The sequence below is a fragment of the Schistocerca serialis genome, chromosome 9 (genome assembly GCF_023864345.2).
Source record: "Schistocerca serialis cubense isolate TAMUIC-IGC-003099 chromosome 9, iqSchSeri2.2, whole genome shotgun sequence".
Classification (NCBI taxonomy): domain Eukaryota; kingdom Metazoa; phylum Arthropoda; class Insecta; order Orthoptera; family Acrididae; genus Schistocerca; species Schistocerca serialis.
Genome location: NC_064646.1, coordinates 381746828 through 381891006, shown reverse-complemented (window position 1 = coordinate 381891006; position 144179 = coordinate 381746828). Strand labels below are relative to the sequence as shown.

Here is a 144179-nt window from a genome sequence, read left to right as displayed (position 1 = left end):
GGGGAGGAGTGCGAACCGGGACAAGGCGCTATAGACGGTGCGGCTCTTACAAGAACATTCTGCACCATGGCCCCGTGAGTCGAGTACGCAATACGTGAGGCCCAAACAGGTAGTAGCCCACGATACCGGCCTACGTGTTTATTGTATATTTCTCTGATGCCCTCGCCTAACTCTTGTACGTGGGTTCTCATCCGCTCTTACATTCGTAAACAGAAAAGGGCCTGGTTACAATTGCTGTGAGCCCACTCAATACTCATTTCCAACGCCTAGTCGTTTAACGAAATATGTTTGGCTCCGACGTAATATCTGTTAGTTTGGGTACCGAATTTTTGAACATCCTGCAGATTGAAAGTTAAATCCATCAGATTTGCTTGCTGTAAGTGCTATCAGGAATATTTTGTTTATGCAGTATCGTAAAATTTAATAAATTTCATTAAAATCCTTCTTGGAGTACTGCCATGTCATCTGTAAATACTGTAGTACCGAACGAAATCGATGTTTCGGCCGAGTTGCAGAGGGCTTCCTCAGGGTAAAGATTAATTATGTGCGGAGTGGAGATTTCAATATACTATTTTTTTAACGGTGTCACTAGACCAACGACATCATATTTAATAGATTTTATTTGCCCTAAATTAACACTGATGTGTATTAGGAGAGAGGGATGTGATGAGTCGAGACTGTTTGTGGGTTGCATGGTGTGTTGGCAGTTGGTAGCCCGCTATGAATCAACTACAACAAAGCACAGGAGCGGCATAGTGTAATACAGAATTGTACTGTCAAAATTAAAATGAGCTTTGTATTGCATGATGCACTTTCTTGGTACCATACAACAGGTGTCTCTCCTAAGAGTCGCCAGGTGGACTTTCTCTGGTGTCTCAGCAGGTATTTGCAATTTAGTTTTTGCATTGTGCAGCTGGAGTTAGTCCAGACCATTCCTGCTCGTTATGTCTTTCACCGACAACCAGCGTCAACATAAAGCGTGGGTTTGTTTCACAGTATAAGCAAAATTACTTTTAATGCCGAATTTTACGTGCAAAATCGACAGAGCGGTCGAAGATCGGTCTAGTGCGTTATCTGTTTTACCGACGTGTATTAACAGTAAAACACGAAGAATAAACAGCAATAAAGCAACGACTTAATAGAGCTGCATGCTTGGCTGTTTTAGTCAGCGCGGGCCAGGGCGGTCCTGTCACTGCTGGAGAACTGGATATTCTTCGTGTTTTACTGTCCCTTTTAGTACATATCGATAGAACAGATATCTCACTAGACCGATCTGTGATCACTCTGTCGAATTTGCACTTTAATTTCAGCGTTAAAAATAATTTTGTTTGCAAGGGTGATTAAGCCGACGCTTTTCGTCACTGCTGGGCGTCGCTTGAAAGACTTGATGAACGCTGTTTCTCTGGGCTGAATCCGGATACACAGTGCGAAAAATAAATTCCAAAAATCTGCTGAAACAGCATAGTAACGACTAACGACTCTTACGAGAGGCGCCATGTCTAACTGCCACCTTAGATTGAAAGGTTGCGAATTTACAGGTGTAGATATTTGCAAATTTCCGCGCTGTGAATTTCAATCATGACGTAAAAGAGAAAACTGATAAGTTTAACAGGCAGGTTTACAATTTCTGAATATTTCATCTCGTTTCTTCACAGTGTGTACAGAAAACCTTCAAGCTCCATAACTTTAGATTCGCTTCAAATGATACCATGATTTTCTGTTCGTCTATCGACGTTTCCAGTCATGTTTGCCCCTGTAGTTTACAAGCAAATTAATTGGAAGCTATACGAAACAAGTAAGTAATTTCATTTCTGTCGGGCAGATCGTCTAGCACTCCACATTTTGCGGATCATGCTCACCTCCATTCACACTGCCAAATCAGGAGAGGTCGAATAAGGTAATCGTCAATTACGGCTTCACTATTCTGAACGACTGTCAAAGCTCAAGAAAATTCACTCCCTCCTGTTTCCACAATCTGACAAATTCCTGGCTGGATTTAGACTCAAAAATAGGTTACCACGGCTGTAGATGGGTTCTTTGTAAACACATGGAATTTATATTAGTTGGGATAAACGCTGTGCAAAGAACACATATAGCTAATGAACAGCATTTCATTGACAAACCGCGAAATTTCGTGTATCCCTCGTCATCGCCATCAGTCATTTGTTGTTCACTGCTGGATAAAAAACCTTGTTCAGACTTTTTCTACGTATTAAGTCTCCAGGTACGTGCATCGCTGCTACTTGCACGTTCATTCTACCTTCCATTGCGTCCTAGTTTCAGTCTTTCTTATCTCTTTATTTAATTTTCACCACACACTCCTTTACAATATAGTTGAATTGCCTTTATCTGAAACACTTTTACTTGGATCTCCGGTTCATGGCGTCCGTACAGTAGATCATACTCTGAAAGCAAAAGTGGCAACACTCTACGACGACAATCATTAAATTTAAGTTCTGCCAATCGCCAGACACCGGTTCTGTTGCGAATGTACACTGATATAAAAAAGTCGGTAGTAGAGTCAATGCGCAAAAGGTTTGATGCACTGAATAGAATGGATAAAGGAAAATTATTAAAAGACACTTCTACATAATTCGATGTTAACGGATATGCAAAGATTCCAGGATGCTGTAACGGGATATCCTCCTCTAGCATTACTTTTCCTCGACGGTATTATTTTTCGAATTTTGGAGAGGTCATTGATACCTGAAAACTTTCATATAATTTTATACACAGTATGTTATAATTCAAGCTAAAATTTATGAAAGGGAATTACTTTATAGAATATTGTAGATTCGATGTTGTAAACGATAAGAACTAGTTCTGAATGTACATTAAAAAAATTTTTTTAGAAACATTTCAAATTACGAAATATTTGCACACTTAGAACTTTGGAATATTTTTTTCCGCTGAGTGTGGGAGTCCTAAGTATGCCTCTGACGCAATCGGGCATATTTTTGTATTTTGTGCGGACAATGTAATTTCGGCTTTGTTAGTGTCAAAAATCAAAAGACTGTATGATATGCTAAAATGCGAGGAAATATATTTACGTGAAAACAAAAATTCTACAACAAGAGATTTATTTAGTTCAGTCAAACGGTGAGAACCTAAAATGTTAGAATTTCAACTTCAAGAATCAGATCCCTAGACAAGAAAACTCAACATGACAAGCTAAGTAAACTAGAAAGTTTCTTGTAGTCTTCGCTCCTCTCAAATATTCATAAAAGACTTTGGTTATTAATTATGTGGACTGGAAATTGTGTAATGTGGACAGTAGATGGAAGTCAGGAAGGAGCGGGGAGATTACAATGTTCAGACACGATGTGTCAGTGACACTGGCCGTGGTAAGATCCCCATGGTGAAATTATCGCCGTTTGTTCGTCTGCAGATAGATTAATTGACGAAATTGGCGCTCAATCCGAAGACACTGTGGCACAAACAGAGGCAACAACAGTTCTGGACAATATAATGGTTTATTTGGAACTGCTTGTGGAAACAACTGCTGCTTGTGAAACGCTTGCTTTATCGTGCTGCACGTAAACGACATAGATTGAAAAGAAACTTTGTTACATAAAGCAAACTGCTGCCCATCAGAACTGAATGCCTAGGACGCGCAGCAAATAACGAAACTTTATTTTCTGTATGTACAAGGTATAGTAGGAGTCATACACGTTTAAATGTGTTGCTGATTTCAGGGTGTGCATAGAACAAATTTCAGTACACAGAGCTGTGGTGGAAAAAGATTTTCATTGCCAGTATTTTGCCGGCGAGGGAAGGAGAGGTGCTGCAGTCAGGTTCCTGATGACCAGACGCTGTACCAAAATTTTAAGTACAAAACCTCTCCGTAGTGTCACATGAAGTGAGGGATCGTGATATTATTGATGGTGCTCTGTCTGTCGGATGGGGATGTTAAGTATGGCTCCCTTTGTGCTAATCGCGAGGAGTAGGTTATGTGCCGGCACCTGGTTTCTCTCTCCCTTCTCTCATCATCATCATCATCTTACAATACAAACATTACGCAGCAAACACACACACACACAAAATACATACAAGTATTTCAAAATGTGTAACTCAGATTGTTCTAAGTAAACAAAAATAGTTCGTTAACTGCAATGGCTGATGAGTGTGGTGCAACAGACTCTCGGCAATGAATGACCAAATGTTACCCGTGGCTGGGAGATTTAGAGATGCTGGAAAGGGCAACGGTCGAACACACTGTTTATCGAGCCTGAAGAGGACACCAAGCACTGAATGCAGTCTTGTGTTATCTTGTTGAAAGTCAAAGAGACCTCTAAATAGGGCACAGCCACTTTCATTGACAGGTTAGAAGTAGACTGGTTGCTTTCCACTTCATGAGCTATGCGGAACTGAGGTGATCATGTTGTGCACCGAATGGAACCACCTACCATGGCGCCCTAATGATGGTAACCAATGACACTGGCAAAGCTCATTGTCCTCGGAGCCACCAGGCACCAGCATACACCACGTGGTGCAGTATGCAGAACTGGGTCTCGTCTGAAAAGGCAACGCGGTTTCAGTACTGTGTCCCGTGTTGTTGAGCACACGACTCTCAGTACGCCACTCTCGGCCACCGCATCAAGAGTAGGCTCAACAGTGCTTGCCGTGCTGAAAGTGTGTGGTGCTTTTAAGTCTTCGCACTGCCCATGTGCATGCTTGCCTTATTGCAGAGCAGCCCCTTTCTGATTGCAGACCATGTGATTATACGATCCTGCACGGCCAAGCGAAAAATAAGTCTGTTGCCTCGGGTCCTTGTAGCGTACTTGGCGTTGAGTATGCCACAATTGGCTCCTTATTAGCAGAACAGTGCTGAGATCCCGTTCAAAGCGAGCAGCAAATTTTGCACAATATTAAAGTGCTCTCTCGACTGATCATCTTCTTGCCATTGTCGAATTTCAACAAGTGCTAATAAGCTGCTAAGCGTTCTCGTGTGAGGCATAGCACGATTTTTTCACAAACTGCACTCCTGGAAATGGAAAAAAGAACACATTGACACCGGTGTGTCAGACCCACCATACTTGCTCCGGACACTGCGAGAGGGCTGTACAAGCAATGATCACACGCACGGCACAGCGGACACACCAGGAACCGCGGTGTTGGCCGTCGAATGGCGCTAGCTGCGCAGCATTTGTGCACCGCCGCCGTCAGTGTCAGCCAGTTTGCCGTGGCATACGGAGCTCCATCGCAGTCTTTAACACTGGTAGCATGCCACGACAGCGTGGACGTGAACCGTATGTGCAGTTGACGAACTTTGAGCGAGGGCGTATAGTGGGCATGCGGGAGGCCGGGTGGACGTACCGCCGAATTGCTCAACACGTGGGGCGTGAGGTCTCCACAGTACATCGATGTTGTCGCCAGTGGTCGGCGGAAGGTGCACGTGCCCGTCGACCTGGGACCAGACCGCAGCGACGCACGGATGCACGCCAAGACCGTAGGATCCTACGCAGTGCCGTAGGGGACCGCACCGCCACTTCCCAGCAAATTAGGGACACTGTTGCTCCTGGGGTATCGGCGAGGACCATTCGCAACCGTCTCCATGAAGCTGGGCTACGGTCCCGCACACCGTTAGACCGTCTTCCGCTCACGCCCCAACATCGTGCAGCCCGCCTCCAGTGGTGTCGCGACAGGCGTGAATGGAGGGACGAATGGAGACGTGTCGTCTTCAGCGATGAGAGTCGCTTCTGCCTTGGTGCCAATGATGGTCGTATGCGTGTTTGGCGCCGTGCAGGTGAGCGCCACAATCAGGTCTGCATACGACCGAGGCACACAGGCCCAACACCCGGCATCATGGTGTGGGGAGCGATCTCCTACACTGGCCGTACACCACTGGTGATCGTCGAGGGGACACTGAATAGTGCACGGTACATCCAAACCGTCATCGAACCCATCGTTCTACCATTCCTAGACCGACAAGGGAACTTGCTGTTCCAACAGGACAATGCACGTCCTCATGTATCCCGTGCCACCCAACGTGCTCTAGAAGGTGTAAGTCAACTACCCTGGCCAGCAAGATCTCCGGATCTGTCCCCCACTGAGCATGTTTGGGACTGGATGAAGCGTCGTCTCACGCGGTCTGCACGTCCAGCACGAACGCTGGTCCAACTGAGGTGCCAGGTGGAAATGGCATGGCAAGCCGTTCCACAGGACTACATCCAGCATCTCTACGATAGTCTCCATGGGAGAATAGCAGCCTGCATTGCTGCGAAAGGTGGATATACACTGTACTAGTGCCGACATTGTGCATGCTCTGTTGCCTGTGTCTATGTGCCTGTGGTTCTGTCAGTGTGATCATGTGATGTATCTGACCCCAGGAATGTGTCAATAAAGTTTCCCCTTCCTGGGGCAATGAATTCACGGTGTTCTTATTTCAATTTCCAGGAGTGTATTTTAATCGAAATTTCTGAATAAAAAGTTCGTTGGCATTCGTTGCCCGCTGTTTCTTTATATTCCAGATTTAACTTAGAGGTATACTGAAGTCTGAAGAATATTCTCATGCAGATTACGTACATACTGATCAGTCAGAATATTATGACCACTGACCTAATATCGATATAAACCCGCCCAGGAGTTAGCACCGTCACCGTCCGAGAAATTATTAGTCAGACACACACGCGGTGCGTGTCAAATCAGTGAGACTGATGTCCTTGTGTGCCGGCCGAAGTGTCCGAGCGGTTCTAGGCGCTTCAGTCTGGAACCGCGCGACCACTACGGTCGCAGGTTCGAATCCTGCCTCGGGCATGGATGTGTGTGATGTCCTTAAGTTAGTTAGGATTGAGTAGTTCTCAGTTCTAGGGGACTGATGACTCAGAAGTTAAGTCCCATAGTGCTCAGTGCCATTTGAACCATTTTTTTGATGTATGAGGAAGACGCGCCATCTCTCTTAGTTTGACCGAGGGCACAGTGTGATGGCCTGAGGCTTGGCACGAGCATTTCGGAATTTCCACGACTTGTCGGATGATCGAGGAGTGCTGTGGCGAGTGTTTCCAACACGTCCAGATGTCATAGGATTGGCCGGCCACCCCCCATTACTGATGTCGGACGTATTAGTTCAAATGGCTCTGAGCACTATGGGACTTAACATCTGTGCTCATCAGTCCCCTAGACTTAGAATTACTTAAACCTAACTAACCTATCACACACATCCATGCAACATTTCCAACAATGGGTCTCTGCAGCCGATGACCCATGATATCGACAAAGACGACTTAAAGTGTACATCGGACATAACTTCTTAAAACTTCAAGTGGAAAGGGCGGGTGAGGAGGGTAAAGTATGTATCTCTTAGATACCGTAGTCGTGCACTGGTTGTATATTTTACTAGTTATACAGGTGTTAGTCTTCAGATTTCCTGTCGAGGCGTTGTCATCTTCAAAAATTGGGCTTTCTACCGGTAATCCATGTCGCACTTGTGCGACATTTCGATCACTTAATTGCAAATCAAGAACCATAGGACAGTCATTTCGAGAATGAATGCCAGTGCAAGCACCAGCGGCCAGAGGATAATCCGACAGCCGCTCCTAGCGGGCACGGAACTCGGATGGAGCACTAAACACGGCCGACTACGGTAATAGGACAGCGTAGTCCATAGAACAGCTTAAATGACGGTAATCAGAAGATTGAACGTCCGTTATAACTTAGAGGTGAAACAGAATGTCAGATGGTTCAAATGGCTCTGAGCACTATGGGACTTAACATCTGTGGTCATCAGTCCCCTAGAACTTAGAACTACTTAAACCTAACTAACCTAAGGACATTACACACATCTATGCCCGAGGCAGGATTCGAAACTGCGACCGTAGCGGTCACGCGGTTCCAGACTGAAGCGCCTAGAACCGCACGGCCACACCGGCCAGAATGTCAGACGGCAAAATTATTAACTGACAACACGAGAAAAGATATCTGAAGATGCGGAAATCGGCAGTTGACTCTAAATAACGAAAAGTGTAAGGTCATCCGCATGAGCGCTAAAAGGAATTCGTTAAACTTCGGTTACATGATAAATCAATCAAATCTAAAGGCCTTAAATTCAACTAAATACCTGGGAATTGCAATTACGAACAACTTAAACTGGAAGGAACACATAGAAAATGTTGTGCAGAAGGCTAACCAAAGACTGCGTTTTTTTGGCAGAACACTTACAAAATGTAACAGATCTACTAAGGAGACTGCCTGCACTACACTTGTCCGGCCTCTTCTAGAATACTGTTGCGCGGTGTGGGGTCCTTACCAGGTAGGACAGACGGAGTGCATCGAAAAATATCAAAGAAAGGCAGCACGTTTTGTATTATCGCGAAATATTGGAGAGAGTGTCACTGAGATGATACAGGATTTGGGATGGACATCATTAAAAGAAAGGCGTTTTTCGTTGCGACAGAATCTTCTCACGAAATTCCAAACACCGACTTTCTCCTCCGAATGCGAAAATATTTTGCTGACACCGACCTACATAGGGAGAAACGATCACCATGATAAATTAAGGGAAATCAAAGCTCGTACGGAAAGATACGGGTGTTATTTCTTTCCGCGGTCTATACGAAATTGGAATAATAGAGAATTGTGAAGGTGGTTCGATGAACCCTCTGCCAGGCACTTAAATGTGATTTGCAGAATATCCATGTGCATGTACATGTAGATGAAAAGTACGCGCACAGTAGTCGGAACAGCTACGGCTAGAAAATTCAAATGGCTTTGAGCACTATGGGAATTAACATCTGAGGTCATCAGTCCCCTAGACTTAGAACTACTTAAACCTACTAACTAACCTAAGGACATCACGCACATCCGTGCCCGAGGCAAGACTCGAACCTGCGACCGTAGCAGCAGCGCGGTTCCGGACTGAGGCGCCTAGGACCGCTCGGTCATAGCGGCCGGCGGCTAGAAAATACTACGCCTGTTGTACTGACCGCAGCGTATACCGGACGGAGCATCTAGCCTCATACGCGTATGGATTCTGGGCCCGTTCTGCACTCGGTTCAGCCTTAGGGATTAATTGATAAAGACTGCGGATTACCGGAAGAAAACCCGATTTTCCAAGATATATGCGTGTTTTCGGCGCTGGAAACAGGGTAAGAGAAAAGAGGTGGGAGGAGTAAAATAATGCCCCATTGGCTTCGACGAAGAGGTTTCGCAGGAGTCTTAAAGGAGATTCTTGCGGAATGACGTCATTCAATTCACAATGAAACAGTGTTACACGATTTTGTCACATGTCAGTCAGGCACAAAAAGTAAGCAGGGAGAAGTCACAGGACAGCAACAAAAAGCTGGCTCTGGGACACAGAGCAGCCGCAGCAGCTGTGGTGACGTCAGCCAAAAGACTTGCTCACAAGAAACAGCGGCGGCGGACAAACGCAGAAACAAAAACTAGCACAGTGACGTACGGCTGCGACGCCGGGATGCCGCATTCATAGCACAGCAGTAGGCTCGGTGTCTGGGGATCGGGCAGTGACGGAGTGCAGTGCGCCATGAAGAGCTCGGGCAGGGCTTGCAGCCTTCTGGTGCTGACGATGGCCTCAGTCTCCAGCGGCCGCAACGCTGGATATTACTTCGAGGAGGCGCGATTCCAGTATTCTCCTTCCAGGCCCGAAGACGCACTCGTCCTTTTCATAGCCAGTGCGCCACCCCTCATTTGTGAGCCGGTGGACGACGAATCGGTCGGGACGCAGACCAAAGTCGCCGACTTTCGCCTCGCTCTGCCACGCGGGTACTCGCACTACACATGCTCGTTCGAGGGAAACGCAACGGCAGGCTCTAACCTCAGCCTGATACGACCCCTTCTTTCGTATTTTTACTACACCGGAACAGGTGCGGTAGGAGGGTTTAGTGAGAGTAAAATGTACTGCACTACGAATTCACAGCTACCAGACGAATACTTCCAGGTGAGAGTGCAGCGTCCTCATGAGGATCGTCCGGTGAAATGTCGTGTCCTCAACAACAGTGGAAGGCTGTACATCAGGTTTCCAGGATACCCGACTATCGTTTGCCAAATTGGCATTGAAGCGGGGCCTTATCGTTTTAACCTGCCAGGTATTGACGACCCATTCAAGTGCGCATTTCGTGTGTATTCAGAGTGGATTTTAGGGGACACGCACACCGAGGAACGCCTATACCGGTCTCTAGTTAGCGGACTCCCCACTCGCGTGGATGGCGCTCGCCCACGTGTCGTGTGTTCCCCGCATGAAACGTCCAACGGGACGGCGGACTTTCAGCTATTATTGCAGAGTGGCTCCACTTACGATTGCAGTTTCCCGTAAGCTGTTCCTCGCTATCTGGTAAGTGTGACACTTGCTGTTTTTATTTTCGCTCTCTCACAGCTCACAACTCATATCAAGCAGCAGCTTGATTCGAGTTGCATAGAGAAAGAATCCCGTCTTTCTGAAGAAACTTTTTCTAAATTTGCATTGTGCCTGTCCATGCATATAACCTGGATATTCCGATTTTCGTTCAGAGTGGTTCAAATGGCTCTGAACACTATGGGGCTTAATATCTGAGGTCATCAGTCCCCCCACGTGGCTGTTACGGTCGCAGGTTCGAATCCTGCCTCGGGCATGGATGTGTGTGATGTCATTAGGTTAGTTAGGTTTAAGTAGTTCTAAGTTCTAGGGGATTGATGACCTCAGATGTTAAGTCCCATAGTGCTTGGAGCCATCTGAACCATTTTTGGAACCATCAGTCCCCTAGAACTACTTAAACCTAACTAACCTAAGCACATCACAGACAACCATGCACGAGGCAGGAATCGAACCTGCAACTGTAGCAGCAGCGCGGTTCCGGACTGAAGCACCTAGAACCGCTCGGCCACAGCGGCCGGCCCACTTTTCGTAAGCAGGTGCCTTAACCATTACGCTCTTGACGTAAACCTCTTTGAGTCTCATAAATCCTATTGACGGTTCTAATGTTGTTTCCTAAATTTTGAATTTCTGAGGGATGAGACTCTCCCGTCAAGGGGAACAGTCCCACAGCAAGGAGCGTCAATAGTAGCGACACACATAAAAGAATCCCTTTTTTTGTATCGAGTACTTTCAACTGTTACTGACTCTTTTTTTACTCGTTAATAGTCAAGTGATACTTTCACTTGGATCAGTACTGTATAGCAGGTACAGTATAAAATGATCTTAGTAATGATTTATTGCATTTTTATCATTCACCGAGAATTTTGTCTGCATGACTGATGACAGTCCTGAAGGAGGGCAGTGGAGGCAATAAAAATGAGCTAAACAGACTAACAGAACGCGGAATTGAACAAAATTAATCTGTTCATTTAGCTGCCGTTCCGTGCCTGTTTCTTCAGCCGAGACTGAAATACACGTCGTTACGGGTGTAAGTGCTGATGTTTTTATTTGTGGGGCATTCATATGTACACTCATCAGTGTGTGGATGGTTTTCTCTTTGTGTCGAACAGTGTTCCCACAAACATCAAGATCAAATGTTTTCTACATGGCTGTACAGTGGCCGCGAAGCGGTCTACACTTGTCTGTACGGACAGACCGATTTGCGTCTACGTGTCCGCATTTCAGCACCTGATCTGCTCCCCACAGTAAAATGGGCATTACTAACCACATGTACTTGGAGGTACTAACCACCCCAAAAACGAACAACTTGTAACGACTATAATTAACTGTTAGGCTGAAAATGACATAAATACTGATGTAATGTTGCTTACTACAACGTCCTGTCACCAACCGAAATATCTGCACTTACATCCGTTACGCCCTGGATATGGATTTTCAGGACTCCAGAGCTTCTGCTAGGACAATTTCTACAACACGAATTTTATCAGCAACTATTTCTGGTCTTACCACTGGCGTCAGCCAGGGAAAATCATCTAAAACTTGCACCGCAAAAAGTGTGAAAATAGAAAATGCTATACATTTGAGTTTTTCACAGAATGGATTTGTAGTTAGGAACTCGTACTGTTAGCCAATAAACAGACTGTAATAACACTTGGGAAGTGTAATTTTTTGTACGAACATATACACCATGTGATCAAAAGTATCCGGACACATTGCTGAAAATGACTTACAATCGTGACGCCCTCAATTGGTAATGCTGGAATTCAATAAGAGGTTGGCCCACCCTTAGCCTTGATGACAGCTTCCACTCTCGCAGGCATACGTTCAGTCGGGTGCTGGAAGGTTTCTTGCGGGATAGACGCCCATTCTTCACGGAGTGCTGCACCGAGCAGAGGTATCGATGTCGGTCGGTGAGGCCTGGAACGAATTCAGCGTTCCAAAACATCCAAAAGGTGCTCTACGGGATTCAGGTCAGGACTCTGTACAGGCCAGTCCATTAAAGGGATGTTGGGATGTTATTGTCGTGTAACCAGTCCGCCACAGGCCCTTCATTATGAACAGGTGCTCGATCGTGTTGAAAGATGCAATCGCCATCCCCGAATTGCACGTCAACAGTGGGAAGCAAGAAGGTGCTTAAAAGATCAATGTAGGCCTGTGCTGTGATAGTGCCACGCAAAACAACAAGGGGTGAAAGCCCCATTCCATGAAAAACACGACCACACCATAACACCACGGCCTCCGAATTTTACTGTTTATACTACACATGCTGGCAGAAGACGTTCACCGGGCATGCCATACCCACGCCCTGCCATCGTATCGCCACATTGTGTACCGTCATTCCACACAACGTTTTTCCACTGTCCAATCGTCCAATGTTTACGCTCCTTACACCAATCGAGGCGTCGTGTGGCCTATGAGCAGCCACTCGACCGTGAAATCCAAGTTTTCTCACCTCCCACCTGTCATAGTACTTGCAGTGGATCCCAATGCAGTTTGGAATTCCTCTGTGATGGTCCGGATAGATGTCTGCTTATTACACACCAGGACCCTCTTCAAATGTCCGCGGTCTCTGTCAGTCAACAGAAGAGATCGGCCTGTACGCTTTAGTGCTGTACGTGTCCCTTCACGTTTCCACTTCCCTATCACATCGGAAACAGTGGACCTAGGGATGTTTAGGAGTGTACAGCATACAGACGTATGACAAGTGACACCCAATCACCTGACCACGTTCGAAGTCTGTGAGTTCCGCTGATCGCCCCATTCTGCCCTGTCATGATGTCTAATGACTACTGAGGTCGCTGATATGAAGTATCTGGCAGTAGGTGGCGGCACACTGCACCTAATATGAAAAACGTATGTTTTTTTGGGGTGTCCGGATACTTTTGATCACATAGTGTACTTTTAAATGGAATAGTGCCTCATGGTGTTAACAAACTAAATGTAGGGTACTCTATTGTATTGTATGATAACCGGGGCCTAGAAACGACGGAGATGCTCCGTCCCCGCCGCAGCCGCAGTGGTCCACAACCCCACGACGACTACCGTAGTCCACCCCTCCGCCGCCCCACACCGAACCACTCTTTCAGGGTTGTTGTGCGGTTCGGACCCCGGTGGACCCCCACAGGGAACGTCTCACACGAGTGTAACCCCTATGTTTGCGTGGTAGAGTAATGGTGGTGTACGCGTACGTGGAGATCTTGTTTGCGTAGTAATCGCCGACATAGTGTAGCTGAGGCGGAATTAAGGGAATCAGCCTGCATTCGCCGAGGCAGATGGAAAACCGGCTAAAAACCATCTACAGACTGGCCGGCTCACAGGACCTCGACACAAGTCCGCCGGGCGGATTCGTGCCGGGGTCCAGGCGCTCCTTCCCAACCCGGAAAGCCGTGCGTTAGACCGCACGGCTAACCGGACGGGCAAAAGGAGTGTAAATCAGAATGTCAATAGTGTTTGTTGCAGGAGTGTGGTGAGAGTCGTTTACGAGATATCGTGTTTTGAAAAGTTTCCACACCGACACTTGCTTGTGCCATTCAGCCTGCGTATTTGCCAGGTGCGGTGTTGTTATGTCTGCTTGCAGTGTGCTTATGTATTACTTTAATGCAAGGCTATTTGCTAGTCAGTTTGTGTATGATAGTCCAAACAGTAGATCGTGAATGGGCGATGGGATTTACTAATGCAGAAAAAGTCGAGGTGTCCATGTAACGTGCATGCGGCAAGATATACCACCAGACGTCAACCAACTCGGCAGTTATTTATCAACCTCGTCACGTGAACATAATAGTGGAACTCCTAGACGACGTAACAGAAACAAACAAATGAGGACAGAAGATGGGGGAAATTAATGTTCCTGCTGTTGTTGCAGTTCATCCGCACGTTAGCTGCCGTGCAATGGCGCGTAGAAGTGGCATGACATAGGCAAGTGTTCTACATATTCTCCGTCAACATAGGTTCCACCCCTTCACATCTCTCCTTCAAGAGCTGCATGGAAACCACTATAAGAATTATTTTAACTTCTGTACGTGGGCCTTAAGACTGTATACTCCAGATGTATCATGTATCTTGGTTAGTGATGTAGCCACCTTAGCTAATCATGGTCAGGTAAACCGCCAAACAATGGAATATTGTTCTGTTGACGACCTCCGTTGGCTTCGTCATGTTTACCGTCAGCATCCATGGAGCTTAAACGTATGGTGTAGGATGGTGAACCATCAGTTCATAGGTTTTTCATAGAAGGAACACTGACGTGCACAAGTATCGTAGGCTCCTAACAGATCATCCTCCACTGATGGTACAATACGTTCCTCTGTAGACTACGAGGAACCTATTGTATCAGCATGATGGCTGTCCAGCCCACAGTACACGAACAACTAGTCTTCGCGAGTTATTTCCAAATCGTTGAACTGAACTCAGAGAACCTGTACGTTGACCATTCCGCTTCCAAGATGTACCGACTGTAGACTTTTTTCTGTGGGGAAAGCTGAAAGAAGTTGTGAGCAAGGAAATACCAAGTATATCCGATTATATGCAACGACGTATTACTGCAGCCTGCTCGTTTCATAGCAGACTGGAAGCGTTTATGGCCACTGCCGGTGGTCATTTTGAACACAACCCGTCATGGTCAATTGTCTGATTATTGATCAGAATCCGTATAACTAGTGTATGCATTTGTGATATTCTTTAGTGTGTGTCATCACAGGTATTGTGTAGGTGTGGATGTGGGAACTTTTCGAAATACCGTATCTCGTAAACAGCTCGCACTAGAGTCCCGCAACAAACAGTACTGACATTCTAATTTGTCCCACTTTTAGTTTATCAATGCCAATAGGCATTGTTCCATTTAAAAGAGTGTATGTTTGAATAGAAGATACTTTCGAAGTGCGTTAACATCTGTTTATTAGCTAACAGTATGAGCCTCTGACTTACAAAGCCGCACATCAATTGAACTTTCTACTTCTGCAGTGTCTGTGGTGCAGGTTTTAAGTGATTGGCCCTGTGTAATGATTCTTCTCTTGACATAGTACATGAATTTTGGAGTCATCGCAAGACATTAGGATACAGAAAACGAAACAAAGGAAAAACGCAGTCACCAATTTCTGTGGGCTAATTCCTCACAGCATTGGGAAGACATGGAAGTTTTATTCCCCAGTTGTAAAATCTAGCGTAGGAGTAGCTGACGATAAAATTTTGAGAATAAAGGAGATTTTGGTGAAGATATAATTTATTTACTTTTGGTCGCTGTTGTTGTTGTGGTCTCCGTTCTGAAGACTGTTCATCACATTTACTTTCGACGGTAACATATTTCTACCACTCGATTCATATTCTGTGATGAATAGCGAGATCATGCGAAATGCCGCATAGACCTCTCACAGAAATGAAAAAAAAAGAAAACAAATAAACGGGTGTGAGCTGTGTTACAACGAGGGAATTCAAGAGTCAAATCTTCCAACACGGAGCGCAAGAGGCGTGACATGTGTTATCTGTGTAGGATAAATAGGAGGTACGTACATCAGGAGATCCCTTCGTTATACGACGCTGTTGCAAACTGACATTACGCCACGACACATACACAAATTTGAACACAGTGAACAGACACGTCAACATCCGGTCGAAAAGTTCGAATTTTGTGGAAAAAAAGGACGGAATAAGATTTGATCCCAGATCTACCACTTTGATGTTCAATACCGTGATCACACAACCACGAAATGACATTTATTACCGTTGATCGATATTACACGGATTAATTTTGGATCGTCCACTGATTCTGTTTTTCTCCTTTTTTCCGCAGTTCAGTACACCTTCTTCCTGTTTTCATGCTTTATCCGTGTTTAGTTTTTGACGGGCTATCCAATGGGCCAACTTACCACTAAATCAGAGGGGGTTGAAGTGGGGAGTTTACCTTGTGAGAGCTGGATAGGCAGTCCTTCTCGACTCGTGACTACTCCGGCCGTTCGCAGAGCCACCCAATATTAGCGTGCAAAACACACGCACTCTGACTGCAAAACTGCACATCAGTCTGGTGATTCGACCTGTTGTGCTGCCGTTCATGAACAGCATTCCGGGGAAGAGCAGGGGGAGGGGAGGGGGAGGGGGGCAGTGTTTTCCAACAAGATAAAGACCGCCACGTACCGCTGCTATAATCCAGAGTGTCGACGTGTTGCCTTGGCCTGCACGATCACCAAATCCGTCATTAATCGAACACATATGGGACATTATCGGACGACAAATCCAGTATCATCCCCAAATAACATTAACCATCCCTGAATTGACCGGCCAGAAGAAACAGCCATGGAACTCCATCACACAAACTGACATCCGGCACATGTACAACGTAACGCATGCAGGTTTGCATGCTTGAAACTCTGGCGGTTGCACTGGTTGTTAATGTACGAGCAGCGTTCAACATCTGCAATGCCTTAGCTCGCACTTGCATTAATCATGCAATGTTAATCATTTACTTAAGTGCCAAAATGAGATTTTCACTCCGCAGCGGAGTGTGCGCTGATATGAAACTTCCTGGCAGATTAAAACTGTGTGCCCGACCGAGACTCGAACTCGGGACCTTTGCCTTTCGCGGACTAGTGCTCTACCATCTGAGCTACCGAAGCACGACTCACGCGCGGTCCTCACAGCTTTACTTCTGCCAGTATCTCGTCTCCTACCTTCCAGACTTTACAGAAGCTCTTCTGCGAACCTTGCAGAACTAGCACTCCTGAAAGAAAGGATACTGCGGAGACATGGCTTAGCCACAGCCTGGGGGATGTTTGCAGAATGAGATTTTCACTCTGACCTATACAAAAGTATTCTCAAAATTTTATTACTCTACATTAATTATTTTTTGGAGTACCTGTTTTTTCCGTCAGTGTATTAACACAATAATATCAGATAATTCTTGTGATACTCTAAGCATTCTTTTCTAACCTAAGTGTATCGTAATCGAAACAAGTTTTCGCACCAGAGGCATTTCGTTACATTTATAACACATCATCAGTGGCGATTCACTAAACATTTTGCTTATATTACAAGTGTTTCACTTTGCGATTTTACAGAATTAAAAGCAACTTTGCTTACGATGTTTTTCTTGTACTCGTTAGGTACGGCTTTTGAGTCTCATTTTAGATGTTCTAAAGATAAATGATTGTTTGTCTCATTGCTAGTAGAACCTACAGTCAAAAAACCTTGTATGAAGTCAAATTATGCGAAGTTTTACGGAAGTTCACCGAACTGTAGGAAATCGAACAGCAGTTAAACGAAAAAAAGTCTTCAAAAATGCGATAAAAGCTAGTCCTGGGGTAAAATCTGTTTTCGCCTGCAACATAATGATAAAAACTATTGCTTCAGAAATACTGAAAAGTAGCTATAAACGCAGTAAGTAATATGTAATATGTAAAACTCAGATCAGCCGCAAGAAAAATAGTATTTGAATGTACAGGAGCCAATATATAAAAACATATAATTTTTATCGTACGTAGAAACGTTACTAATTACATTTCATGATGCTTTACAAATAAAAGTGAAAAGCTTCTGCTGAAAAAATTCTCCTCCATTACTGTGCGTTTAAGATAAAAAAGACTGCTTTGAAAACCTGCAATTTTTATACGTAACGTTGCTTGCAATATATACTGGTGCATGTTGGTCTCTGTGAGTTCGAATCTCGGCCACGTATTTGTTGTTAATGGTTTATAGACGCAAGGAATTAAAAAAAAATTGCTGTTGCCAAAGGGAGAAATACACAGAAGCGACAAAGAAACTGGTATTGACATGCGTATTCAAATACAGAGATATGTAAAGAGGCAGAATATGGCGCTGCGTTCGACAACGCCAATATAAGACAACAAGTGTCTGTCCCAGTTATTAGATCGATTACTGTTGCTACAATGACAGGTTATCAAGATTTAAGTGAGTTTCAACGTGTTGTTATAGTCGGCGTACGAGCAATGGGGGACAACATCTCCGAAGGAGCGATGAAGTGGGGATTTTCCCGTACGACCATTTCACGAGTGCACCGTGCATATCAGGAATCCGGTAAAACATCAAACGTACGACATCGCTGCGGCCAGAAAAAGATCTTGCAAGAACGTGACCAACGACGACTGAAGAGAATCATTCAACGTAACACAAGTGCAACGATTCTGCAGATTGCTCCAGATTTCAATGCTCGGCTGTCAAGTGTCAGCGTGCAAACCATTCAACGAAACATCATCGATATGGGTCTTCGGAGCCGAAGGCCCACTCGTGTACCCTTGATAACTGCACGAGACCAAGCTTTACGCCTCGTCTGGGCCCATCAACATCGGCATTGGACAATTGATGACTTGAAACATGTTGCCTGGTCGGACGATTCTCGTTTCAAATTGTATCAAACTGATGGATGTGTACAGGTATGAAGACAACCTCCTTAATCCATGGACCCTGCATGTTAGCAGCTGACTGTTTAAGCTGGTAGAGGCTTTGTTATGGTGTGGGGCGTGTGCTGTTGGAGTGATATGCCACCACGGATACTTCTCGATACGACTCTGACAAGTGACACGTACGTAAACACCCTATCTGATCACCTGCATCCTTTCATGTCCAATATGCACTCCGTCAGACTTGGCAATTGCAGCAGAACAATACGACACTCCATACGTCCAGAGCTGCTGAGTTTAAACGCTTCTGTTGGACACCAATTCCCCAGATATGAACAATATTGAACATATCTGGGATGCCTCGCAAGGTACTGTTCAGAATAGATCTCCACTCCCTCGTACTCTTACGGATTTATAGACAGCCCTGCAAGATTCGTGGTGTCAGTTCCCTCCAGCACCACTTCAGACGCCGGAGGTTCGAGTCCTCCCTTGGGCATGAATGTGTGTATGTTGTTCTTAGCGTAAGTTAGTTTAAGCAGTGTGTAAGTCTAGGGACCGATGACCTCTGTAGTTTGGTCCCTTCGGAATTGACATATATCTGAACCACTTCAGACGTTAGCCGAGTCCGTGCTACGTCGTGTTGCGGAACTTCTGCGTGCTCGCGGGAGCTCTACACGCTATTAGGCACATATGCCCGTTGCTTTGGCTCTTCAGTTTAAATAGAGTTGGAAACTGCCTCTTGTAAATTCGTGCCTATTGCATGGTATTCAAGTAAGAAACAGTGACCCTGCATATTTATATGTGATTTCAATCTGCGTGATCTGGGTTGGACCTGTAAAGCAAAATGAAATATTCTTCTGATAACAAAATTTCTGAATCTTCCAGACATCCTACGGAGGGAAGTTCCATTCACCGTAGCGGATGAGCTGTTCTACTAGCTAAATTTGAGACTCTCTCCCTCTTTGTCTTCCTCTTCGCTCTTTCAACGTCAAGACAGCGTTCAGGAGAGCTTCTTAAATAACAGTTAGCGATGGGGAGGGACGGAACAGATGCAACGTTACTAATCTTTAAGCGTTTATAATATACGTATAAAATTTTTATATTTCGCTGGCGTCATTTCTTTGAACAGAAACACAATTTTATTATGTAAAATAACAGGAAATTAAGTTCACACTGTGTAATGTTTTAGCCGCAAAGTTGCGGACATGTAAAGAAAAGCTTCCAGAAATTTCTCTACTGTAATATTAAGTAGAGAAGACTTTCTATTATTATCAGTTTTGCCAAGCGCTGAAGGAAAATTCAGTGAATGTTCTCTATTATAAGGCGATAGACATTGATATGACTTGCTAATAAATGTATTATCATTATAACGTAGGCTGTACTGCCTAATCTTTTTGCTTTTGTTATTAGCAAATGGGAATGTTGAAACAATTATATTTATTATTATTAATTGTATTATTTTAGGCAATTAATGTATTTAAATAATCTACTTGGGAATTCGATGAGTTTCGATCACCTCGAAGCATGTAGCAGGTCCTAAAAGTTTTATGTTGTCTGCTTTAAGTTTCAGCAATTTTTAATTTAGATGGTCAGACTGTGTTCCATACCTCGGATAGACTGGGCCTTAACTAAGTCCATTTGTCGTTCTCTCTGTTCCAGCCACAGCCACGCCACAGGAATGACAGGCCGGCTCCCATTCCGTGACAGAAGATTAGCTATGACGACAAAACTGGAACAGTAACGATAAAAGTCGGAGGATTATTGTATAGTAATGCAAATAAATATCAGTAAATAACCTTCAACGTTGGTGTTCTGTAATTTTATTCCACCTTTAACCGCGTCCCTTGAAATTCCTTCTGCTGAGTAAATTCCATGGTGGTACATTAACCAGATATTACTATGCAGTCCAGATGTGTGCATATGAGTATGTTATCAGTTTTAAATAAGTGTACTGCACAGTAATTGGTAAACAAAATAAGGCAAAGCTAAATATACGTACATCTCTAACGGCCAGCATCGTCTAGAGGAATGATGTTTATTACAACCATCGATTGCCTTTAGAGTTCCACTGCTAATCTAAGGAACAGGAAAGATGATTGCGGCTTAATGTCCCGCTGATGATGAGCTCGTTAGGTATATAATTACAGATATATTTGAGGTATATAATTACAGATATTGGCCATGTCCTTTTAACGAAACCATACTGGCATTTGCCTAAAGCTATTTATGGAAATCAAGGGCAACAGCAATCTAGGCTGGATTTGAATCGGCTTTCTCCTGAATGCAGATGGAGTGTGTGGCAGCCTTACCCGGTTCTTGATGACCGAAGACCTCGCCCATTGCTTCCTCTGTTCTCCGCATCGCGCTGTATACTCCTGATGAATATATCCCTGCGCTCTTTTCGGTATCTTCTTTTCCGCCTTCATCATTTCGCTTCCTGTGGTTCCTGTCATCCTATTGTCTCATGCCACTGCCATCTCTATCTTTTGGCTTGGATTTTGTGTTCTTTACTAGAGTTATGTTTCTGGTGCCTTTGTAATTCTTCCTCGACTACTCGCATCTATCAAGTTACTTTCTGATTTTGTTTCCACATCCATCGTTAACGTCCAGTACTGTGGTTCTACGCGAGAGTCAGTACGAAAACTTTTAATGAAATGGAGTGGTACTTGACAGTATTACACACTTGCGTACATTGCTGTCATCATGATAAATATCAGACAGTACTGTAGGTAAATTGTTTTAGCCATTGCAAATTGATTGCTAGTACACGGAGAGATAGGTATTTTCGTACGTCGTCGATAAATGGCGTAACAATCTTCTATTCAGTCATAAACATAAGCGTAAGGAAAGCAGGCGGATGCTTCACAGGCTATACGTAACGTCGTCTGGTATACTGCAGCATTCGTGCATATAGAGAGGGGCTAAATCATACAACAGTTCCACTGGTCTCCGTGGTCCAACGTCAACGAAACGCTGTACCAGCAATTATATAAAAGTATGAATTCACCATATACACCTCAAGTCAATCATAGTTTCAGAAATATACACTGATCAGCCAGGAAATTATGACGGCGGACCTACTATCGATACAAACCCGTCCAGGCGATAACAGCTTCATCTGGCGAGGAATGACTGCTAGTCAGATACACACACGGTGTATGTATTATCAACGCACGTGCCGTCTGTGTGTAGGAAAGAGAAGACGCAAGATCTGTCTGAATTTGTCCAGGGGCAGACTCTGACGGTCCGGAGGCTCGGCACGAGCAGTTAGGAAACAGCACGACTTGTCTGGCGTTCCAGGGGTAATGAGATGTTTTCAACACGTAGTGAAACTAAGGTGAAACCATGTCCAGACGTCGTGGGTTTGGACAGCCATCCCTCATTACGGATGTCGGACGTCGAAGGCTGGGCAGACTGGTAAAACAGGACAGGTGGCGAACTATGGCGGAGCTAATATCAGACTTTAATGCTTGACCGAATACAAGTGTGTCAGAACACACAGAGCACCGAACGCTCCTAACGATGACCCTCCGTAGCCGACGTCCCATGCATGTGCCAACATCGACGACTACGACTGAGATGAGCACGTGACCATCGGCACTGGACGTTGGCACAATGGCAGAGCATTGTATAGTCTGGTGAACCACGGTACCTTCTTCACCATGCCGATGGGAGGACGCGAATCCGTCTTCGGGGGGGACAACTCCTTGACGCCTGTACTGCAGCACGGAGACAAGATGGTAGCGGCCCCAGTACGCGCTGGGGAATATTCACGTGGGCTTCGATGGGTCCAGTGGAGATCGCCCAAGGCTACATGACGGCCAAAGAGTATCTAAACTGGTTGAGGACCACGTACGCACCATCACGACGATTTTGTTTGCCGACGACAATGGCATCATGTCACAGGGCCAGGAGTGTGATGAAGTGGTTTGAGGAACACCCCCCCCCCCCCCTTCGCGCTCAAAGTCTCCAGATCTGGGCCTGCTCGAACACATATTGGAGGTGATTGAATGTGGCGTCAAAGCTCGTCGCCACACACCCAGGAATTTACGGGAATTAAGTGATTTGTGTGTACAGATGTGGTGCCAAGTCCCTCCAGTGACTACCGAGGCCTCATTGCTCCATACCAGTACGCGTCGCTGCTATTGTACTTGCCAAAGGTGACCATAATGTTTTGGTTGATGTAGAATTCTGTTTGAAACAAAATTTTCACTGGTTAAATATGAGTTTCAGTTGGCATATTATTAAAATGTTTGTGCAGTGAGTGGAAAGTATATATGAAGAATGAATGTTGAATTAGTGACTAATTAAGACTGTCTAAGCGTGTGAAATAACATTGTGCAGTGCAGCATGGTCATGTATACCGAATGTATGGAAAATTGTGAATATTGCCTGTAACTATATATCGCAGAAGCAATATCTCTACGCCGCCAGTAACGTGAATGAAAATACAATTATCAGAAGTTGATTTGGCATTTTAGAATATACATTTTAGTAATTAAGAGGTGTGACTGGTCCGTTACAAGGATTTTTTTTAATGATACGAGAAAGGTTGCACCAGTTTCCTGCCGGCAGGGGTGGCCAAGCGGTTAAAGGCGCTACAGTCTGGAACCGCGCGACCGATACGGTCGCAGGTTCGAATCCTGCCTCGGGCATGGATGTTTGTGATGCCCTTAGGTTTAAGTAGTTCTAAGTTCTAGGGGACTGGTGACCTTAGAAGTTAAGTCCCATAGTGCTCAGAGCCATTTGAACCAGTTTACTGACCATCAGTAAATTCACCCTGTCTCACCAGCACACGATTCTGTTTTTGGAGCCACAACATGTACCGTGCGGAATACAATCGGGGAGTCGTAACTGAGTCACCAATGCGTGAGGTTGTGTGCTGTGGCTCCGATGATTATGTTGAAATTTCCCTAAAACGAATTTTGGTGAGCACCAAGGGACAGGGTACAGTACAAGTGCATTTCTTTATGATTTCCAGTTTTAATGATAATTCGGATACGTTATCTTGATGAAGTACAATTCCTCCTCATCATAACATTTTTACGTTTTTGTCTGTTGAAGCACAGTATTGGAAACCGACGTAACGTGAAAACTTGAAACAATATCCAGAGGATATAAATCATAATTCATGCAGAAAGCAGATTTGTGTATTGATTTTTGATCTGATCTGTAATCCATTAAAGACAACGCATTGTAGAGCATTCACAAGATAGGACAACCAGATTTTTTAAAATTTCCCTACGCGTCTTCTGTTTCATACTATGAAAAATTTGCAAGGGGCACTGTGGGTTTTAAAAAAGTTTCAATGTACATAATTCATGATAAATATCTACAGCCTTCACGCTCATGACTATTTCTTCGTTGACAGACGCATTCTGATTCAGAACATCGCTAACAGACAAGCGCGTGAAAACAAGCCTGCAGGCAACTAGACCCAGGCAGAGCGATGATAGTGTATCTTTAAAGGAGAAATTGTAACAGAATTACTCAATATATCTGTGTATGATGAAACAGGCGATAAATATATGAAACCCTTTAATAATTATTCAGGGAGAGCTAATGTTCCATTGGAGTCAATGGTTTATCTAATGACGAAGTGCAGATCACAGTACACTGTGGTTACTTTCGATTAAGAGGTAATTGTGTTTAACTCTCAGACTGCATGTTGGTCGTTTACTCCAACAAGAAAATTTATTTAAATAACGATAAAAACCGACTGGGAAACCATCACAGTTCCACGTGTTAATGAATATATGACTACTGAGTTAATCGAGTTTCTGCTAACTGTACGTTTATATAATAACTATGTCACGCTACTCGATAATAGGCTTTGGATTAAGAATAATTGTCTTTTGTTTTCTGTCAGGTATGTGATCACATTACACACCTTCTCCGTTTGTTCTTGCACATCCTGGACGGATTCCAATCTCAGCTTCATGTGATAATCCGATTACTTGTCACCCCATCTTTTCCACAGTCGCCTGTATCTCTCTTTCTGGTGGACTTGCATGCCAACATTTTCTTAAAGTATTTGACATAATATTCTTTCTCAGTGAGATATATCAAGATTATGTTTAATTAGATACACCTTGTTCCATATATTCATACTTAAGAGATACTCAAGGATGTAGAAAATGTCATGAAACAAGAAAACTCAATACATACTTACAGTAAGGAGAGAAACATATTTACATTCAGGATACGTGCACGTGTTATTTTTACAGATAGTAAGTAAAAATGTATTCATGGATGTTGAATATGGCATAAACATGTAAAACACATTTCCATTTGAGAGCTAATAACAAACATGTGAAAAATAACTAAATATATAGTGCACTGAGGTGCATAGGATAATTCTTAACCTGTTCTAACCGTTAATCATCAGACAGATGATCAGTTTAGAACAATTCAATGTGTTGATAACATTACTGCACTGAATATGGGCAGGAGTCACATTTTACATAACTCGTTACTTGATATTATTAATAATATCAGGGCCTGTTTTTTATTTTTTATTTTTATTTTTATTTATTTATTTATTTTTTATTTTTTTTTGAGACGACGAAATAACTCGAAAACGACGCATCGTACGAAATGCAAAGTTATATGTGACACTTAATATTAATGAAGGGACCACCTGTCTAAGCTACAAGTGGCCATCTTCTAACCACTCCTCCTGCGTGGGTAGGGTCAAATTTCAAATTTCTTTTTTCAAATGGTAAACCCTTATTTATTGCATATTCGGATTGTAAGCCAAAAGATTTCGTACTGTTTATTCAAATCATTGTTTCCATTCGTGGCAGATGACGCAGTATTCGACAAATATCACTAGTGGCTGTTTTTACAATTAAGAACTGACACGTTTAACTCCGCATTTCATGTAAATCATTGTGTTCTAACAGTTGACATTCATGTCCAGACACTATCTGAGTGTTGCAAATGTGATTGTATGGTACAAATAATATTGTTAGAGGTTGATTATTTTGGTACATAAGCTACTTGTATGGTAAAGTAGCTTTCTGTTAATTATGGGATTGATGACAGTGAGCTCGAAAACCATCGGAATGCTTGATTTCGGCGGCTGCCCCCGAATCCCGCCAGTTGGGTGACTGATTTCTTTGTGTGTTTCAGCCGCAGCTCTGGCGCTGACCACTACGCGGCTACTGGCGAAATACAAACCACAACTAATGTAATCAGATAAAATGTCCACTAAGTAACGGCGACAGATACACCAGCCATGTATACTCACAGAAATGAAGCGCCCCAATGGTGAGAGGCAATGGTGCTCACCGAACTCAAACACCCCAATAGTGAGAGGCAAGCGGACTCTCCGAAATCAAACACCCAATCGTGGGAGACAATAGGGCTCACTGAAATCAAACACCCCAATGGTGAGAGGCAAGGGGACTCACCGAAATCAAGATCCCCAATAAACGGTGGCAAGGGGACTCACAGGAATCAACCACCACACTCGTGAAAGGCAAGGGGACTCAACTCACACAGGAGGGGTGGTTAGGACGTGGCCTGTTGTACCACTGACAGATGTCCAGTTTACTAATATTAACTTTTCGCCAAGAACATTTTTCTGTACGATGAGTTTTTCTTTTTTGAGATATTTAGCTGTCTTGTTGAACACACAGAACCTGTATACATGGAAATGGTGTACTAAAATTTGTCAATAGATTAGGAGTTGTCTCAATAAATCCTTTAGGCGTCTCTTAAACTGAAATTTGTGAAAAGCTAAACTTTTTATTTCTGTAGCAAGTTACTCAAAATTTGTGATTTGTGTTTCTGAGTAATGAACAGTCCTCTAGCCCAGAGAAGATGAATTAAAATTTTTATGAAGATTGTTCTTATTTCCAAACTGATATCATGAACATAGCTGTTAGTTTGGGAAAGATGTAATTTATTTTATGATACATTTCCTTAAGGAATAAATATATCGAGAAATTTGATGTTGCCAGTTCATGCAACAGCCCTCTGAAGGACGTTCTTGAGTTCACACCCCAAATAATTCATATCATACATCTTAGGACACTCTACTGTAAGATTTCTCATTTATTGAAAATCCATGCTAAGTTCCCTACGAATGTCTATTTTACTATGTGACTCAGTCTGAAAACCACTCAATATATCTCAACACTGTCATCTCTGGTAACTAGACTGATCTTTCGACTGGAGAGACCACTTCATTAGAACTGGAACTTACACTACCTTATAAAATTTAATTCTGGTCTGTTTGTGTGTCGCATTTTTGCAGTGACGAAGGACTGTAACATATATGCACCAGATCCTATTAATTTTAACGCTCAAGACATCACATCCAAGATACTTGAGAAATGAGACATACTCAAGGATTTAGGTAACAAAAACTTTGCATCAGACTTGTTCTTTAGGTTCGGAAGCATAGATTCCTGTCTTTTCTTTCGGTAGGTTGTTTCTTCTTATGCGATTCGTCAAAAATAATGATTTAATGCCACAGTTTGTGTTCAGCGTCGTGGATGATCGTCACGACATCAGCGGAGAGCCGACAGTTAATACGGAATTTTCGGTTCGGATTAATCACTGAAGGATTAACATACGTGGCGCAGGAAAAGTTGAAAGAGAAAAGTGGTAGATAGTTGTCGGTGGGTAAATACTTATCAAGTTTAGAAACATTTATTAATAACAAATTCGATCCCATGAGCTTTGTTAAAAGCGTAACTTAATATTTCTCGCGTTTCTTGATATGTAAAATAAAAGGCCGGTGCACAAAATTTGTAGACCTGAAAATGAATGTAGCCTGCCAAGAACAGGACAGCCCGAGGTAAGTCAGCAAGACTACAATTAATTAACTGTACAGACTGGAATGGACAGTAAAGAAACAGTGATAATATATGTGCTTTCTTTTCTTTCTCCCATAAGCGATTATAATAGCAATATTTAAGCGTTGATGGTATTTCATGATACCTTCAGTGTGGATGCACCGTAGGTCCACCTCTTGCGCGAGTCATGCGAGATACTGCGAGCAAAGAGGAGAATAAATACCGGGGCGTTACGGAAGTGATGTATGACAAGTTGGTAATTTGGGTCTCATGTATTACAGGCTCGGGTAGCTAAAGCAGTTTAGGTGGCCTTCCGGCCTGGCACAAATTTTCACTTGTCGCCATTGGATTATTTGCATGCCCTCATGTGACTGACGACTGTACTTCTCTTTCATCAAATAAAGAAGTAATGTAGCTGGACGTAAGGTCAAAGTAAAAAAAAAAGAACAACCCGGAATCATTTTACTGGCACTTAGCCCAACGATTTCCACACTAAAAATGTGATACCAGAAAGAACTATGTCCTCTGACGCACAACTTACAGAAAAAATCTAACAACATATAACACGCATCCAATCGTATGGTAATGAGATTTTAGCGAAGCTTCAAACAAAAAATATTTACGAGACACTCTGGGAAAACAGCTCTTCAACTGCGATCATAACAGCTGCCATTCACGTTTGAGAGTGTGTAAATACAACTATTAGTATAGGAATGTCGAGCTCACTCGCCACGGTCTCACCAGAATGGAATACTGTTTTTCTTGCGGGTAAGGAGCCATATGTGTTGTAAATCTCTATAGCACGTAAGCGCTTGAACTAAGACTGTGATATTAAAAGTTACTTACAGTAGTGTATCAGGCAGATATTTACAAACAAATGTACTCTAAAGCCTCTTTAACCAATGTCACTAGAAAGTAATCAGTTTCGATTTTACTTTGTTGGATGGCATTATTTGCGGCTGACCTTTAGAGGTACCACAGAAATACACAGTTTAGATGGGCCGGCGGATTCACACTAGATTTTCCATACTCATCTGTGCATCGATATCTTGAAAGATTTAGGTTTCGGATTTTGTTGTTATTCAAATCACTGTTTCCGTCTTGAGGTTTCATTATCCATCTGAGTATACTAATCACTAGTTTTCCACTCATTCGTTTGATGCGCCGTGATCTGGGTCCACAACTGTGCCAGAAGTATATAAAAGACTACTACTCACACTGAGCTGTTGTCACTTACCTCGATGCACCTTCTTCCACCAGAGAACATCTACCACGCAATTAAAAGGCGTGTCATAAATGGGATCAGTGGAGGTGCTAATGTCATCAGCTCAGCTGAGAGTAAGTAGCAGCACATGTGTCCTATTTATCACTCATGGGATTCTTGTGTCTATTGTTCCTGGGCTGTGTCCATTTTCTTCTCACAGTCGCATTTGATACGACTCACTTATGTGAGCAGTAGATCTGCACGTGGTATGTGGGAAGTGTACAACGGATGAACTGATGAAACTAGACACAAATACATAATTTAACCGACCAGGTTATATGGCTCCACATACCGAGTGCTATGACGTTTGTTGGATGAGCTGGCAATGTAAGGAGAGGGTTGGCTGAGATATGATGGACCACTGGTATCACTAAAATTTAAGTACATCAAATAGTGCACAACTTAAGGGGCAATTTATTGCAATTAGTGAATTACTAGCCTTTCCCCCACGACTTTCCGTGTGTACATGTTTGATATATATATATTGAACACGTCTTCTCCTTCTCCTCCTCTCCCTCTCCACTTCTTGTTCCACCTGTCTTCCCAACTCATCCTCCCATCTCTTTCTGTCTCCTCCTCTCCACTCTCACAGTCTCTTCCTCCCTTTTTCTTTGTTCATTTCCTCCTATCCCTCTCTCTGATCATATTTCCCTTCACCCCTCATTCGATTATATACTCTTTCTCCTCTCTTTCTCCATCTCTGCCTACCCCTCTTCCTTTTCCACCTGACCACTACCTCTCTATCCTTTACACCTGCCTTATGCATTTTCCCCTCTACCCCTCTCTCTGTCCATTTCCTCCACCCCTTTGCTCTGTCTATCCACTACTCTTTCCACCTCAATTCCCCCACCCCTTCATCCATGCTGACTGGCAAATGTAGCCCCTGCAGTCTAGTTCAGTAAAGCAGGCTGATACTATTCCTACAACATAAATGTCATACAAGGCTGGCTACACATCAGGGGTTTCAAAATTACTTATTTGCCCCTGATGTACAGGCCACCATGCAAAGTGTATCGATCATTTATCTCCCCCCCTGCCACATAGACCACCATGCAAAACAGGTCAGTGAATAAAACACGCCTGACATGTAGGGTGGCCTACATTTCAGAGCCAACAAAACCATTTCTTGATCCTGACATGTAGGCTGTCCTGGAAAGCAGGTTGGATTTGCAGACCATCACTGTCATGCAGGGTAGCCTATTACCATAATCTGGAAAAAGACGTTTCTGCCCATATCTCCTCTCCTATTGGAGCTAGGAGGTTATAAACCCCACAGTGCTGATACTCATGAGGCCTTAAATTTTTGTGCCACATTTACTTGAAATCGATACAGGGAGATTCTGGATATTATATATATATATATATATATATATATATATATATATATATATATATATATATATATATATATTATATTTTGTGGTAGGTCACCATTAGAAATATTAGAAATGTTACACTGTCTGCAAGGCTATGAACATAGCTTATTGTGTTATTATCTAAAGACTTACAGCAAAAAGATGTAATTTATTTAATTGAACAATAGTTGTTTCTATCATGCACTGGAATCCCTCTTTGAATAATAACACAATAAACTATGTTCATAGCTTTGCAGACAGTGTAACGTTTCTTATTGTGACCTACCGCCATAAATATTACGGTCGCCTATTACTTCGTAACTTACAGAGGCAAATAAGGTTAGTGAAACACCTTGTGTATAAAACTTCCTGGCAGATTAAAACTGTGTGCCCGACCGAGACTCGAACTCGGGACCTTTGCCTTTCGCGGGCAAGTGCTCTACCATCTGAGCTACCGAAGCACGACTCACGCCCGGTACTCACAGCCTTACTTCTGCCAGTACCTCGTCTCCTACCTTCCAAACTTTACAGGAGAGCTTCCCGCTCATCAAAACACAAAATTCATTGTACGTGTTTGTTAGTTTCAAAAATATGGACGTCCCAAATCGGATGATTTTTTTGATACACCCTGTATTATGTATAAGAAGTGGAATAAAAAACTATTTTGATAAATCTAGGTACTTCTTTAAGGGTGATAAATAATGGAAGCAAACGAGTATGTAATTATGTAATGTTACAGTTGTAAAACTGTCTTCCAGTGCCCCAATGACATTATCCGTATGAGATGGTTTTACACTGTTGCTGAATGGACGTGTCAGAGTGTTAGACTGTATTGCAGACTCCTAGCTGAGGCAGCCCGCAGAGTGATGCAGGAACCGGCGAGCTAGTTACATGAAAGAGGGTTCAAGCATGTATGACGTGTATAAAAGTTAAAGTTTTATAACGCATCCTAGCTATCCTGGTATTTTATTCTCAGCACTAGTGCTAGTTTTCAGGGCCAGCCAGTGGCCAGCACCAAACAAATAGTTGAAAGATATCTGCTTTCCCAAGAAGAACTTCTGAGAATAATGTGAGCCCAAGATTATCGGAATGTGTCGACCAGAGCTGCGCCAAGTTAACTAGTACCACGTACAGTAGCAGAAAGAATTTGGAGCGCCTAATGCTTCCAAGAGGGGAGAGCAGAAGAGATGAGTCTAACGCAAGAAGGGTCGAAGCCGCAGCCGGTCGCTTGCTGTAACGTGCTGGAACGGCACTGTGATGTGGCACCCACCTAGGCGCGACTGCCCCCCCCCCCCCCCCAGTCCAATGAAAGCCGCTGTCGAGATAATTCGTTGGTTGGTGATAACCAGTTGCCATATTCTTCTGTTCTTGTGGCCTAAATTTCGTTATTATTCTGTTCTCTTGACAACTGCGTTACGATAAAGAGCACGCCTATGAAAAAGCGCTTAGCCACTTCAGATCAAAATCAGTAAGTTGGTACCTTTGGCGCCCAGATGCAACACCAACGTTGTGTGTTAATCATAAATAACGACGGAGATGGTACAACAATAGATTTTTGTGATTTATTTATCTCAAAAACACGTATAATTATTAAAGACCATAAAAGTTTGTACCAAATAATTAAAATAGTGCTATCTGGAGAGAGAGCAAAGTAGATCTTTACTACGGATGGATATACAAGGCGGTAAGAAACAGTCTGAAATACTCGTGAGGGAGTTGCAGGATAGGTTGTGCTGAGAAATAATTGTTAGGAAAAAAAATTACGTTGCGCCCTTTGCGAATAAATTAGCACTGAAGTCAGCCAATCAGGCCTTTGTGCGTGCTTATTCAAGCAATCCGCCATGTACAATTAGCATCAGTTCTTCTCATGGCATAAATGACAGCGCACGAGACTGGTCAGCTTGTATTTCGGGATCGATCCTTGCTGCCGTCCCATGTCCAACTTTTGCACCGCTTTCCAGTTCGGTTTTAAAAAACCAAACTACGCACGCGTTTGGCGACACCACAGCCGGCCGGAGTGGCCGAGCGGTTAAAGGCGCTACAGTCTGGAACCGCACGACCGCTACCTCGCAGGTTCGAATCCTGACTCGGGCATGGATGTGTGTGATGTCCTTAGGTTAGTTAGGTTTAAGTAGTTCTGAGTTCTAGGGGACTTATGACCACAGCAGTTGAGTCCCATAGTGCTCAGAGCCATTTGAACCATTTTGGCGACACCTTCTCTGGCGGGCCGCTTGATTTTGTGTGCGCAATGCCCTGTTTGGCTTAAGTCAATGCTAATGTACTTGGAACGGCGCAAGGTGTTGCATTTTTTTCTTAACAATTATTTCTCAGCACAACCTACCTTATAACACCCTTATAGTCTTCCCCAGACTCTTTCTTACCACCCTGCATAGGAGAGATATATCCACCTAAGCTCATCTAAGCCACGATCAGCTATGACTGGCTCACATTAATAGATTTTGAAAATATTTTTGACCAGTGGGGTAACAAATTTTAAACTACTCTCACTTTATCTGTATACGGCATCATCCATGAAGCTTTTAAACACCGCTCTCCTTGCACGTGGCATTCTAAAGCGCTGGTTAACGCTGATCCTCTCAAGATTTCAACAAGAAGGTGTGAAAGCTCTACACAAAAACAAAAGTAATAGTGACCTGGCAGTATTTCTGGTGACCATTCCCTAAAATTTATACACTTAAACAATTTAAAGTAATGATAATCATATGGCCGTTTTAAGGTCTGAGTAGCGGTGGTTCCTTGGGTGAAAGTTTCGTATTGGATCCTCCTTGCATTTTTCAATATGGTACAGACGTAAACATCAGGCTTCGCTACCGGTCAATTTCTTACTGCAGCCAGGTATTTTGCCTTCACATTCGTTGGCTTCGCTAACTAATAACCAAACTGTCACCTTCCAATCTAACCTACAACTAAAGCTGCGCTACACATCCTTCTGTCAACAGAACCAAGATTTTTTGTTGTGGAGGGGGGTGTCCAATACGTAGACTTAGCCGTTCCTTGGAAACATAGTGTGCAACTAAACGAATAAATTGCTACAATTTTGGATTAGAACTGAAATAATAATGTATTAGTGAAATGATAGCGTAGAAAATGTATTATTAACCCTCGATGTAAGCCGGCCGCGGTGGTCTAGCGGTTCTAGGCGCTCAGTCCGGAACCGCGCGACTGCTACGGTCGCAGGTTCGAATCCTGCCTCGGGCGTGGATGTGTGTGATGTCCTTAGGTTAGTTAGTTTTAAGTAGTTCTAAGTTCTATGGGACTGATGACCACAGATGTTAAGTCCCATAGTGCTCAGAGCCATTTGAACCATTTGAACCCTCGATGTAAACACTACAGAGGATAATGTTAGCAACTTTGTTACTCGCGGGAACGCAATGAAATCATTGAGTTTTTGATGTGTGGATTGAAGGTAAAGTAAACATAGAACAGAAGACACAAATTGTTTCACCTGTTAATCATGTACATTAGTATAAAGTCTATTTCCATTACAATTACAATGCACTTTCATCAAACGACATCCTATTTATCTTCATAAATCTAGGTAATCAGCCCTCAAATCTAGAGATGCAACTGTATCGAGAGTTCACTTGTATCACATCACAATGATAATATTTTATACTCGATATGTACCATTATTTTCCTAGTATCTGCCATTATACTACTCAACCTTCGCGAGAGTTGCCTAGATACATGTCCAGTGGATGCTGAGATCTCAGATGCCAGTTGCCAAGCAGTACTTAGGCAGCACCGTCGTGCACCTATAGCGAAATAATGGTCATCTCTTTCTGATGTCTTTGTGATACAGTTTCGGTCTTTACAAACTGTCGCCACAGCCGAAAAAACAACAGAACGATTCACGTTAAGCCATCGGGTCACTTGAGTTTGCGACTGTCCTGCTTCCATTATTCGTATGGCCCTTCACTGCAGAGGCTGGTAGGCGTCTTCTCTGTGCCACACTATACCCGGTGTGGCCGTGCGGTTCTAGGCGCTTCAGCGTGGAACCGCGTGACCGCTGCGGTCGCAGGTTCGAATCCTGCCTCGGGCATGGATGTGTGTGATGTCCTTAGGTGAGTTAGGTTTAAGTAGTTCTAAGTTCTAGGGGACTGATGACCACAGATGTTAAGTCCCATAGTGCTCAGAGCCATTTCAAACTCTCTGTGACTGTGTACACAGCGATTATGGATGTCGGACTACCTGACCAATACTACCTAGTTTGATGGAAACCGTGACGTGATTGCTAGCGTAGTTTTCCGTTGAGTGCCATCTTCTGTGCAGAACGCGATCCGTATGATCATATCGTGACATAGACACAGGAAGGCGAAATAGAAGTTTGTTACTAGAACTTTGGGCACCAGTGTATATGCCCAAGGTAATTTTGTTTCAGTTCGTTCTTGACCATGTTCTATAACGCAACAAGAAGTAAAAATCTATTGTATCCTCTTGGAGATGGGACATTTCAATGGTAGATTTTAAGAAGTTGTCCCAAAACAATAACATTTGCGGTACTCTTATAGAATTTATTTTCAGATTACAGTAATTCGCTGTGAGCTGTGTTAATAGCGAGCTTTTCCTTTATTTCAGATCGTGTATGGTTGTCAAACATACACATAATTCAGTCACTGACCAGATGTCGGAACACTGATAGCATTAGTTTCTGGATGATAAATGACCAGTTTTATGGATACGCGTTGCAGGTAATAGTAGATGCGGGTACATGAAATCGAAAATAATGAATGGGTCATATTTAAAAAATAAGTTTGAATGACACAATATTTTATTAAAAAAACTATAACTAATGAATACAAAAACAGGTCAATGGAAAAGTCAGAATCAGAATAACAGAAACAAAAGAGAATCTGTAAGTTACTGTTGGACCCACTCGTTTTGTCGGAGTGGTGAAGAAACATACATAACACCGTCTGGACAAAGGAGATAACAACGGTTACGTAATTGGGATTCATGTTCTGAATGAAACACTGTAACCTAGGAACATGACGCGAAGGTAATAGTTTTCTTACACAGAAATTAAATTAAAAAAGAATGCTAGAAGAAACTTCGATAGTAAGAGCCAGTTCAAAGTCTTGCCAGAGTAAAACCACGTACTGGATCAGGACATAAACTCATTGTGTTATTCCAGGTAAGCTGTCCGAGGCCTCTGATTTCCTAACCTTGTTCGAACAGGTGCCCCTTTGACTTCAATAGCTGTTAGACGTGAGTCGGTTCTTTGTGACTAAAAGTGCGATAAGTTGAACAAATCATTACGGTTCTGTCATTGCACTGTGTTGCCATAGGAACAATGTTTTCACCACTGCGAACGTAAAAATTCACAGAGTTATCTTAATAGCGACGTTCTCTGCCTTTCACGAGCAGTTCACACGGCTTTCAATTTAACGACCAGGGGTACCTCTTTTGGATATTGGGATAGAGCTGCAACCAACTGACATGAACTGCATAAGAATGAAGTAGGCTGAGTATGATTGGTGTATGGGACCTGTTAACATCCATTGTAGTGAAGAGCCGACAATGATTGCGCAACTTCGTTACCTTTGAAAAGACAACTTTAGAGACATTTTTTCCGTTTCATTACAGACAGAATGTGAGTCTGTCTCATTAAGTCTCACACCCTGCACCTGTCACTCTTTAGCGTCAACTGAAAACTCTCTGAGTTACAGTGAGCTAAAGACTGTACCCAGTGTTTCCCCATTAATGTGTAAGATTCAGCTAACAAAGACCTTTTAATTGTACTTCAATGGATTATTAGTTGCTGTCCATAAGGCTTCGTTTTTCATTAATTCAGATACCTTACTATAGAGCTATCTCTTTGAAAGAATGCGTAGGAATTGCTGTACAGTGGTAAATTATAAAGGGTGAAGCCGAACTCCATTGAAAAATTGCAGAGGTTGGTTGAGTACTTTTATGTATTGTTACCGATAGCTTGTTACAGAATAATTGCATTTCCTTCCATTTCTTACCACATTTCATCTATTTATCTGTATTCCTTTCACTCACGGTACTTGCTGTTGATAACAGTTATGACAACTTTAATCTTCGCTCTGAGACTTCGCTTCAGTACTGCTCGATTACGTCTCAGGTATGGTTTAGCGGCCTTGTTACTTGTACGCTAACAGTGATACACTGCAGGATGGCTACATTTACTGTTGAACAGTACGAGGCTCGCGTATGTGTTCACTGATGGCAACCGCATCACAGTACTTTTTCATTCTCCGACGATTGTTCACTACTCTGCGGTTTAAGTTGTACGTATTGTTGATTGTATACTAAAGGCCCATTCACTAATATAAAGGTACATTCCCAAAAACAAGGGTAGTTCGGGGTAACAAACCTAATACATCATAATTAATTAATTTATTCCTCTGTAAAGAGCCATCGCTGACCACGGGTCGCTTAAACCGAAATGTTCAGAAAGTGTCCCTGAACTAACTCCGAAATTTTTGTTGGTTAAGTTAATGTTCCTCTTACAGTAACTGGGATATGGAAGGATTGCAGAAGGTTCAGTGATAACTTGCAGCGAAGCGTTAGTCAGTAAGATGCCCTCGTATTCTCGTGGTACTTAAACGAAGGAGCACTCAGACAGTGAAGTACAGGCTCCTGCGTTTGAGTCCTGATCCGGCACAAAGCTTTAACTTTTCATAAATGATCAACTGGCAGTTTCTTGGAACTGGTAGATTTGATATGCTACAGTGTGTTCAACTTCCTTGTCAGTTAGAATGAGGAATACTACGGTCTGATACGGAAGGGTCGTGATCGTCCTTTGGCGCCTGGTGCTAACACAGTACGGAGTCCTCAGAAGCTGTCGTCCGCGCCGAAACCGAATCCCTGTCCGCCGAAGTCGAAGCCTTGGATGTCTTCGTCGTCGTAGCGCGCGCGGCCGCTGCTGGCCGTGTGGGCGGGTGCCCGCGACACCAGGCCGCGTGTGGGGGCGGCGGCGGCAACGGGGGCGTAGGCTCCAGAGAGGCGGGCCCGCGGGGGCGACGCCAGAGGCCGGTCATGCTGCACCTGGACATTACAGGAAATACCACACAATGCTTCAAATCAGATGTATTTGACCGGATAAAAATCGTGTCAATAGGGAAGAGTCATTTGTTAAGCTGTCATCGTCCGCCTAGGATCTTATTAGACGTGGTGTCCCACATGGCTCCATCTTATGACCTTTACGTATTTTTGTGTATATTGACGACCTATAATCTGCTGTATCCGGCGTCAAAAGGAGACAAAAGTGAAAGTGTTGGGGGATGGGGGGGGGGGGGGGGCTGTTAATAGCCAAATTTTCAAACGTATAGCGAATAATTTTACTCATTATGGAAATCGTTACAAGAAATGGGAAGGGGATCACGTAGTGTAATTCAGTGTGGGTGTCCTCGAGGTCTCATTAAATGTTCTGAGGTGGCTGTTCCGTCAGGCGTTGAGCGGACAGAGTGCAAATAACTGCAGAACGTGAATAAAAGGTGGCTATCGTCTGGACTCCGAGAACATACTTGGAACACTCCAGCGATTCGTTGAGAAGACCAGCCGTGTTCACGGAATTCCAGGGAACCTCACAATCTGCATCTGCCCCCAGAACTAATCGCAGCCACATGGTCGATTAGAAGGCCTGAACCAGAGCTGTTGTGGAAGTTCTGTGAAAACTAGGCTCCGACTCTCTAAACGTGCGGCAAATGGTTGAGAACCTGAGGGTCTCAGACACATATTTATTGGAGACAAGTAATGTGAAGAAAATATTTCATGCTGCTAGAGAGCTAAACGGATAACGATAGTTCTTTCTTTCATCCGTCATGTATTCAAGAGAAGCAGTCTTAGCAGTATTATAATTGTGAATCCTATTACGCTCACATCATGAGGAATGTAATGGATGTACTTAATATGGGCATGCTACGGCGTTGTCGTCACCGAAGTGAATGTGCAACTCTTTTAAATGTTTTAAACGTAGAAAATTTTGTTATTAACGTGCTTTTATGATACTTAAATCAGAGTTGGTCCCGGTATTCACATATTACACAGGGCGAAACAGAAAAACGGTAACTGTTGATACACCCAGTAAAATTACAATATTAAAAAAAAGAGTTATGGACAGCTACAGAACCACTGCAACTCGCCTATTAAGGGACAGTAATCCAAATTACGAAAGTCTTAAAATTATGTTCTCCTGTAAGTGTGCATTCTTACAATCTGCTCTTAAGTTTTCCCATTGATTTGCTGTAACATGGAAGCAGAGATACCACAGATCTCATCTTCAATTCTCTGTTTCAGTGCGTTCAGTGTTCTTGACCGAGTCGTGCACGCACGTGATTCTTAACGAAGCCCTACAAGAAAAAACCACAAACGGACAAATCTGGTGCTTCTTTAGGTGGAGGGTGTGGTATGTCGTCGAATCTCGAGATGACATGGTTACCGAACAATTCTTGCAAAGCTGTCAATCTTGCAGTGTCCGATGTTGTACCATCCTGTTCTTCATTTTCGAAAAAAGTAAGTTCCGTTAAGGGCTTGTAGACCATTTTGTCATCTTGTTAGGGTGCAAAGATCGTTCATGAATATCATTGAGGCTGCTGTCTGCGTAGTAACAGTGGTTCCGTTTATTCACGTGACCTGTGAGATGAAAATAAGCCTCATCTACCGGTTGTCCGGAAATCCATTGGCCTTCAGTTATAGCACGATCTGCAGCTTGTACGGATGACATTTTAAATCAGAGTGGAGAATTCGTTGAACAATATCAATTGCTTGCTTATAAACTGAACGCCGAGGCGTCCACGTGACTAACGCGCTTACAGCTTCGATATTCTGTGGAGTACGAGCGCATTTCGGGGGAACCCTACCATGACGCCAAAAATTGAAAATACGTCGGAACTCCCTTTGTGCGCTTTCCACTGTGTGTGTAAGTCAGTTTTACGGCAAAAGCATGCTGTTGACCGCTCTACTGATCCACAATTACTAAATGGCGATATTGATTGCAGTTCAAGATCCCCGTTCTGCAGTACTGACAACTGTTAATGGCTGCCAACACGCCTTTCGAAAATTCCGTTTTTTTTATCACCCTGCATAAAATTCCGGTTTCAGTGACTTTACCCAATTTCGTTTCATAATCTATTTTTCAGAGTCTTTCTTCATTTTGTATCTACGGCGATATCTTTTCCTGTTTCAACTTTTTCTTTAATATGGTTCAAATGGCTATGAGCACTATGGGACTTAACATCTATGGTCATCAGTCCCCTAGAACTTAGAACTACTTAAACCTAACTAACTTAAGAACAGCACACAACACCCAGTCATCCCAAGGCAGAGAAAATCCCTGACCCCGCCGGGAATCGAACCCGGGATCCCGGGCGCGGGAAGCGAGAACGCTACCGCACGACCACGAGATGCGGACTTTCTTTAATACACATGTTCGTGTTCTGAATAGCTACATACGACTTCTGATATGTGCTACTTTCGCTTTTGTTATTGTACGTGAATGCTTGCATCTTTTGGGGAATGTGCTCTTACACTTATTTGTATGAATAATGTTATTAGTGACATTTACGAATTTCTGTGTCGTACCTTGTGAAATACACCCAAGTTATAGCGTACGGTATTAGGAGTTTCAGCTCTGGATAAATAGAAGACAAGAAGTTATTCCTTATTGGGAGACGATTAAGGCAGCATGTGTAGTTTGCATGTCACAGCTTGTCAGTGAAGGAACATTGTGTTAAATATAGGAAAATTGTCCTATTACGGCTTCTTAAAGTAGTACATGAATTTACTTGTACTATGTTATTTTTGGAGTGAGTTTATGCCACAAAACTAATTATGTAATGTTCGTAATTTATAGTTATTTGGGTTTTCTTCTTAACAGTGAGCGAGACTTTCTAAAGAAAACGTGATACAGGGACAAATTTTACACCTCTCAATAGATTTAAGTTAATTTACTACCACATTCACGTGAATAATTTGACTCGATTTTGTATACGTAGTCGACATTTACTGAATTCGTTGGCGTAAGCCTCCGAGTGACTGGATTTAATAGGGAGTGTCGATCGTTACGAAAACTAGGATCTTCGTCGTTCCCTTGCCGTGATGTATATCTTTTGAATTCTCTGCATTCTTGTCAAGCTAATATCAGTTCAAGCAATCATTTTTATACAATCGATTGCAAAGGCGAAGAAGTATTTACTGTTCAGATCTTAAATATTCAGGTAGTAAAAGTTGCTTCTGAAGTACCATAGCAGACACTGTCGTCCACAACATAAAATCATTTTAGTTACTTTCATATTGTGTAATTCTAGATTCTGATTTTTGTTTCCTTTCTAAAAAATGCCTAACATTCCTACCATTTATCCAAAGTCCGATTCATCCCCTGTTGGCAGTGACGTAATAAGTTTTCTGGGGATTTGCTATCATGAATGGGTGCCATCACCTATGACAAACGTACACTTCCTTAAAATGCTTTGGGTGACAAGGTAACCTCAGTCAAAGGGCGAGGAGAAAATACCCATTTGAAAGACTAATTTTAAATTAATAACAGATTAAAACCTCACTCAAAAAGTATGGATAACTTTCCAGATGCTTTGCTTTGACACAGCCCGATTTCAGATTTCAACTCCCTGAATCCTACACAGACATTTAAAATATCCAAAACAACATTATGATCAAACATTATGTTCAACTTTTAATACGGTAATTTCGTTGCGAGTTCTGTTTTCGTAAGTTTCTAGCCGTTCAATCCCAATGTTAAGGTGGAATGCTGATACAAAAGCTCCATACTTATCATATACAATCGTTCGCTCGACGAAAGATCCGTACCCAATGAATGGAAAGTTGAACTGGTTATGCCAATATTTAAGAAAGGTAGTAGGCCTAATCCGTTATATTACAGGCCCATATCATTAACGTCAATATGTAGCAGGATTTTGGAATATCTATTGCGTTCGAACATTATGAATTACCTCTAAGAGGACGGTATATTGACACACAGTCAACACGTATTTAGAAAACATCGGTCTTGTGAAACAGAACTAGCTCTTTACACATACAGAGTACTGAGTACTATAGACAAGGGATATCAAATTTATTCCGCAGTTCTAGATTTACAAAAGGCTTTTGACACTATACCACACAAGCGACTTGTAGTGAAATTGCGTGCTTATGGAATATAGTCTCAGTTATGTGACTGGAGTCGTGATTACCTGTCAGAGAGGTCATCGAGTAAAACAGATATTATTTCTGTCGTTCCCCAAGGTAGTGTTATAGGCTCTTCGCTGTTCCTTATCTATATAAACGATTTTGGAGACAAACTGAGCAGCCGTCTTTGGTTATTCGCAAATGATGCTGTTTTTTATCGACTAGTAAAGTCAAAAAAATGGTTCAAATGGCTCTGAGCACTATGGGACTTAACTTCTGACGTCATCAGTCTCCCAGAACTTAGAACTACTTAAACCCAACTAACCTAAGGACATCACACACATCCATGCCCGAGGCAGGATTCGAACCTGCGACCGTAGCAGTCGCACGGTTCCAGACTGTAGCACCTAGAACCGCTCGGCCACTCCGGCCGGCACTAGTAAAGTCATCAGAAGTTCAAAACAAATTGCAAAGCGATTTAGAAAAGATATCTGTATGGCGCAAAAATTGGCAATTGACCCTAAAAACGAAAAGTGTGAGGTCATCCGCATGAGTGCTAAAAGGAATCCGTCAAACTTCGGTTCAACAACAGTCAAATCTAAAGGCTGTAAATTCAACTAAATACTTAGGAATTACAATTACGAATAACTTCAGTTGGAATGAACACGCAAAAATGAAGGTTAACCAAAGACTGCGTTTTATTGGCGGGACACTTAGAAAATGTAACAGATCTTCTAAGGAGACTCGTACACTACCCTTCTCCGTCCTCTTTTAAAATACCTCTCCGCCGTGTGGGATCCTTACCAGATAGGCTGGACAGAGTACATCGAGAAAGTTAAAAGAAGGGCAGCAAGTTTTATATAATCGTGAAATAGTGTAGTGAGTGTCACTGAAATGATACAGGATTTGGGGTGGACGTAATTTAAAAAAGGCATTTTTCGTTGCAGCAGAACTTGTCACGAAATTTCAATAACCAATTTTCTCCTCCGAATGCGAAAATATTTTGTTGGCTGCTACCTACATAGGAAGAAATGATTATCATAACAAAATAAGGGAAATCAGAACTTGCACAGAAAGATATAGGTGTTCGTTTTCTCTGCGTGCTCTACGAGATTGGAATAATAGAAAATTATTGTGAAGGTGGTTTGATGAAACATCTGTCAGTCACGTAAATGTGATTTGCAGAGTGTCGATGTAGATGTAGATGATTAAATCAAAATACACTCCTGGAAATGGAAAAAAGAACACATTGACACCGGTGTGTCAGACCCACCATACTTGCTCCGGACACTGCAAGAGGGCTGTACAAGCAATGATCACACGCACGGCACAGCGGACACACCAGGAACCGCGGTGTTGGCCGTCGAATGGCGCTAGCTGCGCAGCATTTGTGCACCGCCGCCGTCAGTGTCAGCCAGTTTGCCGTGGCATACGGAGCTCCATCGCAGTCTTTAACACTGGTAGCATGCCGCGACAGCGTGGACGTGAACCGTATGTGCAGTTGACGGACTTTGAGCGAGGGCGTATAGTGGGCATGCGGGAGGCCGGGTGGACGTACCGCCGAATTGATCAACACGTGGAGCGTGAGGTCTCCACAGTACATCGATGTTGTCGCCAGTGGTCGGCGGAAGGTGCACGTGCCCGTCGACCTGGGACCGGACGCAGCGACGCACGGATGCACGCCAAGACCGTAGGATCCTACGCAGTGCCGTAGGGGACCGCACCGCCACTTCCCAGCAAATTAGGGACACTGTTGCTCCTGGGGTATCGGCGAGGACCATCCGCAACCGTCTCCATGAAGCTGGGCTACGGTCCCGCACACCGTTAGGCCGTCTTCCGCTTACGCCCCAACATCGTGCAGCCCGCCTCCAGTGGTGTCGCGACAGGCGTGAATGGAGGGACGAATGGAGACGTGTCGTCTTCAGCGATGAGAGTCGCTTCTGCCTTGGTGCCAATGATGGTCGTATGCGTGTTTGGCGCCGTGCAGGTGAGCGCCACAATCAGGACTGCATACGACCGAGGCACACAGGGCCAACACCCGGCATCATGGTGTGGGGAGCGATCTCCTACACTGGCCGTACACCACTGGTGATCGTCGAGGGGACACTGAATAGTGCACGGTACATCCAAACCGTCATCGAACCCATCGTTCTACCATTCCTAGACCGGCAAGGGAACTTGCTGTTCCAACAGGACAATGCACGTCCGCATGTATCCCGTGCCACCCAACGTGCGCTAGAAGGTGTAAGTCAACTACCCTGGCCAGCAAGATCTCCGGATCTGTCCCCCATTGAGCATGTTTGGGACTGGATGAAGCGTCGTCTCACGCGGTCTGCACGTCCAGCACGAACGCTGGTCCAACTGAGGCGCCAGGTGGAAATGGCATGGCAAACCGTTCCACAGGACTACATCCAGCATCTCTACGATCGTCTCCATGGGAGAATAGCAGCCTGCATTGCTGCGAAAGGTGGATATACACTGTACTAGTGCTGACATTGTGCATGCTCTGTTGCCTGTGTCTATGTGCCTGTGGTTCTGTCAGTGTGATCATGTGATGTATCTGACCCCAGGAATGCGTCAATAAAGTTTCCCCTTCCCGGGACAATGAATTCACGGTGTTCTTATTTCAATTTCCAGGAGTGTACATTCTAAATGTTATGTGCATGCGAACAGAAAAGGCAAGCCTTTGAGCGCACCAATTTATATTTTGATTAACCGAATGTTCCACAACAGTCCCTTCAGAGTTATTTGAAACTAAACAAAATATCATTTTGAATTAAATAATTTTAATTATTACATATGGGTTGGCTGACTCCATAAGTATGACGTTACAAACCACCATAACAAGACGAGCTGTCATTGTAAAAGAGTATTGGCATTTAGCAGCAGGAGGTTAAAATACGTGGCCTGTGTCATTTTAGACAGAACTGCGTTTTGTTTAGACTAAAAGAGCGGTTGTGGCACTGATGATAGGCATATTTTATCGATTCAGATAAATGTTTTATTTGTATTGGATGTTGCTAGTAAAAAAAACCTGAATGACCACCAAATGTCAGCACTATTTCTTTCTGAGTAAATACGTAACGCGTCAGTCTCTGGGTAGTGATATTCGGAGCGGCCACCTCCCTGTTGTCGTTCCCGTGTAGAGAATTGTGTCGATAGAAAAAAATCGAGATTCGAACAGTGATTCATTAATTTATAAAGAAAGGAATGAAAGCAGAGGAAATTCATACCGATTTTCAGAACTCGCTGTGGGACTCTGCTCCATGATACTCAACTATTACTAGGTGGAGAAACGAGTTTAAATTTGGTGGGAGCAGGCTAAATGATGATCCGGGAAGTTATTGGCCACATATATGTCGCTACACCAAAAATTATTGCAAAAGTACGTAAAACGGCACATTGAAAAAGCCCGACTGAGAGTACTAGAAGGTACTGAAGCTGTATGGATGTTATCTGACTGTGCACATCACATTTTAATACTAGAGTTGAATAAAAGAAAATAACTGCTATATAAATGCCAAGACTCTTAAGGCGGAAGAAACGCAACAGAATGGAAATGTCTAAACAATATTTCACCTAATCAAAATATCCACGGATGTACTGCCGGTCTACAGTGTCCAACGGGCACAATATTTCGGCGATCATGCATGTCGCCATCATCAGGTGAACTGACGGACTGAGCTCCTGTGAACGTGCCGGCACGGAGATCCGTACGCTATGGCTGCTCAGAGGGAACTGGGTTCGGTCGCGGCGGCGGCCGAGTTAAATACCCTCCGCCCGCGGCGCGCTCCCTCCGCTGTCCGCGCACCGCGCCACGGTCGCGCGGTGGAACAGATTGCGACGGCGTCTGAGGTGACGTCGGAGTGATGGCTCTGTCCACCGTGGTCGTCACAATTATACGATTGCTCGATTTACTCGTGATTAACCCAATCACTGGTTCCCAAGCCTTGCTAAGATTATAGCCACAGTCACGGTTTATGAAGTCGTCATTGGTGCGAATTTCGATGGCCTCTCTAACAACGCTGTCCCAGTATCTCGACGTCTGCATCAGAATCCTCGTGCGTTCATACTCCATAGCGTGATTTTCCGACAAACAATGTTCAGCGACCGCCGACTTGCTCGGATACATCAGTTAAGTGTGCCTCTGGTGTTCACGGCATCGATCCTCGACGGTACGCATCGTCTGACCAATATACGACTTGCCACATTGACACGGAATCTGGTACACGCCGGCCTTCCTCAAACCGAGGTCATCTTTGGCGCTCCCCACCAGTGCACGAGTTTTATTCGGAGGACAAAACACAGTTCCGACCCGGTGTTTCTTCAAAATGCGGGCTATTTTCCCCGAGAGTGCGCCTGTATATGGAATAAACGCAGTTCCTACCTCCTCCCTCGTGATTTCATCCATCTCTACAGGTTGTGCTGTAGTGGTTGGGCGGAGAGCACGTTGAATCTGCCACTCTGAGTACCCATTTTTTCGAAATACAGTTCTCAGATGTTCCAATTCCTGGGGTAGACTCTCTGCGTCAGAGATAGTGCGCGCCCTATGTACTAGAGTTTTAATTACCCCATTCCTCTGTGAAGTGTGGTGGCAGCTGTCTGCGTGCAAATACAGATCAGTCTGCGTTGTCTTCCGATACACCCCATGACCTAGGGTGCCGTCAGCCCTGCTCTTGACCAAGACTTCAAGGAAAGGTAGTTGCGACGGAATCTTCTCACGAAATTCAAATCATCAACTTTCTCCGCCGATCTACATAGGGAGAAACGATCACCACGATAAAATAAGGGGAATTAAAACTCGTACGGGAAGATATAGGTGTTCGTTCTTTCCGCGCGCTATACCAGATTGGAATAATAGAGAATTGTGAAGGTGGTTCGATGAACAGTCAAAGTTCGTATTACATTCCTCATTTGGCACAATAAAACGTTACCTTCTAATCAGCCTGATGAATTTCTGATGATGATGCTCAGAATTCGAAAGCAGTCAGACCTGTCATTACACTATGTGCGATCAGCACAATTTAAGAAAAACCTGATAAAAATACATTTTCATGCAAACTATTTCTGTTCGAAAATTTAACACTTATGAAATCCACAAAATAGACAAATCACTTTGCGCTACGCAAATAACGCAGATTCGTTGTGTAATTACTGCGAACATCAATGCAACGACGTCTGACGATGACAATAATGGTAATTACAAGCTACACAGGAAGCGTGGACATTTTTTGTTGCAGGTTTGTTCTGAATGAGACGAGAGTCCTTTTAAGAGGACTGCACGCATAAACGTATCTCCAGAGGGCACCCCTAACCTGTTCTCTGGGATCAGACAGGCAGATACTGTTGTTGTTGTTGTGGTCTTCAGTCCAGAGACTGGTTTGACGCAGCTCTCCATGCTACTCTATCCTGTGCAATCTTCGTCATCTCCCAGTACTTACTGCAACCTACATCCTTCTGAATCTGCCTCAGAATATGTCCTACCAACCGGCCCCTTCTTCTTGTCAAGTTGTGCCACAAACTCCTCCCCAATTCTATTCAGTACCTCCTCATTAGTTATATGATCTACCCATCTAATCTTCAGCATTCTTCTGTAGCACCACATTTCGAAAGCTTCTATTCTCTTCTTGTCTAAACTATTTATCGTCCACGTTTCACTTCCATACAAGGCTACACTCCATGCAAATACTTTCTGAAACGACTTCCCGACACTTAAATCTGTACTCGACGTTCACAAATTTCTCTTCTTCAGAAATGCTTTCCTTGCCATTGTCAGTCTACATTTTATATCCTCTCTACTTCGACCATCATCAGTTATTTTGCTCCCCAAACAGCAAACCTCCTTTACTACTTTAAGCGTCTCATTTCCTAATCTAATTCCCTCAGCATCACCCGATTTAATTCGACTATGCCATTATTCTCGTTTTGCTTTTGTTGATGTTCATCTTATATCCTCCTTTCAAGACACTGTCCATTCCGTTCAGCTGCTCTTACAGATCCTTTGATGTCTCTGACAGAATTACTCGTACAATGTCATAGGCGAACCTCAAATTTTTTATTTCTTCTCCATGGATTTTAATACCCACTCCGAATTTTTCTTTTGTTTCCTTTACTGCTTGCTCAACATACAGATTGAATAGCGTCGGGGATAGGCTACAACCCTGTCTCACTTCCTTCCCAACCACTGCTTGCCTTGTCCCTCGACTCTTATAATTGCCATCTGGCTTCTGTACAAATTGTAAATAGCCTATGGCTCTCTGTATTTTACCCCTGCCACCTTGAGAATTTGAAAGAGAGTATTCCAGCCAATGTTGTCAAAAGTTTTCTCTAAGTCTACAAATGCTATAAACGTAAGTTTGCCTTTCCTTAATCTAAGATAAGTCGTAGGGTCAGTATTGCCTCACGTGTTCCAACATTTCTACGGAATCCAAACTGACCCTCCCCAAGGTCGGCTTCTACCAGTTTTTCCAATCGTCTGTAAAGAATTCGTGTTAGTATTTTGCAGCCGTGGCTTATAAAACTGATAGTTCGGTAATTTTCACATCTGTCAACACCTTCTTTTCTTGGGATTGGAATTAGTACTGATACTATCTGATCAAAAGCATACGGACGCCCTATATTATGCGTCATTAACGGCTACACGTCACGGTAGGCGTATGCGCCAGTATAATAGCGGGCAGGGAGTATTTTGTTGTCCGTAGAGAAGTAACAGCAGACTGGGTCAATCAGAAGAACTCAGTGACTTCCCACGTCGAATAATCACTTGACGTCTCCTGAATAACGAATCCGTCAGAGACATTTCAGCCCTTCCAAAACTGCCAGGTCGGCCTTTGATGGTATGACTGTGAGGACACGAACAGCCACAGCTAAACAAAGAATAGGAAGACGCCATGTACTGACAGCCATGGATAGTCGACCATTGCAGAGTGTGAGTGGGTGGCTGTACAAAATTGCATAAAACCAGCGGAAAGATTCACTCGTAAGTTTCAAAGTGCTATAATCAGTCCTGCTAGCACAACGACTCTTCGTAGGGAGTTCAGAAGAATTAAGCACAGTGGCAGATCAGCTCCTCATAAGCTACATAATACTGCACTCATTGCTAAGCGACGCTTGAGGTGGGGTAAACAGCTACCCCACAGAACAGTGGATGACTGGAAGCGAGAGATTCTGGTCATACATAAAGCACACCAGTGGCAAGATGCAATCAGTAGCTTCACTGCGCGATAACAACGATGAAGTCACTGATGACAGTGCCACTAAAGTAGAGTTATTAAACACGGTTTTTCCGAAACTCCTTCACCAAAGAAGACGAAGTAAATATTCCTGAATTCCAATCAAGAACAATTGCCAAGATGAGAAACATAGAAGCAGATATCCTCGGTGTAACAAATCATCTTAAATCAATTAACAAAGCCAAGGCCTCCGGTCCAGTCAGGTTTCTCTCAGAGTATGCTGATAAAGTAACTCCATATTTAGTAATTATATACAACCACTCGCTACAGAAACATCCGTACCTAAAGACTGGAAAATTGCTCAAGTCACACCAATACCCAACAAGGGAAGTAGGAGTAATCCGCTGAATTACGGACCCATATCACTAACGTCGATTTGAAGTAGGGTTTTGGAACATATAATGTATTCTAACATTATGAAGTACCTCGAAGAAAACGATTTACTGACACATAGTCAGCACGGTTTCAGAAAATATCGTTCTTGTGAAACACAACTAGCTCTTTATACTCATGAAGTAATAAGTGCTATCGACAGAGGATGTCAAACTGATTCCATATTTTTAGATTTCCAGAAGACTTTCGACACCGTTCCTGACAAGCGTCTTCTAACCAAACTCCGTGCCTGCGGAGTATCGCCTCAGTTGTGCGACTGGATTCGTGATTTTCTGTCAGAAAGGTCACAGTTCGTAGTAATGGACGGAAAGTCATCGAGTAAAACAGAAGTAATATCCGGCCTTCCCCAAGGACGCGTTATAGGCCCTCTATTGTTCCTGATCTACATTAACGACATAGGAGACGATCTGAGTAGCCGTCTTAGATTGTTTGCAGATGATTCTGTCATTTAACGTCTTGTTAAGTCATCATATCATCAAAACGACTTACAAAATGATTTAAATAAGATATCTGTATGGTGCGGAAAGTGGCAATTGACCGTGAATAAAGAAAAGTGTGATGTTATTCACATGAGTACTGAAAGAAATCAGCTAAATTTCGATTACGCCATAAGTCACACAAATCTGAAGGCTGTAAATTAAGCTAAATACTTAGCGATTACAATTACAAATAATCTAAATTGGAACGATCACATAGATAATATTGTGGGTAGAGCAAACCAAAGACTGCGATTCATTGGCAGAACACTTAGAATGTGCAACAGGTCTACTAAATAGACTGCTTACACCACGCTTGTCTGCCATATTTTGGAGTATTGTTGTGCGGTTTTGGGATCCGCATCAGGTGGGACTGACGGATGACATCGAAAAAGTACAAAGAAGGGCAGCTCGTTTTGTATTATCGCGAAAGAGGGGAGATATTGTCACAGACATGATACGTGAGTGGCAGTCATTAAAACAAAGGCGTTTTTCGTTGCGACAGGATCTTCTCATAAAATTTCAATCACCAGTTTTCTCCTCCGATTGCGAAAACATTCTGTTGGCACCCACCTACATAGGGAGAGATGATCATCACGACAAAATAAGAGAAATCAGGATTCGCACAGAAAAATTTAAGTGCTCGTTTTTCCCGCGTGCTGTTCGAGAGTGGAACGGTAGAGAGACAGCTTGAGGGTTGTTCATTGAACCCTCTGCCAGGCGCTTTATTGTGAATAGTAGAGTAATCACGTAGATGCAGATGTTGATGTAGATTTGGAGTGACGAGTCATTCTATACCCTGTGACAATCCGATGAAAGGCTCTGGGTTTGCCGAACGCCTGGATAATGTTTCCCGCCAGCACAGGCAGTGCCGACAGAAAAATTTGAAGGGGGTAATGTTGTGGTATGGGCGTGTTTTGCGTAGTTAGAGCGTAGTCCCTTACTGCGTATCAGAAAACACTAAATGCGGAAGGATATGAACAAATTTTACAGCGGAGGAACATTCCGGAGACGATTATGTTTGCATCAGCCTGACAACGCACTCTCAGACACGGCCGCATCTGTGAGACAATGGATTGTGGACAGTAACATTGATGAAATGGAATAGCTTGCCCGGAGTACGGACCTGAAGCCAGTGGAACACTTCTGGGATGAACTGGAACGTCGACTTCGCTCGAGACCCCGGCGTCCTACATCGGTAACTTCTCTGCTTTCGGTTCTTGAGTAAAAATGGGCTGCCGTTATTAAACAGATTTTCACACACCTCACTGAAAGTGTCCACAGCAGAGCAGAAGTTCATCTTTAGCTGAAGCATGGATACACCCCACAAATAGGTGTCCGGATACTTTGATCAAATAGTGCATTTGAGCCTACCATGCACTCGATTGTTTGCTTTTGAAGATAATCTTGACAGATTATAGCACAGCATAGTCGAAGACTGAGGCTCGTAGCTTTAGTATTCAGTCATTTGATAGCCAGGAATATTTACTAAGCAATACGCACGAGAAGTCATCAATGCTGGCCCGATAGTGATTCAGAGAGGCCGCTGGAAAATAACGAGAGCTGGCGCCACTGGTTTACACAATCTCGTGGTGGCGGCATGGACTTTGGCTGGAGAATATGCCCAAATACATGGTCTTTGATGCTACCTAACCTCACTTCATACTTTATACACAAGATGACTCATATCCGTCCACTGCTTAGCAGGGAATTACAGAATCCATCCCCGAGTGCGGACTTCACTTGTATTAACATACTCCCGATTGGTTGGAGTGCTCCTGGTGATGACTACTCACTTATTGAAGTTTCTTTGGCCTCAAATTATTTTCTTTATTTCTTACGATGATTTTTCATCCCTTGGTTGATTGTGGGTGAGCGTCTAACTCATTGCTAAATGTGGTCAACAGCATTTCCGTTTAGTACGGACCCAAAATCATCTCCACAGATTTTCATGCTCGCTAGTAACATGAAGAATGGCAGGGTTCTGATTTCATATGAAGTAACACAACAACAGTGAATTCTCACTCTTCGTCGGGGAGTGTGTAGATTTGAAAATTCATTGTGGAATAACCAAAGCAAAGCCATTTTTCCGGTAAAACTCTTCATCCAGAAGTTATAGCCCCGCAAGGTACGCGGGAGAATTGCTGTTCAATTTAAAGATGAGGGAGAGGTACTTGCGGAATTAATGATATGAGTAGCGTTTCGATAGCTTAGCGGGTCGACTACTTGCTCACGAAAGGATAGGATCTTAGATTCGAGTCCCAGTCTGACATACAGTTTTCATCTGCCAGGAAGTTTCAAAGTATCTTTACGTCGGTCGCTCACTGACGCTGATTCGCCCGAAGCCATTCCAGCATCTGATGTTAGAGAGTAAACAACGGGAACCTGTTCCTCGCTAAATCGTCAACACGTTTTCTACCTATTTTTGAAGTTAAACTACTACTGATAAATGAAGAGAACTGTACTTTTATCGGTAGCCGTAAGTGAATGTCTGTCAAAAGTCGTCTATAGCATTTCGATAACAGCTGTACGCTGAAAGCATACATGTGCTGTAGAGATGTCATGTAAGCATCGTTGGATAACAGTTTGAAAGACCACACGTCGATAACACATGTATTGAAGGAAAACTTTCAGTACAGTACAGTTGGTAGGTTTTTGCCAACCACCCCTTTGGTTCTAAATTCGCCGAATGGATGCTTCTTCAGGATCAATTGCTTCTTCATGGGGATTGGTCGGCGCTTTTATTCCTCTTGACCAGTGGCTTATGATGCTAGTCTTTGTAGTGACTGTTCACTTCAAGAGGCTAATCATTCCGCGATAATTTCCGAGACGTTGTGTGGCCCAGATTAGTCTAGGGTTAGACAGATCGCCTGCTGACACACAAAAGGATATTTCTTGCGGTAAAGTTTTGTTTACAGGTACAGCTGGGGGCAAACTAATGCTCACTTAAAAATGATATGAAATATGCATATGTCGGTACATTTTATGAAGAGTGGTTGCTACAACCTTGGTATTGTTCTCCACAAACCAAGATCAGTATTATTACAACCTACTCACTCAATATCAGGATCTCGAATCTGAGAATTACATAATAATTCAGCAACTGGCTAGAGAACGAATGTGGGGCGGTACTGGAAGCAAGTTATATTTATATGAAAATATTTTTGCAATAGAAGGATTGTGAACAGAAGATGTTTAATTTTTTTGGACAAGTACCAGTGTTTGGAACCAACGAAGGCCTGCTTTAGGTGACAGAATGATCCAACATAACAGCTTAGTCTGTAGAAAATCGGATGAATCAGCTGGAGTGATTTGCTTCAAGTCCCAACATGAATCCTGTTAAACATCTCTTGAATGAGCTACACCACCTTTCCTATTATAGATCAGTTCCCATGAAACACCAGAAATAATTAGTTACTATGTTTAAGACAGAAAAATATAATTCCTGCCCTCCGTGAATGTGCAATAACTGATAAGCATCCTACGAAGAATAAACACTCCTTGACTAATAAAGTGAGGTCTATCACGCAGCTAAGACACATGGATGGCGTTTGTCGAACAAACATCAATGGGTGTCCTGAGAGTGTTGACTGCCAACTATTGCTTGTCATACGGTTTTATTTACCGCCTCGAAAATGTATACAGTTTGATCCGGTGAATATTTTCTAGAGCAATGGTGGGAAACCGGCAACCCGCGGGCTGGTTCGGATCTGCTACAGGTTTTCATCCGGCACGTGAAAGAAAATCGTGGGACAGAGAGTGAGGCACTCGCACTGCACTCCGCCCAGGACACAGTTCTGGATTTTCCCACCAACGCTATGCACGCCTCTGGTCTGCAACTCAAGACGCAAACGAGTGAAAGTTTCGCTTACTCCACGCATGCACAAAGCAATTTCGCTGTCACTAGATTTGAACAATAAAAAGAAATACGTTTCCATTCACAGCGCGGAATTATGGCCCCTTTTGCGTGCGGAGAGTGGGGGAAAGAGGTAATTGCGTCCAAGTGATGGTGGGAGAAGTATTTTCGCCTCTTTATCAGTTTTGACAACACACAAGCGTTATTTGCTGCTTACAGAAACAACCAATGCTATTGTAATAAGTTACCAAAAGAATTTTTGTACAGCTATTCTTAAAAAATGCTGACTTATAGAGTTTGTGGGTATTAACACACTAAATATGGAGCGATCGAATGATCTGCCTGTGGCCAAAAATTGCAAAGTTACTCCTTGTTAATTGGGACTGCCTTGCTCATTATCATATTTTTTTTTCTTTTTCATATTAACATTACAGGTAATTCTTGTCTATACATAAGTAAGTAAAAGTTAACATTTCTTGTCCATTTTGTGAGTGCTATAACAATGCCACTGTCTAAACAGTACGTAATTTAATGAACTAGCTGCAACCAGTTTCTTTTATACCTGTTTATTTTTACACGGTGGTATTCCAAGATGCCTGGCGTTTAACCTTCAAATGTTTTCTTTTATTTATACTTCTTGAACATTGTTTCCTTACTAACAGCGTTCCAGAACGAAAGTTTTTAAGCCAGCTATCGGAAAACGTCATCGGTAAAGAACTTATGTTCACGAGGCGCAAATAAATGTAAACATCTGAAGATGTAGGCATCACAAAACGAATGTACTCTCGAAAATACGTTTTTTGAGGTATAATTTGCTGGCGTGGAATACCAGGAAAAGGGATGCCGTTTATGTCAGTGCATTATCCAATAAGCATTAACCTCACGGACGCTATAGTTTTGACTAGGAGCGCTGATGTCGCGTCACGTGACTAGACGGCTCGCGAGCTTATGTATGAATGCGAACTAGGCCCGCGGGTCACCAAAGTTACTCATGTCACTTCTGGAGCACACTCATCTTACGCGCGCCATGTCATGTAGTAATGTCGAGGATAAAGCGGGCGCATCCAACGTGGAGTTAGTGTACGCTCATATATGACGTAATGTGCCCTCTAAATGACTTCATAGCCGGCAGTCATAGTATATAAGGACATAACAGCTCCCCTAGATATTCGTCCCAATTGACAGTGGCCGAAAAGTACTTGAACGAAAACTGATGGCATTTTAACAGTTTCACACGGACGGAAGACCGAAAACATTTTGTTCAGCTAAGTCGGCCAGGATCCATATGTCCCAGATTATCGGTGACTGGTGACGTATGTGGCAGCAGTACCTGGTAGGATGTGACGCCTGGTGCTGCGGCAGGCGCTGGTACGGCGTGTCCGCGGTAGGCAGCTGCGGGCTGGGCTTCGAAGATAGGGGCCGGGCCACGGGGGCGGGCCTGGGGGCGGGGAGCGGCTGCGGCGCTGCGGAAGACGGCGGGGGCAACCACCGCCGCCAGCGACGCCTGCTGAGGCGCCTGCAACACCACAACACCAGTCACAACCTCTTACGTCTACCATAGAGCGTGAGGGGCATTTGGTTCTCCTGAAACCTGGCATACAGACTGTTTTCTCACTACAAAATTCTCACGTTTTCTAGAAATTATTCTCAGTAACTCAACTAAGTCGCATTTCACCTTACTTAGTTCTAAGACAAATACTGTGATTTTTGAATCGCCGTATAACTTCGATTTGTTTGATCAATTACATTGCCAAAGTTTCGGCACTGACCCAGGACCTTCACAGATCAGTGGCGAATCGGAGCCTCCCAGTCTATTGTCCATCGCTGCATCGTACTGTCTACATAGCACGTTTGGCTGTAGTTTGGCTGACTTAGGTAAATAGGTATTCATTGGGCAAAAAAGCAGTTAGCATTATATGTGGAAATTACACACGTATATCTTACAAGAATGTCTTGATACAACTAAGATTATTAACAACAGCCTCGCAGTACATTTATTCACTTGTTAAAGTTGCTTTGAATTTGAGAATATTATGGATATTCACCAGTACAGTACTACAAGAAAAAACGACCTAATTTTATACGTAGTGAACCTGATTTTAGCACAGAAAGAACTGCAAGACTCAGCTATAGTGAAATGATGAAATGATCGTATCGCATTGATGGCCGGAAGTCCCCACCTGGGGAAGTTTGGCCACCGAGTTGCCAGTCTTTCCGGTTGACGCCACACTGGGCGATTTGCGTGTCGACGATGGTGAAATGATGATGAGGGCGACACAACACCCAGTCCCCAGGTGGAGAAAATCACCGACGCGGCCGGGAATCGAACCCGGGGCCGCTGCTGGACAGTCATTTGTGCTCATCAGGGAGCTAAGAAGGCGGAGTAATTAGCTGTAAAAGTTATTGGTAATCTGCTCCATATTTCACATTATGACTGAGGCGTGGTAAAGTTAGCTGTTTTGAAGAGCGCGCCGCAGCGCGTAGTGTAAAGCAGTCGCATTCCGTTTCTGGCAGTGGCGCCGCTGTCGCAATCGCAGCTTTGGTGTCTCCCTCTGGTGGGAAAGGGGAAAAGTTGCCTGTTCACGTGCATTTAAGGGGCGCTATGAGCTCGGCAGTTGGTCAGTCTGTGAGTCTCGGCGAGTCTGGTCAGTTGGTCAGTCGGAGTGAGGCTAGGTCAGTCTCGTGTCACCAGTTGCTGGTCCGCCTCTCGTTCGCATTTGTGCGGCAGTTAGTGTCTGTCTGTCGTCGCAGTGCGAGTATGTCTGTCGTTTGGATCAAAGCCAGAAAATGAGAGTCTTGCCACTCCGCCAGTAACAGAACTCAGCTAGTGGTCGCCAGTTCGGGGCTGAGTTCCTGCATCTGAGTGTGCACGTTAGGCTGCCAGTCTGCTCGAGTTGCTCGGGCAATGGTCATTGGCGGTTGGATCGGTCGGTTGGTCGGTCGCGCACTGAGACCCGAGACGACTTGTCCGCCTTGAGCGTCGGCGTATGTGAGGTCCCCATGTGAGTCCCGCTATAGAAAGGGGTAGTGGCTTCGCGGTTAACACAAGAGCAACAGGAGCGAAACCACGACATGGGGCTGGCCGGGGCGAGTTGCGCGCCGTGAGACGGGAGATCGGCGCGCCTTCCTGCGTCCGTTGAAGCGGCTGGCAGCGGACGGTTCGGGAGAGCGTTGGGGGTGCTGCGCCAGGTCTTTGCCAGAAATCGCAGTTTATTAGAAGTTAAGAGACTGGGGATATGTTGTTTCATTTACTTGTTAAATTCTACTTGTTTTCTTGGTGAGGTCACCAGCCGCTTTGTTTTGGGGTCATCCCACCGTTCTTCTCCGTTTGCCCACCCGGGGGAAGGTGGTTATTTGTGAAATGGGTGGTCCGTTTTTCCCTTGTGGAGTTGGGGAGGGTTAGAGCAATCTGCGGTTCGGGTTGTTCAGTTATCCCTCTGTCAATCTGCCATACGTTAATAGCTGCCTCTGTCATGTTTGTCGGATTCGGTGTTAACAAATTTATAGAATTAAGGTGTAAAGGCTGAATTCCTGGAATATGTTTTTATCTTGCCTATCATCTTGCGAGGCGGTATATGTGTAATGTAGAGCATGTTGTACATTTTATGTAAGTCTGAATTTTATGGGTTTTATTTAAATAGTCATTTTTATAAAGTAGCCACCCTTCCACCGTAAGAATCCTTAAAAAAAAAAACAAATTGCACTTTCGGTGGCAAATAATTTCTTAGTGTGAGTGTTTGTACCATTTCCATTCCTCTTACGGGGTGCATAGTTAATGTGTTTGTGTGAGTTGTGAAAATTTTTAGTTTAAAGTAATCTGGTGTGTTGCAGATTTGCACCAGTGTAGTCTTTCAGAGTGGTTGTGAGCGGTCGTGACTACAGCCGTGTTGAAAGGGAGCGGTAAGCTTCTTAGCCCGAAGGCTCATACTGTCAACATTGTTCTTTCTGCCTCTAAATAAAATTGTAACTTGATATTTCGAGGGTGCTTTTTCTGCTTATGAATTTTAAATCTGTTTTTGAAAAGACTTTTATGAATAAAATTTCCATTTGTTAAAGGTAATTTTATTTTCGTCAATTACTCCGTGGCAACTACTTCCACGCTCACCTAGTGTGATTAAATGTGTTAATGTTCTTGATGGACTGCTAATAAATAAATTAAATTCTTTAAGAAAAGATTTTGAAATTAAATTCACGGTTCAATGACGTTTATCGTATGATATATGCGACTGGAACTAGCTATCCGTGTAACTGCCTAACCAAATTCCTACTAGTCCTTATCTCGCCTCCTGTTTGATGATGACACTAATTTACCTTTACATCCATTAACATGATGATAAGTGAATGTTTGTAAGCAAAGTGCGGTATCGATTTACGTCCGCTAACATGATGATAAGTGAAGGTTTGTAAGCGAACTGTAGTATCGATTTACATCCATTAACATGTCGATAAGTGAAGGATAGTAGGCAAACTGTGGCATGGATGCAATCAAACTGAAATGCCGTTTTTAATTGTTGTGTTTGTTAAGCGATGTAAAGGACATTTATCTGTAGGGTCTCTTGCCGCTTATTTTTATTGATATTTAACGAAATTTTCTCTGTCCTTCTGATATTTTTGTAAGTCCTATTTTCTTATTTTCAGAGACGTTATTCTTTACCACTAGAAATATCTCTGTGTATTTTTTCTTGATTTACTTACTAATTCGTAGGATTCTTTACATTTACTGAAATGAAATAACTTCAGATTATTATCTCAAGAAAGCAGTTTTCAAAATGTAATTAACTGTTAATAATTTCCTCATCTGTAATGTATCTAAGTACTCTGCCTTTAAATCGTGTTCCACGTACCCTCCAGATGCGAATCCATCGAGAATCACTCTCCAAACTAAATCGAGACTCATCTGTGAAAAGACCATCGACCCACTGTTCGGCTGTCCAGGACATGTTGGTGACTCCAATCTAGACGTTCTCTTCGCGTCAGGGGTAGACATACAGCGTGTCGCCGACACTAAGGGCCACTCTGCCGAAGCCTTCTGCACACCATTTGACTCGATACAATACGTCCAGTGGGTACTGCGGGCTCACATGCTAGTTTCGGTGTAGTATTAAGGCGGTTATGTGCTAAGTGAAGGTTCTCTCTTCTGAAGCCACATGTGGTCGGCCCTGCCCTGGTCTTCGGAATACAATTTCGATCTGTATAAAGTGTCGCAATATCCGAGAAACAAAAGAACGATTCACATTAAGCCAGATCAGTTTGCGGCTTTCCTGCTTCCTTTCTTTCCACGGCCCTCCACCGTGAAGAGTGGCGTCTTCTCTGTGACATACTGCCTTGTACACAGCTATTGTGGATATAGGGTTACCTCGTTTGATAGTTGCCCTGACGTAATCATTGGCATGGTTTTTCGTTGACCGGAATGCCATCTTCCGTGCAGAACACTACCATGCGGACATCTGGTTGACAATTAGTATGATTGTATCGTGGATTAGACACAAGACGGGGAATAGCGGTCCGTTACTTCAAGTTTGGGCGCCTGTGTATGTTGCAAATAGAGCTACTAACAAAGAAGTAATAAATTTAAACGCCATGCACAATGTGGCAGTTTTTCATGCATCTCAGTGTTTATGATGTCATACCTCCCGAACCACGTGTCATACAAAATATAATTTTGTGGGTGCATTTAGAGGCACATGTGAATACTGTCTAATGGGGTTAGCAGCACAGAAGTAAGAAATTTAAACGTGATGCATGGCACGGCAGTTTTACACGAATCTCATTATTTGTGACGTCGTATCTTCTGAACTATGAGACTCAGATGACTCTTATTCCACAGTGATCGTTGCCTGACAATAAGGGATATGTGTATCATGTTTAGTTGAAATCTGTCCAGTGATTTACGATGAGATCGGAACACAGACACATACGTACACGTGTAATATATATACTGATAAGCCAGTACATTATGACAACCGATCCACTATTGGCACCAACCCGTCCAGGCGATACCAGCGTCACCTGACGAGGAATGACTGTTAGTCAGACACATACACGGTGCATGTAGTATCAGTGGGCGAGAAGTCTGTTGTTTGTGTGTAGATTGTGGAAGGCACTCAATCTATAGGAATTTGACTGAGGACAGATTGTTATGTCCTGGAGATTCAGTACGAGCATTTAGGAAACTGCACAACTTGCCGGTTGTTAGAGGAGTGCTGTAGTGAGTGTCTTCAACATGTGGTGAAACCACGTACAGACGTCTTTGGGTTAGGCAGCCACCCCTCATTGCAAATGTCGGACGTCGTAATCTTGATCGACTGGTAAAACAGGACAGGTGGCGAACTGTGCTGGAACTAACAACAGACTTTAATATTGGGCAGAGTACAAGTAAGTCTGAACACACAGCGCACCGAACACTCCTAACAAAGGGCCTCCACATCCGACAACCCATACATGTGCCAATATTAACATCACGACATCAGCAACTATCTGAAATGGGCACGTGACCATCGGCACTTGACTTTGGCTCAGAGGCGGACCGTTATATGATTTGATGAATCCCAATGTCTTCTTCATCATGACGATGGGAGGGCGTGAATCCGTCCTCTTCCAGGGGAACAGCTCCTTCACACCTGTGATGCGGTACGGTAGCAGCTCCATTATGCTCTGGGGAACATTCACGTGAAAATCCATGGGACCAGTGGAGTTCGTGCGAGGCACCAGAATGGCCAAGGAGTGTCGCACGTTGGTTGCAGACGCGTACAACCGTTTATGACGGGCCCGCCGTTGTGCCCGAGCGGTTCTAGGCGCTTCTGTCTGGAACGCGCCGACCGCTACGGTCGCAGGTTCGAATCCTGCCTCGGGCATGGACGTGTGATGTCCTTAGATTAGTTAGGTTTAAGTAGTTCTAAGTTAATGCCATGAGTGTGATTGAGGAACATAGTGGCGAATCCCAGTTGATGTTCTCACCCCCCAACTCGCCAGATCTGAACTCGCTAAAACAGATCTGGAATGTGACTGAAGATGACGCCAGAGCTCATCTCTCAAATCCTGGGAATTTACAGAAATTAGATGTCTTGTGTGCAGATGTGGTGCCAATTCCATCCAGCGACCTACCTAGGCCTCACTGCTTTCACGTCATGACGTGATGCCACTGTTATCTGAGCCAAAGCGGACATACCAGCTATTAGGTAGATGGTCATAATCTTCTGGCTGAAAACTTTGTGTTCTGCCTTACGGCAGGTCTTGTCATGGGGAAAACCTCGTCAGAGATCCACCGCGTGACCGTCTAGGAAAGTGATTCCAGTGGTGGTTTCCCGTTGACTTCCACTGGTGATGATGAAACACACAGTCCCTGAGCGGAGAAAATCTCCGGCCCTTGTGGCTGGTTGTTTATAAGCTATACACTGCTGCACATTCTGTACCATTGACCAAGTTATTGCAATGACTTACCACAGCCTGAGGGACAGGATAGTAGTGTACGGCTACTGGAGCAGCGGCGTAGGCGACAGGCAGCGGTCTAGGAGCTGGCGCTTGGACGACTGGTCGCCGCACAGGAGCGGCGGCTGCAGGGGGCGGGAACACTGAGGAACCCAGGTCAGCCACACCTGAAACTGTGTGAGACACACGCAGCAATAGCACTGTGGAAGCTGACACATCTTGCAAGACTGCAGTCTGGTCAAGCTCTGTGACAACTCGATGCAGAAAGTCTGTTACTACCACTGTTATCCCTTTCTTTGGTTCTAATTGCAGGGTACTTCTCAATATTTGTAAGTTTGACATACAGTTAAGAAAATTCTTAAGCATTTTAGACCTTTCCCCCCTGCGTTCGGCAGGAAAGAACTAACAGTCAGTTTGATTACACTTTATTACAATTAAAGAGAAACGCCTTCTTGGCATACACTAAGTGTAAAACGCAAGAACAAACAGAAAAATGCCACAACTCTTGTGGTGGCAAACCAGATAAGGAAACAAGACCAAAATCTGCTCTACAAAATACAACGTGCTATTACAATGCTACGGCGAGTGAATACAACGTTAGGACGTTAGGGCCGGGGTAAGTACTGGCAGGAGCTTATCCTAGCGGTTGGTAAAAACAGCCCGTCTAACGGTCTAGGCGTGCTTATAAAGCCCGGTCGACGGAGTGCTACATGAGTCATATGAGTTCCGATTGGTGGAACAATGCCACATGTTTTCTGGCGAAGTAGTTCCATGTCGTTTTTGGAAAGTCTGTTATTGTTTCTGTCTGCTGGCAATGTTTCTCTCCGCAATCCTGAAAAGGGTTCGGCAACCCATCTAGCGCGTCGATTCTGCGGGCCCTCTAATAATAGGGGGCCGCTACGACACCCCCACTCCAAGATTTCAAGATTTCAGCTGCACAGAAAAAAGTTCTCTAAGATCCTATCCTACCTTCGGGATTATTTTATATTTTACTGTTGATGGTTTAAAGAATTCAGAACTAACTGGAGTAATCAGTAACGTAAAATTTTGAGTTCATCATGGAATGATTTTTTAAAATTATTGTTCAAGTTTACACAAACTTTCCGATGTCATTACAGGAAATTAGGAGCGTGGTTTAGAAGCTGAAAGAAACACTATATTAACGTACAGCAACTACATAAATATGAGGACCAAGAAGTCCATATGACAGTGTAAAGATGCAGATGCCATTTGTGGAGCGTTGAGTTTCTGCAGAATTTGTATCGGATGCACAAAGCATCGATTATGAATACCTTTGGAGTTACCATTCAGATTTACAGAACAGGATTTTTATCGCGAACACACGTAAAAATGACTCCAAACATCATGTGACTATAATATGGTTTAGGGTTACAATTTTATAACATTGCTCGTAATACAGACATAGGCACTGAGGGTTATGCACACACGCCTCGTGAGCTTTATACAAATTTACGTTTAGTATCTCGAATGAACATTGCTTAAAGCTCTAAAGAAATAAATGCAAGGAGAACTGGTTTCTTCCCGACAAGTACCGCAGCGTAGATCCCACATTTTTGATACAGAAAAATATGGTATACCTATTACTAAATCTTACGGGTTGTATGGTCGTGTCCTCGAAACTTTTAATTTCCTAACGCTTCGTCCAGAGCTGAGCTGAACATTGTCAGACGTGATCCTGTTTTTGCTTTGTCTTGCCAACTAACAGGTCGGACGTCGCAAAGCAATATAAATATTGTGAAATACGGGGTGTGGTGAAGCTTTGCAAAGGATCGGTAGACATAATCCTTTCCAGAGATAAAACCAAACTACACTAAGGATGTATCACAAAATTTCAACGATTCTTCTTTTTTGTTAAAACTGTACTCATGTTTTTCTCTCGGCTTCTCCATATGGACGTTCATAGTACTTTGTGATGTATATAATATTCTGAATGCGAAAAGCTAACTTAATGATTTCCTGACTCAAGAAATGTTCTGCTACAGTTGGTTTTCCTATTTTCCATAGTTCACAAAGACATTTAGTTCCTTCAGTCGTCTATTTAAACTTCTCTAAGTAGTTGTAATACCGTACGTGTATGGAATTTCATGCGCTGATGACATAGCTGTTTATGGCCCTCCGCCGGCCGTGGTGGGCGAGCGGTTCTAGGAGCTACAGTGGAACAGCGCGACCGCTACGGTCGCAGGTTCGAGTCCAGCCTCGGGCATGGATGTGTGTGTTGACCTTAGGTTACTTAGGTTTAAGTACACTCCTGGAAATTGAAATAAGAACACCGTGAATTCATTGTCCCAGGAAGGGGAAACTTTATTGACACATTCCTGGGGTCAGATACATCACATGATCACACTGACAGAACCACAGGCACATAGACACAGGCAACAGAGCATGCACAATGTCGGCGCTAGTACAGTGTATATCCACCTTTCGCAGCAATGCAGGCTGCTATTCTCCCATGGAGACGATCGTAGAGATGCTGGATGTAGTCCTGTGGAACGGCTTGCCATGCCATTTCCACCTGGCGCCTCAGTTGGACCAGCGTTCGTGCTGGACGTGCAGACCGCGTGAGACGACGCTTCATCCAGTCCCAAACATGCTCAATGGGGGACAGATCCGGAGATCTTGCTGGCCAGGGTAGTTGACTTACACCTTCTAGAGCACGTTGGGTGGCACGGGATACATGCGGACGTGCATTGTCCTGTTGGAACACCAAGTTCCCTTGCCGGTCTAGGAATGGTAGAACGATGGGTTCGACGACGGTTTGGATGTACCGTGCACTATTCAGTGTCCCCTCGACGATCACCAGTGGTGTACGGCCAGTGTAGGAGATCGCTCCCCACACCATGATGCCGGGTGTTGGCCCTGTGTGCCTCGGTCGTATGCAGTCCTGATTGTGGCGCTCACCTGCACGGCGCCAAACACGCATACGACCATCATTGGCACCAAGGCAGAAGCGACTCTCATCGCTGAAGACGACACGTCTCCATTCGTCCCTCCATTCACGCCTGTCGCGACACCACTGGAGGCGGGCTGCACGATGTTGGGGCGTGAGCGGAAGACGGCCTAACGGTGTGCGGGACCGTAGCCCAGTTTCATGGAGACGGTTGCGAATGGTCCTCGCCGATACCCCAGGAGCAACAGTGTCCCTAATTTGCTGGGAAGTGGCGGTGCGGTCCCCTACGGCACTGCGTAGGATCCTACGGTCTTGGCGTGCATCCGTGCGTCGCTGCGGTCCGGTCCCAGGTCGACGGGCACGTGCACCTTCCGCCGACCACTGGCGACAACATCGATGTACTGTGGAGACCTCACGCCCCACGTGTTGAGCAATTCGGTGGTACGTCCACCCGGCCTCCCGCATGCCCACTATACGCCCTCGCTCAAAGTCCGTCAACTGCACATACGGTTCACGTCCACGCTGTCGCGGCATGCTACCAGTGTTAAAGACTGCGATGGAGCTCCGTATGCCACGGCAAACTGGCTGACACTGACGGCGGCGGTGCACAAATGCTGCGCAGCTAGCGCCATTCGACGGCCAACACCACGGTTCCTGGTGTGTCCGCTGTGCCGTGCGTGTGATCATTGCTTGTACAGTCCTCTCGCAGTGTCCGGAGCAAGTATGGTGGGTCTGACACACCGGTGTCAATGTGTTCTTTTTTCCATTTCCAGGAGTGTAGTTCTAAGTTCTAGTGGACTGATAACCTCAGAAGTTATGTCCCATAGTGCTCAGAGCCAATTGAACCATTTAGCGCCCTCCACCATAAATCATCATCATGGAATTTGATGTACCTTACATGCCGACACATGAGGGCGCTTATTCTTTACAGATAAGAACGTTTGACAAATCAGTCTAACGTTATGTTTCTGTAAAATATTTCCTAGCTGATCAGTTACATTTTTAATAAAAGGGAGAGAAACTACGTTCTTCCATCGTTGTGTTTAAATCTAGTCTTTTGTGCTACTGTTACTTGGTTGTAAGATTATTACTTGTTTCCAGCAATAATTTTTTTATCGGAACACTATGTTGGTCTTTTAATACCAGGACAGTAGGAGAAAATGAAAAAAAAAACGTCGTACAGCTGGCATAATGCAGAAAACTAATTTTCTGGGAAAGTAATCTACTTCATTTCAAAAAGCAGGTGAGAAATTCATATTGATGGCTGACGCTATTTCTCCCTGATGATTTGGCCTGGTCTTCCTCTGACGCCCATTGTTAGTGCTATCAATCCTCCCGCGTATCAGATAGGGAGACATCAAGGGACTTGTTTATAACCACATATTGAGAAAACTGACACGTGGCTAAGAGACTCACGTTTCATTGAGAAGATTGAAGAGCTGACTTTGGCTCCTGAAGATATTTTTGTATGCGCCGACAACCTGTCTATAAACACTATAATTCCAGTTACGAAGTTACGATATTATAGTAGGTGTTTCCTCCCGGGATTTGACTGTTCTTTGTAGACATTGCTTTACTTTTAGGCAGTTCCTATGATACGATACGTTTTAAATTGATGGTGTACCAATGGTAACACATTAGGTCCTACGATCGATTATTTTATATGGAAAAAATCGAACTATCAGCTTCAGAAAAAAAAACAAATAAGAAAGCACCCCGATAGGGTTGGTATGTGCATAATGCATTTGTGGTCCGGTCACATAGTAAAAGAGCTTTACAAGAGTTTTTTGTTACCTAAATAACATAAAGTGAAAAGAAAAATAATTTAGCCCGGAAATTGAGAATGAAACGGAATATTCTCTTGGGATACTGGAATGTTGGAACATGAAGTTTTTCGGAAAGCCTCACATACGGAACTCCAGCCATCATCTGCGGCAAAATAGGGGTGTCGTTGAGAGTCTTCGAAACAACGAAAAGAACTGGCACGCCGGAACACCTGGACGCTGAGTTAAAATATTTGAGTAGGCTTTCGAGAAAGATAGCTTTTAATGAAAAGAAATGATTGGAGGTTTACAAAAAAAATAACCGTAGCCAAAAGGATAAGGTTTAAAAACAGATATGGAAAATCATGGTTTCTGCACCTTTCATTAAAAAATAACTGGCCAGATCGGAGAAGTTTTCCAGAAACATAACTCGAGACCGGATTTACACCAACAAAATGCTTCGATATATAAAGGTTAAATGTCCACATCTGTCGGAATGCAGGGTATATGAAATTACGAGTACGTGTGGTGAGGACTACGCCTTCATTGGAGGAATATAAAAGTCTTCGCCATCTGGAGAAAATAGAAAAATCTACTATAGCAGGACATTTCTTGAGTCACGAAATCATTAAGTACACTTACTGAAAAAAAGATTTTATCTGCAGCGACGAACTGCTATCGACTGCTGTATAGAAAACCCATCGAAAGCGACTAAAATGGTTATAATTTTAACAAAAAAGAAGGATCCATGAAATTTAGTGATACATGGACAGTAGCTATACAGAATCGATAATCAGCTTTTTGTCAGGCAACAAGTAAATAGCTATTTTTTTCTCTGAGAAGGTTTATCTTTATCCAAAAACATGGTTCAAATGGCTCTGAGCTCTATGGGACTTAAGGACATCACACACATCCATGCCCGAGGCAGGATTCGAACCTGCGACCGCAGCAGTCGCGCGGTTCCGGACTGAAGAGCCTAGAACCACTCGGCCGCAGCGGTCGCCCATCTTTATCCACCACGTGTAAATCTCTACGAAGCCTATGTAGATCTCTGACGTCCGACCCGTCGGTTGGTGAGACTCAGCGGATTTAGAATCACATTTGACAATGTCCAGATCTGCTATCGACGAAACGTTAGGAACAGAGAAGTTCCATGGACCATGGCCACACACCAAGGAAGTTTTGTCAACAGCAATGACATCTTGTCGTGTAAGGCTTCATTCTATGAACAAAAGGGATAGCCACTGCTATTTTTATTTTTGTTTATTTATTTACTTTTTACTGCTTATGACCTACGCTTTAATAAATTATGCAGCGGCGGAATCGGTGTGTGGCTTCATCCTGTGACAAAGAGCACAGGAAAAATATTGAATCTGGAACTATATTTCCAGACAATTAGCGTTTTATCACAATTTGACGGATTTCTAAGGACGATACAATACCGGTTTTACTTGCAGGACATTTAATATTCATTGTTTTTATGAAAAGGAAGTTACTAACTGCACACACTCATTGTCCATGACATCGATCCTAGTACTCCAGCTTCCTATTGTGACCACATGAAAACAAGCACAATGATTTGGAGATACGTACAGTCTAAAATTAATGACACAGACATTCATACATAAATCTTTTTGATAGGAGGAAGCTGGTCGCAGTGCGGATATATTCGGCGGATTGATAGGCAGCACATTCCCACGCTATCTATTTAATGTCATACTTGAAACATATAGGGAATGGAGATAAATATGGAAACACCAAAACCACAGCACATTAATATGCCCAATGCGGTGCCGAAAACACGTTGGCACGCGAAACAGCTTCCAGTCGTCTCGAAATGGATAAATATAGGTTCGCATGCTGTTCAAGGGTATCTTACACCATTCCCCTGCACTATAGTTGCATAAACAACGTTGATGGGCGTGAATTGCGGCCACGCACATTTCTCTCAAGAGTAGACCATAAAGGCTCCCTAACATGGTGACTGGTGGCCCGGGAGATGCTAAAATTCATCCTTGTGCACACAAAATCAGTTGAGGACGATGCGAGCTCTTTCAACAGGGCTGCATGTGCAACATTCAACTCTGCAGTGACTTTTGCAGCTAACGTTCCCTTATTTTTCATCACAACCCTGTTCAGTGACCGTCTGTAACGAACATTCTACGTCCGCATCTTCGTCCGCATCGTGACTTAGCTTATGACGTTTCTCTGAATTCCCTGTATGTGGTATAAATCTTCGATACGGTTCCTCCGGAGACACCAGATACGTAGACTACTTTGGTTACAGAAGCATACACCATACGAGCACCAACAATTTGCCTACATTCGAATTCGCTTAGATCCGTAATAACCCACTCGGAACTACCGAGACCAGTGTTCTGAACTCGACAGACACTTGCAACGCAATGAGGACACAGCAAAGGTGCCGTTTGTGGTCAGATACAACAGCGCTACCTACGCACTTCGTTAACATCTGCATTTATGTTCAAACATGCATTTCTCGAAGCGTTCTCTTACTTTTGTCTAGCGCCTGTCAGCTAGTTCTCCGGTATTGACTAGTTAGTAAGCCATGTCTTAATAGCTGCAACAAGTAAAGCGGCTCTGTAAATCGATCTTCCGGTGCTTACTTATTGAAGCTGCTTTCCTCTTTTAAGTATTACGGTGTGTTTCCGAAGCAGCAATAATTATTCAACACTGCTGTCGATCTATATGAATAAAAATGTAATTGTTCGTTTGTTGGAAGTCATGAACCTCCGAAAGTTCTAATACAGTCGTGTTACTTGGTATCTATTATATATATATATATATATATATATATATATATATATATATATATATATATATATATATATAAAGTTTTTGACAATTTTTGTAACATCGTTTCCCAATTATTATATTTATTTAAAAATCTATATGTTAAACATATTTTAAAAAGGTACTTACAAACATACGCGTATTACAGTGCACGTTGTGTAAAAATTTCAAAGGATTCGGTCAAAAACTTTCGGAGATCAGGGAGTAGAAACATACACAGTTACTATATAGGTGCTAACGTAGATTTTCGCTTCTTCAAAAATCTCAAATTTCTGAAAGCATTTCACGAATTGCTTTTAAGTTTTGACGTAACGTTACATTCGAATTATCATATGTTTTTTATATAGCTAGTTGAACGCCATGTAATAAAAAAGAAAACGTTATAAAACTAAAATCGTTGATTCGTTCAAAATCGTTAATATCCGAAAGTTCTTGACTGACAGCTTTAAAATTTCGACACAAAGTTGAATTACATCACTAGTTTGTTTTTTAGGTACCTAATTCATTAACACACACACGTATATATATATGTGGTGTTACAAAAAGGTACGGCCAGACTTTCAGGAAACATTCCTGACACACAAAGAAAGAAAATATGTTATGTGGACATGTGTCCGGAACTGCTTACTTTCCATGTTAGAGATCATTTTATTACTTCTCTTCAAATCACATTAATCATGGAATGGAAACACACAGCAACAGAACGTGCCAGCGTGACTTCAAACACTTTGTTACAGGAAATATTCAAAATGTCCTCCGTTAGCGAGGATACATGCATCCACCCTCCGTCGCATGGAATCCCTGATGCGCTGATGCAGTACTGGAGAATGGCGTATTGTATCACAGCCGTCCACAATACGAGCACGAAGAGTCTCTACATTTGGTACCGGGGTTGCGTAGACAAGAGCTTTCAAATGCCCTCATAAATGAAAGTCAAGAGGGTTGAGGTCAGGAGAGCGTGGAGGCCATGGAATTGGTCCGCCTCTACCAATCCATCGGTCACCGAATCTGTTGTTGAGAAGCGTACGAACACTTCGACTGAAATGTGCAGGAGCTCCATCGTGCATGAACCAGATGTTGTACCGCACTTCTAAAGGCACATGTTCTAGCAGCACAGGTAGAGTATCCCGTATGAAATCATGATAACGTGCTCCATTGAGCGTAGGTGGAAGAACATGGGGCCCAATCAAGACATCACCAACAATGCCTGCCCAAACGTTCACAGAAATCTGTGTTAATGACGTGACTGCACAATCGCGTGCGGATTCTCGTCAGCCCACACATGTTAATTGTGAAAATTTACAATTTGATCACGTTGGAATGAAGCCTCATCCGTAAAGAGAACATTTGCACTGAAATGAGGATTGACACATTGTTGGATGAACCATTCGCAGAAGTGCACCCGTGGAGGCCAATCAGCTGCTGATGGTGCCTGCACACGCTGTACGCGGTATGGAAACAACTGGTTCTCCCGTAGCGCTCTCCATACAGTGACGTGGTCAACGTTACCTTGTACAGCAGCAACTTCTCTGACGCTGACATTAGGGTTATCGTCAACTGCACAAAGAATTGCCCCGTCCATTGCAGGTGTCCTCGTCGTTCTAGGTCTTCCCCAGTCGCGAGTCATAGGCTGGAATGTTCCGTGCTCCCTAAGACGCCGATCAATTGCTTCGAACGTCTTCCTGTCGGGACACCTTCGTTCTGGAAAACTGTCTCGATACAAACGTACCGCGCCGCGGCTATTGCCCCGTGCTAATCCATGCATCAAATTGGCATCTGCCAACTCTGCATTTGTAAACATTGCACTGACTGCAAAACCATGTTCGTGATGAACACTAACCTGTTGATGCTACGTACTGATGTGCTTGATGCTAGTACTGTAGAGCAATGAGTCACATGTCAACACAAGCACCGAGGTCAACATTACCTTCCTTCAATTGGGCCAGCTGGCGGTGAATCGAGGAAGTACAGTACATACTGACGAAACTAAAATGAGCTCTAACATGGAAATTAAGCGTTTCCGGACACATGTCCTCATAACATCTTTTCTTTATTTGTGTGTGAGGGATGTTTACTGAAAGTTTGGCCGTACCTTTTTGTAACACCATCTCAAGACGTTACTGCAGTCGACGTTTAGGCACTTACTTACTTGCAGGAGGAGGTGAACAGAGAGGGGGAGGACAAGATGAATAGAGAAAGTGAGGAGGAGGTGCTGGACTGAGGGAGGGGGGAGAGATTAGTGCAGATTCAGGTAGCGATGGGGGAAGAGAAGACGGAAAGAGAGAGGAGGAGAAGGTGATGGACAGAGAGAGGGGGAAGGAGATGAAGGAGTAGGGGAGATGGATAGAGACAGGGAGGAGAGGAAGATTAGGACGTATATACAATTACCATACATGGTATAAACGTGTGATTTCTCTTCTGTCTTTTCCGTTTAAGCAAACTGACCCACAGTGAAGTGTGGGCCGGTACGTACAGTAATATATACACTCCTGGAAATGGAAAAAAGAACACATTGACACCGGTGTGTCAGACCCACCATACTTGCTCCGGACACTGCGAGAGGGCTGTACAAGCAATGATCACACGCACGGCACAGCGGACACACCAGGAACCGCGGTGTTGGCCGTCGAATGGCGCTAGCTGCGCAGCGTTTGTGCACCGCCGCCGTCAGTGTCAGCCAGTTTGCCGTGGCATACGGAGCTCCATCGCAGTCTTTAACACTGGTAGCATGCCGCGACAGCGTGGACGTGAACCGTATGTGCAGTTGACGGACTTTGAGCGAGGGCGTATAGTGGGCATGCGGGAGGCCGGGTGGACGTACCGCCGAATTGCTCAACACGTGGGGCGTGAGGTCTCCACAGTACATCGATGTTGTCGCCAGTGGTCGGCGGAAGGTGCACGTGCCCGTCGACCTGGGACCGGACCGCAGCGACGCACGGATGCACGCCAAGACCGTAGGATCCTACGAAGTGCCGTAGGGGACCGCACCGCCACTTCCCAGCAAATTAGGGACACTGTTGCTCCTGGGGTATCGGCGAGGACCATTCGCAACCGTCTCCATGAAGCTGGGCTACGGTCCCGCACACCGTTAGGCCGTCTTCCGCTCACGCCCCAACATCGTGCAGCCCGCCTCCAGTGGTGTCGCGACAGGCGTGAATGGAGGGACGAATGGAGACGTATCGTCTTCAACGATGAGAGTCGCTTCTGCCTTGGTGCCAATGATGGTCGTATGCGTGTTTGGCACCGTGCAGGTGAGCGCCACAATCAGGACTGCATACGACCGAGGCACACAGGGCCAACACCCGGCATCATGGTGTGGGGAGCGATCTCCTACACTGGCCGTACACCACTGGTGATCGTCGAGGGGACACTGAATAGTGCACGGTACATCAAAACCGTCATCGAACCCATCGTTCTACCATTCCTAGACCGGCAAGGGAACTTGCTGTTCCAACAGGACAATGCACGTCCGCATGTATCCCGTGCCACCCAACATGCTCTAGAAGGTGTAAGTCAACTACCCTGGCCAGCAGGATCTCCGGTCTGTCCCCCATCGAGCATGTTTGGGACTGGATGAAGCGTCAACTCACGCGGTCTGCACGTCGAGCACGAACGCTGGTCCAACTGAGGCGCCAGGTGGAAATGGCATGGCAAGCCGTTCCACAGGACTACATCCAGCATCTCTACGATCGTCTCCATGGGAGAATAGCAGCCTGCATTGCTGCGAAAGGTGGATATACACTGTACTAGTGCCGACATTGTGCATGCTCTGTTGCCTGTGTCTATGTGCCTGTGGTTCTGTCAGTGTGATCATGTGATGTATCTGACCCCAGGAATGTGTCAATAAAGTTTCCCCTTCCTGGGACAATGAATTCACGGTGTTCTTATTTCAATTTCCAGGAGTGTTAATATGAAATCTTACAGTTTCATTCTCTGCTCTGAATAGTGTGTTACACACAAGTCAAGTGACATTTTCGGTTTGATGATGGTTAGATGTACAGTATTCTGTGTTCGTTCCAAAGATTTCTTACTCTGGTGACGTGGCATAGCTGCCGGCTGTCGCCCACGGAAGGCGCCCGACGAGTCGAACTGCGCGTCCAGGTCCGGGATGAGCGTCATGCCGCGCTCGCCGCCAAAGTCGCCGAAGGACTCGAAGTTCCCGGCGCCCACCGCGGCCGCCAGCAGCGGCAGCAGCACCCTGGCCGCCTGCGCAACGCACCTGCCTCACCCTCCGTCCGCCCACAAGTAGGAAAGCGTAAGCTGGCCCGGAAAATACAGTGACGGGAAAAAGTCGCAACACCAAGAGGGAGTTCTGCGACATAAATTAAAGTTGGCGCGCTTGTTTCTACACGTTAAAGATCGTATCTGTTCATATTTCGCGCCAGTCGAATAGGAGTGGCTCTAGAAGTGCCACTATGAGAATCCATACCTGGTCTGCTTTAAATATACGCTGTGACGGTCGTAATCGCTAGTTGCCTTCGAGACTGGACATGGTGAGCTGATGTTACTCAAGAATGCCTTTAAGGCGACAACGACACCGTTAACAACACCTCATTGAGTTTGAACGAGTTTGCCTAATAGAGCTACGAGAAGCTGGATGTTCCTTCCGCGATATTTCAGAAATACTTGGCAGGAGTGTAGCCACGGTACATGACTGCAGGCAGAGATGGTCATGAGAATGAACGGTCGCAAGAAGACCGGGCTAAATGGGACTATCAAGAGGGTGGACCATATCGTTCGGCGTTTGGCGCATACACTATGTCGTCAAAAGTATACGCACAACTGGCTGAAAATGACTTACAAGTTCGTGGTGCCCTCCATCAGTAATGCTGTAATTCAGTATGGTGTTGGTCCACACTTAGCCCTGACGACAGCTTCCACTCTCGCAGGCGTACGTTCAGTCAGCAGCTGGAAGCTTTCTTCGGGAACGGCACCCCATTCTTCACGGAGCGCTGCACTGAGGAGAGGTATCGATGTCGGTCGGCGAGGCCTGTCATGAAGTCGGCCTTCCAAAACATCCCAAAGGTGTACTGTAGGATTCAGGTCAGGACGCTGTTCAGCCAGTCCACTACAGGGGCGTTATTGTCGTGTAACCACCGCCACAGGCCGTGTATTATGAACAGGTACTCGAACGTGTTGAAAGATGCAATCGCCATCCCCGAATCGCTCTTCAATAGTGGGAAGCAAGAAGGTGCTAAAAACAACAGTGTTGGCCTGTGCAGTAATAGTGCCACGCAAAACAACGGGTGCAAGTCCCCTCCATGAAAAGCAAGACCACACCATAACACCACCGCCTCCGAATTCTACTGTTGGCGTTACACATGCTGGCAGATGACGTTCACCGGGCATTCGTCATACCCACACCCTGCCATGAGATCGCCACATTGTCTACCATGATTCGTCACTCCACACAACGTTTTTGCACTGTTCAATCGCCCAATGTTTACGCTCCTTACACCAAGCGAGGCGTCTTTTGGCATTTACCGGTGAAATGTGTGACTTATGAGCAGCCGCTCGACCATAAAATCCAAGTTTTCTCATCTCCCGCCTGTTATAGCACTTGCAGTTGATCTTGATTCAGTTTGGAATTCCTGCGTGATGGTGTACATAGATGTCTGCCTGTTGCACATTACGACCCTCTTCAACTGTCGGCGGTCTCTGTCAGTCAACAAACGAGGTCGGGCTGTACGCTTTTGTACTGTACGTGTCCATTCACCTTTCCACTTCACTATCACATCGGAAACAGTGGACCTACGGATGTTTCGGGGTGTGGAAATCTCGCCTTCAGATGTATGCATGACACCCAATTACCTGACCACGTTCGAAATCCGTGAGTTTCGCGGAGCGGTCCGTTCTACTCTCTCACGATGTCTGATGACTACTGAGGTCGCTGATATGTAGTACACGGTAGTAGGTGGCAGCAAAATGCAGGTAATATGAAAAACACCTGGTTTTGGGGTTCTCCGAATACAACTGCAAATTGAGGAGCAGTTGGCACCACAGAGGCACAATGAACTGTTGCAAATAGGTTACTTCAAGGACAGCACATAACCACAAGCGCTGTTGCGTGCATTCCAGTGAGCCAAAACCACCGTCATTTGCGACTTCACTGATATCAGATGAGATCTCATTGGAGGGCAGCTGATTCTCTCTCGGTGCCAGCGACGGCCGTGTGGTGGTTAGAAGGAGGCCAGTTAGAAGGAGGACCTGTAACCAACCTATCTACGCGCTACACACGGTGGACCTAAGCCTGCAGTTATGCTTTGTGGTGCGATTTCTTATTACAGCAGAAGCACTCTGGTCGTTGATCCACGTAGACTGACTGCAAATTTGTACGCAGGTCTGGTCATTCGACCTTCTTTACCGCCAACCGTGAACAGCATTCCAGGGAGCGTTTTCCAAAAGAACGCTCACCCACATGCTCTACAGGGTGCCGACGTGTCGCCTTGGCCTGCTCGATCAAGATCTGTCTCCAATCTAGCGTATATGAGGCATCATCGGACGACAACTCCGGCGCCATCCACAAACAGCATTAACTGTCCCTGTACTGACCCACCAAATGCAACAGGCACGGAACTCTATTCCGCAAACTGACATGCGGCACCTGTACAACACAGTGCAAGCGCGTTTCCATGCTTGCGTCCAGCATTCTGACGGCTACACCAGTTATTAATGTACCAGAATTTCAGATTTGCAGTTGCGTATTTCGCGCTTACATTAACCTGTGATCGTTACCTAGACAAATGTGTTCCCAAAATTTCACTCCTCTATATTAATTATTTTTTCGTGTTGCTACTTTTTACTGTTAGTGTATTTTCAAGTAAGATAAGCAATCCAACTATTTTCCGGGCCAATTTCATTTTGTCCATTTATACAAGTCACTAACAAAGTAGTCCAATGGGGAGTCGCCACTGTAATGAAGATCACACCTGTGTCTGTTAACACGTCGCCTTTCGTCCTGAACTCGAATCATAGTAGTCGTGTTCTGGACCCTCTCCTTTCCTCCCTTCAGAATATGTTAGCGTTCATTTCTCACGAGCTCTGCAACCTCTACCTGATCAACACACGAACTCCGCAAGCAGTCCAAAACTTTCCTTATCACCAACACCAGACCTTCTCAACTAGCAACAGACTTGTGATTATAGCCTGGCCACTTCACGCAACAATTCAATAAGCTACATACTAAGGGCTTTGTAATGTTAAGCCAAAGAGCTCCATTACATTTCTATTAAAAAAATTATAAAAGTAAATTATTAACTAAAATACAGTAACTGACAGATAGATGGCGAAAAAGATCAGTATATAAAAGGAATTATTTAGTAACAAGCTTCATTTGAAAGTGTTTTTGAAGCTAAGAATAGCATCTAACGGTTGTGAGAAACACACTTTAGAAAGCACAGTCTGTCCGTTTCAGTAATTGCCGATTACAGAATTTTGTAGTGGATGAACACTTCTCTCTTTTTGTCAGTTTTTGGTACGGCAACAAAGCTCACAATAGTCATCCCCTGTAAAAGTTTATTTGTGCTCTTCGCAAGCTTCTCATAAAAATGGAAATTTTATGATGAACCCATTCTAAGAAGCACATAATCGTCTTTCTCAAAACGGCAGAGGGATTGTCTTCCCATATAATGAGACAAAGATGAATTTTAGTCTTCACTATAATTTTCTGTGAGATAGCGAATTGCGCGAATAATGGATCTTCTGGTATGTTGCTCCTTAGGTAATTAAACGCATATCCTACTTATTCAACTTTTTCCTCTCTTTTATTTCAGTTGTTAACGACTTCCTATATATTTCTTGAAGTGAAGTTGGATCGTGATTATAGTGTTCCATGCGCCAAGACAAAACATAATCATCTCCCATACTAAAATATTTGGCATTGTATTGTTCTTTTCCGAGCACCTCCGACTCCGTTCAGCAGTAGACTGCACGTTCCAGTAATGTCTGAAGGTAAAATCTCATAAAGTGCATATTACTTTCACACTATTCTCCATCATTAATGCCGTTATCAAATATATGTAATGTCACTTTTCTGTAACTTCTTTCTTTGCCACTAGATTCAACGCTAGTATGTTCGTCTCTTCTGCTAGCTTCAAGCTACTACCTGGTCTCAAAATGTCCTAGCCAGATGCACCCGTTTAATGGGTAACATGTTTGTCTACCTGAAGGGCAAGTTGGGGAATTCAGGTTGGCCGATAAGTATACCTTCCTGCACCGTTTCCGATCTGAGATTACCCTCAGTGTGTAGAAGAGTGCCAATGACGATTACGAAAACTCTTCAGTTTGACAGGCTATTTACACTATACTAAATTTTGATCATTCACTGCCTGCTCAAAAGTATCCCAACATCCCTAAGTAAATCGGAATTGACCACCAGATGTCACTATAGACGCATCCACCACTGTTAAGGGTGCTGGGGAATGTTGTGTTGTCAGCAGAGAAGTGGTAACAACAAAATGCGTCGGTCGGCGCAGCTCTTCGAAAATGGACTAGTCACTGGATATCACATGAGTAATAACCCCATAGGAACTTTTCAACCCCACTAAAGCCACCCAAATCGATGGATGGTGGTATGAAAGTTAAGCGGTAACGCGAAGGAACTAACAGTTAAACTAAGTCTAGCATTACGGAGGGTGGTTGTAAAAAGTCGGAAGTAACCAGCGCAAGGAATCACACGTGAGTTCCAATTGCTGCCAGCAGTTCTGCTCGTAAAATGACTGTGCGTAGGGTGTTAAAAGAATGGGATGAAATGGTTGAACAGCTGCTCATAAGTCACATGTGTCTGTAGTCAGTGTTAAGCGAGGCGTGAGGGGAAGCAAAGAGTGACGACTCTGGACAGTAGACAACTGGAAATTAGCGTTTTTGAGTGACGAATCTCCCGGAGGCAACGTGACGGCGAGTTTGGGTTTGGTGAATGCCTGGTAAATGTTAGCATGAGTCACATATAGTGTCAACAGTGCAGCAAGGGGTGGTGTTATGGTATGCAGGTGATTTTAGTCGTTAGGACATGGTCCCTTTATTGCGCTTGACAAAATTCGGATGGAAGTAGACACATTTTACAGCGTTGTGTAGAGTGAACAGTAGAGAAACTGTTCGCAGACTATGACTATATCCCATGACAATACACCTCTCATCAAGGAACATCTGTGAAACAATAGTATGTGGATAATAACTATCCTGAAATTCACTGGCCGGCTCAGTCTCCCGACCTGAGCCGTGTGTAACACCCATGTGATGATACCTCAGCGAGCGTGGAATGTCAGTACCCTCTGTATTTTCGGCTCTTGGGGAAGAATAGGTTGCCATTCCTCCACAGACAAGCGGACACCTTATGAGATCTGCCCCAGGCAGAGTTCAAGCCATCATAAGGTAAAATATGAACATACATCCGGTGTTAATGTCCACTAATACGTGTCCGGGAACTTCTGATCAGTTAGTGTGGGTTGGTTTGTTAACTGTACAGTCATCTCTCAATCATTCAGTTATATAGAGATACAAATACGTTCATTTTAAGAGAAAGTGTTGGAGTTGTATTGGCATGAAACTTGAATGAACTTTCTCCAGGTGCCATCGCCCGAAGGCCTCCATCAAAACATTCTTGGATTCTCTAACGAAGGAAGTAACGCATAACTTACTCTGAATTTTAACCCATACGACAATGTTTCTGAACTTAACATGAGAGAACAAAACACCGAAGAAGAAGAGTGTGAAGAAAATTGGTGTCGGAGAGATCCCCAGTGCTACAGTATACAACCTGTTGTCTCGGTAAGATTGGGGATTCCGGATTGGATATGCAGCAAAGATGCGCTTCCGTTTACGGAAAGAAATCAGGGATTCCCCAACTTGTTCGTGCGACTCGACATCAGGATTTGATTCAAATCGCATATTCTTTCGTGTGGATGATATCGCATTCAGAAAATCGCTTGTCGAAGCAAACTGACACATCACCGCCACACTGACACCACCACTACCCTTGGTTCAAAAAATAGAACCACTTACAAAATCAGCACGAAATCCTTACGAGATTGTGGCTACCACGTATAATAATTGAGTATCTGTTCCAAATCATAGCGTCACGAATTTCGATCAGCAGACATTGCCGTTTGTCCGTATTCCTTAATCTTCACCATATAGTAGCTGTCCCGTGTTTCTTAATAAAATTATTTTTGAAGACGTGAAGATGAGAATAAAGTCTGCCGAAACCGCTTGTTTTAAATAAAGAAATATTTACGTGGTCTTGTCTTTAAAATGTTTTAACACATAAAGTAGATCGCTTCTACTGTCTTCTCAAAATGAGAAAATTGAGTCATTATGTGCTCTTTTTTATCCACATGGCCATTTGTCTTGAGGTCCAACTTAAAATGAACATGTTTCATAACAAAAAAAATTTTTAAGATCTCAAGATGACAGCAAAGTCTTTAGAAACTAGTTGTTTTACATGAAGAAATATTTATGCGGCCTTGGCTTTAGAACGTTTTTAGCAAAATCACATTATCACTTCACAAGAAATTAGCGTAAATCCCGAGTTGCACTGTGTAGGTTCCACCTACAACTGGCTGGGTAACTAGCCTCCGAGTTGGGAGGGAGACAGGGGCATACAACCGGCAATACGTCGGTGCCGGTGGTGTTCCAACTAAGTTTCAAGTTGGTGACCTTTCATCAACCACAATTTGCTGTACATGTGATTGCAATACTTTTTTTAATCAGTAGATGTTGTGGTGATGGGGGCTGCATGGTATTTACTTAAAACGGCAATGGATTAATAAAAAAAAGAGTGAAATAGAATAGCAGTCGTTGTCAAAGGATGAAGCAAACAATACCAATAAGATTTTTCTATTACTGAAGGAACGCTGTTTTAGCCCTCATTACAGTTCCCAATTGCGCATATTGTCTCTCGATCCCAATATAAGTGACGCTGTGCAATGATCGACAACTATCCAGTTTCTCATGTCTAATTTTTCGTTCAGATTTCGAGAGGAAGCGGCCAAGCCAGACAGACCAGACGCGTATGAGAGAGGACATGGATTTCAATCCCAGTGCTACCTTATCTACCAAAAGTACTCGAGACACATTAATCAAATGGTTCAAATGGCTCTGAGCACTATGGGACTTAACTTCTAAGGTCATCAGTCCCCTATAACTTAGAACTACTTAAACCTAACTAACCTAAGGACATCACACACATCCATGCCCGAGGCAGGATTCGAACCTGCTACCATAGCAGTCGCGCTGTTCCAGACTGTAGCGCCTAGAACCACTCGGCCACTTCGGCCGGCTGACACATTAATCACCCAAATACGAAGAAGACTATGTAATGTAAACATAGACTGAGAAAATTTGAACTGTTCATCTAGGAAAGAGTTTCTTATGATATTAGGGCACAATCTACAGCGTTGTGTTTCCCATGGGTAAGGCACTACGAAGAGTTGTAGAAGAAAATCTCTAGCACACGTGTCAGAAATGTGGCCTAAAAGATTGGCTGTCTTTTTATACCGCATATCCATACATTAAGTGATCAGCTAGGATGGCCCTTAGCTATACGAGATTTTCTGAAAGTTAGAATTTTGCTTCTCCCACAACCCACTTTTGTTCCAATTGACAAATCATACCCTGTGAAAAGTATCATCTCAAACCAACGGCCAAACTACTTGACGTTGGACCATAACACCAGCATCATCTATTACAAAACGAAAAAGTTAAGAGATACCAAGTTTATTTTTGATAAAGCACACATTTTCAATTTGTGAAACAATTTTAGTTAAAATAATCACTTTAATACATTCATCTCTGTAGAATCAAAACATAATTTGATTGAATGAATATTATTTATTCCGAGGAGAAAGTAGCACCTGGGTATTATTTAGTCACCAGCAGCGATTTGTAAAAGAACTTGTTTCTCAGATTCGTCTTTTGTGAGAATGTTATTGTAGCCCTGAATGAGTCTCACGTCTATTTCCGGAACACCTTTCACGATATCTATCTCATAAAAATGGTAATTTTGTAACGGGAGTCGTGTTTCTGTGAAGAAGGGTCTTTGAGGAGAAAATCGATACTGATAAAATGCCGTGAAGAAAGTTTTCGTAACAGGTGTTACAAAAGATGAAAAGTCAATATTCGTATAAACTTGGTTTTCCCTTCTTCCTCTTCTTTATCTTTTTCTAATTCCAACTTGAGCTGTATTGTCCTTGACCTTTGTTGGAACACTGTTTTCAAACAAAGCTAAAGGCACTGTTTCTCGTGCTGGGTGCCGGAGGTGATTTGAAGCTTGTTTTGCAGCAGTCTTCCTGTTTACTGTATCAGTATGATAATAATTTATCAGTTGACTCTTGAGTGGGAAATCATGTTAAGGTGCCGTAATTGCTTCTGGTGACAGAAACCAAGCTCGAACATAAACTAGCACAAGAAAAGTACACACTCTTGTCAAGAGCTGTTCTCCATATCAGACATTCGTAAATGAAACTGATCTTGAAATATGTGTAAGGTGAGTGTATATATATACTTATGGTCTTTGCTCTCCACCTAGAATGAGTTACAGCTCCTGGAATCCGAAACGATATCACATTCTTTGGAAGGCTGCCGAGAACGATCATTACTAACTGCAGCAGTTCTCGGTAATCGTCTCGCCGTTGTTTCTGCGGAGAATGTAGGTTTTCAAGAACTCAGAGTCAAATAGGCCGTGCATCATCAGGTAGTTCGCCGCGCGGTATTAACCGAGCGGTCTTGAGCTGCAGTCATGGACTGTGCGGCTGGTCCCGGCGGAGGTTCGAGTCCTGCCTCGGGCATGGGTGTGTGTGTGTTTGTCCTTAGGATAATTGAGGTTAAGTAGTGTGTAAGCTTATGGACTGATGACCTTAGCAGTTAAGTCCCATAAGATTTCACACACATATACCATGTACCATCAGGTAGTTCCTGCCACCGGTTATGTGAGCCCTATGTCGAGTTTCGATCACGTTACTCTAAATTTCTTGAAAAGTTCCATGTCCAAATCAGATAGACGATGACGACAATGGAGGTATAACAACCCACGACAATACTTTTTGAAATTTGTGCAGGCGCCATTTGCTCGACCTGTGTTGCTTGCTTTCGTACGATAGCAAAATGCCTGAATTTCGTCACCTGTACCCCCTCTGCTCTAGTACCTGGTAAACAACCACGGCTTAATCTTTTCAAGAAGATGTTGGTCTTACAGGGACACCTAACAATTGTTCCTTGCCTTGAAAGTTTACTAACACTGCCAGCCAATCGACCTTTTCAACACGTTTGAGCGCTGGGAGCAACTTTCTGTCCCAATGAACACAAGTTTGCTGACAATAACACAGTAGTCTCGTTGTTTGCTGTTAAGTGTTCACCGCTATGCTGTAGCACTCTCCAAATCAATAAAAGGAAAAACTAGTAACTTTTACTCCCGACTGGCCACTGCGGCCGCCTGTGCTTATACTATTAATGTTTCATTGTTAATAAAAATCATTATTTTTTTTCACTCTAAGGCAAACAAAAACGACGTACGGCGAAGGACGGGACGGAAATTGGTAGATGTGATGAACAATAATTACAATTTCAGGAAAATTATGAGTGATGATTTATTCAAGAGAAAGAGTTTCACAAAATGAGCGTTGATACACGTCTGGCTCTTAGATAAGTTCTTTGGGTTCGTATGATTGATAGAGTTGTTGGATTTTCAGTGATAACGTGCCAAATTCTGCCCAATTGGCGTGTTAGATCGTTAAAATCCGGAGAAGTTTGGAGGGCCCTCCCATAACACTGGGAGATCCGGTGACATTGGTGACCAAAATAGGGTTTGGCAGGCACGAAGACAAGCAGTAGAAACTCTCGCCGTGTGCGGGCGGATATTATCTTGTTGAAATGTCTACATCTACGTCTAAGTGATTACTATTCACAATAAAGTGCCTGGCAGAGGGTTCAATGAACCACCTTCAAGCTGTCTCTCTCTACCGTTCCACTCTCGAACGGCACGCGGGAAAAATGAGCGCTTAAATTTTTCTGTGCGAGCCCTGATTACTCTTATTTTATAGCGATCATGTCTCCCTATGTAGATGGGTGCCAACACAACGTTTTTTCAATCGGAGGAGAAAACTGGTGATTGAAATTTCATGAGAAGATCCCGTTTTAATGATTGCCACTCCAATTCACGTATCTATTTCGACCTGATGCGGATCCCACACCGCACTGCAATACTCCAAGAATATGGCGGAGAAGCGTGATGTAAGCAGTCTCTTTAGAACACCTGTTGCACTTTCTAAGAGTTCTGTCAATGAAACGCAGTCTTTGCTTTGCCCTACCCACAATATTATCTATATGATCGTTCCAGTTTAGGTTATTTGCAAGTGTAATCCCACAGTATTTAGCTGAATTTACAGCCTTCAGACTTGTGTGACTTATCGCCTAATCGAAATTTAGCTGATTTCTTCTAGTACTCTTTTCTTTATTCAGGGCCAATTTTCACTTTTCGTACCATACAGATATCTTATCTAAATCATTTTGCAGTCGTTTTGATCATCTGATGACTCTACAAGACGGTAAATGACAGCATCATCTGCAAACAATCTAAGACGGCTACTCAGATTGTGTGCTACGTCGTTAATATACACTCCTGGAAATGGAAAAAAGAACACATTGACACCGGTGTGTCAGACCCACCATACTTGCTCCGGACACTGCGAGAGGGCTGTACAAGCTATGATCACACGCACGGCACAGCGGACACACCAGGAACCGCGGTGTTGGCCGTCGAATGGCGCTAGCTGCGCAGCATTTGTGCACCACCGCCGTCAGTGTCAGCCAGTTTGCCGTGGCATACGGAGCTCCATCGCAGTCTTTAACACTGGTAGCATGCCGCGACAGCGTGGACGTGAACCGTATGTGCAGTTGACGGACTTTGAGCGAGGGCGTATAGTGGGCATGCGGGAGGCCGGGTGGACGTACCGCCGAATTGCTCAACACGTGGGGGCGTGAGGTCTCCACTGTACATCGATGTTGTCGCCAGTGGTCGGCGGAAGGTGCACGTGCCCGTCGACCTGGGACCGGACCGCAGCGACGCACGGATGCACGCCAAGACCGTAGGATCCTACGCAGTGCCGTAGGGGACCGCACCGCCACTTCCCAGCAAATTAGGGACACTGTTGCTCCTGGGGTATCGGCGAGGAACATTCGCAACCGTCTCCATGAAGCTGGGCTACGGTCCCGCACACCGTTACGCCGTCTTCCGCTCACGCCCCAACATCGTGCAGCCCGCCTCCAGTGGTGTCGCGACAGGCGTGAATGGAGGGACGAATGGAGACGTGTCGTCTTCAGCGATGAGAGTCGCTTCTGCCTTGGTGCCAATGATGGTCGTATGCGTGTTTGGCGCCGTGCAGGTGAGCGCCACAATCAGGACTGCATACGACCGAGGCACACAGGGCCGACACCCGGCATCATGGTGTGGGGAGCGATCTCCTACACTGGCCGTACACCACTGGTGATCGTCGAGGGGACACTGAATAGTGCACGGTACATCCAAACCGTCATCGAACCCATCGTTCTACCATTCCTAGACCGGCAAGGGAACTTGCTGTTCCAACAGGATAATGCACGTCCGCATGTATCCCGTGCCACCCAACTTGCTCTAGAAGGTGTAAGTCAACTACCCTGGCCAACAAGATCTCCGGATCTGTCCCCCATCGAGCATGTTTGGGACTGGATGAAGCGTCGTCTCACGCGGTCTGCACGTCCAGCACGAACGCTGGTCCAGCTGAGGCGCCAGGTGGAAATGGCATGGCAAGCCGTTCCACAGGACTACATCCAGCATCTCTACGATCGTCTCCATGGGAGAATAGCAGCCTGCATTGCTGCGAAAGGTGGATATACACTGTACTAGTGCCGACATTGTGCATGCTCTGTTGCCTGTGTCTATGTGCCTGTGGTTCTGTCAGTGTGATCATGTGATGTATCTGACCCCAGGAATGTGTCAATAAAGTTTCCCCTTCCTGGGACAATGAATTCACGGTGTTCTTATTTCAATTTCCAGGAGTGTAGATCAGGAACAATAGAGGACCTATAACACTTCCTTGGGGAACGCCGGATATTACTTCTGTTTTACTCGATGACTTTCCGTCTATTAGTACGAACTGTGACCTTTCTGACAGGAAATCACGAATCCTGTCGCACAACTGAGGCGATACTCCGTAGGCCAAGGACTGCAAGGAGGGCAAGAAAACGGGACACAGAATATCGTTAAAGTACTACTGTGCTGCAGCGGTGCCGCAGATGACAACCAAAGGGATCTTGCTATGAAAATAAATGACACCCCAGACCATCACTACTGGTTGTTGGACTGTATGGGGGGCGACAGTCAGGTTGGTACTCCACCGCATTCCGGGACGTCTATACACTCGTTTTTGCTGGTCATTGGACCTCATTTGGGAGCTGCACTCATCACTGAAGACAGTTGCACTCCATTAAAAGAGATTCCAGACCGAAGACGTGTCTGGAGACCAGAGCAGCGGTGGGACAACAATCAAGAGTGGTGTTGTAGGGTGCGATTTCTTTTTGTAACAGACGCCCTTTGGTTGTCATCTGTGGCACCATTACAGCATAGCGGTACGTGCCCTTCATGGCAAGCCATCCTCGGCTTATATTTCAGCAAGATAATGCTCGCTCCCACACGGTCTCCACTGTTATCTTCGTAGCTGTCAAACACTAACTTGGTCAGCAAGGTCTCCGGATTTCTCTTCAATTGGGAACTTTTGGAGCATTATGGGCAGGGCTCGGAATTTTGACGATCTATCGCGCCAGTTGGACGGAATTTGGCACTATGTTCATTAGGAGGACATTCAGCAACTGTGTCAATCAGTGCTAAGCCGAAGAACAGCTTGTATAAGGGCCAGAGGTGTGTCAACACCTTATTGACTTGCTCAGTTTCTGAAGCTCTTTCTCTTGAATAAATCATCCAGTTTTTTTCTGAAATGGTATTTGCTTGTCTGTACATGTACGTCGCATCTAACAATTTCTGTCCCGTTCTGATGATTCCTTAGCAATGTGCTTTTCTTTTTGTTTGTCTTAGAGTCTTCTATATATTACAGTATTAGAGAAAGTCTCTAAACACAATTATTAAAAATAATTTTACCTAATAATAAGACTTTTTTGGTAGTGTTGATAAGGAGGAACTGTGTAACATTAACTTAGCAATTATTCAAAACTTCATTGTTGAAGACCGTTATGTTGTTATTGAAAAATTGGGCCAATTTAGGTCATCTGAGGTTATCATACTACAACGAAACTGCTCTTGCCCTATGGTTAAATAATACTTCAATTTTGTTTCTGGTGGAAAAATGAGACTTGTTGGAAGAGTTACCAAAAGTGCGTTGTATCTGTAAAGGAAGCAACGTGTAAGATCCTAGTGTCACGGATCCTGTAGTAGCACGTATGCAGTTCTTATAAAGCATGCATAGCAAAACGAGCGAAAGTATAATAGGTGTACTCACTGATTTTGAAAGGTAATCCATGGAAAAAGTCGAAATTGCTTCGTGAGACCATTTAAAGACTTTGTAAAAATGGTTCAAATGGCTCTGAGCGCTATGGGACTTAACATCTGAGGTCATCAGTCCCCTAGAACTTACAACTACTTAAACCTAACTAACCTAAGGACATCACACACGTCCATGCCCGAGGCGGATTCGAACCTGCAACCGTTGCGGTCGCGCGGTTCCAGACTGAAGCGCCTGGAACCGCTCGGTCACAACGGCCGGCAAAAGACTTTGTATTCGGTTCAGCTAGATACAGTGGGAATTAGTGACGTGCAGTGGCAGGAACAACAGGAGTTTTGGTGAGGTAAGTGGATAGTTATCAGCCGAAAATCAAGTAGGGGCAATGTAGGAATAGGCCTAATAATGAACAAGAAAATAAAATATCGGGTAAGCCAGTATGAAGAGTATAGTGGACGCATTATCATAGGCAAAATTGACATAAAAGCCAACTCTAGTGCAGATGATGACGACATTGCAAGAAAAGGTGATGAGAGAAAGATAATTATTCAGATAGTTAAGGAAGACTACAAATTTAATTGTCTTGGTTGAATGTTGGCTGGAATCAGGTAGTAAGAAAAAAGAACAGAAGAAGAAGAGTGGGAGAACATAGATTGAGGTAAAGGAATGAAACAGGAATTGTGTACAGAGCATGATTTAATCATTAGTAACGGTTGGTTTAAGGATCACTAAAGAAGGCTGTCTGTATACATGGATGAGACTTGCACTGGATAGTTTCAGATTGAGTTTATGATGGTAAGACAAAGATTTCGAAACAAGATTATAAACTAAAGACGTTTCCAGGCGAAGATGTGGATTCTGACAACTACACTCATTCTCATAGATTAAGGATAATGCAGATACATGGTGAAACAACGTTCTGGTGGGCTGTTTGCGGGTTTAAATCATTTCGGGGTATGAGCATGCAGTGCATTTGACCTGCGGTCGTCGCACGGTGGCGCTGGCAGCAGTCCACATTCGCAGAGGTGCGTTGGTGCATGTCAGAGTACGGTGCAGCGAGTAAGTGTGCAGACGTTTACAGACGTGCTAATGGTGACTGTCTGTTAAAAATGGCTCAAAGAGCACATATTGATGACGTTATAAGGTATAGAATACTAGGGCGACTGGAGGCTGGTCAAATACAGCAGGTCGTAGCACGGGCCCTCCGTGTGCCACAAAGTGTGATCTCAAGATTATGGCAACGATTCCACAGACAGGAAACGTGTCCAGGCGCTACAGTACGGGACGTCCACAGTGTACAGCACCACAAGAAGACCGATATCTCACCATCAGTGCCCGCAGATGGCCACGAAGTACTGCAGGTAGCCTTACTCGGGACCTTATCGCAGCCACTGGAACAGTTGTCTCCAGCCGACTGATCAGACATGGTCTATACGCCCGGAGACCTGCAAGATGCATTCCACTGACTCCTGGTAACAGGAGAGCCCGTAAAGCCTGGTGTCAACAACACAGTACATGGTCACTGGAACAGTGGTCCCAGGTTATGTTCAAGGACGAGTCGAGGTATAATCTGAACAGTGATTCTCGCCAGGTTTTCATTTGGCGTGAACCAGGAACCAGATACCAACCACTTAATGTCCTTGAAGGGGAATTGTATAGAGGTCGTGGTTTGATGGTGTGGGGTGGGATTATGTTTGGTGCACGTACACCCTTGCATGTCTTTGGCAGAGGAACTGTAACAGGTCAAGTGTATCGGGACGTCATTTTGCACCAGTATGTCCGCCTTTTCAGGGGTGCAAATGGGTCCCACCTCCCTCCTGATGGATGATAACGCACGGCCCCACCGAGCTGCCATTGTAGAGGAGTGCCTTGAAACAGAATGGAGTGGCCTACCTGTTCTCCAGACCTAAACCCCATCGAGCACGTCTGAGATGCTCTCGGTCGACGTATCGCTGCACGTCTTCAAACCCCTATGACAGGCACTGGTGCAAGAATGGGAGGCTATACCCCGGCAGCTGCTCGACCACCTGGTCCAGAGTATGCCAACTCGTTGTGCGGCCTGTGTACGTGTGCATGGTGATCATATCCCATATTGATGTCAGGGTACATGGGCAGGAAACAGTGGCGTTTTGTAGCACATGTGTTTCGGGACGGTTTTCTCAACTTATCACCAATACCGTGGACTTACAGATTTGTGTCGTGTGTGTTCCCTACGTGCCTGTGCTATTAGCGCCAGTTTTGTGTAGTGCTACGTTGTGTGGCACCATATTCTGCAATTATCCTTAATTTATGAGCATGAGTGTACTTATTGTTAATGAACTGCAGATTAAAGTGAATAATTTGCAATAGTTAGGAACTAAAGAGACGAGACCTGGACAAAATAAAGGAACCAAAGATTATCGAGAATTTCAGAGGGAGTATTAGGCAATGGTGGATTGAAACAGGCAAAACAAATATAATATGAGGTAGTTGCACAGACCTGAGAGATGAAATAGCGAATGCAGCTAAAAAACAAAGCGTAGAATTCCCTGAGTAAGACAGAAGGTACTGAATTTAATAGGAAAATGGAAGAAATATAAAAAAGGCAGGAAATGAAGTAGACAAAAGAGAGTACAGACATCCAAAATATGAGGTTGAGAGGAAGTGCATAATGGTCAACCAGGAATTGTTAGAAGTCAAATACAAGGGTGTAGAAGCATGTTGAACTAGGGGAAAATAGAAAATAGATCTCTGGAGAAAAGAGAAGTAGCTGTATGAATATTCAAGGTTCAGATGGACTGAGTACATAGAGGATCTATATAAGGGAAACAAACTGGAGGACAGTTTTATGGAAAGGAAGGGGAATGCAGGTGAAGATGAGGTTAGAGACGTGACAAAGCTGGAAGCAGAGTACTGAAATATTTAAGAGTAAACCTCTGGAGAAGACATTACCTCAGAATTTCTGAGATCCTTGGGAGATACCCTCTGACTTCTGGAAGAATGTGATAATTCCAGTTCTAGAGTAGCCAGTTGTTGACCAATGTGAATACTATTGAAAGATCAGTTTAGTAAGTCGTGGTTGCAAAATACTGAATGGAATTATTTAATGAAGAAAAACTAGTTGAAAGTGACCTCCGGGAGACCAGTTTGAGCTCCACAGAAATGTAGGAGCATGCGAGGCAGTACAGTCCCTATCAGTTACTCCAGAACATGGGTTGACGAAAGGCAAACCTATATTTATAGCATTTGTAGACTTCAAAAAAGTGATGGAAATACTGACTGGACTACAAAATTAGAAATTCTGAGACAAATACAGGGAGCAAAATGGTATATTCGGCTTTTAAGTATAACACACAGCAGCTATGAGTCGAAGAGCATGAAAGGAAAGCAGTGGTTGGGAATGGAGTGAACCAGGGATGTAACCGATCGCCAGTGTTATTCAGTCCGCTCATTGAGGAAGCTGTGCTGGGAACGAAAGAGCAATTTAGAAAGAGAGTGAGCGGACCAAAAAATGCTATTTTCGATGACATTTTAATGCTGTCAGTAGAGGACTTGGAGGAACATGTGAACGGAAGGGATAGTGTTTTGAAAAGAGATTACAAGATGAACAAGAAAAAAAGTAAAACAAGGGCAACGGAATGTAGCCGAATTAACGTCTATTGTAAATGTGTTAGAAAGTACTTTCTAGTAATAGCCTTGGGCGTAACTGAAATACAGACGATAAGCACACTAGACAAGAACAATGTAGAACCTTTTGATATGCGATGCCATGGATGAATGTTTAAGTAGGTTGATCGTATAACAAATGATAAGGTACTGAATCTAGTTGAGGAAATTAAGAAATTTATGGTCCTTTATTGAAAGAAGGAGGCATAAGACACGTCCTGGGGCATCAAGTATTTGTCATTTTGATAAAAGAAGGCAGTGTGAGAGTAAACATTGTAGAGGAAGACCAAGGATTGAGTACGTTAAGCAATTTCAAACGGATGTTGGCTGTGACAGTTATGCAGAGAGGAAGTGGTTCAAATGGCTCTGAGCACTATGGGACTTAACATCTGTGGTCATCAGTCCCCTAGAACTTAGAACTACTTAAACCTAACTAACCTAAGGACATCACACACATCCATGCCCGAGGCAGGATTCGAACCTGCGACCGTAGCAGTCGCGCGGCTCCGGACTGAGCGCCTAGAACCGCTAGACCACCGCGGCCGGCAGTTATGCAGAGATGACGATGCCTTTATAGGATAGACTAGGTTGGAGAGCTGCATCGTACCAGTCTTCAGACTGAAGACCACATCAACGACATCTCGCGAAATGACTGTGGTGGGAAAGTCAAATAAATAAGGGCTCATTTAGCGTTCAGTCAGTTACATATAGTGGTTATTCCCACGCACCATTCGCGTTTGGGAATGGGAAGGGAAGGAATCATAGTGGACAGCGGACAGTAGTCTCCGCCACAAGTACGTTCTGGGCTATAAGCGTACATTTAGAAATTTGCTGCACAGTCTGCTGATAATGAAATTGTCTTCTTGCTGCCTAAATACTGTTTGTATATCTGCACTAACACCGAGATTTGAAGCAGTCGAGAGTCAAACGTGTCAGTCAGTGTTGCGAAAACTCGACATCGAAGTTAGTTATGGCAATGGCGCCGAGGTACATCGGCGGAGCGAAGCAACGTCAAGTCTGCTAATGGATGACAAAACAGCTATTCGATCATGGTTTGAGACTACAAATGCGTGCACGTAATTACGAAAGGGTAGCATAATAAGTAGACCTAGAAGAATTCCTTGTAAGAGTCAGTATGGAGAAACGCGGCGAGTTCGATAAGCCGTAATGTGGGAGGCGTGAGAGTCAAGCTCACAAACAGACCTGTAGAACTGAAAAACGCTGAAGACCGCAACACATAGATCGCGTAGCAAAGGATAGATGCCTTTTTCCCTTGTTTAAAAAAATGACTCCTAGTCTTGTAAATTACAATAGCAACGAAAGCTATGTTGTTATTTTGATTAACAATCTTGCCTACGATGTTGAGTCTTAAGCCGCTGTTACTATCGTGACCAGTCGCCAAGGCTGCACGCCTGCCATCTGGTGGCGGTCGCAGACCAGTCGTTGTATCTGATGTAGCTCATCGATCCCCGATTATCATACTAAAGAGGCTAAGTGACAAAACTTACTTTCTAAGCTATTGAGAATAAACTTTATTGAAGTAATTGGAACATAAATATACACTACCTCCACATTATCACTCAGCCCGCCCACTTCGAGGGGAATCGAAACTCAATTAAAAAAAAAAAAAATTATCACTCGCTCCGTGACATGGAAAGCAAGTTACCACTTGCCATATTAATGTCGACTTATCGAGGAAAAGCGAAGGTTGTTCCTGTGAGTTACCAACAAGGAATGTCAATAAATATCCATCAGAATTTAATTTCTCACCTAGAATCCCATCACTGCACAGCTTACACAACAAATATTGTTTTTACTTTGACGTTACGATTAAAAGACATTATAAAGACACAAAAGATTTAAAGACATTGGCTGTCAGTGGGCACTGGTTTATATCCATGGGGGAATTTGACAGTTGTGCTGGACAGCGATTCGACCCTCGGTCTTCCACTTACCAGGCAGATACGCTGGCTACCACCACAATCCCACGGACTAAACTAATACGCCTCCATTTAGATCCACATTCTCAAATTATACCACACGATACTGCTGTAGTGCCCCTCCTCATTAGCCTAATTACTCGCGGCTTCAAGTAGATTTCCGTAAGAGGAAGCATTGTTATATTACGAAAGTGTCTGCCGATTGAAGGGTTATCATACTAAAGAGGATAAGTAACAAAATGTAGTTTCTAGGCTAGTGAGAATAAACTTTTCTCAAATAACTAGAATACAAAACTGCACTAACTCGACATTATCACTTGCTCATTGATTTTGAAAGCAAGTTATTACTTGTCATGATAAAAAAAAAAAAATAACAAACACTAGCATTTCTAAATAAAGTTCCACTGAACTGCTAAACGGGCGAAGTCCAGCAGACAAGTTTTGTAATATTTCTACCACTACCTATCATTTTACTCCTCAGCATTGGCACAATTCACGGTAAAATTGCCGGTCGCAGTGGCCATGCGGTTCTAGGCGCTACAGTCTGGAACCGCGCGACCGCTACGATCGCAGGTTCGAATCCTGCCTCGGGCATGGATGTGTGTCATGTCCTTAGGTTAGTTAGGTTTAACTAGTTCTAAGTTCTAGGGGACTGATGACCAAAGAAGTTAAGTCCCATAGTGCTCAGAGCCATTTAAACCATTTTGAATCACAGTAAAATTTTATGCACTTCAAGTAAGCATTCTATCATACTGAATGAGATTTTCACTCTACAGCGGACTGTGCGCTGATATGAAACTTCCTGGCAGATTAAAACTGTGTCCCGGACTTAGACTCGAAACATCCCCCAGGCTGTGGCTAACAAGGGGAGGCCGCCAATTGTGAAATTCAGATCCGATTCATACTGCGCATAATAAAAGCTCATGGCCAGAGGTGTAATGTGGCAAAGCACCAAGACGCAATTCTCAGCCGTTGTCGAGAAAATCGACAGTTAAAAGAAACCGTTGCGGTGAAATACTCTCTACGATTGATAATTTTATACAGCGTCGTGGCGCAGCGGTAAGGGCTCGGGTACGTAATCCGAAGGTCGCCGGATCGAATCTCGCTCCATGCAACATTTTTTTGTTATTAGTTTTTTGTAATTCAAATATATATATATATATATATATATATAGTTTTTTGTAATTCAAATATATATATATATATATATATATATATATATATATATATATATATATATATGTGTGTGTGTGTGTGTGTGTGTGTGTGTGTGTGTGTGTGTGTAAAAACTGTTAATGAATTGCTTATGCATGTTGGTGAAGGCGAATCGCTCTCCAATTGTACCGCCTCCATTTTTCCGTTTGTTTAACATGATGTACCAAAGCTCTCACGTCCGCACTGATTTTCGACGATGTTATAAGTTGCGCTAGGGACCGCATCTACCTTCTTTCGAAGTTAGCAGGCAACTACGCTGTTATGCGGCGGCTCGTTTCGGCCCATTCAACATCTGTCCTTCAAGTGTAACAGTGTGGGACTATATCGAACCCTACTTGAAGGATACGGTAAACGTGATGCCGTGTGACGTTGGTTGTGATATCTATGACTTTAAAGTGCAGAGCGGTATATAACGGCGACCACAGAAATACTGTACAGGCACATACCATACTGAGATTCATGGGAAGGAACGTGATGAAATGTGAGTTACACACCTAACTATTGATTTTCAAAGCGCACGTTCGATGGTTACTTGGGAGTATCTCACCATTCTGGTAAACGTATCAGATAGGGTAAATATCCAAAGAAGAGCGGCTTCTTTCATCACGGATTCGTTACATAAGTGCCAGAGCTCCGGAGCAGACACTAAAAGAGAGGCACTGTGCATCGTAGAAAAGCTTACCGTCAAAATTTCGAGACTGTGTTTTTCAAAAAGAAGAAAGATATCACATCCTCACACAAACATCTTACAACAGCAGCAGCAGAGAAACTGGAACTCATACGAACTCTCTCCGTCTGTCCTAGGTGCCACATGCTAAGTGGGAATGGAACAGGAGAGGAGGAAATTGATAAGGGTGACTGAGGTACCATCTGCAACCACCTGTGAACTTACGGGGAACGGATATGCATGTATCTGTGCCGCTCCCAGACTACTGTCACGACGATAGGGGATAGTGCGTATGTGTCCAGCACTACAGGACAGGTTCAGACTGGACAAATACGAAACGCCGGTGACACCACGCACTCCTTGCAGTGAGGTCGGGTTGTGCTTCTTGGACACCGGAAGCCTAAGAATGGCGTGCCATCTCAACAGCCAGTACTGTAGTTGGAAGTGTACGTTCAGTTCCTAGTATGGCGACTATATCGTGCTGTGGTCACAATGGGTAGCCTACTGTCGAAATGCTCAGTTTACAGCGTTTTAACGAATTTTACTAATTTTATGAGGTGATCTCATTTGAAACTTTGAATTTTAATTCTTTTTATTAATTTTACTGTAGTTTCCACGCAATGAAAGGTTTTACCATCTATTCGGCTTTATCGTTTCGCTTAAAACGTATTCTACCCGGAACAAATTATAAACAATGTTTTCGAGGAAAAAGGTGCAGTAGGTATGACATTAGATCACACAACGTTTCTTGGTATGATCAAATACAGAGGGAAAAATTCCAGCCTGATTTGGGGGGCTCTCACTTCTCTTTCCTACCGAACGGCTGATATTTTAATGGAGAACGAATCATCGCACGAATATAGTAAATCTTGTGATATTGGTTCCAGTTTACACGAGCTTGGGTTCCCTGTGCCTACAGGCAACCACGCACTGCACGCCACCACAGGGGTGAAGTGACAGCTACCTTCGCGAGTCGTAATTGTTGCGTGGCAGTTACACAAGAGGCACACAGATGGCTCCTGCTGCCTGCGACCGCTGGCTGTGAAAGTAGCAGCACAACGGCGCGTCAACACTTGCCGTTCCGGAGGCGTGGGCGTCACCAAACAACAGGACGGGAGTGCGAGATGCGGAACGCGACACCACGCCATTGCCACCACTGCCGTGCGTTACCTCATGCCTCCTCTGGTGACACTGGTCTGTAGAGTTTCACAGCGACGAGAAGTACGACTCTCCTCTCTCAGTCGTCCCCACACTCAAGAATGTCATTCGCCTCATCCTTGCCCATGCAGATCCATCCACGAAATCCTAGAAGGGAATGAATTGTGCCTTATTTACTGTACCTGTTGTCCTAAAACCGTTCGCAACATGCCGACTTGCTTTTGGGAGAACTTACATTCTAATCTCCATCTCCCATCGAGAATTCATCTAAATTTTCCTGAATCAATTGACGTGAATTCAAAAATAATTCCTTAGCTCGGTTTCTTTCCTTATATTGTTCTACCTGAGCTAATACTCCTTGTACAAGAACGTCTATCAGGGGACGTTAAGCACTGATCTTTCTGTCTCCGTTCCTCCCTAGTTTAACATGAGCAAACAATAACCTAGCAGTCTGACTACTCCAGTATGCTAGAACATAGTAATCTTCGATTCACCTACTAGTACAATAGAACATCTGGCTCTATCATACAACACAAATTCCATAATCTGCTTCCTCTAATCCATATGTTCAATATGCTTCCCTCGATGAACGACGAACTAAATTTTCTGGAAGCAGACCTGAAGACAAAATTCCAGGATAGTTCCTTTGAAACGACCGATTTGCTGCTTTATCTCCCCCAATCAGTGCTTCAAAACCCTATCTTAAGTAGTCGTCATCTACAAGATGTTAAACTCCAATTTTCCTTCCATATTTTACTGAAGACAACAAGCAGGGATAACTTTACGGAAAATAGTTTTTCCAATTTTTTTTATCATCAATTTGAATCACATAGGAACATATAAGTAACTTTCTCATTTTAAAGTACAAACTCCCTAATCAGAAACCGTGAATCTGTATCATCTATGAATGTAATCGTTGTAGAACGAGATTTTCACTCTGCAACGTAGTGTGCGCTGGTATGAAACTTCCTGGCAGAAAAAACTGTGTGCCGGACCGAGACTCGAACTCGGGACCTTTGCCTTTCGCGGGCAAGTGCTCTGCCAACTGAGCTACCCAAGCACGACTCACGCCCCGTAATCACAACTTTAATTCCGCCGGTAACTCGTCTCCTACCTTCCAAACTTCACAGAAACTCTTCTGCGAGCTACTGACAAGAATAACTCTACGTTCTTTATGTATGTGCTGTATGAACACTTCTTTAACTCGTAGCTTGTAAATAGGTCTACAAATAAGGCGTTCACTCAGTATATCCTATTAGAATAAATATTAGAACAAATATTTCAGATCTGAGTTGCGGTATAAAGTCGTACAGAAGCCCAGGGCCACTGCGTAAACACTGAACACATCTTTCACATCGCTTTTTTCGGTCGCTAACAACAACATTGCACTTGATAATATTTACTTGATTACGCTTTCTGGACATAACCTCTAATAACATCAGATAGAAAGTCTTGATCTTCTTATAAAAGATTATTCCCAAAACGCGTAAAAAAGTGAATTTTTGTCAAATAAACTACTGTTATTTACGAGCAAAAAAGCGGCAAAAATAATTGCTCACTATTCACTTATATTGTAATCACTTAATCATTGCCTTACATCGTGCTGTTTGGAGCGCATGTAGATTTGTTGACATTTTTGTGGGCTAGCGATACACTCACATACAGATTGCGGTAGTATCACGTACACGGGATACGAAAGGGCAATGGATCCGCAGAGTTGTCATTTGTACTCAGGTGATTCATGTGAAAAGGTTTCTGATATGGTTACGGCGGCAGGACAGGAATTAACAGACTCTGAACGCAAAATGGGAGTTGGTGTTACATGCATAGGACATTCAATTTCAGAAATCGTAAGGGAATTCAATATTCTGAGATCCACAGTGTCAAGAGTATGCCGAGAACACCAAATGTTAGGTATTACCTCCCACCACGGACCACGCAGTGTCCGACGGTCTTCACTTAACGACCGAGAGCAGCGGCGTCTGCGTAGAGTTGTCGCTGGTAATAGACACGCAACATAGCGTTAAATCAATGAGGGACGTGTGACGAATGTGTCCGTTAGAACAGTGCAGCGAAATTTGGGGTATGGGCTATGGCAGTAGACGACCGACACGGGTGTCTTTGCTAACAGCAGGAAATCGCCTGCACTGCCCCTCCTGGGCTCGTGGCCGTATTGGTTGGGCTCTAGCCAACTGGAAAATCGTGCCCTGCTAGTTGGTGGTTGCTCCGTAGCGGAGTGGGCTATGTTGATGTGGTATCCGATCATTGACTGAAAATAGTTAATTTCGGCTATTTGAACACCTTTTGCAGCTATTTGTGGACACCTTGTTCGCAAACAACTATTCTACACGACATTAGGAGGTACCCCATTACTTTCGTCACCTCATTATTTATGTACAACACTATACGTCACCCAAGACATAGTTCACCATTAAACTTCTGTTTATTTTTCATGCTTTGCTCTCAGTTTCGTTGGTTAAAGTTTGATCAACAAAACACAGTAGACGTTACTATAAAATAAATGTCGTGTGGTTAGGTCCTCCCGACGGTTACACCGTTCTCCGGGTGCAAGTCTTTCGGTTTGACGCCACTTCGGCGACTTGCATGTCCATGGGGATGAAATGATGATGATGATGATTAGGACAACACAACACCCAGTCCCTAAGCGGAGAATCCAGCCGGGAATCGAACACGGGCCCTTAGGATTGACATTCTGTAGCGCTGACCACTCAGCTACCAGGGGCGGACGAAGTTACTCTTCTAAATATTCATATTAGATTGCCTTGCATGAAAGTTTTAGTTCAATGGAAATGTAAACATATACAGGGTGGTTCAGAAAGGACTTTAAAACTTTAAAAATTTATATAAATTGATTGAAAAAAGATATAGAGCTGGGTTTAGTGTTGTTTTGTAGAGAAACACATCAAGTTTTTTTATTTTTTATTTTACCTCGAACTAATGATGTTGTATGTGGCTTCCGTTGGTTATCCTGCACACATCCCTTTGGAAGTCAATTTCTTCCCGAACCCGCTGTAGCATTGCAGATGTAACTTGCTCAGTGGCGGCGTAAATTCTTGCTCTAAGTTCAGGCAGAGAAGCCGTCACAGGAGGTACAAACACGATATCCTTGACATATTCCCATTAAAAAGTCGAGTGGTGTCACATCTGAGGAACGTGGGTGTCATGCAGTTGGCGCATCACGGCCAATCCATTGACCTGGAGAGCGGTTACTGAGAAAATACGGACGTCAGCCAGGTAATGGAGTGGTGCACCATCTTGCACAAAGTAAACATTTCGTTCTTGGTCATCGTCATCGATGTGTGGTATCAAAGACTGTTGTAACATATTCAGGCACACTATCCCGTTGATGGTTGTCTCACGGAAAAAAGGGCCGTACACTTTGTTCTTGTTCAATGCGCAAAACACGTTCAGTTTTTGGCTGTCACGAACATGTTGCAATGTTTGATGTGGATTTTCATTTCGCTAAATCCTGCCACTTAAGCGAAACGTCGACGCGTCAGAAAAGGTGATTTTGTCCAAGAATACGAACAGAATTTCTTGTGATCGGTTTTATCAGTGTCTTTTATTGCTTGTACGATCGTCAGTCTACGCAAACGGTTTCCCAACAAACGCCTAAAAGTCGAATGTGGGCTATTCAGTCCGTGAGATGCGCGACTGGCCGACATCGTAGGACTGTTGACAAAACGTTGTCACACTCGCTCAACGATGTCTTTAGATGTGCTTGGCCGACCTGATGATTTTCCATGTCTTACCGAGCACCCTGTTTCTACAAAACATTTATGCCACTCATAAGTTGTACACCTACTATGAGGATCTTTAGTGTACGGAAATTACGGTGAGCTGTTGTCGCCGACTTCGATTCTACGAACCAAAACACACAGTTAGCACGATCGGGTCCAGTGAAGGCAGCCTTCTTTACTGCAACAGCGGCTAGCGCTCCTTGCGGTGCGATTTGGCACTGGCTAACTGCCCTCGGAAAACGTGATGTATTTCCCTACAAACTGACACTACAGCCACCTCTGTAGGTGCCATGAACTAATTTATATGAATTTTCAAAGTTATGAAGTCCTTTTTGAAACACCCTGTAGTGAGAAGATACGGATCTTTGTCCTATTTTAGACATGTAAAGAGCGACGAGATTCAGAATACGAATCACGTATCGAAACGTGGAGATAAATCACACCGAATTCTGGATATGAAGAAAATTAATATAACTTTTCAGAGATTAACCATATTTTTCATCAAAGATATAGCATTTCCATGAAATATTCTCAAAGTACACTACTGGCCATTAAAATTGCTACACCACAAAGATGTGCCACAGACACGAAATTTAACCGACAGGAAGAAGATGCTGCGATACGCAAATGATTAGCTTTTCAGAGCATTCACACAAGGTTGGCGCCGGTGTCGACACCTACAAAGTGCTGACATGAGGAAAGTTTCCAACCGATTTCTCATACACAAACAGCAGTTGACTGGCGTTGCCTGGTGAAACGTTGTTGTGATGCCTCGAGTAAGGAGGAGAAATGCGTACCATCACGTTTCCGACTTTGATAAAGGTCGGATTGTAGCCTATCGCGATTGCGGTTTATCGTATCGCGACATTGCTGCTCACGTTGGTCAACATCCAATGACTGTTAGCAGAATATGAAATCGGTGGGTTCAGGAGGGTAATACGGAACGCCGTGCTGGATCCCAACGACCTCGTATCACTAGCAGTCGAGATGACAGGCATCTAATCCGCATGGCTGTAACGGATCGTGCAGCCACGTCTCGATCCCTGAGGCAACAGATGGGGACGTTTGGAAGACAACAACCATCTGCACGAACAGTTCGACGACGTTTGCAGCAGCATGGACTATCAGCTCAGAGACGCTGCATCACAGACAGGAGCGCCTGCGATGGTGTATTCGACGACGAATCTGGGTGCACGAATGGCAAAACGTGATTTTTTCTGAGGAATCCAGGTTCTGTTTACAGCATCATGATGGTCACACCCGTGTTTGGCGACATCGCGGTGAACGCACATTGAAAGCGTGTATTCATCAACGCCATACTGGCGTATCACCAGGCTTGATGGTATGGGGTGCCATTGGTTACACGTCTCCGCCACCTCTTGTTCGCACTGACGGCACTTTGAACAGTGTTACGACCCGTGGCTCTACCCTTCATTCGATCCCTGCGAAACCCTACATTTCAACAGGATAATGCACGACCACATGTTGCACGTCCTGTACGGGACTTTCTGGATACAGAAAATGTTCGACTGCTGCCCTGGCCTGCACCTTCTCCAGATCTCTCACCAACTGAAAACATCTGGTCAATGGTGGCCGAGCAACTGGTTCGTCACAATACGCCAGTCACTACTCTTGATGAACTGTGGTATCGTGTTTCTTGTTGAAGCTGCATGGGCAGCTGTAGCTGTGAACTCCATCCAAGCTCTGTTTGACTCAATGCCCAGGCGTATCAAGGCCGTTATTACGGCCAGAGGTGGTTGTTCTGGGTACTGATTTCTCAGGATCTATGCACCAAAATTGCGTGAAAATGTGATCACATGTCAGTTCTAGTATAATATATTTGTCCAATGAATACCCGTTTATCATCTGCATTTCTTCTTGGTGTAGCAATTTTAATGGCCAGTAGTGTACATTTTGGCACTTACCAAGAGCAAATGGCTCTGAGCACTATGGAACTTAACTTCTGAGGTCGTCAGTCCCGTAGAGCGTAGAACTACTTAAACTTAACTAACTTAAGGACACCACACACATCCATGCCCGAGGCAGGATTCGAACCTTCGACCGCAGCGGTCGCACGGTTCCAGACTGAAGCGCCTAGAACAGCTCGGCTACTAAGAGCAAATTTTCTCGGTTGCAATTAGTGAAATAGTAACAATCATACACGTAAGAAAAATGGCCATATTCTAAACCAACGAAATTGTGGTAAAAATTAGGTTTTGTGCTTTCAGGCTCGTATAATAAGAAATCAAATACAGAGCATAGATAGAAATGTGTGTTAGTGCTCTTCTACTTTTACGCTCTGAAGTAATAAATCGGCATTCTACATTATATTGCCACCTACCTGTAGTTGAGTCATTTCCAGTGGTTTCTTAAGGAATGTGTGCTGACGTCTAAAGGGCTGCCTTTATAGGCGGGAGGCGGCGGGGGCCTTGGAGGGGCGCGTGGCGGACAAAACACGGCGGGAGAAACGCCGACCGAAAGAGACGTCGCGGACCACCGCCGACCGCTGCCGCGGCCGCCAGCAAGAACTGGCAGCGCGGTCACGGAGGGCCGGGAGGAGGCGACACTGCTGGCCTCTCCTACCCACAGCACACCTGTGGCTGCAGTTTAATCGCGTGGGTAGGGGTGGGAAAAACCGACCGGTTAAAACCTATATCAGTATTTTAGTTCTGAATAACCGGTATTTCTAGGTATCTGTATAGTCCTAGTTACACCTTTTCGTTTTATTCTCGGCCATAATGGCTATGTTTGTGAACTGTGACTGTGTGGGATAATTATTTATAATTTCTCCTACCAGTTTAATCTAACATAATACAACGCGTTTCGAACATCTTCTGTTCATCTTCAGGCGTTTGTACATACATATGTTACTTAAAAAAGAGTCTTAAACTAGATTAATCTAGAACTCTTTGTCCATTGCTTGTTACTGTATCGGTTGGTGTGGCATTTCAGGCGGGGGGGGGGGGGGGGGGGGCAGTGGATGGCTAGAAATTGAAAAATTGAAATCAGTGATGTCTTCTGCTGGCTTTCTTCCTTGTGGTTGATTATGTATGATATCACACCGATTTCATCATCTTGCTGCTTCACTTGCATCACTGCTGTAATGGCGGAGTTGTTGATTAACATTACACTATTGCACATTGTATTTTGTCACTGATTGCCAACGTATATTCACTGCACAAATTGCTTCGACGTACGTGTAAATATTATTCACACAACACAAGGTGGCGGACTGCACCCTCCCCCCCAAATTCCACACCAGCCGCTACTGTAACAAACAATGGACAAAGAATTCTAGATTAATCTAGTTTAAGACTGTTAATTTTTAAGTAACATATCTCCGTATGTATGAATGTATGTATAAACGCACGAAGATGAACAGAACATGTTAGAAACGCGTTGCATTATGTTAGATTAAACATAAAATAAAAAGTGACTGGTAGCAGAAATTAGAAATAAATGATCTTTTCTTTCGTTTTTTACTTATAACCGAGTAAGAAGCCAAAATATTAATTAGCCATATTACAGTACTATTTTTTTGTTTTTAAATATACCTTCATTCAAATAAAGCAGTAATTTTTATTCGTAAAAGCTGCATTGGTTTCAAATATTCCCTTATTGTATATAATGGTCAGAGCCATCAGTGCTATTTTAATAACAGTGCTGTCAGAAGCGAGCAGCAACAAGTACGTGGAATAAGAACTGTTACAGTACTGCTGAGACTACGATGTCCCTGCTGCCGTGTGTCGTGGCTTAAGATAGGGCATGTACATGGAGTCTGCAACACTTGCCCCTACGTGGTCTACACGGTACTTTCTCGGTGCCGTCGCCGGACGTCCGTTGTCTTGCGTATTGGTACCAACCGTAGTCTGGAAACATTTTTACGAAGTGATGTAGGAATGAAGTAAAGTGATTCAATTGCTGTAAGAGATTAAAGATTTGTCTGCCATTTCTATGGAATAATAAAAGAGCAATGAAATTATAGCAACGGTAAAAAATTAAAAAACTTAACAACAGTTCATTCATTGAACACAAAAAAAATAGAATGTAACTAACCTTCTACATAATATGCATTCAGCAGCTTGCAGCTCTTGGAAACGGACATATAAACACGAAAAACAGACTTTTTCAATCTCAGTTTTCACCTTTTAGCACTAGCTATTCGTAATTCCAAAATATGGTATGATTCCCATTTACAACGTGATTTTTGAGTAGAATTTCAAAAAATTAGCAACAAAAGAAGAATATTACAGATTTTTTTCAGTATTCTACCACTTATCATTTTTCGATAAAAGCAGCGATATATGGACGGACTGTTTTCTTTTATTTGCCTATTTCATTTAATATTTTGATTCTATGTATCTTGAAACTTAGAGAGTCAAACTTTTTCAATCTTGCTTGATTTCTGCGTTTATTACCGGAAATAATAGTAGTAAAAAATCGTGACTCGGTTGTTTCAGAAACCAGTTTAAACAGTCTGGGTAAAGAGGCGTGAAAAGAAAAACGGTATAAGTGAAAACCAGTGGTTCAACGATAATCGCTATCCCCCTCTCTTATCACTTCCATCACCCGTCACTATAATTTGTATATCTAGAAAACGCTGAATTGAGACGTGTTTCTCAACCCACATTAAGTTGTGGGTTCCCTGGAATTATCTACATAAGTCAGTTCGAAACTCAGAGGAAAGATATTCCATGTCATTTCAAATAGGTTCATGTTACTAATGGACTGTCTTTATCTTTGGCACTGTAAAATTTTATTTTGTTTGTACATAACTGGGAATGAAAACTACTTCACCATAAAGACATCATGCAGTAAACGTCGGATTGCCAGAAACGTACTACAGGGCAAATGATTAGATTTTCAGCCCGACTGCCGAAATTAGATAGTAGCAAATTCATAAGGATTGTGTATATAAGGAACGATTTGCAGTGAACTTCTCATTCAGATATCTGGTTTGATTGTTGTATTTCTATGCGAAAAGACGCATGTTATGCCTGATGTAGGTAGGAGAAACTTTCACCAGCACCTGTTCAGTTCGACTCTGTGGTTTGTCGTCGCTGTTCACGTTGGTCGGCATTTCACTGTCATGTGAATACAGAATCTAAGGGTTAAGGCGAGCCATACTCAAAGCTCTGTAGCATCTGAGTAGCCGTGCTGCACGGATTGGTGCCCAAGGGGATAACACTGTTCAACCATGTGGGATCGTACCGTCACGTCACGCGCCTTGAGCCAGGAAATGTGGATGTTGGCTGCGAAGCAGGCACACACACGAGCAGCGCCGCGACGTCTAGAGCACCCTGGACTGTCAGCATGAGGATCATTGTCGGATCTTTTCTTGACGCGGCGGAAGAGAGTGTTGCAGCGACGGTGGTGCACCTGAAGCTGCATTTGCCCCTGTGTGACATGCTTCTGGTCACCGGGCACCGGTGAGCGCCCCACACACAAGCAGAGCCACGAATGTTGGTGCATCCCTCTTTCCAAACGTGTGCGCTTGAGTGATTTCATTCGCACCTAGAGAGAGGCACGTACGCCACAGCAGCGACGAAGGTGCGGCTACAGATTAAATGCGCCTGTGTGACAGGGCAGTCCAGCGTAGACATGCACTCTAAAGCCTGGCTGGCGGTCACCTAACATTACTTTCGAGGCTTACTGCGATGTTCAAAATATTTACTAGATTCGTAACTTTTACACAGAACAGATCAAGAACCTGCAAGTATATGTATTTAATTTATCTCTCAAAACATGTAAACTTAATGATGCGTTCTTAAAAATGAGAAAACTTGACATTAAAGAGAAGAATAGGGAATGAAAAGCAGTACTTCCCTTTTGGTCTACAGTGTTACTTTTATTGTGTTAAACGGTTTTCGGCTTACTAGGCCGTCTTCAGACATTTATTAAGTATTGCCACCAAAGAAGTTATAGTATTTGTAAACAACACTGAAAGGGAAGTTACACATCTAGATTGAAGCAGAAACGTACAGTAAATAACATCTTTGACAGTGTGGTTTCAATGCAATGTAAAAATTAAAAATTGTGCAGTCAATAAATAAAAACAGAGCAGACAGGAAAAAACTTTAATGCAAAATAGGAACAGCATGCCTACATGACAGTTTCTATTAATAAACAAAACCAGTAAAATAAAATAAAATTAGTACTTGACAAGGCTACTTCAGGAGGTATAAAACACTGAGAGTGTAAGATGTCGTGGTCTCCTGACCTTCAGTGCTTACATATTCCTCCCTCACAATCATGTTCCGCGCATCAAGACGCTTCATTCGAACCCAAACTCGATAAGATAAAGTCAATGTTGTATGAATTCATGTAAACGATATGCAATTGACAAGTTGAAATACTTGAGGCTGGCATGCACACGTACATTCCAGACACGACGGCCACAGAGGCTTTTAGTTCCGGACAGAGGCCGCTCAGCGGGACGCCAGGCCCTTCAGAGGATGACCCAGCATATGTCGGCCGGTGACTGCCCGTAGCGGACAGCGTGGGCCCGTGTGGAAAGGGGGGAACAACCCCGTGTTCGGCTTAAAAGCAAATTCCGCTACATTGTGTGCAAGTGGCCAGCCTACGCATTCTTTACACATAGCACACAGTTTCAGAGATTTTCACAGGGGGACAGAAAACGCCAAACGCTGAAACTACAAGTTTCCGGATTAGTCGTCTTAAACGAAACGTCATTCTCCCGTTTTAGAAGAGCAATTCTGATTGGCAGACGATATTTCTAACGCCTTGAGCTGAAGGAATAATGGAAGAGACCGAAAGATATACCCCTTCACGTGGAGAGGCGCCATTCCGTTGTCGCTCTTTGAGCGAGAACACGTAACGAGAGCGTGTGCACTCGTACGTGTACTCGAAAGAGCAAGGAACAAGTCTCTCCTCAGTACTTCACTGGGAGAGCACCTCTGTCGAGAGCGAATCAAAGGGCGACTCTATATTGAGCCCTTGCGATTAAGCGTTGTTCACTGTGTTGGCCAACATACTTATTGTGCGGTGTGAATGGAGAGAGTTATAGTTAAACCCTGCGAGCGAATTTTGAGTGGCATCGTGGTGGACTGGTTATCTGACCAGTGTACCAAGCCAATAGTTAGACTAGGGGCGACTTGACTTCATCAAGGCATAGGGATAGTTTGATTGGCGAAGGTAAATCCAGTTACCTTATTTGTCAGCAGCGAGCAGCGCAGACAGCAGTCATCGCATATTACGGTATTGTGCGCTACAGCTATTGCGAGCCCCATATTTCCTCCACAACAGAACACTTCACTGCATTTCACACGCGACAGCCTCCACCGTACCTAACAACATTCTAAAGGATAATTATTCAAGTTGAGAAGGCGCGCCTCTCAGCCATTCTGCCAAGGCAACAAGCATCTTAAACATTGTATAGAAATTTCATTACCGAATCCTATCCTTTAAAGGTAACTTCACATTCCGAAAAGAACCAGGATATAACTTGTTCAATTCATAAGTAAAAGTGTCATTGTGATTTTTCAGAATTTTTGGAAAATAAATAATAACTTTCGTTAGTTTCATGTTTTTCTTACACTAACTAGCACTACTCCAGTACCCAAGTATCCCACTAGTTACATAAGAAATTTTGTGCATTTTTATGTCATTTCCCTACAGCGGACGACTCCAGAAGATACACTCCTGGAAATTGAAATAAGAACACCGTGAATTCATTGTCCCAGGAAGGGGAAACTTTATTGACACATTCCTGGGGTCAGATACATCACATGATCACACTGACAGAACCACAGGCACATAGACACAGGCAACAGAGCATGCACAATGTCGGCACTAGTACAGTGTATATCCACCTTTCGCAGCAATGCAGGCTGCTATTCTCCCATGGAGACGATCGTAGAGATGCTGGATGTAGTCCTGTGGAACGGCTTGCCATGCCATTTCCACCTGGCGCCTCAATTGGACCAGCGTTCGTGCTGGCCATGCAGACCGCGTGAGACGACGCTTCATCCAGTCCCAAACATGCTCAATGGGGGACAGATCCGGAGATCTTGCTGGCCAGGGTAGTTGACTTACACCTTCTAGAGCACGTTGGGTGGCACGGGATACATGCGGACGTGCATTGTCCTGTTGGAACAGCAAGTTCCCTTGCCGGTCTAGGAATGGTAGAACGATGGGTTCGATGACGGTTTGGATGTACCGTGCACTATTCAGTGTCCCCTCGACGATCACCAGTGGTGTACGGCCAGTGTAGGAGATCGCTCCCCACACCATGATGCCGGGTGTTGGCCCTGTGTGCCTCGGTCGTATGCAGTCCTGATTGTGGCGCTCACCTGCACGGCGCCAAACACGCATACGACCATCATTGGCACCAAGGCAGAAGCGACTCTCATCGCTGAAGACGACACGTCTCCATTCGTCCCTCCATTCACGCCTGTGGCGACACCACTGGAGGCGGGCTGCACGATGTTGGGGCGTGAGCGGAAGACGGCCTAACGGTGTGCGGCACCGTAGCCCAGCTTCATGGAGACGGTTGCGAATGGTCCTCGCCGATACCCCAGGAGCAACAGTGTCCCTAATTTGCTGGGAAGTGGCGGTGCGGTCCCCTACGGCACTGCGTAGGATCCTACGGTCTTGGCGTGCATCCGTGCGTCGCTGCGGTCCGGTCCCAGGTCGACGGGCACGTGCACCTTCCGCCGACCACTGGCGACAACATCGATGTACTGTGGAGACCTCACGCCCCACGTGTTGAGCAATCGGCGGTACGTCCACCCGGCCTCCCGCATGCCCACTATACGCTCTCGCTCAAAGTCCGTCAACTGCACATACTGTTCACGTCCACGCTGTCGCGGCATGCTACCAGTGTTAAAGACTGCGATGGAGCTCCGTATGCCACGGCAAACTGGCTGACACTGACGGCGGCGGTGCACAAATGCTGCGCAGCTAGCGCCATTCGACGGCCAACACCGCGGTTCCTGGTGTGTCCGCTGTGCCGTGCGTGTGATCATTGCTTGTACAGCCCTCTCGCAGTGTCCGGAGCAAGTATGGTGGGTCTGACACACCGGTGTCAATGTGTTCTTTTTTCCATTTCCAGGAGTGAATTTATTGCTGAAAGTTTTTCAGGCATTTCTCTTTAGAACGTTAGGAGCGTCTGTCTGACTTCTGTAGTAGTGTGGGGGTGGAAATTGTATCTTGTGGGATCCACAGGGTAAAGGGTACATCTCAGATTAATCCGTTTGGCAGAATAACAGAATAATAGATTAACCCCATACCTCAGAAGAGTAATATACAAATCAATTAAAAGAAGAAAGAATTATAAATGTAACTGCAGAATATGTAGGAAACTTAAGCAATATTAATAAGATAAACAGAAACGGATAAATGTAGGAAAATAGAGGAGTGTGAGAGAACATACAGTAAATGCAGTCTCTTAGAGTGTGGTGGTATTGCATTTTAAAAGGTAAAAAACGCTGAACAATACACAAATACAAAAGAAGCAAACAGGAAAAAACATTAACATTATACTCAAAACAGTGACTATGTAACGGTTTGCATTAAATAAATGATCCAAGTAAAATAAAAACATTATTTTTGAAGACAACTACGAGGGGCTTTAAAAATGGGAAAGTAATACAAGTACCAGTTTAAAGAAAGCCTTAAAATTGAAACTACAGTTTATATGGATGACATAGACAATTTCAATAAAATAAAAGAACTTAATGAATACAGGAAAATGGGAATTTGTAGGAACAGACAGTGTGTGAAGGAAAGAAAAACAGATGATTATGTGAAGTTTAGGAGAAGGGAAGTGTTGAGCTGTGCCTTGTCATTTAAAATTAGATCTGGACTGTGAGCTAGATGTTTGTTAATTTCCAGGGCATCCAGCAGGATGAGTTTATGGCCTTTATTTGCTAAGTGATGGGTATTGGACTCTGGCTGGTGGTTGTGATCTTCACTCAGTACATGCTCAGCAAATGTGGAGCCAGAATTCTGCAACCTTCAGCTGAGTTTGTGTTCAGCCATCCTAGTAGCTATGTCTCTGCCTGATTGAGAAATGTAAAACTTGTCACAATCAGAAGAGGTGATTTTGTATACCCCATTGTTGGCTAATACGTTGGTTATATACTCTGTAGTTACATTGATAATTCTTTCTTCTTTTAATTGGTTTGCGTATTACTCTCCATGTTGTATACCTCCTGAAGTAGTCTTGTCAAGTACTAATTTTATTTTATTTTACTGGTTTTATTTATTAATAGAAACTGTCATGTAGGCATGCTGTTCATATTTTGTGTTAAAGCTTTTTCCTGTCTACTCCGTTTTTATTTATTTACTGTTCAAGTTTTACTTTTTGTATTGCATTGCCACCACACTATCGAAGAAGTTACTTACTGTACGTTTATGCTTCAATCTAGACATGTAACTTATCTTCCAATGTTGTTTACACGTATTGTAACTTATTTAGTGACAATACTCAGTAAATGTTTGAAGACGTCCATGTAAGCCGAAAGTCAGTTAAGACAATGAAAGTAATATTGTAGAATAAAAGTAAACTAGTAATCTTCATTTGTTATAATGTTGTTCTACCAAGAGCAAACGGAAGATTCAGTTAAAATGAGAAAAATAGGAGTCATCGAATTACCATGCATGTGAAGCGCCTCAGTTTATATTATGACTGCATATTTTGGATTTACTTGGAGAGTTCTTAGACTGAAGTATTAAAAAGCGGTTGGAACGCCAGGAAATTTTAACACTTTTATAGCCGGTTTCTTCCTTGTCTGTCTGTTGGGTACAAATTCTATAGTTGATTTAAACAATCTTCCCAATGAGTTAGAAATCTGAGAATTCGAACATAGCTCAGAGCTAGATTACAGTGCAATATTAATTAACGTTCTTGTGTGCCTTTTCGGTTGGGATGCGGCTTGGGGTGACAAACGTTGATAGTGCCTGATATCTAAACAGCTCTGCTCACCTGGTATGCTATACGGGTAGTATCAGAACGCATTTCAGGGGTATCATGTAGGTGGATACAGTTGAGCAGAGAGAGGGGAGGAGGAGATAGTTAGTGAGAGGGAGAGGATGGGAGCAGACAGAGGCACGGGAGTAGGTGGAGAGAGAGGGGCAGAGGAGGAGATGGACAGAGAGCGAGGGAGAAGGAGGCAGACCAGAGAGATGGATAGGAGGATATGGATGGAGTGATGGTCAAACCGTGATGCATTCAATATGTATGACACTGATTACAAAGGCGAAACTGTAGGTATAATGACAGTAGTGATATGCCACAAGAATCCTACAAGAAGTCTCCTTTACTTTACGTCTATGGTCACAAACGTTTTGTTAACAGATTACCGGTTTCGGTCTATAAATACCATCATTAGATCTGCAGCAAAAAATGGGAAAAAACATAAATACACTTGGCGAGTGTTAAGAAGGAAAATGGATAGACTAAGGTTAGATAAAGAGTGATTAGTGTGATTTAGGAGGAACAGGACTTATGCTGAGGTGAATAGGCTTTTAAATACAAATGCAAGGGTGGGTCTAATAATGATTAAGAAATTAAAGCCGCGCGGTACTAACCAAGCGGTCTGAGGCGCTGCAGTCATTCATGGACTGTGCGGCTGATCCCGGCGGAGGTTCGAGTCCTCCTTCGGGCATGGGTGTGTGTGCTTGTCCTTAGGATAATTTAGGTTAAGTAGTGTGTAAGCTTAGGGACTGATGACCTTAGCAGTTACGTCCCATAAGATTTCACACATATTTGAATATTTTTTTAAGAAATTAAGAATATGGGTAAACTTCTGTTAATAGAATAGTGAATACGTTATCTTAGACAAGATCGACACGAAGTCCACAATGACCACAATGATACAAGATATATGCCAACTAACTCCGCAGATGATGAAGAGATTAGATGAATGTATGATGAGATGAATGAAATTATTCAGAGAGTTAAGGGACACAAAAATTTAATTGGGATGGGGGACGGAAACTCAATAACAGGTTAAGGATTGGAAGAAAAAGTAGTGGGAAAACTTATTTTGTAGGAAACAAATAAAGGATGTATTCGCCTGGCGGAATTTTGCACAGATCATGAGTCAAGCATCAATAACACTTAGTTTAAAAATGTGAAAGAACGTTTTATATCTGAAAGAGCCTGGAGACAGAATTAGGAAAACAACAACAAAAGCTACGCACAGTTCTGGAAAGTAACACACCAGCTTATGTCATAAAAATAGGAAAACAAACCACACCCTTCATGTACGATTGGTCAACCACATTCATATACACTTCACGGAACAAGAACTAAACCTGCTCGATAGATAACCTAAATACAGTGCCAACATACAGGGATGCACACAAAACTGTGGAGAATTTAATAACAGAAAGTGAGCACATAATAAACAATGGAGACCTAACGAGAGAGATGGTTCCAGAGGAAATTAGATGCATAATAAAGGGATACAAGAATAACGTATTGACAGGGAAAAACAGTAAGGAAGAAGATGAACACCCAGAAAGATAATGAATAAACTCAGAAACAATGGAGGACTCATCACAAATCATACAAGGGCAACATCATGGTAATAACGAAAATGGAGGAGTACAAAAATAAAACTATAATTTTCTTTAGAAGTACATAGCAAAGCTAACCAGTGACCCAACACAAAGAGATAAGACAAAAACGCAGACACCCACTCCCTAGAATCTGGATCCCTTGTGTACTGTCCCTGCCAGAGCACGCAGTCTAAATCTTTTTCTATCTTCTGCGTACCAAGCATACGTGCTCCAAAAACACTTTCCTCATTCCGGTGGCTGTTTTCCACACGTCTCATGTTTATCGATCAACTGATGCATTTAGCAATAACACTGGTCGACGGTATATTTTTGTAATGGTTTCTATCCTTTCTGTGTAAAACTATTTCTACAATCAACTGACTAACCGCCAACCGTAATCTAAAAAGTGGGACCGAGGAGCTATGTCACGGACCATTCAGCAATAAGTGATAGTGCAATTCCCACCAGTGAGTTTTCACCACCATGGGAAAACGAAAAGGAAAGAATCGGCTTACTTGTCTTGGTATCAGTTTGGCGGACCAACAGCCATGTGATAATAATTAAAGCTAGGTGACGTTTTGGTACGCTTTCTCAAGGTGTTATCTGCGGGCACAGCCTATGCTTTTGCAAATTCAGAGACGACAGTATTTCCATGAAGTCCCCCGCCCACGTCAGTCCTTGGACACGTGTTACGGCCAACTGGTCTTACGTTAAATCAGTAAGTGGCTCGAAACAGCATATCCAGACACTCCGGGATGATGATGCCATTGAAACAGAGGATGACACGCGTAAAGCTGAAATACTAAACACCTTTTCCCAAAGCTGTTTCACAGAGGAAGACCGCACTCCAGTTTCCTCTCTAAATCCTCGCACAAACGAAAAAATGGCTGACATCGAAATAAGTGTCCAAGGAATAGAAAAGCAACTGGAATCACTCAATAGAGGAAAGTCCACTGGACCTGACGGGATACCAATTCGATTCTACAAAGAGTACGCGAAAGAACTTGCCCCCCTTCTAACAGCCGTGTACCGCAAGTCTCTAGAGGAACGGAAGGTTCCAAATGATTGGAAAAGAGCACAGGTAGTCCCAGTCTTCAAGAAGGGTCGTCAAGCAGATGCACAAAACTATAGACCTATATCTCTGACGTCGATCTGTTGTAGAATTTTATAACATGTTTTTTGCTCGAGTATCATGTCGTTTTTGGAAACCCAGAATCTCCTATGTAGGAATCAACATGGATTCCGGAAACAGCGATCGTGTGAGACCCAACTTGCTTTATTTGTTCATGAGACCCAGAAAATATTAGATACAGGCTCCCAGGTAGATGCTATTTTTCTTGACTTCCGGAAGGCGTTCGATACAGCTCCGCACTGTCGCCTGATAAACAAAGTAAGAGCCTACGGAATATCAGACCAGCTGTGTGGCTGGATTGAAGAGTTTTTAGCAAACAGAACACAGCATGTTGTTATCAATGGAGAGACGTCTACAGACGTAGTAGATAGTGACGGAAGTTCCATGCGGCTTTTCGCGGATGATGCTGTAGTATACAGAGAAGTTGCAGCATTAGAAAATTGTAGCGAAATGCAGGAAGATCTGCAGCGGATAGGCACTTGGTGCAGGGAGTGGCAACTGGCCCTTAACATAGACAAATGTAATGTATTGCGAATACATAGAAAGAAGGATCCTTTATTGTATGACTATATGATAGCGGAACAAACACTCGTAGCAGTTACTTCTGTAAAATATCTGGGAGTATGCGTGCGGAACGATTTGAAGTGGAATGATCATATAATATTAATTGTTGGTAAGGCGGGTACCAGGTTGAGATTCATTGGGAGAGTCCTTAGAAAATGTAGTCCATCAACAAAGGAGGTGGCTTACAAAACACTCGTTCGAGATATACTTGAGTATTGCTCATCAGTGTGGGATCCGTACCAGATCGGGTTGACGGGGGAGATAGAGAAGATCCAAAGAAGAGCTGCGCGTTTCGTCACAGGGTTATTTGGTAACCGTGATAGCGTTACGGAGATGTTTAACAAGCTCAAGTGGCAGACTCTGCAAGAGAGGCGCTCTGCATCGCGGTGTAGCTTGCTCGCCAGGTTTCGAGAGGGTGCGTTTCTGGATGAGGTATCGAATATATTGCTTCCCCCTACTTATACCTCCAGAGGAGATCACGAACGTAAAATCAGAGAGATTCGAGCGCGCACGGAGGCTTTCAGACAGTCGTTCTTCCCGCAAACCATACGCGATTGGAACAGGAAAGGGAGGTAATGACAGTGGCACGTAAAGTGCCCTCCGCCACACAGCGTTGGGTGGCTTGGGAGTATAAATGTAGATGTATATGTAGAAGTTAAACGGTGCAGCGGTGGTGGGCTGTGTCTGAAAACAGGGCCGGAGGCTCGGTATGTTATCTGGTCGTTCTAGAGGACTCTCTACTGTAGTACTCTCTACTCGGTAGTTAAGTTTTTTATATTTTCCATCAGATCTGAAGATGCACATTATACACCGAAACGGGTAATCTGTTGACAATAAATTATTTTGTGACCATAGACGTAAAATAAAGGAATTTTATTTCAGAAATGGGTTCCGCAATTGCATAGTGACATAGTGGCCTGGCGTCTTGTTCGCGGTAGCACGGCCCGCCGTCTGCATCCCTGTGCACAATACCTCCGGCCTTCCGCGACATACCTGGGCTGCAAGTGAGCTGTCCGGTCTGAAACGCAGCCGCCTCTGCCATCACCAGGGTCAAACCGCAGTGAAATCTGCATTCTCCCTGAAGTGCCTGCTCACACCAAACGCCTTCTCGTCTGTATCAGCACACAGTTTCTATTGCGTGTAGGAAACTAAATCTGAATATAACAAGCACACAGAGTTAGTAGTGTCATTGCAATCATTGTCGCAACCCTTGTTTGAGTTCCAAGCGCGATTACCAAGTCTACTTGCCATCAACATACCAATTCGTCTCATAATTTGAAACACAAAGATATATGTTTCTGAAACTTTTAAAATTATTTCGGTTCTCTTTTTTGTCATTATTAATGGTATAAACATCTCGCCAATAACCAGAAACTTTTCCATAGCTCCATAAGCCATTTAACGACTGCCGTGGATTGCTATTATTATATGCCCAGTAGTAATATGAACGTTCACGGGTTGTTTCCTATTTTTAAATATCTTCAGGCCAATCTTTAAGTGTATGTACCATATATATGTTGTCAAATCCACTAGTGTCCTTATGGAGCAGCTAAGTTATATGGTTATTCTTCAACGATAAACAACTGTTTCTATTTAATGATCCTGCATTTATCGAATACAATGATCACTTTGACTTGATGTATTTTTATATTCAGTGAGTTTTAGAAAATTTTGAATCAAAACAATTGTGCTCCAGTTATATAGTGATCTAATATCTCTATACTTAGATTTCTCTTTTAAGAACTTCACACATAAACCGTTACCTTTCGCACTAGCATGCCTGTACAGGATAGCCACTATACGCAGCCGATGTCAATATATTTATGTTTCACCGTTGCTTATGATTCGGAAACAATTTTTTATACTCCTATACGTGGGGGAAATTTTATTACACTTTTGGTTACAAACTAAACTATTCAGTTACAAATCCCTAAAAAGAATTGCACACAACACTCATATTGTAGCCTTGTTCCACTGGTTGGATATAATTCTGAACCTCCTCCTGTCGTCTGCATAGGGAGCATACTCACAAACTTTAACTGATTGTAGCGCCCTGTACCGCCACGTTCACAAAAGGTCTGCGATGATCGCAGGATAACACAGAAGTCGTCAAAGACAGTACTAAGACTACATTTATTTCGTCGGTTCCATCTTATAACACAGAAGTCGTCAAAGACAGTACTAAGACTACATTTATTTCGTCGGTTCCGTCTTAGTAACACAAAACGCCCACCGCGACTGTCATTAGTTTCATTAGAGACCATGTGCCACTAGTATACTCACAATAATAATACATATCACAAGAGGGAAAGCACGTCAGAACAGATCGGTCTGCTACCAAGCGCAAATAACCCTTAAATTTTTCACTAAACTAATTTAAAACTGACATGTGTGCGTTAAATACATATCTCACATAGTCATGAAACATACCTGCTGGGTAAGTGTCAGTGGGATATTGTGTTTATCTCTGTTATTCTATCCCTCGCTCTATTCCTCTCTTCCCATGTTCACTCATTACAAGACTAATACAGCATTTCGCTTCAGATACGATATAACTGTTCTTAGAAATAAGAATAAATAATCTTCCAACAGCCACACTCGCTAAAATGTTCCCTACATTGCGGAACCCATTTCTGAAATAAAATTCCTTTATTTTACGTCTATGGTCACAAAATAATTTATTGTCAACAGATTACCCTTTTCGGTGTATAATGTGCATCTTCAGATCTGCAGCAAAATATAAAAAACTTAACAACAGTAGCAGTTTGTCTACAGCTTAAAGCAATAAACAGAGCATAGTGAAAAGTATTACTGACATACATATGCATTTATGCGCTTAAGTATGAAGAAGCGTACCTTTTTTATAAAAACAATGTCCTAATTTACTGCAGCCATAGTGACATTGACAAATGTTAAATGCAAAATCAGCACCAGCAGCATCGTCAAATATATATATATATATATATATATATATATATATATATATATATATATATATATATCACAGCATATGCACGAGGCATGTTCTCAGCAGCACTACTGTTCAAAACAAACTGCCATACCGTAGCCACAAGATGTTTGTGTTGTAAGTTCACCAGATGTCGCTTATGTAGGCATACATAAGTCTTCAATGATTAACTGAACAGCGTAAAATAAAGGGGGGATACAATCGCTAAAATTTATAATGGGCATATAAGCATTACAGTAATAAAAAGCGATTAAGTAGAACACGATAAAAGTTAGATTGTTGAAAAGAGGAAGAGTTAAGAGACAGTAATTGACATATGCTCAAGTGCTAATATTCTAGATAGTGACATAAGAAATAAACAGCTTTCATAGTGAACAGAATGATATAAAAACTATAAAACAAATAGCTAAAGAAGCCACAATGAAAGAAAACATACTGCTGCGCATAATTAGCGCTCTCTGTTATCGCTAACGCCAGAATTACGCATGGGAGAGAAGTGATAAGAGGAGCGTGACCGCCAGAGGGCCCCTCGTACCCTGAAAGTTGAAAATGTGTGAGAATTCCTAAGCGACCAAACTGCTGAGGTCACTGGTCACTAGACTTACACACTACTTAAACTAACTTATGCTAAGGAGAATACACACCCATTCTCGAGGGAAGACTCGAACCTCCGGCGGGAGGGGCCGCTCAGTCCGTGACATGGCGCCGCAAACCGCGCGGCCACTCGCCGCTGCTGAAAGTACACCTCTATGTGGAATCCAAACTCTTCTGTTCATACCATGTCCTATGCTAAAGGAAGCTAATACACACCGTTGGTACGAAATTTGTTATAGACATGAGTACATTAAATGTACATTAACTCTTCAGTTATACAATGTGACCGAGAACAGCACGAATTCTGAGGTTTGCCGGAGGTGATAGATTTATGCCTGCGCATCGAGCGAGCAGGTCGTTCTTACTTCCGCTTGTATAGCAGCGCCGCGTGTGTCTCACGCTTGTGTATGTGTGTCTATGTCAGCCGGTGTCGCACCATTCTTGCCTTCCGGAGTTTCTTGTTGGTCTGTTCCGTGGTGACGGCGTCCTCTGCCCGCCCCATGATACGCTACTGGCCATTAAAATTCCTACACCACGAAGATGACGTGCTACAGACGCGAAATTTAACCAACTGGAAGAAGATGCAAATGATTAGCTTTCCAGAGCATTCACACAAGGTTGGCGCCGGTGGCGACATCTACAACGTGCTGACATGAGAAAAGTTTACAACCGATTTCTCATACACAAACAGCAGTTGACCGGCGTTGCCTGGTGAAACGTTGTTGTGATACCCCGTGTAAGGAGGAGAAGTGCGTACCATCACGTTTCCGACTTCGATAAAGGTCGGATTGTAGCCTATCGCGATTGCGGTTTATCGAATCGCGACATTGCTGCTCGCGTTGGTCGAGATCCAATGACTGTTAGCAGAATACGGAATCGGTGGATTCAGGAGGGTAATACGGAACGCCGTGCTGGATCCCAACGGCCTCGTATCACTAGCAGTCGAAATGACAGGCATCTTATCCGCATGGCTGTAACGGATCGTGTAGCCACGTCTCGATCTCTGAGTCAACAGATGGGGACGTTTGTAAGACAACAACCATCTGCACGAACAGTTCGACGAATTTTGCAGCAGCATGGACTATCAGCTCGGATACCATGGCTGCGGTTACCCTTGACGCTGCATCACAGACAGGAGCGCCTGCAATGGTGTACTCAACGACGAACCTGGGTGCACGAATGGCAAAATGTCATTTTTTCGGTTGAATCCAGGTTCTGTTTACAGCATCATGATGGTCGCATCCGTGTTTGGCGACATCGCGGTGAACGCACATTGGAAGCGTGTATTCGTCATCGCCATACTGGCGTATCACACGGCGTGATGGTATGGGGTGCCATTCGTTACACGTCTCGGTTACCTCTCGTTCGCATTGATGGCACTTTGAACGCTGGGCGTTACATTTCAGATGTGTTACGACCAGTGGCTCTACCCTTCATTCGATCCCTGCGAAACCCTACATTTCAGCAGGGTAATGCACGACCGCATGTTGCAGGTCCTGTACGGGCCTTTCTGGTTACAGAAAATGTTCGACTGCTGCCCTGGACAGCACATTCTCCATATCTCTCACCAATTGAAAACGTCTGGTCAATGTTGGTGGAGCAACTGGCTCGTCACAATACGCCAATCACTACTGTTGATGAACTGTGGTATCGTGTTGAAGCTGCATGGGCAGCTGTACCTGTAGACGCCATCCAAGCTCTGTTTGACTCAATGCCCAGGCGTATCAAGGTGGTTGTCCTGGGTACTGATTTCTCAGGATCTATGCACCCAAATTGCGTGAAAATGTAATCACATGTCAGTTCTAGTATAATATATTTGTGCTATGAATACCCGTTTATCATCTGCATTTCTTCTTGGTGTAGCAATTTTAATGGCCAGTAGTGTATCTGTCATTTGGGATTCCGTTCGATTGTTTGGCAAGTGTATGTGCAACCACACTGTCTAGAAATTCACGAATGGTTGGCTGATGCGATTCGAATTACGTCTGATCAGATAGGTGCTGCTCATTTTGCTTCTGATTTTTATGCCTTTATTGTGAAGATTCCTTCCAAGTAGAACGGCTTCTCTCTCGGGCTTAGGTGACGTTTACGCATGGTGATGGTTCGGTTAGTCCAGTCCTTCATGCCTGTACGGCGATCGAATATATTCCAGTTAATGTTTACAATCTTTCACCCGAAGTGGACGATTCATTTTTAACCTTCCGGTGGGTGTGCCTGTGAAATGGCACGAGCGGACGAGTGCAGTGCTGATTGCTGCCTCCAGGAAATCGGCTTTTCCGCTCATGTAGCAGTCCTCTTTTCGATGTAAGGTAGGTAAAATCGAACTGAATTATATATTTGATTCTTGAGCTTGTTACAGCCTTTCAATATAATGTATTTTTCCAATGTAAACTAGAATTCGTACCTCAATAAACTATAAAATCTGAAAAGCATGTAACTAAAGCAAAAATATATTTCGTTACAGGTGGTAACACAATCTTTTGAAAGAAAGAATGTACACCTTTTAAATACAGCCGATTTCACCAGATTACAAATCAAATATATAATAAGATATAACCAGAATTTGACAGACAAAATAGTAGGTAGCTGCTTACACTCAGGACATCAGAATAAACAACACTGAGCAAGAGTACAGTCACTGAATAGACCACTACCGGTCTGAACATAATTTGTAGGTTCTTAAGGTTCTCTACTGAAAATCGAGATAACTAGGAAACATTAGAATACAGGATTTTCAAATTTATTACAATCTTTACACGTTGCAATATCTTTGTGTGTTTCTTAGAAACAAATTGTTTACAATCGTTGCCTGTGATAGATGTACGATTGCACTTTTTTCCTCCACTTAGATGACACGGTCCACTTCTTTTCGCAGCGTCTGGGGCTGCAATTGGTTGGGGTGGCTCGCGGTATTTTACAAGAAAGAGTCGGATACCTTATAGAAGTGTGCACATCTGAGCCGTTATTTTCAAATGAGCCCCTGAAAGTCCTAACGCTAATTCACTGAGGAAGTCACGACGGCGAATCGTGCATTCGGGGTTATTTTGGAGAAGCACCGTTTGTGAATTTAAGCCAGCCAGGTCCAAAAAACTGAAGAGAATTCTTAGAGGCCATCTCCCTGTTTTCCGTGCAGTTGAGTAAGCAACGCACATTTTATCGATTGTATCGACACCTCCCTTGGTGGTCATGCGAGATCGATAGAAGGAGTATACATTTCCTTCGCTTGGTCTGGAAGGAAACAAGTGTTTTATCATACTAAAACCTGTAAAGACATGAACCGATTTCCCGTGATTTTGAGATAAATTCAGGAGGGATTTCTGTTTTGTTGGCTTTGAGGGTACCAGTGACATTCAATACTTTCTCAAGAAGGATGTCAATTAATGACATACTAGTGTAGTAGCTGTCCGTTGTAATGTTCCTGTTGTAACGTTGAATATCCTGATGAAGTCTTTGAACTACATCGTAGGGATTATTTGCTACATTCCTAGGACTTGTCCTCTGCTTTCCACAGTACACCTCGAAATTTGATGTATAACATGTTTTACTGTCACATATTGCATAACATTTCAGACCATATTTGGCCGGTTTGCTAGACATATATTAGACAAAACCACATCTACCTCTAAATGTGAACAGCATCTCGACAGTACTTGTGAATTTAGCATGACTGTAATTATTCCTAGAGTTGGCCAAAAACCTGTCATAAATATTGCGGACGGCTACAAGCCTGTCAATCTTTTCTCTCTCCAATCTCGTTCACAGATAGTAAAACCTTATTGATCCAAGCAAGAAAAGGGTGCGCCTGTAACTGCATGTAGCCCTTGTGATCATAATGCCTGTTCCATCATCTTTCCATTGCTCTCAGTAGTTCGCACGATTCCCACGCTTCACTCCAGCTAGGAATAAAAGACCCAAAATGCCCATAATCTCATCCCATGTAGCGTCACTGTCTCGATCTCTGGAGTCTTTTACTTCGTCCCTTTTGTTCGCAATAAAAGCTTTGGTACAGTCTACAATTGTATCAAGAATGCCAAGGCCCATAAATTTGAGAAATGCATCAGTGGGTTTCGAAGTATCCCAGCAAATCGGCTTTGGGCTGGGAAAAATTTTGATGATATTCTTCGCTGGTACTCTTGGAGCAGCTTTCACTGGGTGGTCGCTGCACCAAATAGTTTCCTTGTCTTTTCCGATGTAAAAAAGAAATACTCACCAGTATCATCAATCTCCATTTCATCTGCTTCCTCTTCAGAAACTTCTGAACCGCTGTCATACTCATTTACTTCCACGACCTCTTCTTCACCCTCAACATCTTAGCCGTTTATGTCTTCTTCACTATTTCTTGTCCCTGCTTGAACCCTTCTCTTCTCATCAGCGTCCAACTGCTCAATAAGTCGCCTGATCTCCTCATCGGAATTGTCCCTTTCGCCCTAGATACAACATACGACGGTGAAGACTAATACACATAGATAGGTAAATATAAATAGTAGGTGCAACTATCATAAGATAGGTAGGTAGTAGATATAAGTATTTGCATTACACTGCTGATATGAATGTAACAATATATGGAAGGATGAAATAGCTAACCCATCAGATTATATGTTGATTGCATGAAAAACGTTAATCTACATACGTACTTCTACTAAATAATTCATGGTAAAAATGTTGTACAACAATAAAAAACAATGAGTGCCAGCCTATCACAAAACAATAACCCCTCACCAATATTCCAAAAGCAAATTTACTTACACGAGCGGGCGCAGGCAGCACGGACTGCTCGCGTTAGAGTTTGGCTGGTGACTGCTACAAGGAAGGAAAATGATATATGGCGCATGGATTTTGCTGACTGTATAGCCGACTGCAGATACTGTATTTCTCTAGATGATTCAAACACCTTCACTTACCACATTCACATCAACGTGATGCCCACCGCAGGGTTAAGGCGGCGTTGCATATCCGGTGGGGAGGCTGCTCCGAACCGTAGAAATGTGCATTCAAAAGAATATTCCTTCACACTTGATTGTTTGTGGTTGCGGGATTCGTATATCATTTTCGTGGGCCTTTGTCCCACTTCAACGCGGGGTCGGCCTTGTCACTATTGATTTGACGATGTTAGTGTCGAAGGGTGTTACAAAAAGGTAAGGCCAAACTTGCAGGAAACATTCCTCACACACAAAGAAAGAAAATATGTTATGTGGACATGTGTCCGGAAACGCTTACTTTCCATGTTAGAGCTCATTTTATTACTTCTCTTCAAATCACACTAATCATGGAATGGAAACACACAGAAACAGAACGTACCAGCGTGACTTCAAACACTTCCTTACAGGAAATGTTCAAAATGTCCTCCGTTAGCGAGGATACATGCATCCACCCTCCGTCGCATGGAGTCCCTGATGCGCTGATGCAGCCCAGGAGAATGGCGTATTGTATTACAGCCGTCCACAATACGAGCACGAAGAGTCTCTACATTTGGTACCGGGGTTGTGTAGACAAGAGCTTTCAAATGCCCGCATAAATGAAACTCAAGAGGGTTGAGGTCAGGAGAGCGTGGAGGCCATGGAATTGGCCCGCCTCTACCAATACATCGCTCACCGAATCTGTTGCTGAGAAGCGTACGAACACTTCGACTGAAATGTGCAGGAGCTCCATCGTGCATGAACCACATGTTGTGTCGTACTTGTAAAGGCACATGTTCTAGCAGCACAGGTAGAGTATCCCGTATGAAATCATGATAACGTGCTCCATTGAGCGTAGGTGGAAGAACATGGGGCCCAATCAAGACATCACCAACAATGCCTGCCCAAACGTTCACAGAAAATCTGTGTTGATGACGTGATTGCACAATTGCGTGCGGATTCTCGTCAGCCCACACATGTTGATTGTAAAAATTTACAATTTGATCACGTTGGAATGAAGCCTCATCCGTAAAGAGAACATTTGCACTGAAATGAGGATTGACACATTGTTGGATGAACCACTCGCAGAAGTGTACTCGTGGAGGCCAATCAGCTGTTGATAGTGCCCGCACACGCTGTACATGGTACGGAAACAACTGGTTCTCCCGTAGCACTCTCCATACAGTGACGTGGTCAACGTTACCTTGTACTTCTCTGACGCTGACATTAGTATTATCGTCAACTGCACGAAGAATTGCCTCGTCCATTGCAGGTGTCCTCGTCGTTCTAGGTCTTCCCCAGTCGCGAGTCCTAGGCTGGAATGTTCCGTGCTCCCTAAGACGCCGATCAATTGCTTCGAACGTCTTCCTGTCGGGACACCTTCGTTCTGGAAATCTGTCTCGATACAAACGTACCGCGCCACGACTATTGCCCCGTGCTAATCCATACACCAAATGGGCATCTGCCAACTCCGCATTTGTAAACATTACACTCACCGCAAAACCACGTTCGTGATGAACACTACCCTGTTGATGTTACGTACTGACGTGCTTGATGCTAGTACTGTAGAGCAATGAGTCGCATGTCAACACAAGCACCGAAGTCAACATTACCTTCCCTCAGTTGGGCCAACTGGCGGTGAATCGAGGAAGCACAGTACATACTGACGAAACTAAAATGAGTTCTAACATGGAAATTAAGCGTTTCCGGACACATGTCCACATAACATCTTTTCTTTATTTGTGTGTGAGGAATGTTTCCTGAAAGTTTGGCCGTACCTTTTTGTAACAGCCTGTATATACATGGCAAACTGGAACCGGCTTCGTTTGTAATGAATCTGGCCATCGAAAATCCAACTGTCCGCGCTGTGTTACGGTTTTTAAATCGTCCTATGAAAAACGTTTTCCGTTGACATTAGCTGGATTAGTGTCTTCTCAGTCTTCAGTTAGTACTTCTCCAGCTTTAGACGATGTTGGAGAGACTTTGCCCCCCACTCCGCTGACTTTTCGCAGCTACCGGCACGTGCAGACGCGGCCGTTGAGGCGCCGGCACCGGTAGCACAATTTAAACGCCGGCGGAAGTCGCCCTTCCACAGTCTCGCCTCTGCGAGAACGTGGTGGTGGAGGGTGCTTGCTTCATTGGTGATGCTTTCAATACTGACGCTAATTGCGGTTCTTCTTTCGCCACGGACGACGAGACTAGTTCTGTTGATGTTGAAATGAATTTTACATCCTCCACCCGTAATATCGCCTGTTCCGGTGGCTTCCGATGATTTAACGAAGACGTCGTCTGCTGTTCTGCCTTTACAGAGTTCTAGTGCAATGCCATCCCTTCCACTATCTGACACGATGGAGCAACAGTATTCTGTTCTGGGTAGTCAGATGAGGCAGACAGCTTCAGACGCTGCATTTCATATCTCTTCTTTACCTGATGATGATTTTCATCGTTCCCCGTAATGTTCCTCGCATTCCGTTGAGAGGAGTGGAAACTCTTCCCCTTCCAACCCCCCCCCCCCCCGCACCCCCCTTCCCTCGCAACTTCTGCGTCAAGCAGTTATGGTTTCACGTATTGATGTGAAACAACATTTCAATCTGAGCGTGCAGCGTCTCACCGAAAAAGACAAAATGTGGGATCTACTACTTCTGGTGAAGAGGATTCAAATACTGTATGTTCTTCTCCGCCGTCTGCCGGCGTTGTGGTGAGCGAGACGCGATGCTTTCATGTCTTACATGAGATAAATAATGCAAACGTATACGTTTCCTACTATAAATGTTGTATAAACCTTCCATTGCCGGCCGGGGTGGCCGAGCGGTTCTAGGCGCTACAGTCTGGAAGCGCGCGACCGCTACGGTCGCAGGTTCTAATCCTGCCTGGGGCACGGATGTGTGTGATGTCCTTAGGTTGGTTAGGTTTAAGTAGTTGTAAGTTCTAGGGGACTGATGACCTCAGCAGTTAAGTCCCGTAGTACTTAGAGCCATTTGAACCATTTGAAACCTTCCATTATGGCCTGCTACGCTACGACAGTTTATTGATGATTCCCAAGCTGATGTTGTGTGTGTTTGCAAGAATTGTTATATGATGTGTTTTGTCTCCCTGTGTATTCTATGTTTTTTAAATGTTGCGCAGGGAAGTTCTACTGGCATGGCCGCGTTTGTAGGGACGGAATTCCGTTGACGGACTTCGAAACACTGGACGATGTTTGGGGTACAGGGTTCGCTTTTATGAAAATAGTTCAAATGGCTCTAAGCACTATATGACTTAACATCTGAGACATTGAACTACTTAAACCTAACTTACCTAAGGACAACACATACATCCACGCCCGAGGCAGGATTTGAACCTGCGACCGTAGCAGCTGCGTGGTTACGGAGTAAAGCGCCTAGAACCGCTCGGCCACAGTGGCCGGCGTTGATTTTTTGATCTCGCAGCAGTTTTTCTTTATACTCCATCTGGATCTAGTCGTACATATGACCGCTCGCGCATTCATAAGGAAAATGCAATTTACTTATTTGGTCGAAATTCGCAACAAAGTATGATGGAAGAGATTGCAACTGAATCTTACGTCCTGTGGATCAGACTACCAGTAATACCTGTTGACGGAAACTTCATGATATGATGGCTTCGTTGAGTCGCAGGATGTTTGGGTCTGCAGATATCCCACATTTGTTCGTTTTACGTATTTTACAGCAACTTCTAGTAGTCGACTGTATCGTTTTTATGTCTGATTCCCTATGTAGCCAACTTTTGTCAGCTCCTGTAATTCCTGCCAGCTTCACTGACCACTATGCTGTTTCACAGACTCTTAACCAAGTCCCGCAGCGGGTACATCTTTCTCGCCCTTTTTGGGAGGTAAATATTTATATCTGGTGGACCCCTCTCTGGATGATATCATCGCTGCCGTGTGGGGACGAGCAAGCCTTTCCAAAGTGCGCTATACCTCAGTTATGGAATGGTGGGTTGTCATTGCTAGACCTCAGCTTCGCACTGCACTCATGAGTTTTAGCAACGGTAAAGCGGTTGAAATGAGGAATTTTATTATGCTGTCCTTCGTGATCTTTATGACAGTGCTCCAGACGTCCCTTTAAGAGCTATGGAAGTTCACCCCATGAAGGCTAAATGCTGCAAAATGCTACAACTAGTCGACCTTCGTTTGCCTTCCCAGCCACGTACGCTTCTCCAGGATGAGTTTCCATCTCTGTACCAACTAATTCGGCTTCGAACGCAATCTCAAAGTTCATGTCTCACTGCCTTTCGTCCTATAGCTGGACGTAATGCGTGAACGTTCCCAGCATTTTTCCAATTTTTGCACTGGAGTGACATCAGATGCCATACCGTCTGCTGATTTTACTTCTTTCAGTGATAATGTTCTTACGTCAGCTCTCCGTGAGGAGATGTTGGTAGCTTTTCATCGCGTCATCGCGATGAGGTATCTGACATTTTAGTTCGCTCTCCTTCCTCGCTCTCGTCTATTAACGTGAATGGTCATCTCTCCCCATAGAAGTTTTTCATGGTGTCCTGCAGGCGAGTCTCCTATCTACGCCACTATTCCCATGAACGTGCAACTTTTTCGCGTTGGCTTCAGTGAGACTGACCGTTGTAGGAGTTGCCATGAAACGGATACATAGGCCGTGGTTGGTCGCCAGTGAACAGACATTGGAATTGCCTCCGCTGATGGTTAGCCTTTCTTGCCAGGACGACGGAAGCGTCAGTCTCCAGTGAGACTCTGAGAGATTTTCCTACGTCCCGATTCAATCTTCTTGCCCAGAATGAAGAACAATATACGAGGGCTATTCGGAAAGTAAGGTCCGATCGGTCGCGAAATGGAAACGACTATGACAATCCGATAAAGCTTTGCACAGATGTGTTGGGTAGTGTCTCTAGTATAACCCCAGTTACCATCACGTCGCTCTTCCCATTTCTGAGCTCGCAGTGAGTGCGTAAAGATGTCTAGAAAATAGTGTCTGCCGCCAAGTACGAGGGCCTGGTGAGAAATTTCGCCTGAAGCTATGCAGCTAACATTACATAACTGTCGTGCTGTTTCTTCTTCAAGACCATTCTCCGCCGCATTCTGCAGGGGCAATGAAGATGCTCCTGCATCGTTTTCAATTGGAAATGTTTGACTACCCACAATACAGCCCGTAATTGTCTTCCTCTGAGTTTCATCTCTGCTCACATGAACCGCTGGCTATGAAGATAACATTTTGGCACAAGACAACGAGCCGTAGGCCAGCGTAGAGAATTGGCGGAAAGCACTGGCGGCTGCCTTCTATAGCGAGGGTATTGGAAAGTTGGTACAACGCTACGATACACGTCTAAGTCGGATCGGCGACTATGAAGATAAGTAGCTGCAAGGTGTATCTAACTGTTGCAAATAAAACATTTTAGATTTTTACCGTGGTTTCCATTTCCCGACCTATCGGACCTTACTTTCCGAATAGCCCTCGTAGTTATGTGGCCTGTAGGGCATTATGTTAATTACGTGGTGGGGAGCTGGTATGTCCAGGACCCTTGTGCCTTTTGTCAGTATATGGTTACGGCCCATTGGACACTGCAAAGGATGCCACGCTATCGTGATATTTTTGCGAACATGTCAAGGAGTTGGATGAAGTTTATAATCTCTTTTCTGTACGAATTACACATCATGCTCCGCACAGTAGTTCCATTCTGTATGTTTGACGTACAGGCTTATCTTCACAGGGCCGGTACACGTTCGAGCAACGTTCACTTTAGAAAAGATTTTCAGAGCGACCACCTTGCATCTGCAAATACTTCGCCACTCGCTGGATCATATTATGCTGGACCCTACGCAACATACTTGCATCCGCCATTGCCGAAGCTGCATGCACACGAGCTATTAGGTCGTGTACTTCCATGGGTGGAGTACTATAAACTTGTTCCTTTAATGACCTCACAAATAAAAATCTAGTGGGATATGATCCGGGCAACCTGAAGCCCAGAACATTGACCTCCACGACCAATCCATTTCCCTGAAACGTTCCATTTAAACAGATTTATACCAAAATGTGTAGGTTAAAACGGCCAGTTTGGAGTACATTGAGAAAATGTATATGGATGAACTTCGTTTATCTGATTTTGTATCTAACGCTTTAAAAAAAGAGGTGTTACATTTTCCCACCAATAGCAAACAGGAAATCTTCACAATATTGTAGGAAAAGTAAAAAACCTGCTTGTAGTAGGTGTCTCCAGACAGTTTGCAAAAATTGTGTACAAACGAAAAAAAGTTTTTATCTTGTTGCAATTCCATATTTAAATTATATTTTGAAGATAATGGTATTACATTACTAGTATTACTGTTGTGATTACTATTATTGTTATTACTATAATCCAATATACTTTTGAATATGAAAGGAAATAAGTGAAAAAAGTTCAGTATAGATGTTATCTCTTTTAAGTAATGTATATTTATTTATTCTAAAAAATTACTTCTACTCTAACAAAATGCAACCAACTATTACATAAAATAATTTCAATATATTCCGTGCAACTGGTCTAAGGGAAAAAAAGGTTAAAAGCTAGGTCACTCGGACCTGTCTGTTCCAGTTTCTTGGCAAAACACTGTGGAGCGTTCTGCATGGTGAAGCAGTAGAAGCGCACGCAGGCAGCGAGACCTGGCGCGTTGTTTTCGTAACGACTGTCGTGAACGCTCATTGGTTCGGCAGGCAGCCTATAACCGGTGCCAGCTCCGGCCAACGCCTGCAGGGAAAAAAGTTCGCTTCCTGCATCCTCGCTCCACTGGCTCGCTCTTACGTAACCACGGGTCTTGTGGTATTTGCTCATTACTACAGTTCCTCTACGGCTGGTTTAGATGAATCATGGATTTGCTACACACGCATTTTGCAATGTTACATCACCTTGACATACCGTCTATAATTAAGAGCCTTGTATGTCATCAGATACCGTATCACTGAGCAGTCTCTTGAAACATAGAGCATAAATCCCGACGTTGATAAGATTTTGCCATTTTTGTGAAGCAATTTCCTTGCACATTTCATCTACAAAATATTTTTTATGTATTAACTCCTCTGAGCAGGACAAGGTTTTGAAATTAGTATATTTCAGTTATCCACCGTTCGTACAATATGGGCATCTTAAACGTATATAACAAGTAAACGAATTTGTGTATAGATTCATGGAAGTGACACCTACGTAGGAAAAGAGTGACTTGCTGAAAGTTCTGAGATTCACACTGCCAAAAATAATCACAGGATCAGTTACAGTACTGTGATACTGCCAAGCTCATGTTGCCCTTTGTCGCCTTAGATTGAAGTGCGCTATAGTACCATAAGTAAAAAACACCGGTTCTCCCTCCTACAAACGTAGACAGGTCACGTGACTGAATAATAGGACATTTTTACGAAAAAACCCTGTAACTAACTTATTCTACCGTAATTATGGGTCTCAGCTGAATTAAGTCTTCTCCAGATACAAACAAGACAAGGATAACAAAACGATTAATTATTACCTATTATCTGTTTATAGTGACGTGTGAAGGAAATAATTAAGTAAATCTGCCATGATACTCAACACACAAATGCATGCTTGCAAACACCGATGTCAGCCCGTGGGTATCTTTACATGTTAGAAATAATCAGTTCAGCGATTATATATCAGAGTATTCAGAAACTTTCCTGTACCCTCTCGTAAAAAGATAGTTGTAAATTATTTACAGAGCAACGTGTGAATAAATGTTATTGGTACATCTTTTACAAAAGCAAAAATGCCAATAATATGTAATAGAAAAACTAAATTAAAATGAATCTGCTGTTTTACAGTACGGGCATCATTACTATCTAAGAGATCTGTAGTCATCAAATTGTTAATCAAACTGTTTGATTTGATTATAATATGATTCTAGAACGATACAATGAAAGACGAGAACATGAAGCGATATAAAATCTAAAATCTTATGACGCGATCGTCATTGAGCATGTGTATCGATGTAGGTTGACGCCTTTCTTTCTTTTTTTTTTTTTTTTTTTTTAAAAAAAATTCGAACGGCTCCAGCTTAACATTTGAGATAATCAGTCCCATAGACTTAGAACTACTTAAACCTAAATAACCTCAGGACGTCACACACATCCATGCCCGAGGCAGGATTCGTACCTGCGACCGTAGCAGCAGCGCGGTTCCGGACTGAAGCTCCTAGAACTGATCGGCCAAAGCGGCCGGCTTTGACGTCTTCAAAAGGGGCTTACTTGAAGAGTGTTTCTTGTTCACATCCGAAGATGATGTCAGACTGGCTCCGTTGTGGTTCCTCTGGCGATGCAGACGTACAACGATGGTCCAAAACATTACAACCGCCTGATCATTAGCGTGCTGATCCACGTTCTAAAATCAACAGAGCACCTATTCCCGCCTGGCATGGGTTCGAATAGTCCTTGGTAGGTTTCAGTAATTGCAGGGGCAACAGTCTGGATGACTGACACATCTGATCTTCCAAGATCAACCAAAACGACAATGCTATGTTCGTACTGTGAACGGCTAAAAGCAAGGGGAAACTTCGGCCGTAATTATTCCTGAGGGCATGGTTAAATGATGATGGCATCTTCCTGAGTAAAATATTTCGGATCTGTGGACGGAGAAGAGTCTGGAGGATGTCATCATCAGGAGAAACGAAACTGGCGTTCTACGGACCAGATCGTGGGAAGTTAGACCCTTAATCGCGCAGGTAGATTAGGAAATTTAAAAAGGGAAATGGATAGATTGAAGTAAGATAAAGTGGAAGTTAGTGAAGTTCGGTGGAATGAGGAACAGGACTTCTGGTCATGTGAATACATGGTTGTAAATAAATATGTGTAAGGCCAGAGTAATTTTAATAATGAATAAGAAACTGAAAATGCGAGTAAGTAAGCATGAACAGCATAGTGGTCGCGTTACCGCAGCCACCATAGTCACGAAATCCTCACCCACCACAATAGTGCAAGTTTGTAAGCCAACTAGCTCCACAGATGAAGAAATTGAAGAAATGTATGACGAGACAAAATAAATTATTCGGGTAGTTATGGAGACAAAAATTTAATTGTGATGGGTGGCTGGAATTCAATAGTAGGAAAAGGATGATTCCTGATTGATTATATAATTGTAAGCCAGAGATTTTGGAACGAGATTTTAAATTGTAAGCCATTTCCAGAGGAAGATGTGGACTCTACACATAATTTATGGTTTATGACCTGTAGATTAAAACTAAAGAAATTACAAAAATGCAGGAAATTGGCAAGACGGGACCTGAAAAATCTGAAAGAGCCAGTAGCTGTCGTGAGTTTCAGAAGGAGCATTAGGCAAAGATTGACTAGAACAGGAGAAAGGAGTACAGTAAAATGCTAGTGAGTATCTTTGAGAGATGAAATCAAGACGGTAGCAGAGGATCAAATAGGCAAAAAGACAAAGCCTAGTAGAAATCCTTGATAATAAAGATTATATTGAATTCATATGATGAAAGGAGAAAACATGAAAATGCAGCAAATGAAGCAAGTGGAAGGCAATACAAACAAATAGAATATGAGATTGACAGGAAGTACGAAATGGCAAGGAGAACTGGCTAGAGGAAAAATCTAAAGTTTTAGAAACAATTAACAGTAAGGGAAGGAAAATTAAATAGGCCTATGGAGTAAAGAGAAGCAGCTGTATGAATGTCAAGAGCTCAGATGGAAAAATCCGTTCTAAGTAAAGAAGGCAAGTTGAAAGGTGGAAGGAGTATATAGGTAAATGAACACGAAGGCAGTGTTATAGGAATGGAAGAGATTCTAGATGAAGATTAGGTTGGAGATATGGCACTGCGAGAAGAATCTGACAGAGCATTGAAAGACCAAAGTCGAAACGAGGCTCCAGGAAGGCAGTGTTATAGGAATGGAAGAGATTCTAGATGAAGATTAGGTTGGAGATATGGTACTGCGAGAAGAATCTGACAGAGCATTGAAAGACCAAAGTCGAAACGAGGCTCCAGGAGTAGACGACATTCTGTCAGAACTGCTGATAGCCTCTGGAGAGCCACCAATGACCAAATTATTCCATTTGGTGTGCGAGATGTATGAGAGGGGCCAAATATCCTCAGACTTTAAGAAGAATATGATAATACCAACTTCAAAGAAAGCAGGTGCTGACAGGTGCTAGTTTTACCGAACTATCAGTTTAGTAAGTCATGGTTGCAAAATACTAATATAAATTCTTTACATAATTATAGAAAAACTGAAATAAGCGAAACTCGGGAAATATCAGTTTGGATTCTAAAGAAATGTAGGAGCACGCCCGGCAATTCCCAGCCAACGACTTATCTTAAAAGATGGGTTAAGGAAAGGCAACCCAACATTTATTTATAGACTTAGAGAAATCATTTGACAATGCTGAAAGGAATACTCCCCTTGAAATTAAGTCTATTTACAACTCATGTAGAAACCAGACGGCATTCGTAAGAGTCGAGGGACATGAAAGTGAAGCAGTGGCGAAAAGGAGTGGGACAGCGCTATAGCCTATCTTAGAAACAATAAAGACTTTCGAGGTTGAAAATACTTTCGTGTTTGTTTCTGTACAAATTATAGTTCCGTTTTAATAGCAGTAAAGGTGGTAAAAATCATGAGCATGGTGATTTGCCGAAATCAGTGTAACTTCCTATCGTGAGAGGACTGGAACTAATCAGTCACGGCGTGAAGTAGCAGTTATTATAGAAGGAACTAATAATGTAATTTCATGATACTACGCTAGCTTTCAGAAAACGAAGATAAGGGGCAAAGTTCTCTATGACCAATTACATTCACAGAAAATCGTCATCTCTTACCCGTCCGTATAGGAGGTAGAGTATAACTACATAGCGGAAAGCCTCTTTAACTGTGTTCTCTACCGACTTAAAGACACTGCGTATCTCCCATAACAGCTCTAGAACGTAATGTGTGCATCATCCCAAATGAAGCCCTATTATGTGTTCTGGCAGGTGTAGATTCTGTAATGAAGCCATTATACTTGGACAGGAAGATTGAACTGCAAAGGCCTAATATTTTCGACCCAAATGTCTGACTTGCGATGCCTAACCATTGTTATGGGAATAAATGTGCATTGGCATAGTGGTGGATGAGCACACTAATTAAAATCTCGGGTACTTTAGTGCTTGCTTCACGTGGACGTCGTGATCGTCACAGATGAAATAATTTCTCAGTTAATCGAAATGAGCAGACGTCTAGGCTTTTTACAATAACAGTGCCTGCACTGGCCACAGAAGACGTATAGAGAACTTAAATAAGGGTGGCTGGCACAGGGCATTTTATACCTGCTGCTCCCTATTTGGGGTAAAAAATCATTAGCTCATCCGAAACTGTAGTTTAACAGATTAAATGTATAATACCAAGATTCTCCGATCTTTTGTTCTGAAGTGCACTTGGTTTCTTCCAAGCTCTGTTGGTTTCATCTAGTTCATTATCTTTTACAAGTTTTCCAGACTCTAAGATGGTGTGAATGAAGATAATACCCTGACATCTTCTTCAGTATCACTGTACCATGACATGAAAAAGTGTAGAGTGTCTGGGGTGATCACAAACCTCATTACGGTTTATTACCCAGAGACTGACTTACTTTACTTGTTCAAAATTCCTAGTCCATTTTTAAGTCGTACTTTCAGAACTTCCAAAATAAGTATACCGAAACATTTCACGTATTAACTGTGCCTCTAAATACTCGTAAGTACAGTACATTGTGTGATTTTCTTCAGTGACAAGTATGTATACTTCTATGATTTCAGTATCTGCTAGATAACAATCAAGATTTCATCTATTTCTTGCAGATAACCCTTTACTTTCTTGGCATTTTTCTGGGTCATTATAGTGTCTAGCGTTGCTTTACCATCATCGGACCCATTTTGAACAAATCTACGATTAACTCTCTAGAAATCTTCCTCTGCTTCCATTGCATCTCAATGATTCCAATATATCTCGTTGCATCCTTTCTATTTCCACCCTTAGATTTCCTATACTATCTAATCGTTCTAACATTCCACCTGCTTGTCCTAATTAATATTCCATTTTTCTCCGATGGTTTCTCCCAAGTAATCCCTGTCCCCAGACAATACTTATGCACACTCTTACCTGTGGTATATATTGATACAGGATCAAACTATGTCTCTTCAAAGGCAAGACGAATCCAATAGGGACAAAGAATAAGCTTCCATAGGACGAGAACCGGAAGGAGAACTATCTGTGTCATTTTCATGCGTCCAACTCAGAATTTACTCTGTGTGTAGCGTCAACACAGAAATTGGATGGAGACGTTGTGATGGCGGTGTGCTGTTTTGTCTTGTTTTGTTCTCGGGACACAGTTAAAATAAGCTCAGGCGTCTACGAATGGACTCGTTTAGAATCAGTTTTTCATTCTATCGGTTATAATGTTTAAGCTCAGAAAGGTAGCACTTCTTCATTGAATAAGGGGCAGTCAAAATGTTTTCGTCTGAGGGCACTGTTGCAGCGTATATTCAACACAACGTGATTGCGATTCGGGTATTTAATTACTTATGTAAGCTGATCTGAGTAGGGCCGTCAGGCCCCTCTTACATCGTACCAGGTTTCACACATGAAGTACCCTTTTTACATCGTGATTTATTAAGAAATATCAGTTTCAATATGACAAATAGTGTTGAAATTATTTGAGTGTCTGAAGTGGCAACGCTAATAAATAATAATATGAGCTAATAATTTTAATACTGCCAATACTTGCACTACTGCAGCTGCTCCCACTATAGTGATAATAATAATAATACGAGGGCGGTTCAGAAAGTAACCTCCGATTGGTCACAGTGCGGGTTGTGGGGGGAGTAGCGACGCCATCTGTGCGTTCACGCACTCAGCAGGTCAGTCGGCATCAAGCCGTGGTCGAGTGAACGTCGTACCTGCGCTAGTTTAGTTTTTGTGGCAGTTTGAAATGTGTGCTGCAATAGAAAACCCCGCCAAATGTGAAGTGCGTGCTGTCATAAGGTTTTTTACAGCCAAAGGATATTCTGCAGCAGCTATTCATCGTGAGCTTTGTGCCGTGTACGGACCAAGAGTTATGAGTGAAGGAGTTGTCCATGAATGGGTACGTTTATTTAAAAGTGGACGAGAAAACGTTCATGATGAAGAGAGGAGTGGTAGACCATCATTGGTGACTGACGAGCTCGTTCAGACAGTTGATGCAAAAGTTCGTGAAAATCGACGTTTCTCAATGTCAGAGTTGTCTACTGGTTTTCCACAGATTTCTAAGACTCTCCTGTACGAGATAGTGACAGCAAGATTGGGTTACCGTAAGTTCTGTGCACGATGGGTGCCCAAAATTCTTACCGACCACCACAAAACTCAAAGAATGGCCTCTGCATTAGACTTCCTGTCACGTTATGAGGACGAAGGAGAACCATTGTTAAACAGAATCGTGACCGGTGAGGAAACCTGGATTAAGTACGTGAACCCTGAGACAAAAGAACAATCAAAGATGTGGGCACATTCAAATTCGCCTACCAAACCAAGAAAAGCCTCGCAAGATTTTTCTGCCAGAAAACTGATGGCAACGGTGTTTTGGGATGCCAAAGGGGTGTTGTTGGTTGAATTCATGGAACGTGGTACGACCATTAATCAAGACGTGTACTGTGAAACAATAAAAAAGTTACGACGGGCTATACAGAACAAACGCCGTGGTATGCTGACTTCCGGTATCGTTTTTTTGCACGATAACGCCCGTCCTCACTCTGCTCGCAGAACAACGGCCCTTCTTGAGTCCTTCAAGTGGAACGTTATCAACCATCCACCTTACAGCCCAGACCTGGCGCCAAGTGATTATCACCTCTTCATGCATTTGAAGAAATGGCTCGGGTCACAGCGGTTTGATGACGACGAAGAGCTCAAAGATACGGTCACAGGCTGGCTCCAGGCACAAGCGGGTGATTTTTATGCAGAAGGAATTTCAAAGCTTGTGAAGAGATACGGTAAGTGCCTCAATCGCTATGGAGACTATGTAGAAAAATAGTGCAAAGATGTAGTTGTAAGATGTATACAGTATATTAAAATATTTTTATTTAACTTGGTGTATTTTTTTAAATCAACCGGAGGTTACTTTCTGAACGGCCCTCGTAATGATAATAATAATAGTGACACTAACAATGACAATAATAACAATAATGATTGTGAGGATATAAAAATAATTTATAGATTTACAAGAAAGCCGTTTTCTGCTACAGCGAGTTTTGAGGAAAGGCAGTTTAAGTAGCCTGCACGCTAGAAGAACAAAGTGAGCGATTGTTTTGCAAAAAAGTTTCATGTGAACAGCAGATCAATATACAAAGGACTTCGCCTGTTTCTAGGTTATCCTTCGCAGCTTCCACAGGATTATCAACTGTATACACTTATGTTAAATGTTTTTGTAATGTCGCAATAGCCTGATGATGAGGTATCTCCTGAAAACACATCGCTAAATAAATAATTTGGTAATCGACCAATTCTGTGACTGGTAGCGGTATTCGAAAACCTTTTCAGAGAAAGGATTTTGCTCTGATGGTAACGATGTTCCTGCCATCTTGTTCTGAGAAGAGCGACATGTAAGCAAGGGACTGGTGTGACCTTTAAACGGAAAATATTTGATCGTTCTTTATCGTTATAGGAATATGAGCTGGACTGACTTCGATAGTACCTTGACTGAATATCTCTGAGATGACCTGGAGACTCAGTTCCATTGGAAGACCAAATTGTTAAAAATCAGGGATCAACGAGTATCTGTCGTGTAGGCTGAAGAGCCGGTTGCATTGCAAGACCCAGTTCTTCAAAATATGGAAACAGCTACTCCCTCAGCCTCAGCAGTAATGGATTGCCTTAGAGTCATTTTAAATTACTGGAAAGCCTTCCCCGGAGATACGTCTCATTTACAGTAGCTACTGAAAATACAGTGACTCATAATGTTTCAGCAGTTAAGGACGAAGTTTCATTGGCGATAGAAGGTGCCAAAACAGAAATTAATGAAGGAATGAAGTTCCACTTCGTCCACTTGAATGAATGCAAATAGATCTAATAGAACTACTTTAAAATGCGAAACAAAAATAACTATCGAGCAGATCAGAATGAGCCGCGCGGTCTCAGCCGCATTGCCACGGTTCGCGCCACTCTCCCCCGTCGGAGTTTCGAGTCCTCCCTCGGGCATGGGTGTGTGTGTTGTCCTTAGTGTAAGTTAGTTTAAGTTAGATTAAGCAATGTATAAGACTAGGGACCGATGACCTCAGCAGTTTGTTCCCATAGGACGTTACCACAAATTTCCAAAAAGATCAGACTGACATCTATCGTACGTTGTTCTGCGACATATAGCAAAACAACGAAAACAAAATTCAACGAATGTCAGAAATTGCTCACCTTTCCCATGTTTTACGGAGCGTGCGTGAATACTACTTAGGTTTGTATTGCAGAAATCATTCAAATCGTAAGAAAGACCATTTTGAACATTGTTAATTATCTATATTCTGGCAAAGTTAAAACCTGTGTAATATGTGTCTATATTAACAGGGATTTAAACCCTCAAGTTCAAATACTATGAAATTAGAGAAACACAAATAAATGATAAACTTTTTTACTTTGTCCCTGATAAAAAAGCAAATATTCCTCGAGTACCACCCATTATCAGTCTAAGCTCCTCTACATCTTTCCCAAATTGCCGTTATTTCGTACAACCGTTGTTTCGTGTTTGCTTCATATAATCACGGACAAAGTTAAGACAATCAGTCTTGCACAGCATTAATAAAACAAGGGGTAGCAAAGTTTTCATTGCCACATGGAAAAGATGAAACCAACAGACTTTGTGAGGGAGTTCTTGTCTACATAATCACCCATCGTTGCGACTATCTTGGCCGAAACCTTCACTGTAGAAGTCACATTTTCGTTGTTCAAGAAATATTCCACTTCGAAAATCACCTCATCGCCGTTTTGGAAATGCCTACCACACAATTGTGTCTTCACCCGAGGAAGGTCACTGGAAGACATGTCAGCAGAATAACGAGGATGTGGCAGAATCTGATACCTCAAAACGGCAGCATATGTCAGTGTATTCTATAGAGCATCAGCCGGGACGTTTTCATGTAACAAAAATACCTCGTGTGACAGTTTTCGTCAACTCTTCGTCTAAACAGCATCCCGTGACCTCGTCAGGAGATTTTCGTAGTATGCTTCTGTGATGATTTGTCACTTACGAGCACGACCTGTTATCACTTACAACTGCAGCCACAAAAAACACCCACAGTCACATTGACCGATGTTAGTTGTTCACGTTATTCAGCCGTGGCGAATACAAATGTATCCACAACTGTCATTGTTCTTTTGTCTCGGTACCATAGTGAAACACACAACACTTGTACATTCCGTACTAAAGAAGTTATCTGGACTAGCTGGCAGCTACAACATTTCCACTGATGTCTCACTTCGGCGGGCTTTTTGAGACATTGCGAGCAGTCACAGAACTAAGCGAGAGTTGATCTATGTCATCTTAACGATGTTATGCAAGCTGAAGTAAACCCCATGAGATATCCATAAGATTCTACAAAGATTATGCGAAAGAACTCCCTCCTCTCCTAGCATCAGTTTATCGATGATCGCTATGGAAAAAGCGCAGACGATTCCCATTCTTAAGAATTGACAGATTATTATAGGGCTATATCGTTGGCGTCAATTTGTTTGTTGTATACATAGTTCCCCGTAGTCAGCGCGTACACAACTTTCCCACTAGAGCGCGCCCTGCTAAGCACAACAGCACAGGCGCAGCGCTCGACCGTCTCCGCACTACGAGATGGCGCTGTCTTAGAGATGGACCAAATTCTGCTTCCGCCGATCCGCGTATTTATATGTAACCCAGCCAATGAGGTTGCTGCTAACGTAGAACCTTTTCTCCTCGCGGATCACATTCGTGCAGTGATACCTGAACGCGCGAGGTATTATAACGAGTGTACAGACCTCCGATTAGTCACTCTGCATTAGTCTGCATTTGTCTGTACCGGTCTATAGTCAAGTTTCAGTCTGCGCCTAATAAGATTATCATATTCCTGTACATAGCCATGAAGATAAATGAATAGACACTTTATCAAGTATCAGAGGTATGTGAGAATAAGATTAACGTACCAAGACCAAAGGAACTTCAGATTGTCAACTGTAAATAGCATCCAGAATCAAGTAAGGTTTACGATTTTTATTATTTTAATAAATGTGTGTGAAAATTAATCAAGTTCTGTTTAAAGTTGGTCACCGTCGATCTGCTACTCTAAGCATGCAAGTGGCATTTCTATCGTCTGACCTAACGGCAGAAGTTAAACACGCCACGATAAGACAACGAGACATATTGCTGACACTCGCCTACTTCTTTAGAGCGACAAGTCAAATAATCTGATGGTATGTGTACTGAAGGTCTTACACTACACACATCACACTGTTCTAGAACTATGGCACGTGTTTTATGCTTAAGAATGATGGCGTTTCTGGAGGAAAAATCAATATGGATTCCGCAAACAGAGATCTTGAGAAACTCAGTTCGCTCTGTTCCTCCATGAGATTCATAGCACTGTGCAGGACGGCTCGCAGGTTGGTATCGAGTTGACTTTAGGAAGGCATTTGACAGCATACCGCATTGCCGTTTAGTAAACAAGTACGAGGATACCAATTATGGGACCAGAGTTTGGGCTGGATTTAAGGCTTCCTTGCTGACAGAACACGTTACCGTTAACGAACAGACTCGGTATATGTAAAGGAAATTTACGGAGTACGCAAAGGAAGTGTGGTACTTCTGTCACTTTCTACAACGGTTATAAACGATCTAGTAGAAAGTGTTGGAAGTTCTTTAGGGTTGTTGGCAGAAGATGTGTCTGTCTATGAGAAAGACGCAACCTCAGATGACTGTCGTCACGCAGAATTACTACAGAGGATTGATGAATGATGCAGGCTCTGGCAGCTAACCCTTAACGTAAATACTGTAAGTGTAGCGCGGTTCGCATGCATAGTAATCCACTTAAAATCTCTGAAAGTACCTATCCAGAGCGACATAAATAGCAGGAAAAGCAGATGTCAGACTGCCTTTCACAGAAAGAATCTTTAAAAAATGTAGCTCACCCATACTGCAGCTCGTGTAGTAGCATACAAGACGTTTCGTGGACCTATTCTTAAGTATTGTTCAACCATCTGTCATCCTTACCAGGTAGTACTGATAAGAGATAGGGAAAATTCAACAAAGAGCGGAGCCTTTCGCGGAACATTCGTTTAGTCGATGCGAGAGCGTTACAAAGATGCTCAACAACCTCCAACATGAACTATTTACGAGGGAGGAGTTGTGCATCACGGAGAGGTTTACTACTGCAATTTAGAGTGCCCATGCGCACTTTCTTGGAAACGTTGTACAACATATATTTACTGCCACATATATCTCACGAAAAGACCACAACGAAAAAAAATTAGAGAAAATAGAGCTAATAGACAAACATTCTTCCGACGTTCCATTCGCGAGTGGAACGGGGAGGGATATTAGTTAATGGGACCAGAAGTAAACTCCACCGCACGCCGTTAGATGGCTTGCGGAGTATGATGTCAATGTAAAAATAATGGAACTCTCGGAACGTTGCTCTGCCACTTCGTTCTCCATTTGTCTGACCTCACTAGAAGCAACTGCGCCACTTAATCATGTATCATACATGTCATACATAGCTGTACATTTGCTGTACGCTGCCACCGACTCAGAATGAATTGTTCCAATATTGTTCCACTTCAAATACAGAAAACGAATTACCGCAGAATCCAATGCGCCATTATGTTCTGGCTCCTCTGACGGGGTTCTACAGTGCTGTGTCGAGGGATTGTCAGACAAGTAGCTGCAAGGTAAATACGTAATTTTATTGTAAAAATGTGACAATTAAAACACTACGAATCCTCCTCATAACGAATTCTTTCAGGTGTGATACTGACGTATAAGTTTTTACCTTTCTGAGCACTACGATAATAGCCTATGATCAGAATGAGGTAGCTGTTAGAACTGATATCACCTATTATGCTTATCCATTAAGGATATTTTAGAACCGTGACTGTATATTGTATGTAAACAAGTGATACAAAACTGCAACCAGTCACTTTTTTGAATAATTATGTTTTATTCCATGAACCGGTTTTCGAACCTTTTCAGGTTCATCTTCAGATGGTTTCAGGAAGTTACATCATCATTGCTAGCATAATGCTGGGTGCTGGCTTTAAGACAAAAAGATGGAACACACTTTAATGTATCGCGATGACTATAGCTTATCTGTCGATATGGATGTAAATTTAGTTTTTTACTTACTGCGACAGTATAGGCAGCTTTTTTCGGTTTGTGTCCATCTGTCTCCCTCCATTTTGATGTCCAGTTGTTATATCACTACATACACTTCCACACAAACTATATTAATTTACACTCTGACAGCGAGACTTTTCCAGCATCTAGCATGCGCTTTACAACTGTTGCTTGTAACAAAGATCTTGACAGAAAGATATGGCATACGCCTACTTTGCACAGAGATGTAATTTGTTCTTCTTTACATGTATTAAAGTCGATATAAGGGCAAATATTTCAATCAGGCAGGCGATAACATGAGAGCACAAAATAAAATAAATAAATAAACTACTACAACAGCAAAATTCAGGTGTTCTGATATCTTATTTCTATTCGTATATTACGTATAATACAGGCAGTCTATAGCATTTTTAATGTGATTGGCATTATCATGGATACCCAGGAATCAATGATACAGAGTTATTGTATCTGTAGTGAAATGCGGCTGTCTGTTAGACTAGGACCTTTAAATTTAAATTAATAACAAACCTTCAGATGAACTGTTGATTTATTTCTGTTATGTTAACATGATCTGGGGTATTAGCAAGAGTAGATTCTGTTTATTTTAGCTAAGATATATGTATAAACGTTATAGCGATTGTAATGGACTAAAGCTGTTTGTATGGACGGCTGTAAACTTTATATTTAAAAACCATGAACAAAAGTTCTTTAACTGTTGAATGTTTCTTTCTCTAACATTAAAGTAATCTGGAATTTTGGTAAAGGCGGCTTCTCATTTGCGGCCAATTATTAATGCCGAGAGTATTATAACCTGCCTGCGAGAATTAGACGTTCTGTGCTACGGACGCATTTCTATGGAATAAGTAACCAAAGATATACTGAAGGACTCTGTGTGAAGCGATTACAGATATCGGACGTGTTTTGTGCTGGAGAGATTTTGCTCTTGTTGTGCGATGCTATTAAGCTCCATTGTGAATTTCTAGTTAGTCGATGCACAATAAACAAATGCAAGAAAATTATACTTATTCAAGGTGCGTATTTATCAATTTATAAAAGATTTGACAAACATTCTGTAGATATCACGAGACGTAGATCGATCGGAGGTACAGTGTGGAATGATGGTGCGAACCTGCATCTTTTCACGGTCAATATTCTTCGAAGTAGCATACTTTTCGTTGGAAAAAAAGTTGGACACATCAATCAATACGCATCATACAACATAGCACCTAGCTGTGCCGAACGATCTTCGTAGCGAAATAAACATTTTATAGATTTCAGCAGCTCCGACGAGGAGTATCAGTGAGATAGACGCTGCGGGACACATATATAGCTCTCCTGTGGTATTTAAAACCAAAGACTTATATTCTTTAGCTTTTAAAAGACTGAAGCAAAAACCTAAATGAAACCCCTGGAATCATAACTAAAAATACCAAAAATAAGTAAGAAGCAGAGAATTTTCTTAAACAAAATTTCTTAAATAAATTAATTAAAATATAATAAAACGCCATCCTCTGCCACTTATTGTGTAATTCGTAGTGATAGACATACATCACATAAATTACTGTTATTATGGCACTGAAAAATTTTCTCCTTTCTCTTCAAAATGCTTGAACTGTGATTCCGACATTTTCAGACATTCGTTTCTGTGTTTGTCTGTCTGTTGACTTAGCATTTACTGAGCAGAAAAGTTGTGATACTTTAGAGATTGATGGGCGATTCCAGACATTCAACTCACGCACAGTGATGTCATTTCTGGCACTATGAGCGTCACGAAATAGTGGCTCACTTATCTCGGTGTTGTATCTGTTTTCTACACGAATGGCTTGCCCGACTGAGCGAGTATTTGCCAGCCTCTTGGGGAGTAAATAAGTATTACTCTTTAAGTGAGCCCTTTATGCAGAAGTGACCCTACATCCATACACTTGAAAAATATCGATAATGTCCGAAAATTTTATATTTTGTGTCGCTTTCTGTTTCCGCCTTTATTGTGAGGCGCTGGAGAACTTTATTTATAGCCCAACTAAGCTATCTGCTCAACGCTTTAGTGGTTGTAGAGCTGTTAGATAGTGATGATACTCGTATCCTAGGTAAGTGCCATAAAGCGCTTTAAACTGCTCTATTTTAACACATTTTATTCGCACTTTAGCCTTTACAAAAGAAGTACTACTAATGCTAGTGCACACGTCACTATGCATATGACTCAGCGGTACCTTTTGACGAGATTGTAACGCCAAATTTCCGCATGTACGCACACTGAACGTGGACAGAGATTTTATATTGGGAAATGTGTCGAGTCTTCTGGCTCTCAGATCTGTGTGGCTGTCGGACTTTCTACGGTGCGCTCCTCAGGTAGGATCATTGTTCCAACTTTCTACGACGATTTTCTCGCCAGTAGTCCGTATGCACGAGCCTACCGCAGAAACCTCAACACTTTCTTCTGACATAATAGTAATTTTAGTTCCAGGTAGCAGGAACGGATGAAAATGATGAGGTTTCTCGTTCGACCACTGTCCCCGTTGAGTCGAAAGTGCCCTGACTGGTGGACATCCCATTGTTTTACTCCTTTATCTACATGGTACTATCATGAATGTACTGTACTTCCCGTAGGGACTACATTCGAAAAATTGAGCCAAACCTTGGAAAACCAAACACTGGGTTAGAGCAGATACTGTATTCTGACCCAACAGAGCTAAATTTCGAAAGACAATACAACAGCATATTGGGCTGTAAAAAAGTAAGAAAGTGGTCTGACTCATTTAGAAGGTAGATACTGAAGTGAAACAATATAAACTGAAATTTTTGTTCTTCAATTTTCATCAGATGTATAATAAATATGCGCTTATGACATTAGTGCCATTTTGAAATGCATGAAACCGAGGAGCTGTATTCGTGGCTGGCGCGCTGGTGTGAGTAACTGGACATTTAACCACTGTATAGTACTCACACTCACTGCATCACATAGTGATAGACGGCAAGTTAGTTCTTTAACGAGTACGATGTTTTGTAACGTAATGAGGAACGGCAGAGGACGACATTCCACCAAAAATTGTACAGATTAGTTTAAAAACTCGGACTGAGTGCTTTACTTGTAATGGTTTTAAGGCGTCAAAGCCAAAGGAAAATATAAAGTTCTTTCCTAATACCGCGGCTATTGATTCCAAGATACGATGATTTAGGCCAACAGAATGAAACTCAAAACGTAAGTGGTAAAATCTATCGGACTCACTTTACGACTAATTCCAATCCAAGTAAAGTTAGTGGGGTCCTTTAAGTTGCTCCTAATCTTCTCATTTCAGCACATTGACAGCTTTAATCATTATACAGAAATCTGTGGCAGTTACTGAATGTGGCTCCGTCCTGTCATGCGCCTAGTATGGCAAAAGTTTGCTACAGTTAACATCAATATAATTTCAAATTTTGGGCTCTGGAATTTTCCATAATTACCGAAAGATTTTTAGTTTCTTACCTGACAGATTACAAGTGATCAGAATTACGCTTATCTGTCAACAGAAAAGTATTTAAGAAATTACATTTAATTCACGTCAAAGGAACATAAAATTACAGACTGTAGCTATTTCACCTAAAACGTATGTAATCGCTCTGATGCAGGGCTTATTTTTGGTAGGAGTATAGTTACTTAATGATTACCCGCGAAGTTAGCCGAGAGCGCTATGCGCCGCTTCCTGGACTCGGGTAGGCGCGCCGGTCCCGGATCGAATCCGCCCGCCGGATTAACGACGAGGGCCGGTGTGACGGCCAGCCTGGATGTGGTTTTTAGGCGGTTCCCCTAGGTGAATACTGGGCTGGTCCCCACGTCCCACCTCAGTTACACGACTCGCAGACGTTTGAAATGCATCTCGGGAGGAGGCAGGAAGGGCATCCGGCCACCCCTTCACATTAACATGCCAAATCCGAATTAAGCAGCACGCCAACCCCGCACACAATGCGGGACAAAGGAGCAAGTGATCGATCGATATAGTTACTTAATGATTATATATACTTTCCTTGTTAAATATACTAAATGATTTACAAAAATTAGATCTAGTACACATGCCTTACCAAAATCTTAGTAAATCATTGACAGTGCTTCCAAAAATAGACGCAATATCCGTGGAGGTAACGTTAGGATTGAAGAAGAATGTGAACTGTAGTCCAACAATGACAGCTAACCCTACAACAATCATCTATTCCATTATATCTAATAGGTGTTACACTTTTATAAAGTTCATACTGTTATTCCGTATCCCCTTCCAGTT

General features: G+C 43.4%; 1 protein-coding gene across 1 annotated transcript; it reads right to left on the bottom strand.

Moving 5' to 3' along the window:
• Positions 1-34911: 34911 nt before the first annotated feature.
• LOC126418930 (translation initiation factor IF-2-like) lies at positions 34912-100307 on the bottom strand. Its single transcript, XM_050085959.1, has 5 exons — positions 100285-100307; positions 72130-72283; positions 60605-60768; positions 54495-54680; positions 34912-37112 (listed from the first exon to the last, which is right to left on the bottom strand). Exons 1-5 carry the CDS (start codon positions 100297-100299, stop codon positions 36900-36902), a joined length of 732 nt encoding a protein of 243 aa, XP_049941916.1. The 5' UTR covers positions 100300-100307; the 3' UTR covers positions 34912-36899.
• Between the last annotated feature and the right edge of the window lie 43872 nt (positions 100308-144179).

Coding starts and splice junctions, on each gene's coding strand:
- LOC126418930 (XM_050085959.1), bottom strand. Junction 60,769..72,129: donor CTTCCGTGGGCGACAGCCGG/CAGCTATGCCAC, acceptor GTGTGTCTCACA/CAGTTTCAGGTGTGGCTGAC. Junction 37,113..54,494: donor CAGGCGTCACATCCTACCAG/GTACTGCTGCCA, acceptor TGTAATGTCCAG/GTGCAGCATGACCGGCCTCT.